Source organism: Coffea eugenioides, chromosome 5, assembly GCF_003713205.1.
Source record: "Coffea eugenioides isolate CCC68of chromosome 5, Ceug_1.0, whole genome shotgun sequence".
Classification (NCBI taxonomy): Eukaryota; Viridiplantae; Streptophyta; class Magnoliopsida; order Gentianales; family Rubiaceae; genus Coffea; species Coffea eugenioides.
Window position 1 is genome coordinate 5,570,051 of NC_040039.1, and position 144,179 is coordinate 5,714,229.

General features: G+C 35.0%; 8 protein-coding genes and 1 long non-coding RNA gene across 9 annotated transcripts in view; 6 read left to right on the forward strand and 3 right to left on the reverse strand.

The window, feature by feature from the left end:
• LOC113770788 overlaps positions 1–1,108 on the reverse strand; it is a 1,747-nt gene extending 639 nt beyond the window's left edge. Inside the window, exon 1 of the long non-coding RNA XR_003468424.1 lies at positions 725–1,108. This is a non-coding gene — a long non-coding RNA (uncharacterized LOC113770788). The remainder of the gene's footprint in view (positions 1–724) is intronic.
• A 4,381-nt stretch (positions 1,109–5,489) lies between these two features.
• On the reverse strand, positions 5,490–19,169 carry LOC113771077 (BTB/POZ domain and ankyrin repeat-containing protein NPR2-like). The gene is made up of 5 exons (XM_027315700.1): positions 18,699–19,169; positions 16,848–17,601; positions 6,554–6,751; positions 5,895–6,071; positions 5,490–5,773 (listed from the first exon to the last, which is right to left on the reverse strand). Exons 1-5 carry the CDS (start codon positions 19,167–19,169, stop codon positions 5,571–5,573), a joined length of 1,803 nt encoding a protein of 600 aa, XP_027171501.1. The 3' UTR covers positions 5,490–5,570.
• Positions 19,170–43,649: 24,480 nt separating this feature from the next.
• LOC113771078 (putative disease resistance protein At1g50180) lies at positions 43,650–54,597 on the forward strand. Its single transcript, XM_027315701.1, has 4 exons — positions 43,650–44,258; positions 44,816–45,092; positions 53,200–53,537; positions 54,274–54,597. Exons 1-4 carry the CDS (start codon positions 43,650–43,652, stop codon positions 54,595–54,597), a joined length of 1,548 nt encoding a protein of 515 aa, XP_027171502.1.
• Positions 54,598–63,357: 8,760 nt separating this feature from the next.
• LOC113771079 (DELLA protein GAI1-like) lies at positions 63,358–64,691 on the forward strand. Its single transcript, XM_027315702.1, has 3 exons — positions 63,358–63,638; positions 63,765–63,912; positions 64,098–64,691. Exons 1-3 carry the CDS (start codon positions 63,358–63,360, stop codon positions 64,689–64,691), a joined length of 1,023 nt encoding a protein of 340 aa, XP_027171503.1.
• Positions 64,692–73,664: 8,973 nt separating this feature from the next.
• On the forward strand, positions 73,665–75,105 carry LOC113771080 (F-box/FBD/LRR-repeat protein At1g13570-like). Its single transcript, XM_027315703.1, has 3 exons — positions 73,665–74,354; positions 74,458–74,499; positions 74,806–75,105. The coding sequence occupies exons 1-3, from the start codon at positions 73,665–73,667 to the stop codon at positions 75,103–75,105; spliced, it is 1,032 nt and encodes a 343-aa protein (XP_027171504.1).
• Positions 75,106–76,884: 1,779 nt separating this feature from the next.
• Positions 76,885–80,088, forward strand: LOC113771081. Its single transcript, XM_027315704.1, has 2 exons — positions 76,885–76,960; positions 77,222–80,088. Exons 1-2 carry the CDS (start codon positions 76,885–76,887, stop codon positions 80,086–80,088), a joined length of 2,943 nt encoding a protein of 980 aa, XP_027171505.1.
• Positions 80,089–89,943: 9,855 nt separating this feature from the next.
• On the forward strand, positions 89,944–95,246 carry LOC113770805 (transcription initiation factor TFIID subunit 7-like). The gene is made up of 6 exons (XM_027315390.1): positions 89,944–90,046; positions 90,651–90,770; positions 93,676–93,809; positions 93,903–94,022; positions 94,339–94,408; positions 94,809–95,246. The coding sequence occupies exons 2-6, from the start codon at positions 90,653–90,655 to the stop codon at positions 94,970–94,972; spliced, it is 606 nt and encodes a 201-aa protein (XP_027171191.1). The 5' UTR covers positions 89,944–90,046; positions 90,651–90,652; the 3' UTR covers positions 94,973–95,246.
• Positions 95,247–98,002: 2,756 nt separating this feature from the next.
• Positions 98,003–100,796, forward strand: LOC113772011 (F-box/FBD/LRR-repeat protein At1g13570-like). Its single transcript, XM_027316549.1, has 4 exons — positions 98,003–98,092; positions 99,158–100,001; positions 100,102–100,263; positions 100,343–100,796. Exons 1-4 carry the CDS (start codon positions 98,076–98,078, stop codon positions 100,637–100,639), a joined length of 1,320 nt encoding a protein of 439 aa, XP_027172350.1. The 5' UTR covers positions 98,003–98,075; the 3' UTR covers positions 100,640–100,796.
• Positions 100,797–106,112: 5,316 nt separating this feature from the next.
• Positions 106,113–108,338, reverse strand: LOC113771082. The gene has a single exon (XM_027315705.1). The coding sequence runs from the start codon at positions 108,336–108,338 to the stop codon at positions 106,113–106,115; it is 2,226 nt and encodes a 741-aa protein (XP_027171506.1).
• Positions 108,339–144,179: the final 35,841 nt, after the last annotated feature.

Here is a 144,179-nt window from a genome sequence, read left to right on the forward strand (position 1 = left end):
TGAAAGCTTTTGAGCATAAAGCAAAATGTAGTTTACACCAATCACATAGTAAACCACTGTTTGGCTAAACGGCCATTAGTGGATTCCATCACAGATCTTGTAGCGGCGCTTTACGAATTGCAAATCATTCATAACTTTCAAACAATCTATTTATTACTGCTTCAAAATACATGTGCACACAAAGTATATAGAAACTAAAAAAGAAGCCTAAACTCAGGAGAACCATTAATTTATTTACAAAAGTTGCATCTTACCCCAACTTTCAAGAAGTCAAAAACAAAATTTTGTTTATACGGAAGACAGCATCAGATATACTGAGCCAGAGAAACAGGTGCAAAGGAACTTCTTTTGTCATTAGATATCTGATGAACAAGACAAGAAATGAGCCAAACAAAACTTGAACAAGTCCACCTGAACAGAAATGGATATGAAAGATAAAATGGATATGGTTTCGTTTCTGTCTTGTTATTGGGGATAGCTCAAACAAACTGAAAAGAGGGATCTTGCCGTTGAAATTTTCTACTGTATAGCATTTTCACCTTTTGTTTTTAAAATATCCACAGCAAGTAAAGGTCATAAATTTAGTCCAGAATTACAAAAACCTACAACAAGTAGCTAAATTAGAAACAACCCATAAAACATTAATGCCAGCAAAATCACTAAAACGCTAAAAAACCCGAGAATCACATCGAAACAGAAGAAAAGGCACAACATTTGAACTTACTGTGAGAAAACCAGAAGCCCAAGATCCAAATCGCTTATCCTTGAAGCCACCAGAAAGGAGAAGCAAAGAAAAAGATTGAAATCCACCAGAGGCAACTAGCAAGCTGTAAGTTCCCCCAAAGGCCAAAAGGCAACAGCAGAGCGGAGCAGAGCAGAGCACTCGGAGCAGAGCTTTTAGTTGTTACCTTCTGGACTGAAGAACCCAGTTCGAGAAAATTAGGCACGGGTAAGTAGAGAGCACTCGGAGCAGTCTTGTGATTGGTGAGGTGATGGGTAGATGCGTGGCAGGAGTGGTGAAGGGTAGAGGGATGGCCGGAGGAGCAAAGGTCAATGGGGGAGACGGTGGTGGAAGAGGCAAAATGTTAGGGTTGAGGTGGAAGCGGCAGTGGACATAGGGGTGGCAATTCGGGTTCAAATCAGGTTGGCGGGTCGGGTTCGGGTCAACCCGTCAGAAAATCTGTTGACCCGAACCCGACCCGCCAACCCGTGACGGGTCAGGTATGCTGACCCGAACCCGAAAATTTCAGGTTGACGGGTTGGCGGGTCGACCCGAAATGACCCGAAATTTAATTTTAATTTATTAATTTATCACTGTAATTTCTAATAAAATCAATTTTTCACAAAACTAATTACATAATCAAGTAATAAAAATTTAAATAAATAATTTCAAACCAAATCTAAAATAAATAAAACACCGTAAAAGTGTTTTATCCCAAACAAAATATAAAATAAATTAAAACAGTATAAAAGTAAAAAATAATATAATATATTATTTGTCCAAATATAATAATTTCAACTTCACACAAATTAAATAAATTCATTTAGGATTAAGTAATTAATGCCTTTGTAAAAAAGAATAACTTAGTTTAGTTAGATAAAATTATTTTTATGTTTATTAAATTATTTTTAATTCGTAAACGGGTCATATCGGGTCATATCAGGTCACCACGGGTTGACCCGAAATCGACCTGTTTTCTTTTCGGGTTCATCGGGTCCAACCCGATTCTGACCCGAATTCCCGAAACCTCAACCCAAACCCATTAATTTCGTGTTAGGTTCGTGTCGTGTTTTCAGGTCGTGTCGAAAATTGCCACCCCTAAGTGGACATCAGAGCAATTGTGCTGAGGAAAAGCGGTTAATTAGATAGAGAAGGGAAGCGAGTGAACTTGACCCGATTTTTATTTTTTACCCACGTTGGATCCGCGTGTAGACCCGTTTTTGAGGGTTTAGACGTGGAATTGGAATTAGAATTCTTTTGGTCTGATAAAGAATTCAACTCATGGAATTGGAACCTCTTGGAATTAGAATTCAATGCTAATTCTATGGAAAAGGCAGCATCCAAACACAAGAATTAGAATTGGGGTTCCAATTCCAATTCTAAACCCCAATTCTATGGGGTACCAAACATAGGGTAATTGACTTAGTAAACCCTTGTTGATACAATTCATTATCCATCAGAATAACTTACCAAATTTCTACAAAAAGGCATAAAAAAAATAGATAAAATTGGCCTTTCATTGTTGGAGTCAAAAAATAATACAAGCATGCAGAAGAATTTTACTAATTCTTCACATTGGAGCATTGACAATATATACAAAACATTATCTTTAAGTAACATTTATTAATATCATTATGTATATTTATACTAAATAAAAGGATTGAATACATCTTTTACTTTGCATACAGAAGGAAATTCTCAGAAGCACTGAGGCTAGCTAGGAAGCAAACTTAACATAGGTATAATTGTCAATTTTCACTGCTCATAACACATTGGAGCAAATGAAAATGAAAAATCAATATTACCAAAATTTGAATTCCAACTGTATAATTCACGCGTATACACAACAAACAAGAATTTTGTCTATATGTTATCCAAATAAATCACAATTTTCACTAAGGAATCGATTTATACTTCGTGGAAATACTCCCATATGTAGGGTCCGTTTGTTTCGGGTGAAAATGTTTTCCAGAAAAATATTTTCCTAATTTCTCGTGTTTGGTTGCACAAAAGTTACTGAAAACATTTTCCTATTTAAATATTTTCACTCATCTTATGGAAAACAACTTCCGTTCCAAACTTACTGAAGTTGTTTTCCGAAATGCATGCATCCCGCCTGTAGTATGTTCCAAACTTACTGAAAACATCTTGTAGTATGTTCTCTTTTTTTTTTTTAGTGTAAACAGGAGAACTCGAATCCAAGACCTCTTCCTTACACTCCTTCCTCCGTACCACCCAACCCTCCCCCTAGTATATTCAAAATAAAAAAAAAACCTCATCCTGCTCATCCTATGCTAGTAATTAATTATGTATAATAGGGGCATTCTTTTCTAAAGAAACTTTCAGCAGTGAGAGTCTAAGATATATGTCACAATAAGCATTGCATGTGATTGATATTTGACACTAAATGGCCAGCAATTTGTTTATTGCTTAAGGAGATATTTTTTATTCATATATACATTTCTCCAAGATTTTTTAAAGTTAAACAATGAGATAAATTTTCTTATTTTGCATGGGAAGAAGTATGTAGTTATAATGTGTAGAAAGTAAAGATAGAGATAAAAGTGAAAATATTTCAAAAGTTAAACAAACACCAGAAAAATGAAGTAAGAAAATATTTTCAATAAGCTAACCAAACACCTGAAAATGATGAAAGGGAAATGATTTTCATGGAAAATTACTTCCACGGAAAATATTTTCCCAAGGAAAACATTTTACTTCCAACCAAACAGACCTGTAATGTAGGTGGGCATAAATACACATTTGTAGGTGGACATCATCGATTATCTAGCTTCTTAGAGATAAAAGACGATGTTTTTTCTGGTATAAGGACTGTAATTGATGGTGTTCATATGTATTTGCTAGATCAAAACTGTGTCAATGTAAATTGGGTTTCAAGAGAGACAAACAAATTGGCACATAGTCTAGCTTCTTATGCAAGATCTGCCAATTGCAGTGATTTTCTATGGAACGTCCCTCCTGATTTTGTTATACAAATCATGTTAGATGGTTTCTAGCAATCTCATTAATAAATCTTCCTTATTTATGAACAAAAGGGGCTCCAACTCTCCTCAAATGGGATAGGAAAAGGAAAATAGAACAGAAATTTTTAATGGAAGCCCTTGGAACATAACTTAACTTCACACAAAATTTACTATTTAAGGTACACACTGAAGACTAAAATGGACCAGCACCATTTGAATTGAAATAACCCTTCCATTGGTTTGGGCTTGTGCATGTTTGTTGTTCTGCAACTTCACGGACTAATTTAAAGTATACAAGTATAAAATGGAGTAAAATAAAAGTCACAAACTTATCAACCTTTTGTGATTACCTTTTTTTTTTTTAAATGCTTTGTGTCATCCTTTTTTTTTCCTCACATTTCTTTTCGTTGTCAATGAATTTCAGCTTATGCGGTTGCTTGCTACTACTCGTTCTAGGCACGAGTGTTTGAAGTGCTTAAAAATCTCTCATTCATTTTCTTCAAGAAATTAACATCTATTGTTTCTATATGTTTGTCTAATTTTTATTGTTTAAGTTTTATTCCTTTTTCTGAGTATCTATTTACTATCAATAAATCTTATGCAAATTGATTTCTTCGTGTAAATTAGTATTATGTGGATGGTTTTATTTTTTGTGTTTAAATTAGACAACAAAAAAAAAAAAATTTTTGACGCGTCTATTATTTTAGCTTTGCATATATTGATGATCCCAATTAGCTCTTGGAAATTTTGAAAAAAGAAAAAAAAAATGAAATGCAGAATGCTTTTATCTTTTTAGTTGTCAAATTTTGATGTTTTGAATTTCTAATAGTGAAGATGCAATTACCATTACATTGCATAAAAAATATTAAAAAAAAGGTACAATTACATTTCCAATTTAATAGTAATTTTTAAGTGCTTTTCCTTGGTTTCATCTAAACTTCCGATTGAAATTTGACCTTGCTTCCCATTCTTGTGGATTCTTTATTATTCTAAAGGATTTTTATTTGCTATTATTTGACGAACCGAACGACATGGTTGGTTGAACCAAACAAATCATGATTCGATCAGGTGTCTGATCACCCTATGGTTCAAACTTAAAAAACACTCCTAAAAAGCTGACCTGCCCAATAGGCAAGCAACATACTGCAAAAAAATTGTCTTCTCTATTTTCTCCTCTCCTTGCATCTGTCAATATCATGAAAGATGACAAAGATTTTCACTAAAGAAGAGTGTTAATCTCCCTCCAAATATTCAAGATCTCAATTAACACTATAACAATGGAAAACACTAACAAAGAATTCAGCTTCATTCTTGACTATGATTCATGCAAATAATGGCGCCTACATCAACTAAGTAAAATAACATAGGGCAAATCCCAACTATCACTTCCTTTAGAACTGATAATTAATGAAAGCTCTAGTTGCTATATTTCTCCTCCTCTCATGGTGGCGATGACTTCAATTAGGACCTCTTTATTTGCATCAGCAAGGCAACTAAACTTGACTCTTCCTAGATCCACTTGTATGTCGTTTGCATGCATAACTTTTGAACTCTAGAGTTCTATGGAATGCCTAATCAAAAGAAAGATTGGCTTTATGGATGCGCAAAGAGATTCAAGACAAATAGCAAAAGAATCAGATTACAAGAAGTTCATAATTTCATTATCGTGCACTTGTAAGCTAAAAACATATAGAAGAAAGGGGACATTGATAGCATACCTGGGATAGTAAAAGATTAATACAACCAGTTCATGATCCATTATCACACGTTTATAAAAGGAAAAACTTGATTTCAGTAAGCCATAGGCTGCATTTGAGCTTGAAACAGAAGGCAATGAATGTTCCCATGCTCATTAAGAACCAAATTTAGCAGAATGATCTTTTCCCAAGGCCAACACCTTGATTCACACTAGATATTGAGCCAGAAGATGATGATGATGAGAAATTCCTATCTTTATCAATGTTATTGAATACCATCATTGCCTCATCGAGTCCCATGGTCTGTCTTTTACTAGAAACATTATTTCCTTTTAGCAGCTTTCTGGCCTTCTCCAACAAGAAGTCAGTATCTAACAAATTGTTACCAAAATTTCAGATGAAAAAGAGGCTTAAAAAATCCAAAACAAAATACGTAGATAAATGTAAAGGAAAAGAAGAAACATATAACTTTAGAAGAAAAAGAGGATTCACCAGTTTCACTTGGTGAAGGTGTGGAAAAGTCTGTTGAGTGAATTCTAGATTTGTCTGTCTCAAGTGCCTTAGTGACCTCCTCCTTAATTTCCTCGATTCTTACATCCTCTGCATCATTGTCCAGAAATCTGCCAAGAACTTCACAACAACTGGGATAAAATCTGCGACCCTTCTCCACTGCCATCAAATGTGTAACACAGAAGTCAAATGTCAACCTTTGACCTTATGACAATGAATTTTAGTGAGTTCAAAATTTATTGAGTAAAATGACCATTGCACTTTACCAAGTACAATTTTTACTATATGTTTGGCTTCACCAGCCAAATCTTGTCTTAACGTGCTTCATATTTTTATTCTGAGATTGACATCTAGATAATGTACATGGACTATTTAAGTATGACGTGAATCATCAGGATATTTTTCATGTAGTCCAAAATTAGAGGAAAAAAGAGTATGTCTACAGCATTGCAAGATGAAGTACAATAATGCCATAAAACTGTAGATTTTTGAACCATGATTGGTGAATAATGATTTTCACAAAAAATAGAGATCTTCCATCTTATCTATAGTCTCTAGGAACTATGACCAATTCTTAACAAAAATAAAGACCAACAACTTATATTTCCAATGCTTTGAAGAGAACTTATGGACTTCACTACCTGCTTTTCGCAAGGCTTGTAACTGAGCTTGAAGTCGTTTTTCTTGCTCCAATGGACTTTTGTTCAAGTTGACCATTTTCAAGTTTCTGCACAAGGTGCTGGATGCTGGAAAGGTGCAAAACTCTGAGGATGAATCTGTATCTGCTATCTCCATTGCTAGCTTGACTTCACAGGGAAGTAATGCTCGTATAACGGAAACTACAAATTAACTCAAAGTCAACGTAACTAGGAACAACTCTTAGCTGAATTACAGTAATTAGAAGAAACTATTTAGCACAAAATGGGAATCCAACACATCATTTGGGAAGCTAAGCTGAACAATGCAAATATTTGAACTCTTTAAGTAGCTATTCAATTAAGTACTTTAGTGAATGACTGAGTCTTTATTATCCACTGCCATTCCAAATGTTGTATTCTGTGAAGCAGAAACATAATAGAGAGGATCTTCCAATGAACAAAGGAGTTGCTCAGCCTGTTCAATTTTACATCCAAATGAACTTGTACCCTTCAAAATTCTCAACAGTCACTTATCCCTTTACCTAATACTTTTGGACAAAATAAGTTTCATTTGTACTTTTCATTTTCAATTTTCCCTTTGTGCTTTGTCCTTAAACTTCCTCCAGCAAGTACATTGTAAACACACTGAAGAAAACTGTAGCAGCTTTATGGTATGCGTGCATGTAAGATAAAAGTGTGGTTGGAGAAGAATGGAATTACATAAAACATGTTTTTGAAAAAACAGCTCCACCCAAGCAGATAGTTTTTGAAAGCTATGTAATGAAATCCATTCTAGAAAAAAAAAAAAAAAATCCATTCTAGAAAAAGACATTTAACAAAATCTTCTTTGATAGTTTTGCCAATATTCTAAAGCTACTTCCAGAATCACCCCAAAGCTTTCTAAAGAATATTTCAGCTAAAAATAACCTAAAAGCACAAATTTATCATGATTGTATTTGAAAAAGCTCCATAAATTTGTTTGATTACATACTCTGTCAATGTACCATAGCTGAAAATTGAACAGATTCACTTCATGAATTTTTACCTCTATTTTCAAGTAGCAGCAGCCTCATAACCACATCATCAGCTAGCATCATCGATGACATGGATATACCACTAGTCATTGCATTTGTTGTATCCTTGACAGGTGCCGAACCTGTGCAATAATAAATACCTGCTCGAGAAAAATACAGATTTTGTATATAGCGGTGAGTAGGGTCGAATCCACAGGGACTGGGGATAATTCGTTTCTTCTAGAGTCCAAAGTATGGGGGGTTTTGGATTAAATGCTAACTAAATAAATTAACTGCAGAAAATAATTAATTAAAAGAAAATAACTAAGAGAAACTCTAGCCAAGGATACACTTCAGAAATGGTTCATGCAACTGATCATTGATGCAGAAATAATTCCAACATTTAGTAATAGATTAGTTATAGTTGTCATGCACGCGATAAACAACCAACCCTTCCTTAATTTCTCGATAGCTAAGGTACGACCATTAGCTATTTTTCTAACCCAAAAATAACCCTAGGTACGACCGTAGGATTTAATTTCTAGATTGCATTAAGAATTAGAAAGGCCCAATCCTAACTAACAAACACGCTACGAGGGTTTGTTTAAGTTAGATCGTATATTCCCCTGACATAAACCCAATTACGCCAGTTGCTACTGAGATAACGAACAATTACGGATTCAATCACCCCTATTTAGCAAAATAGCCTATATGAATAATTAAATATTGCGCATCTATTCAATCACTCACATGAGCTATAGCAATTAAAAGCAGGAAACATATAAATATCAATAAATTAAGGAAACAATTAAAATAAATTAGATCTCACAGTAATTGTTGAACCAAATCTTCAGTTGTCCCCTTTGACTAGAATTGAGAGGTTAGTCCTCCATTAATGGAGAACAACCATGCGAAAGAATAAAACTAAACTATGCTAAGAGCTAAGCTAAAACTATTGAATGATCCCCCTTCTTGTACGTTTTGCCTCCTTTTTAAAGCCAACAATGACTCAAGTTATCTAGTGGTCCCCACGGATTAGAAGTCAAGGAGCAAAAGAATTGGAGCCCTGCCGAATTGCTTGTTTCCTATTGCCAGTAGAGCTCTAATCTCCTAATCAGCAAGCAAATGCAGTCTGTCTCTTCCTCTCCTTGTGGGCCCTCTTCCTCTCCTTGTGGGCCAGGTCGATGGAGCCTTCTTGAAGTCTCCCACTTATGGAGCAAGTCCCTACTTTTTGGTAGTTTTCTGCTTCATTCCCGAAATTAAGTCCAGATACCAAATATGAGTAAATATTAACAATTAAGCAATATTTGGTAAGGATAAAAAGGGAGATTAATAATAAAATAACCAACAATTAACACCCTATCAATTCCCCCCACACCTGAATCATGCTTGCCCTCAAGCATGGGAACAGCAATTGAACACCAAAATTTGACAATGGCTACTGCTCCAACTACCGTATTGCCAAGATGCCCAAGAAAAATAAATATCAAGCATCACAGGTCAATATCCAAGAAAAATCAACCCGGTTAGCCTCTAAACCACCAACTTCTCCAATTTAAAGCAAACTAATCTAAGAAAAAGGAATGGTTGCTCACATTTATCAGCAAATGGTCCAACTATTAACCAAAATCTCGACATTAAGATCACAAACTGGCAAGCTGACTTATTCACATACTAACACAATCTTTATTTTATTATTTTTTTCTTTTTGTTTTGTTTTTGTTTCTTTTTCTTTTTTTTTTTTTTTTTTTTTTTTGAGTAACAAAAGACTTAGTCTATAGCCCTTAGAGCCTTTTGACGCGAACTCCAACATTTGATAGATGGAGGAGCCCGGTTACTCAACTCTAATTGCTACGGGACCATGCACTCATAGCAACTACTACCTTTTGACGCGAAAATCAACACTTTAGGTGAAGATCCCCGGTTACTCAGTAGTAACAACTAGTGAAGTACAGTCACCTCTTATTTATGATAACATACCACAATAACTAGAAAATATCACAAAAATAACAGCAGTCAGCCTCAAATTTCCAAACATGGAGAACTAAAATTAATAATTGGACCAATTCACATGAAAAATGCCAACAATCATTCCCTATGCCTAGAAAAGTTAACCAAAAATTGAAAAAGTTAAGCAATTATTGATATTCACCAGAGAGATGTTCCTGAACTCAACCACATCAACTTGATATCCTTTTATTACTAAAACTTGGCAATAGCAGAATTAGAGACAACAATCCAACATCAAACTTGGTATTCAAATAAAAAACTGACCACTAGGAAAAGAAAAGAAAAGAAAATAAATGAAAGATAGGCAAAAACTAACTAAAAATAAAGGAAAAGCCCCTAGAAACTAAAAACAAAAATACTAGCACCCAAAACTGACCCCCCCCACACCTAAATCACACATTGCCCTCAATGTGATAAACTAACAGCAAAAGGAAGAAGAAGGGCAACGGTACTTCCCTGAAATCGTCAAAACAGGGGCGGGTCGGGCGGAGTGCTGTCAAATTCTGCGCCATGTTATGCAAGTCGATATCAATGTGGGTCACTCGAGTCTCCAGTCTCTCAACTGTCATCGGAAGTTGGAGCCAGTCGTCGGCCCCTGGGGGAGGATCGTGGCTTCACCATGGTAACTAGCAGGCAACCCAAACAATAAAATGCACAAGGCAGGCTCCTAAAATCTATACGAATACCCCAATACTTATAGCAAATGCAATTGACGAGCACTTGTGGTCCCAATTCAGTCAGATATAGAAACAAAGTAGTCCAAATGTGCAACAACTGCTCCAAAGACTTGAGTAATTAAAATTGATGGGCAGATTACCCCAAGCAAGTCAATTAGATGCAACAAAATGAGCAATAGGCAATGGAAGTGTCACAGTAGCTTCCCAAATCAACAATCAACCGCAGAAAGTAGCTACCCACACTATCAGAACACAGCTCCCAACAATGCAACAAAAGAATCAATAATCACAGGAAGCCCCACTATTGTAAGAACCAGCAAATGCAATTCAATAAGCAATGATATCCGCAAATGCAGACAAATACCAAACCTTTCCCCACAAAATCTCAGTAAATGCCTCCCAGAACCTCTTAAAACAGCCACAAGAACCTCTTAAAAATCGCAACCGATGGTGCACAGAAGCAGCAACTAAATGCCCAACCCAAAATCGCAACAAACGCCCAACAAAAGCAGCAAACCCCCAAAATCAACTCCCAATAATTTCCAAATAAGAATAGCTATCAGAGGGTCTAGAAAATATCAATCTCAAGGGCTAAAAGAAGTCCCAAACTAATGAATTGGGATAGTAACTATGGCCATGAAATCAGCAATCAATGCACTAAGTATTAAAATTGCTGGATTAAATAAATGCACAACTTTGCCAACTACCATTCAGCAGAGGCCCGAATAATTTAGCAACTTAAATCAACAGTCATAGGGCATCAAGAATTCAGCAAATTAATTTAGCAGGGACCGAAAACCAAAGTTCAACATTGAACCCAAAGTCTGTGCCCAATTCAATCTAGAAATCTATTCCAGAAATAGTACTCCAAATATAAGTAATTTATCTTAGAAAGTTGGCCAATAAATTGGGAAAAACAAGTACCTCCGCCTCATACCAGAGACACCAAGCAGATGGCCATGGGTGGTGGAGCAGTGGAGCAGCGGAGGAGCTGTTGGCCGTGAGCTGGTGACGAGGTGGAGAGAGAGCAGAGGGAGGTTGCGGCGGTTGGCAGGAAGAGGCGGTGGCCGAAACTTCGTGCGCGGGAGCAGCGCGCGATGGTGGCTCTGGTCGGGGACGAAGCTGGAGGAGAACTGATGGTGGTGCGAGGTGGTGGCCGCGGCTGTGGAGCGTGGGCGGAGAGGAGCTGGACGAGCGCCGCTGCAGAAGAGGAAGAAGGAGCGCTGGCGGTGGTCAAAGGCGCTGGTGAGTGGAGGTGGCGGGTGGAGCTTGAAAGGGAGAGTGAGGGGAACGGCGGGCAGCTCCGCGGCTGCTGGTGGCGTCGCGAAGGGAGAGCAGGGGAGGCGGCGAACGCCTCTGGTGTAGCTCGAGCTCGCGCGCTGGTGGAGAGCTGGTACTGGAGCAGGCCGTGGGTGAAGCTTGGAGGCGGCGGCTAGGTGTGGCTGGGCAGAGCTGGTGGCGTGGGCTTGCGGCGGCGGACAAACGAAGGAAGAGAAGGAAAAGTGGAAAACAGGGGAATAGCGGAGAAGAAGAAGAAAAGGAAAGGAAAGAAAGAAAAGAAGAAGAAAGAAAAAGAAAAGAAAAATAACAGCTTTTGGTCTATTTTTGTTTCTCTTTTTTTTCTTTTTTTTTTTCGAATTGAAATTTCAAAAAAACGAATTGCTGAAAGAAACTAAACTGAAAGTGAAGAAGAAGAAATAATTTTTTATATTTATTATTTTTTTAAAAAAAAAATTTTTTTTTGTTTTTGTTTTTGTTTTTTTTTTTAAATTTTCAAATTTTGAATTTTTGAAGGAAACACAGAACTGAAAAAGGAAAATAAATTTTCTGTATTTTATTTTATTTTATTTTTTTTTCATGTTTTGGGTCGTCAAACACCGCGTGGGCACGCCAAGATTAGTAAACGTCCACTGACCTCAAGAGACCCAAACACCGCGTGGGCACGCCAAGATTGACAAACATCCTCTGACCTCAGGAGATACAAACACCACGTGGGCACGCCAAGATTACCTATTCTGGTCATAGTGAGGAAACATCAAGAGTGATTAGTACCCAAGTGAGAAACGACATATTTAAGAAATTGAACACAAAAATAACAAAATCAACAATTGGGTTGCCTCCCAAAAAGCGCCTTTCTTTAATGTCTTTGGCTAGACATGCTATGCTTGTTCACGGAGGATAAAATCTTGTGGCTCGGTTCAATGCTTCATCTTCAATGTGATCCTGGTAACCCTCGTAAATAGAGTAATCCTTGAGCACACGAGTTGCGGGCTTCCATGGACTAGTAAATGGTGCTAAACAAGTCAACGATAATTTGCATTCTCCATTAACTCCTCCATCACATGCATTCTTCGGTTCAAGATATTTTTCCATTGCCACTCTTAATTTATTCCTGTCATGAAATTTCAAATTTTCTGGTATAATAAAATCAATTTCAGTAACAGGAATTGAAGAATAGGAGTCAGGAAAATATTGATTAAGGAGTGGAGAAGATGTCACCGCATTTGGAGATTGTTCATTGGATTCATTCACTTGAATGGGTTGCGGTTGGGATTCCATTTCTTCCTTTTCGGCTTCTTTTTCAACTGCATCTGTAGATTTTTCATTTTGACACTCTTGCATCTCCTCATCACTAGTCAAGCAAATTGCACTCTCATTTTCTTCAAAATCAACAATGATTTCCGAGGACAATTCTTCCATTTGAGAAGCCAATCGATTCATTTTGGATATCAATAGACATAGTTGATCTGCCAGATAACTCATTGGATCCTTCATCATCTCATTCCTCATTTGTGTCTCCTGTTGGAATCGGTATGTATTAATAAATAATTCACCCAATTCCTGAAAAGACATACCTGACAAGGACGATGGTTGTTGAGACTCTTGCTGTTGAAAATCCATTGGCCCGGTCGCATAATCAAAATTGGAATTATCCCACCATCCTTGATCATACCCGTTTGAATAAGGGTCATACTGCATTTGATATTGGGGTGGAAAATCTCCAAAAGTATCAATTGGAGCACTTAGATTATCTTGAAATGCGGGGCATGTGTCAGTTGAATAACCTGAGTCAAAATAAGTTCCACAATTTGCACTATCCCATTGATCATTAGGAAACACGTGAGTCTCATAACCCCATTCAGGAACAAAGTCCAGTCTATTATCAAAATATGGAATGTTAGCAGCCATAAAAAAAAATAAATAAATTGAAAATGAAAACAAGGTGAACTAAAAAAAGAAACAAATTAATCTGACACCAGTCCCCGGCAACGGCGCCAAAAATTGACAGGTGCCGAACCTGTGCAATAATAAATACCTACTCGAGAAAAATACAGATTTTGTATATAGCGGTGAGTAGGGTCGAATCCACAGGGACTGGGGATAATTCGTTTCTTCTAGAGTCCAAAGTATGGGGGGTTTTGGATTAAATGCTAACTAAATAAATTAACTGCAGAAAATAATTAATTAAAAGAAAATAACTAAGAGAAACTCTAGCCAAGGATACACTTCAGAAATGGTTCATGCAACTGATCATTGATGCAGAAATAATTCCAACATTTAGTAATAGATTAGTTATAGTTGTCATGCACGCGATAAACAACCAACCCTTCCTTAATTTCTCGATAGCTAAGGTACGACCATTAGCTATTTTTCTAACCCAAAAATAACCCTAGGTACGACCGTAGGATTTAATTTCTAGATTGCATTAAGAATTAGAAAGGCCCAATCCTAACTAACAAACACGCTACGAGGGTTTGTTTAAGTTAGATCGTATATTCCCCTGACATAAACCCAATTACGCCAGTTGCTACTGAGATAACGAACAATTACGGATTCAATCACCCCTATTTAGCAAAATAGCCTATATGAATAATTAAATATTGCGCATCTATTCAATCACTCACATGAGCTATAGCAATTAAAAGCAGGAAACATATAAATATCAATAAATTAAGGAAACAATTAAAATAAATTAGATCTCACAGTAATTGTTGAACCAAATCTTCAGTTGTCCCCTTTGACTAGAATTGAGAGGTTAGTCCTCCATTAATGGAGAACAACCATGCGAAAGAATAAAACTAAACTATGCTAAGAGCTAAGCTAAAACTATTGAATGATCCCCCTTCTTGTACGTTTTGCCTCCTTTTTAAAGCCAACAATGACTCAAGTTATCTAGTGGTCCCCACGGATTAGAAGTCAAGGAGCAAAAGAATTGGAGCCCTGCCGAATTGCTTGTTTCCTATTGCCAGTAGAGCTCTAATCTCCTAATCAGCAAGCAAATGCAGTCTGTCTCTTCCTCTCCTTGTGGGCCCTCTTCCTCTCCTTGTGGGCCAGGTCGATGGAGCCTTCTTGAAGTCTCCCACTTATGGAGCAAGTCCCTACTTTTTGGTAGTTTTCTGCTTCATTCCCGAAATTAAGTCCAGATACCAAATATGAGTAAATATTAACAATTAAGCAATATTTGGTAAGGATAAAAAGGGAGATTAATAATAAAATAACCAACAATTAACACCCTATCAATCCTTATAATCCATTGGTTGAGCAAACCTTCGGCAAATTGTTGTGGACATTTGTCCATCAATTGAACTTGTTGATTTTCGTTTCCTAACATTAATGTCAAGGCTAGACTTGGTAGAAGATGAACAAGAAGAGATAGAAGTTGAAATGCTCAGCCAGTTACTTTCACGCTTGTCTTCATCAAATGCATTCATCACCTCCAGATTGAGTTCTAAGGAAGGCATCTTCTTCACAGTCTTCTCCTTCGCTTGACCATTCAACATGAGAATCTCTTGCTTCCCATCCAAGGATCTATCCAAAACTAAAGAACAATTGGGAAAAAAGCGCCAACCACTATCTACTGCCAAGAGAGAAACATAACAATCAGAGATGGAGATCCTGAGATTGCAATAATTCTGCTCCATGAACCAAAGAGATGATGACTTGTATTTAGAACTCTCTAATTGCAAAAACTATAGAATTTGGTACTCAATTTTAGTAATCTCGGTTCAACTTCAGATAAAGTTTGAAGACTGGCATAATTGACATAAACAGGACAGATAGTGATGCAAATCACAAGTTTGTAGTACTAGCAATATCTTGTGATAACTACAAAGTAATGTCATATATGGTATCCCATTTAAATCAGCCTCTCTCAGATTCCCACATGAGGTTGAATGTGCATTTGTTATTTCTCTTGCTAGCGTAGCTTCTCGTGGAAATAATAGCATGAATGCCACTGCCCATAAAAATTCATTCTTTAGGCTCACATTCAAATTATGGGGATGGGATTAATTCTAAAACTATGAAGATTGGAACAGTAAAAGTAAATTTGAGCAATACAGCCGCCTGATTTAACAATGTAGTATTTGTCTAGGATCAATATGGACCCTTTCATCCCAGATGAATCTATTGGTTATAAATAAGCAACAAATGGAGAAACAATAACAAACTAAGCATCAACTGGGGAAGCCTGTCAGTCAGAATCATTTTACCAGAGGATATTTGAGGATACTTGAAAGAAACGAATTATCTATTTTACTAAGAATCATTTTACCAGAATCATTTTACTAAGAACTGCATCAGGATACTTGAAACGAAATATCTGTTATAAAGATGATAAACTTTCAGCAGCTCGTCAAGATTAAAGTTATTTGCATTGGTACTAGAAGCTGAAATATCAGACTTTTCTTCGGTACTAGCTGATAATATAAAAATAAATTAATTACAGCTATCTGTCAAGAACATGTATACAGTGGTTATTTCTGGAGTATCACTGAAAAACATGCATCGTATCTTTTGTTACTGAGAAACAGATGTTTTTCATCTTCGTTAAAGTACAAAATGAAGCAGTTTTCCCAACAGACCATCAGAACAGAATAAACTTCATTGGCACTTAAATCCCAAGTATCCCAGCCAGGATCAATTTCAATGGATTAGAAGTATAAAGTTGGTCTATGTTCTGGCGACAGAAAAGTCAAGAAGCAAGGGAAAATCATATTATATCCTTTAAATTGTATCTATACAGCTTGAGGCACTACCGGGGCCAAAATGTTTCTAAAATCTAAAGCAAACGATTAATGACCAATAGGAAGGAGAAACCTAATCATCTCAAGTAGGACCCTGGAAATATGCTCTCATTCCTTTCCTCATTTCTTCAGGACAGAACACCAGAAAGTTCACCAGAAATTCCAGTAGACACTCAGGACTTAGGCTCAATATCTAGTTAACGCTTGAAGTGTGTTCCTAAATGAATGTTGCACTTTATCTAGGTTTTCCATTCCACTAGAAAAGTCAAAAAGTCAGAACCACCGAATACCTGTGGATACTACTGAAACTGAATTTTCTGACTCTTATTTCATGTTACTTTGAATGTTATGGCACTCATAATTGCTGATGTGCAAAGCCAAGAGCACATGCATTGATGCACAACAGCTTTAAGATGAAGAAAATAAACTTCCAATGCAATCAGATGGATGCAAATAATTTCACTTAACAAGTTTCTATGTTCTTAAAGATTGTCTCAGCTTGAGGTCACTTATTTTGTTAACTAAGTGACGGACTCTCTGTTAAAACATCTTTCATAGGTGGAAATTTTACCTCCATTTTCGACGAGCAGCAGCCTCATAGTTAAATCATCTGCCACCATCATTGGTGACATAGACATATTACCAGCAAGTGGATTTCTAAGCATTTCTCTCTTCAAGACATCAATGCATAATTTGTCTTTATTAGCCTCTTTTCCCTGTTCCATTGATTCATTGTAATCCTTAGGCCTAGTCAACCTCCTGCAACTAGTAATTGATGTTCGTCCATCAACTGTAGAATCTGAGACACATGCTCCCTTGTTCAGTAGGCCCACAATTACTGACGGTTCCTTGCGCCTAGCTGCTACATGAAGTACAGTATATCCTCGAGAATTCCTAAGATTGAGATTAGCATTACCCAGACTGAGCACCTCAGTGACCACCTTAGGATTGCAATAGGCAGCAGCATAATGAAGAGCAAAAGCATCATCCAAGGTGATATCAGATTCATCCAAAAGTAATCTTAACAATTCTACATCATCAGAGTCCAGTGCTTTGTGTATCCTTCTGATTCTCTTGTCAGCGATGAAATTCACTTCACAAGTGTCATGTTTCAGGTCTTGGTCATACTGTATCCTAAAGGATTTGATATCAGTCAGAACTTCATGTGGAAGCTCCTTCTCAAGAGTGAGATTATCTAGATCTGACTGTGCTACTCTCTGGATACTGTGTGAAAGGAGCTGGTTCAGCTGGCAGTGGAAGGCTACTATAGTTATTGGAATTACATCTTCCTCAAAAGCCTTATCCACAAAGTTGAGAAGCTGACGCTGCATGCAAAAGAAATGAGCACCAGAAAGAATTATAAGGACCTGATGTGAAACCTGTTTCTAAAGGCAAGATAGCACTCAGGAACACATCTGCATTATTACAAAAAGCATATACACAGGGAACAAGACAAGCTGAAAAGAATGAACTGGTCGATACATTAACGCAAGAAACAAGCTTGATTTAAAGCACAGAACAAACTTTACTGGAAAGGCTAATGCAACTTATCTAAAATCAAGTCTACAAGAGCTTGCTGCTACATAGTACAGATGAAAACATTCTTACAGTTAGTTATAGAAATTACAGCTTGAAACCATAATAAGCACTTAAAGATGAAGAATGATGAATTCCAGAAGCCATAATAATCAATTAATGCAGGCTACCTAATTGCAATGAGAAAGAAAGTGAAATGCAAGCCAAAGGGTAGTCCAAACAAGTTTAAGACAATAACGACCTCAATGTTTATGAGGCGAAATTAAATATTTTCAAATTGAACAATATGGCTTGTGCAATTGGAATTCCCTGAAACATGTTTACAGTGATTGGCATTAAATATAAATCAGAAACATAGTTCCCTAGAAAACCAGACTAGATTCAACTTACCAAAAGCTAGGAAATGAGTTGTTGGGTAAGAGCGTCCACATACTATATTTCCCAACATTCACTAGATTCGCAAATTTTCAGACATAAAATACGAAAGTTGGAAACATTTTCTAGAGTTGATCTTAAGAACAAGGTTAAACATGAGAAAGTAAAGAATATCTATCACTGATATTGAGTTTTCAAAGTGTATCCGACTTTAGAAGCACAGAACAAACTCTTCCATTTAGTTTTCCTTATCCTTGCAAAATCATTTTCTGATCCTTGATTGGTTGCATGCCGGAGGGGACTAGAAATTAAAAGCCAAAAGCACTTTCTGTTTTTCCCTTCTGAATCATCTGCTCATCTACAATTTCAAACCCTTTCTGACTTTAGAATGGTCAGCATCAATGTGAATATAGTACTGATATTGCCTAGATTAAACCATCAAAGTTTAGTACAAAAACAAGCAGAATAACACAGCATAAAGCATGTAACCAAATTGGCATCTAACGCATACCTGAACAACCGAAACAAGTTCATTCATCTGAAACGTTGCAGAAGCATACATGAGCTCCACCGCATAGTTAATTGCAGGGCCACACGCATCATGAGCGCAAGACTCATCAACGCATGTCGAAACCTCTGGTGGCGAAGGAATGAGCTTTCCAGTATAAACATAATTCAAGAAAACCATAAATGCTTCATATCCTATCTTGCCATGAGGTACCAGTTCTTCTATGACATATTTTGGATTACTTTCATTTGCAGAGCAAGCATCTTTACCCTTCTTAAACAATTCATGGAAAAATGGACTGCGTGAAGCCAAGATACAGCGATTTACACCTACAGAAGTTCCTTCCACAACAAACTCTGCATCACTGTAGTCAAACTCAGCATCAAGCAAAAGCTTTTCAAGGCTATCACTTAGTTTAGGATAACTCAACTCATGGCCTGCAGAAGATACACTGTTTCTCTTCTCTATATCCATTGGATTACTGAAAGAATAGTAAAATTAGGCAAAGAGATTCAGCAACTCTAGAGTAACAGGAACCTCATCCCTAGCTCTTGTTGCCCAAAGTCAATTTTAGGCATCTGAAGCTACATTCAGATGTCACATATCAGAACCACTACAAAGGCACCGATCCAAGAATCCACGATCACTAACTTCTCACTTTTATCCAAAGCATTGAGTTTAACTCTATTCATCTTCTCTTTTATGCACATATCCCCGTTAACCCACCATCCCAACTCAACTTCTAAAACTCTATAAGAAAAAAAAAAAAAAAAAAAAACTAGGTGAACCCAAAAGCGATATTCTAAGGCAACCACCTACAAGCAGAATTCTCAGAACTTGCTTAGTAATCTCGAAGAAGCCTCAGGCTGTGGTATAATATTGCTTTACCTTTTTAATTGATGAGAATTTAGTTATGGGATTCCGATTATATTGCAATTATCAGTTTGATCCCCAAACTCTAAATTAAAACGCTTTAGTCCCTAAACTCTAAATTTGAACACTTTACTACTTAAATTATACCTCATTCCCACAGTGGATCCCCAAAATTCTTTCACCTTCTAATTTTGAAATTTTTTTTGTTATTGTTTAATCTTGTTTTCCTTCTATGCCCGTACAACATGTAATCATGTTGCTCAAATTAATATCATTCCATTAGTTTTGATGATTCTATTCCAGATTGTAGTTAAATGGAAAATTCTAATAGTTTAGTGACTAAAGTATCCCTAAAGAAATTGGGATCTAGTTGAAAGGTGCAATATTTAAATAATTCTTGGGATGGATATATAAAAAAAAGAGCAAATTATCCGGTTGGCCATTAAACTTTTGCCATCGTTCAGTTTTGGTCACTCAACTATTAAAAGTCTGGTTTTGACCATTGAAATATATAAAGTTAAGACGCAAGGCCATTCTGTTATATTTGGCCGTTAAGTTTACCAATATGTCTGTTTGCACGATTTTCAAGATAAAAGTTAGGGTCAATTTAGGAAGTTCAACATCTTCTCTCAAAAATTGTTCCTCTTCCTCCTCCCCCTCCTCAAATCTTCGTCAGACCCTTTTCATCCACCGCAGGCATCAAGACCAAACCCAGAACCTCCCCTCAAGCAACCCAATCTCCCTGCTGCCCGTCCCCAAATTCTCCATTCGCTAAACTTCCTTCCTCCAGTCCCTCCACCAGCGGCACCTCCGCTTCAAGCCGTACATCCCTCTCCAGCCTCCATCTCTCCCTCCTGGAACACGCCTATATTTATGATTTCTCCGAAATCTGTTCTGTCGCCAACAATTTTCTCGCCAAACGCTACTCCACTTCCTCCTCCTCCTCCCAGTCCTGGTGCTCCGAGCTCAACGGAAAGGACGTCATTATTTTCCAACGGAAAATCCATCAAACAATCCACGAATCTGACTGAGATCCAAATTATTGTTTATTTGTAAAAGCCACATAAATGCTTAATCAAGCTCCTCGGAGCTTCCATTTCAAATAATCACATTTACTTAGTTTACAAATTTATCAGCGGCTCCAATCTTTCTACTTGTCTCCGAAATCCAAGAAACCCTGATTTCACCTTTCTTTCAACCTGGATGTCGCGAATGCAAATTGCCATGGATTTAGCTTACGGCTTGAATTATATCCACACCGCAGCCAGATTTAGCATAAGTTTGGTCCACCAGTACGTGAAGAGCAGTGGAATTATTATCACTGAGCCTTCCTTGAATGCCCGAATTTGCCATTTCGGAGCCGCCGAGCTATGCTCCGAGACGGAGAGATATGATGGAGGTGAGATAACGAAAGAGGAATTGCCGGAGCTGCGGAGGTCGGGGAATGGGGGTAGGTAATTTGAAGGAGTGAGAGGATACTGTTGCCGGAGTTTAAGTCCACCGGCTTGGCGACGCAGAAGTTTGACATATACGCTTTTGGAGTGTGATTTTGGAGCTTTTGTCCGAGAAGGAGCCGCTGAAGTATAAATATGAATGATAACGTGAGTGGAGATTATAGGAAGATTTCAATTATTGATTCAGCAACGAAGTCGGTGGAAACTGACGGAGAGAGTAATGAAACGGTGAAGGGAAGATTTGAGGATGAAAAGGATCTGACGAAGATTTGATGAGGAGGAGGAGGAAGAGGGACAATTTTTGAGAGAAGATTTTGAAATACCTAAATTGACCCTAACTTTTATCTTGAAAATCGTGCAAACAGACATATTGGTAAACTTAACGGCCAAATATAACAGAATGGCCTCGTGTCTTAACTTTATATATTTCAATGGTCAAAACCAGACTTTTAATAGTTGAGTGACCAAAACTGAACGATGGCAAAAGTTTAATGGCCAACCAGATAATTTGCTCTAAAAAAAAACAAGAATATTAAAGTGAGAGGAAGAAAATATTTAGAATAACAATTCTACGACCGCTACGACCCTAGGGCTGTAGGGCTCATGCCCTTCCCATCACTTCTCGTCAACATCCTCCTCCTCCCATTGCCCATCCCAATTCCCAACCCCTCTTTTTATCTTCGTCCATTACTCTTCTCTTTTTACCTCTTACTGCAACACCATCTCCTACTCCTAAAACTCAATTTAAATTTTCATTCAGTAGTCAAGAAAGTATTACAGTTCCCACTTTAACTCAAGAACTGATTATCACAGCTTATGATGTTGAAAAGGAGAAAATTCTAAATCAGCTTATAATAATGAAGAGGAGCTAAATTCTAAATCAGACTTTTACAAAGAGAGACACTATGTACTTTGCATAATATACTAGGCTTCTTCCTGCCTGGTTCAAGTGTGATCATTGCGCATAAACTCCCATTCTTCCTTCCAACTGATAGGTTGTCGATGCCTATGAAATAATAATAATTATCCTAAGTGCCAACAAAGTAGTTTCGTGTCAATTCTAGTACCGGAACAGGGATTCTAATTGTGCAATGGGTTACTTGATTCATCCTGATTCCGAAGAATTTGCTTAACCCGATATATCAAAATTTATTCACGAGAAATCTATAATTTGTACATAGGGCAAGTAGGGTCGTCTCCTCAGAGATTAGGGATATTTATTTCTTTTAAAATTCAAAGTAACAAGGGGGTTATTTTGGATAAACGGTGACAATTAAAACAGTTCAAATAGAAACAAATAGCTAGCTAAAAATTAAATGACAATTTACTAAAATCAGATTAATAACAACTAAAGATCTAGTCAAGAAATAATTTCAGCAGTGGTTCACCTAATTGATCATCGATGCAAAGGTAATTCCAATTATTTACTAATAAATAGGTTATCATTGTCAAATAAGCCAAGTCAGTCAATCCCTCTTTACTGTATCGGTGATTAAGGTACGCCCGTTAATCACTGTCCTAATTGAGAAATAATTTTAGGTACGCCTGTAAGATTTAATTTTTCAATTGCCTTACGTATTAGAAGAGCTCTATTCTAACCAAATAACGTACTACCATGGTTATTTTAGATTAGCCTGTGTATTCCCCTGACATAAATTCAATCATGTCAGTTATCACTATTTCAGAGTAATTAAACAATTATGGATTTAACGCTCCAACTGACAATAGATTACTAAATTAATTCACTATCCGGATCCAAGATAATTAATTAATTAAACAATCATAAGCACTGCAAGCAAAGAATATGTAAATACCAGTAAATAAGTGGAATAGATAAAATTAATTCAATTTCATAATTTTTAAATAAATCAAAACCTCCGCTGTCTTTTGATTAGGAAAAGGGATTTTGTCCATCCTTGATGAGAAAAACCCACGCGGAAATTCAGAAGTAATTATCGAAGACATTCCTCCAAAATTCGATGAAGTAAATGGGTTCAATGAAGAGTAAACAAAAAATTCAGTAAGTCAAAGGATGAACAATTCTTTCTACTTGTATCTGACATGCGAGGGAATAGACTCCCAAAAAGACGAAAAAGAGAAGTCAAGAGAGAAAAATAAAGTAGTCCAAATTGTCTGCTATATTTTGTCTAATTCTTACTACTTCTTCTTTGCGGCTCTCCAGTCCCGAGGAGTAAAAAGCAAGACGCCTAGTCTTTCTTCATCTCCTCTCTCTTAGAAACTACCAACAGAAGAAGAAGGAAAGTTGCCTTGTTTGGATTGCCGGTTTCCGTCGAAAAATTACGTCGTTTTTCGTGATCACATTTCTCTATTACCTTTTTCCCTCATGTACATCAAATCGCTACAGTAATTTTTCCATGAAAAATCACGAAAAATACAATCCAAACACAACCTTCAATTTTTCAAAGGTGCCCTGGCTGCTGTATTTTCCCATGAGATACGGAAGCATAGAGTTGAGTTAAATTATTCTACACTTTGTTGATCGCTGCTCAAACTCTTTCCCTCATAACCGTCAAATTAACACTTTCTTATGATATTTTGTTCCGCTCCCTATAATAAATATAAATTTTTAAAAGTGAGTAGAATCTGATAATTATTTCACATTTGATAAGGTAATAGAAAAAATTAATTATAAAATAACTAACAAAATTGAGACCTATCACCAACACTCGTGTTAGATTGATTTGCTTAACTACTGGCTCAACATGGAGAGAGTACGATTTCAAGAATAATGTCACGGGATTGGCTCCTAATTAAGATCTGGATGAACTTTGTGGTCTGATTGGGCGTCTCAATGGTTTACAAAATTCTGACGAAAATAAGCCACAGATGGATGACGAAGGAAAGTTGGAACTTTGGGGCAATTACGTGATTTTCTTTAAATCCGCTTAGCTAGTGGATAATAAACCGGTAAGTCATCAACGCGGATATAATCTTGCGGTCAGCCACGGATTTAAGGGGGGGCTGGTGGGGGCTTAAGCCCCCCCAAGCCGCCGGAAAACCCCCTATATATAGTTGTTTATTGGCAGGAGGAAGATCAAGTTATATGCTGATTTTTATTCCTCAGACATAATAGTTGCTTCCCCTCTTGGTTTGATCACTGTGAGTCTTTAACTGGTCACGGTGATTTGGTTCTTAATGCTATGCATACTATGCCATGTGATCTCTTTTATCTGCATCGAGCATGTTTTGAGTTTTGGATTGCTATAGGTTGAAAATCTTGCCAATAAACTATAAACTCCTCATCATGGATTGCTCCCTTGGCTGCTTGTTTACTGTGTATTATCTTTTTACTATCTATACTGTGTTTGTTAGCGGTGATTATGACCAGTTTTCAGATTTTTTGGAAATTTATGTAGGTTTTTAGTGTTAACCAGTTAACAAAAAATTATATGGTTCAATTGGGCATCATAAAGAGGTGTAGTCCAACCCAATTTTTGGTCGAACTTTTAATTTTAACCAAAAAATTTTAGCAGTACAATTCAACCATCCAGTTGGCTGAGTTACTCCACATTTTTTATGGAATACAAGAAACTAATAGTCGCATTCAACGGAAATGTTTACATGACAGTAGTAAATTTAGAAGGAACTGTATAATACATATTTAAAGGATTGATAGATTGTACTTTTATTCTGTAACTTATTGACCTATATTTAGAGCACCTCTACCAGTTACCAGCCTTCAAGTCTTGAAATGATTTTTAGGCCTTCATTTATTTATTTGTTGTTTAGGTGTGTCATCTCTAGTCGTGGATCCACTGCCTTAGCAACTGTTATGAGGCTTGTAAACCCTCAAAAGTCCAAACCTAAACTAGGACCCAAACTGTTGCATCTAACAAGCTTAAAAAATCTGGAAGGCTAGAAACCAAGCTTTATTCAAACTAGGGGCGTGCAAAATCGAAAAATTTCGATTTACCGACCGAATTCGAATTGAATTCGGAATTTTTGAAATCGGTAAATCGAAAATCGGAATCGAATTCGGGTTTTCCGAATTCATATATTTCGAATTTGGTTCGAATTCGGTAATGGAGTTTTTCAAATCGGAATTTCCGATTTCGAAATCAGAATTCAAATTCCGAATTCGATTTCAAATTCGTTTTTAATATATAAATATATTTTTTATACATGTAATATAAAATTTATACTATATAATATTATAAATTTTATATTATATAATAATATATAAATCTTTCCGAATTCGGTGAAATCGGAATTTACCGAATTCCAAATTGAATTCGGTACGAATTCGAATTCGGAATTGGTGAATTCGAAATCGAATTCGGTCGAATTATCAGATACCAAAATTTCGAAAAATTCCGAATTCAAACTTCTGAATTACCGATTTCGAATTCGATGCACACCCCTAATTCAAACACATGCCTGTAAAATTTTTAATACACTTCAGCCCCCCCAAAAATAAATTTCTGGCTCCGTCCCTGCTTGCGGTGGAAAAGCATCAGCGACTTATTGAGGCTGTAATGGCGTCTTTTTCCTAAGATTTAAATAATTCTTGCGATTGAATGGCAGCGGTCACATCCCTACCAAGAACCTTCTTCAATAATATAGCTAGATGGATCATGCATGAAATTAGATGCGTTCACACTAATGCTAATTGACCCAAAAAAAACAGTACTGTTTTCTATGTTGGCCTCATTGTCAAGGGGCTAGTGGGATCTTTTTTATGTTATATTCTGATTTAGAAAAGACAGCTAAGAACATTTATTCTCCAAGACATAATTGAAAAACAGATTTTGGTGACTATTGGATTTTCAGTGGGTCATTTTGATAAAATAATTTGTGCAACAAAAAGAAATGTCTTAATTTGGTGGGAAATCAATTTAAACCTTTGGTGTTGAGTGTTATGTATCAAAATTATTTGCCCTATTTTCTATTTTATTATGATTGCTTCAATTGTTAATTCTTCTACTTCTCACGAGATTTATTTGCTGGAAAAGAATTATTTCCTTTTGGGCAGCTTGGATTTTGATTTTAACAGAAGTTAAATGAAATCCATAAATTGATGCAAAGTAAGCACGTCAAACAAAATTGGAGGTTTTGTTTTTATTGAGCTTTAACACTTGTATATGTGGACGAATCTGTCTAAGTGTTGAAATTTTAACTAATCATGAAAGCAAATGTTATCATTGCGACCAAAAAAAAAAAAAGAAAGTAAAAGAAGATAGCGTTAAAGTACAATTCCACAATCCTTTAGATTTTAATAAATCAATCAAACTTGTACCATCATAGTGGGAGCCCCCTCCTTTTGGGAAGTAAAAATCCCATAATTTAGAGTACTATTCTTTTTGTCTTTTTCAGTTAATCGCTCATATGTTTAAACTCTCTCGGAATAATCAAATTCCACATTATCAAGTCACTATAATATTATGTAATGTAGCAATAATAACATAAAATCAAAAAGAAAAAAAATCTCTCAGCCTTCTCTCTACTTCCTCTCGGCAGTTCATCAAAACTTTTGCTTGGCGCCATGGAAGAGAACAATGGTCTCTCACCAAATGGTCCTTTTTTGTTTTTTGTTTTTAGTTCTGTAATAAATTATCCATCATAGAATTTCCTAATAAGAGTTTCTCTCTCCTAAATTTTATAGAGAGTTTATTCTCTTCCAATACTTTCTCTTTTGTAGGATTCCCGTGCAAAAGTTAGTTTGGTTGTTTGTTTGTCTAATTTTCCTCAAGTCTGAGTTTTATCTAGGGAAAGTCATTCAAAATGCTCCCTTTGTATTTCGTCAAATAAATTTTTTCGTCTTTTGCTTTTAAAATGGTAATTTTACGTTCCTTATAAAATTAAGTTAGTAAAATTTGGCCGCAACTTAGGTTTTCAACCACTTTTTAGCTTGAATTTATCACGTGACTCATATATAATTATTTTTTCAGAAACAAAAATATTATCCTATTTGTAATTAAACAAATGACTTGATCCATATTTATGTTTGCCCTAAAAATGTAGAATCTAACCCGACTTATATTCATTTTTTTAAAAAAAGTGGAATAGAGTCCAATCCATAGTTATTGTCACTAAAAAAGTGGGATTCGATTTTTTTTTTATACATAAGAAAATGACTATACGTGGGTCACTTCATATATTCGTATTAACAACTGTTTGAAAACTAAAATTGGAACTAAAATTTGCTAAGTTGAATTTATAAGGTATATAGTGTCAACATTTTAAAAGTAAAAGATAAAAAAATTTATTTGACGAAATGTGATGGATGTTTTAAACAATTTTCCCCTTTTATCTAATTCGAATTTTCTTATATTTATTTTGTTAGAATCTAAATTTTACAATTGAGGTTGGACCAAATAAGTGCTAAATTTGTGATACGAATTCCATTGATAACGAAATTCGCAACAACAAATCTCGGATTGATGGTGATTGTTATAGGCTTAGAATTGGCGGAATTTTCTATTCTGGACCCCTCTAATTCCCCTGATTGGAATCTTGATATAATCTCGACCCACAATCCTACGAATTAGCGAACCCCAGAAATGTTAGAAGGTGCTACAATCAAGAATGATGAATTTGATTGATAAGTTGAACGAACACTAGGTGGTTCTAGGTGTTCAAGAAAGGCTCGTAGAGCCAAGACAGAAAACTCTCACGAAGTATTTTCTATCTAAAATGTCGTCTCCTATTGAAAGAAACAAAACGATATGTTTTTATCATTTCTTTACATCAAGAAACCTAACGAAACTAGGACTAACTAAAACATAACAAACTGGACCTTATAACCCGGCCCGTATCCCTACTAATTAGTACAGGTACAAGCATAAAGTTGGTCCATTTTATTAACTGCTAATTGATCCAAATTAAAGGCTAGACCAACAACACAAATGCTGGAAATTTCAGTCCAAACAATGACTTTGAGCAGCCCCTTTAGTGAAGAAATAGTGAAGAAATGGGGAATCTCCGTGTTCATATTAGTCCCCACTATTGAAAGCAATTAGGCCTCAAATTGTTGGTACGTATGTAGGACAACAACGTTGGAAATAGATGAATTACGATGAGCCAACTTGCAAGCCATTTGGATAACCTCTTGGTGTTCACGAACAAAGACACCTTCCAAGTCATGAACCATCTCGTATAATGCTTGTGAAAGTTCCATTGTGCACTCCTAAGCTCTCGAATCAGCATTTCTTCATGGTTCGTCAAATCTGGCCCTATACAATAAATCACACAATAAGTGTCTATAAGTATAAAACCACTCAAAATCTTACCATGCGCATCCACTAGCTAAAAATCTACATAGCGATGCTCAAAAAGATTAGCAAAGTCCCAATCTGGTTGTGCAAAATTGATAAAGAACCAGAAATTTGGCAAAGAAAGAATAGAACATCAATAGATTAACAATAAGGAAGGTTAGAACAAAGCTCAAGTGTATGTCATTAAGCTTGTCAACAAGCAAACTAGCTCGAGATGAAAGATTGACCATTTGTTGATAGCAACAAGAAACAACACTCAAGACGCAAACTCCTTGAAAGCTTTTTAACTCTCCAATGGATGTAAGAATGGGACAATTTAAGATCAATGCAATTGCACCTTGCTTAACTTGCACAAAACAAGAAACATTAGACATTGCAGAGTTTAAATTGTTAGTAAAACAATAAACTCTCCTCACATCCTTAGCTTGTGCAATAAGTATTTGCTCTCCCACTTTTCTTTCCACTATGGTCGAATCATTTATAGAATTTTTCTCACTCAGCTCTTTGGAAAGCTCACTCTCCTTTTCTTTGATGATCTCCTCGAATTTTCCCTCATGTGCACTCTCAAGTTTTACCTCTTCACCCTCACTAATACGCTTAACTTGCTCTTTGTCAAGTTTTTGTTGTAGGAGGTGTTGATAAGTATCCTATAGTCGAGCAAATCCTTCCTCTATGGTAGACGTGTTTGCAGGCTTAGACTTGGAAGAAATTGATGTAATCTGCTTCTTTTCCCCTCTGAGCAGCCTTTCTTCCTTTAGCTCACCTTATGTTGACCTACTACAAGAATTTTTAAGCTCCATTACTCGGTTGAGGTTTTGAGATTTCTCAAATGAAGCTGGTCTAGATAAGGATGAGCTTTTCCTAGATGCTTGGCACTTCCACCTTTGAATCTCCTTAAAGTCATCACGAGTGCCTTTGCATTTCTCATAAACTCTTAGTGCACGATCATGATCCATTTCCTCCTTGAGGGTATGAAACTCATGATTTTGCTTTTGATCATAGTTAGATTGTGTGGAACCCTTCCTCTTGAAAGATTCATTCTCCATTCTATCAAATCATTTATGCATGGTTTCGATTGATTTGTTTAACTTCCTTTTAATATCCCCCAATATGGATTCCAACGTAAGTGTAGGATCAAAGTGCCGTGAACTCCTTTGGCGGACATTTTTAATGTGCAAAATGGTTAGCTAAACAAAGGAAAGATTTCCTCACAACACATCCTCATGTGTATGCACTCATACTCGTACATCGCTCAAGTATTTATTCACTCTAAGAAGCTCGCCAAAGCTCTCAAATGGCGTCTCGGTTGCCTTCCTTGAATAGGTAAGAACCTTTTCAAGTGTTTAATTGAGCTCCCTATGTCACAAAGAAAACATGATTTCTGGTATAAAACAAAGAGAAAACTTGACTTTTGGAACGCTAACAAGGCTGGAAATCGACAGGAATGAAGCTGGAAATATCGACTTAACAGCTAGTGAAGTGACTCAACAAACTAGTTCAAAAGGCGACTAGAAATCTAGAAATTTTGACACTAGACAAAATGGACCTTTAAAGGTGTATTTACGGCTGGAAACTACTAGAATTTAGGAGTAAAAACTACTGGAAAAAGAATTAAAGTATTGACTGAAAATCTGATAGGACTTCGACGGAAGAACTTTTGGAAACGAAGCTAACCGACATCTAGTTCGTGACTGTTTTGTGATTTGCGTGATCTGGAAATCAATTTTTGGAGTGGTTTATCTTGGAAAAATGGAATTAAACCCCCATTTCCCAATGAAATAAGGATTTCAAAGCTGGTTTGATGGATCTTTCAACAAGAATTGGTCAAAACAGCTTTCGATTAAAGAACCTTGTAATCCGAATTGGAATTGGATTGGTAGAAGCAGCTGTTTTGTTGTTTTCTGTTCAGCCAACTTGGAGACCTTCAAAAAAAAAAACACGAATAAGTTATGATTTTGATCTCTTAATGGATCAAATTCCTGGCTGTAACAGTAGGTTTATTGATCAAATTCTGTCAACAACTTCAGCCAAGACCTTCGCTGAAACAAATTTGCTTAACGGCTGGAAATTTTTTTGCAGCTTTGAATGTTCTTCCGTACAAACTAGGAATAAGAAAAATGAACAAGAATTAACTGGTTGATACATTAATGCAGAGAGAGAGACGTACTTAATGTGAAGCACATAACAAGCTTGAATGGAAACGCTATGCAACTTAGTAAAACACCAAGAGTACAAAAACTTAATGCTATGCTACGATATGAAAATATAAGTACAGTTAGCCATACGTTATGGCTTGTAATCTAGCAACAGAATGCATAATTTCAATGAGAAAGAAAGCAAAATGGAAGCCAAAGGATAGTAGGGTCTAGGTTAAGATAATACTCAACTAGTATAGAATTGCAGGTGCAATTTTCTCAAATATGCATACCAAGACTGTCAATAAGAAATGAATCAAAGATAGAATTCTGTCGCAAGCCAAGTTTATTTATAATGAATTAGAAACAGGATTCCGTCCCAAACCAAGTTTATTTATATGTACATCATGTTCTATAGATGATTTTAGCTCACCAAAAGCTAGGAAATTATTTCATGAATTAAAAGTGTTAGCACAAAAAATCACGTAGCGGAAGTAGCATTAACATCTTAGAAATAATAAACAAAAAGAAAGGCATGGGAGAAAACAAAATATTCTTCTTCATTCACTAATTTCCCTCAACTACAAACTTAGAACTCCAAGTTCTTAAATAGAAAAACATAACCACAAATCCTATTCTAATTATAAAATCAAAACATAACTCAAGTCTATTTCCTAAACCGACTATAATACCAAATCTAATATAGTTACCAAATAACAAATCAATTTCTAAAACTATTAAAATTCTAAATATGTTTGGTTTAAAATATGTCAACAAAAAGGTCTAAAAAGTTGTACTATATTTCCTAGCATTCAGCACCATATTTGTGGATATGTAGATATAGGTGTGAAATCACGGCAAGTCATAATATGGAAAGATGTTCTAGAAGTGTTCTTTATAATAATCGAAGACTTAACATATATGGTATAGGAAACAATATTTATCATTGATCTCATGTTTTGACAGTATATCTGATTTTAACAGCACTGCACAAGTTTCTAATTGTATTTCCCTGTCCTTCAAGAAATCATTTTTTTGATTCGTGCATTGGATGGATGCCAGGAGTGAACTAGAAATTGAATCCAAGAAATCATTATCTATGTGGGCCTAATGTATCATCTGCTCATTTATGATTAGAGAATCTTTTGATTTTAGATGGCTAGCAGTTATTGTGAAACCAATGAAGTACTGATCTTTTCTGCATTTACCAGAGTATAGGATAAAATTTTGTAAGATGTCTTCCAAATATGAAAAGGAGCACAAGCAGACTGACCTAGCATAAGGAAATTAACCGGATTGGCCATTAAAGCTCACCTGAACAACCAGAACTAGTTCTTCCATTTGAAATGTAGCAGAAGCATACATGAGCTCCACTGCATAGTTAATTGCAGGGCCACACGCATCATGAGCACAAGACTCATCAACACATGTTGAAACCTCTAGTGGAGAAGGCTTGAGCTTTCCAGTATAAACATAATTCAAGAAAACCAAAAATGCTTCGTATCCTATCTTGCCATGAGGCACCAGTTCTTCTATAACATAGTTTGGTTTACTTTCATTTGCAGAGCCAGTATCATTACCCTTCTTAAACAATTCATGGAAAAATGGACTTCGTGAAGCCAAAACACAGCGATTTACACCCACAGAAGTTCCTTCGACAACAATCTCCGCATCACTGTAGTCAAACTCAGCATCATGCAAAAGCTTTTCAAGACTACCACTTAGTTGAGTAAAACTGAAGAATCTGCCACTTTCCCCTACCTCATGGCCAGCAGAAGATACACTGTTTCCCTTCTCTATATCCATTGGATTACTGAGTAACAACTGAAATTAAGCAAAAAGATTCAACAACTCTAAAGTAATAGGAACCCCATCCGTAGCTCTTGGTGCCAAACTCAATTTAGGCATCTGATGAAGTTACATTCAGACGCCAGATTTCAGAACAACTACAGAGGCACCAATCCAAGAATCCACCATCACCAACTTCTCACTTTTATCCAAAGCATAATCACTTAGGTGAGTTTAACTCTCTTTATCTTCTCTTTTATGCACATAGCCCATTTAACCCACGATCCCAACTCAACTCCTAAAACACCATAAGAAAAAGCTAGGTGGACCCAAAAGCGATATTTTAAGCAACCTTCAAGCAGAATTCTCAGAAGTTACTTAGAAATCACAAAGAAACCTCAGGATGCATAAACTAGAAAGTAGAAAGTATGTTTTCATGTAGCCATCTTGGTATAATATTGCTTTACCTTTTCAATGGGTGAGAATTTAGTTATGGGGCTTCAATTATACCGCAATTCCATCTTTAGTCCCTACACTCTAAATTAAGACGTTTTAGTCCCTAAACTCTAAATTTGGACACTAGGATTCTGATCCGTACTATGCAGAGATTTATATTTCAATTCAAAATAATTCTAATATATACTTATATATTATATTATACGATAAAGTGCATGAAAAAAGCAAAAATATTCAAAAAAGTGTTTGTTTAACATGTTAAAAAAAAGTTTATTTCGTAAATACAAAATGGACTTTCTTAATTTTAATATCTTAAATAAGTTGAAATCAAAATTTGTTTACCTATTGTCAATCAATATATGATAACAATTTGAATAAAATCATTTAATTTATAATTATTTACATGTTAGAGCTATTGTAAACCTATTTATTAATATTTCATGTTATAACCATATATGAAAATTTTTAATATTAAAAATATAAATTATAACTAATTTATTTTCCACAATTTTGAAATTTTTTTTCTCCTATCTTGTAATTCTAAAATTGTTCAATGCCCATAGAATAGTTTTCTTCATAAACTTTAATAGATTTAAACAATCTGTGTTATACGTGTTTTAAAAGTTTTCAAAATTATTAAAAATTATCACCCTTTTCATCCTCTCTTACATGTTTACTAGCTATTTGCTGTCTTTTATGACTTTGAGGTCTCTTATCACAGTGTCATCTTTCCTATCATATTACCACAATCTCTTTGTTTCTTTTCCCCTCTCTCTCCGTTCAACCTTATGATAGTTCATCTTCCTTTTCAACTTTTCCAGCCACTTTTTAACTCCTTCACTTTCCCTTGCCTATAGTTAGCTTCTAGTTTCCTAACCTTGTCACCCAATTTTCTATCCTTTTCAGCTTACCATTTTCCTAAAACCTTGGATAGCCCCCCAACCTCCTCTATTTAACTTTCCCCTACTCCTCCATTTTTCTTCTATCGGCCAACCATAATAAAATAATATTACAGTTAGTTAGGATTACTAAGTTGAAGGGCAAATTATTGTTATTTACTTTTTTTTTTAACTTTTAGTAGGTTTGGTGAAATTTCCTCTTTATTTACCCTCACATTAATAGATTTCAAATCAAATTCCTATATAAGTGTAGCCAGATCTTACTTTTAAAATTTGAAAGACATGAAAGGATATATAACAATTAAAAAATTCAAAATTCTATATAAAAAAAAGAATGAGGAGTTAGCAGCATTCTGATTTAACCATCATAAAAATCCTCCCTGCAACACAAACACACATATATAGATGCCTCATTCCCACATTGGATCTCTCGAAATCCTTTCAACCCTTTTATTTTTTGTTATTGTTTAATCTGATTTTCCTTCTATGCCCTTACAATATGTAACCCTGCTGCTCAAATTACTATTATTTTGTTAATTTTGGTGATTCCATTCAAGATTCTACTTATATGGGAAGTTTTAACAGTTTAGTGACTAAAGTATCTCTAAAGGAATTGAAGTATAGTTAAAAGGTGCAAAGTAGAACTAATCCTTTTATTATGTTATATTAACACTCCATTTTATGTTATTGGAGATAGAGTCCCAGTTACAACAAATCATCCACTTTTTAAGCTCCATGAACCAATAGATGATATTTCTTCTCAACTCTCTATTCGTACAAAAGGCCTGTTCTCAAGTCTCAACCAATTCTGATTTTGTAAAAGCTAATTTTATAAAATTGATTCTTAAAAATCAAATTTTTTAGAATAACTCGTTTGTTCTCATTTACTATTAAAAAAGCTACTTTAATAAATGCATAGTTGTTCTCAAAAAAGTTAAAAAGTTGATTTTGACAAAAAGACAACCATATTGCCCTTATATGCTACACAAATGAATTTTTTTACTGACTAAATAATTTTTGATATAATTGATTACTTTTTATATGAAGATTAAATGATAGATGAGAAAAACAGGGGACACTTAAATGAATCTGGGAGTGAAATGAGAAAAGGAAGAAAATAAAAAGGCCATAAAAAGTTATCTAATCTTTGGGTAATTTAATAATTATATTGAAATTTGAAGGTAATTTTGTCTACATGAAAAATAGGTCAGAATCAAAATCCAAAGCACCTCAAATCCTATTTCTAATTTTTAGTTTTTTTGGGCCTAAAAAAATCTAAAATCCGTTGAGAACACAACAAAATATATTTTAAAAAATTAAAAGATAAAATCAGGTTTCTAGAATCAGTTAAAAATAGGCCCAATGTATTGTTAAATCAATGTGATCATGCAATCAAAGGTTTGTTTCATCGGTGGTTTATTATTAAAATAATAATAATAATAATAAGTGGTATGGGAATTGACTGGTTAATTTTCTGGGGAAGTTTTCCTTCCATAGCCCCTATTTTTTCAGAGAGTGTTTGGTGAATGGCTCATATCAAAGTTAATGCTAGTCTTTTTTTCCGGAACTAAAGAAACACACACACCACTAATTAAACTAACGCAGGAGTTATCAGAAAATCGGCCACCAAAGCAATCTAAGAGGGACCCACAAAGAGACCAGCCAATTGGTGACAGAACCTAATTTTTGGCAAAACCTAATTTGGCAAACCTAATTGGTGACGAAAGCAATCAAAGTTAATGCTAGTCAAACCTAATTTTTGGCAAAAGAATCATTCGATGGGAGTTTGCCTCACACCATTCCCAACTTTTGATACAAGTTTCAAGAGGATTAGCTTATTGCTTGGATGAAATTATCCATGTATCCAACCAAACACGTAATGAGAATAACTAAAACCCATATGCAAAGTGGAATGTATGATTCTGTGCCCATTCTCATTTTGAAATATGGACGAAATAGCTCCTAAATAATGTCTAAAATCAGTGTGCCACATTAATTACACATAGAATTGTGGGTAAATTGTAATATCCACCAATAAATTATCAGCAATTTCTAATTTGCCCTTGTATATTACAATTATAACACTTTAGTTCCTTACACTATCAATTGTTACAAATTTCTTGAAAAACAACAATTTTTTTAATAATTTTTGAGTTAAAAGTATTTAGCATCATTAGTTTGATCTTTTTTTTTTATCAAAATAATGTTTTATCAAGAAGAAGAAGAAGAAGAAGAAGAAGAGAACAACAGCAAAGGAATAGAAGAGAATGAAAACAAAAATAAGGTGTTTATGTTTGATTAAAATAAGAAAAGGAAGCTAAAGATTGAGAATAAAAGAAGAAAGAGAAAAAATGGAGATGTGGGTTTTGAGAACAAAAGAAAAGTTGGAAGACAGCTGCAAAGATGGTCATGGCAAACTTGTATTTGATCTCTCATATCTCATACTGTGTTAGCTAGTTTTTTTTTTTTTTTTTTTGCCTCCATGGCTGTAGGTTGAGGCAATGGACACTTATGTTGTTGATGATGTTGCGTTAAGTCCTTTCTCAACTAGTTATGCAGAGTATGATGGCTAAAAGGCAAAAGTAGTCCACAACTTAAGGTATTAGAGATGAATGCTCAGAGTTTCATGGTATTTCACTTTTACCTCCAAATGGTTGGATAGTCATACTTGCCATAACATTCTCTATTACTTGTTTGCAGCCTTAATTTGGTATTTGTTTTCAAGTAAGTCTTTTTTTTTTGGTCAACACATAGGTATCCGTTGCCATTTGGCCTGACTATTCCTCTGCGCTTGTGCATCCCACCTCCCAAGGATACATAAGACAGTAACAAGAGTCGAATTCTGAACACACAGTACCAGGACCTAACTAGACAACTCCAACACCAGCTGAGCCAATCTCGAGAGGTGTTTTCAAGTAAGTCGTAGGGATTTAATTTGTATGGTTCTATTATTTTTATTATTTATAAATTCACCAAGTATATCATGTTTAGAGATATTTTTTGTACCATTTTATTTTTATATATAATTAAAATATATTTATAGCATCATTATGACGTCATCCGGTCGAATCCCAACTCAACCGATTGAATCCATTGACCTTGATTCCTAAGTTTATCGTGGTCACTTCCCACTCCGAGTTTACAAACATAACTATCGCTTCATATCGGTCATCGATTAAAGCCAAATTACAACTAAACCAACTACCGTCTGCTATGGCACCGTTAGTGCCAACTTTTTAAGTCTAGATTCTCTGCGGTTGCAGGTGCAACTAAACCAAACTACTATGGCACTATGAGTGCCACCGTCGGGTGCATTTGATGGTTCAAATCAGGCTAATTTAGCTCGACTGATTTGGACCATTTGAAATTAGTCGTCAAGATCCAGACAAATTCAAATGCTGAGTGTGGCTGCTGTTGTTGCGGCACCAACTCTTGGTCGCAGCCAGGAATGACAGCGGGGGCGGGCACCCGCCCCGCGGGAGGTCATTGGGGTGGGGGGAGGGGGAATTTTTCCCCCTGTTTAGAAACGGGGCGGGGGAGGAGTATACTACCCCGCCCCGCCATCCGTTTGAAAAATATATATATGTATACATATATATACATATATATATATATATAATGATATTATCAATTATATTACTAATTATACTATTAATTATACGTGTCTATTAATAAAAATTATTAATTATTTATGTTAAATTTCTAACTACACTTAATACAATAACACTTTTTTCTAAAAAAAATACAATAATAATTTAGTGATTGTATTTGTATCAAAAGTAAAAACTTGATTATTTTAGTTATATTTGTTTTATCATATTAGATTATATTCAAATAACCTTTGTTTAACTATTTTTATGAGTTTCAATTGTGAAATTACAATGAATAATAATTTGGTGATGTGTTGATATTTTAGTACTTGATTATTTGCTCAAATTTAATTATAATGAAATTATATAATACAATTTTTTTAACCCCGCGGGGGGAAGCGGGGCGGGACGGGGGCAGGGTGGGGGAAGCCGAGGGCCGGGGACTGGACGGGGGCGGGGGTTGGGGGAGGTGTCCCCCGCCTAGGGCTGCAAACGAGCCGAGTCGAGTCGAGCTTTGAGCTAATCGAGCCGAGCCTCGACTGAATTTTACCAAGCTCGAGCTCGAGCTCGACAAGCCGGCAATTTTCAAGCTCGAGCTCGAAAAAAATAAAAAATAATTATTTTATTTTAAAAAAATAAATAAAATAATATTTTTTTCTTAATAAATAATAAAATATTAAGGATATATACGTAATTTTACTATGAAAATAAAAAATATATATATATAATATATGTAATTTTATTATTAAATAAAAATAAAATATAAAAATAAATATATATATACTCAAGCTCGCGAGCTAACGAGCTTAATATTCTGAGCTCGAACTTGACTCGAGCCGCTCGCGAGCGGCTCGATTCGTTTGCAGCCCTACCCCCGCCCCAACCCTGCTCCATTGCCATCCCTAGTCTCTGTTTTAAAACTTGGACTGGACCGGCCGGTTGAACCGGGAACCGGCCAGGTAGCCGGTCCGAGTCATATTAAAAAATCGGAAATTTAAAACCCGGTCAAAAACCGGGTTTGACCGGGAAAAAACCGGTTTTTCCGGTTCAACAGTAAATTTTTTTAAAAAAAATTCAAACTTTTTAATATTATGTTTTGACCCCCTAAATTGTTAAAACTTATTGATATATCTCAAATATTTGATACTTTATAAATATTGCCCTAAAATTTGATGTTATTTTTCAATTAAATTGATAATTTTAATTCTAAACTTGTTAATATTTATTAAATAATATAAATTGCTACTTGATTATTCTAATATCTTTGTATTTTCTTGTTAAATATATTTGAAACATCAAATATATATGAATATACCTTTATTAATATCAATATATTATTAGATATTATATATATAATATTTTAATTTTTAAATAATTTTTATTTATGACGTCATCCGGTTCGACCCTATCGACTCCCGGTCGAACCCATTGACCCCTGACCTCTGACCTCGGCCGAGTCGCTATCTGGTCCGGTTCTGAAAACATAGTCCCTAGTCGCAGCCTCTCTTACAGCCACTGGCCGCTTGTTGATGAGTGGCGGGGGGCTGCCACAGGTTGGTTGCGGGCCCAATTTGTGGTGTCATCAGAAGCCCATTATATTGAATTAGCTCGACCTTTTGGAAAGAGCCACTGCCAAGGGCTCCTTTTTAGATGTCCATCTTAGATACCAACTTGGCAACTGTTACTGGTAGTATGATTTTGATTTTTGAGAGCTTTTATCAAATGTGAAGTTGTTTCATTACTAAAAATTTATTTTGTTTTGCAAAAAAATCAAATGTGAATTTGTTTTTTTGGGGGATATATTAGATAAAATCGAGCATGATGTTTCCTTGTTAAAAGGGAAATCAAAGATGAGATATCTAGTTTTTCACTTTCATTTATCAAATCTTTCGGTTTTGTATATTTTTTTTAGTATTAAATATCTCTTATTCGACGTTGGTTCCATTAAACTATAAAATTAGTATAATGAATTTATTTATCTACTGCAACATTATCAAACAGGAGATGCATCCCCTTACCTTTTTTGGGCATTTTGTTAAATTTTAATTCATCAATTGGTAAAGCTTTAGTCTTGAGTTGAAAACTCAGCTTAGTTAAAAATTAAAACCTATCTAGATGTATATTTGGAAGCACAAGAAGTAGATAAAGGAATCCTAGCAATATGATATGGTGAGGAAGTCCTGAACAGTGATCAAAGCATACAGAGAATATGATTAATTGAGCCGTCCACTTGGATTATAGCGTGCATAATGCTTAATAAAGAAGAGAAAGTTCGAAAACAGACATATTATAAGTAGTAGAGAGATATAAAATAAAGAGGATTAGTTTCTTAAATGCAATTAAATCATTTTAAATTGAATTGGTTAAAAAACAAAATGATTTGGATTGAGCCTGAGTTAGCATGTGATAAAATCAACTAAGTGTTTACACAACATCAAAGATAATAGCTTCAGTCATTTTAGTCATTTTTGCGTTTGTTTTTTCCACGTAAAAAAGCTTCCACGAAATTGAATGACTATGAAGAGTTAACATTTTTCTCTCTTTTTTTCCCCATGAACTATTGATTAGCATCATTGGATTCTAGTATTGAATGAGGGTTCAAGTGGGCTTCTGGGAACTCCGGATAACGGATGTGGATTGGTTGGCTAGACTTTTCATTGCAAATACAATATGGTTTTTTTTATAAGTAAAAGTTTGGGTGCATTCGGCACGGTTGCTATCACAAGTCAGCGCATGTCTCTAGGATAATAGATCGTTTATAGAGATTCTTACAGATCACTCACTGACGCAACCCTTATATCAGCAGTCGATTCAAATACATGATTTTTAACCAAAAAGTGATCCGTTCTTATCAATTGAGCCAACTTGTGTTGGCAAGTTATGGTTGCATATCACATGCTAAAGCAAATACAATACCAGATGAAGTTGGGTACGAAAACTGCTGTAACTAATCTGAGTCCTTCCTCATCTCTCACACAAAGTCTAGTTAACCTATCCTTAGACATTATTAAGCTGTGGACCACCGATCTCGAACCGTCCAATGCTACACGATCTCTAATGAAGGTGACTGAGCTATTGTCTCCTATGTTGTCCAAGCAGTTTGCCTTGTGTTACTATAAGTACAGTTCAGAATCTTCTAATTAAATTACTGTAGATGTTGAATTATAAGCCGCAGAAAACAGGCGAAGATTTAGTTTCAAGTGAAGAGACAATTACCAATAAATGCAAACGGGAAATATGATTAAGCCATCAACTATGAATATATATGTGAAATTTAAGTGACAGGAAAGAGATAAATTTCAAAAGTAGAATATTTATGAGAATCAGAAATATATAATAAAAATGGTTAGTTTTATAAGGCTATGAGACCTTTTGATCCAATAAACTGACACTTAAAAAAAAATTGCATAATTCTCAGTTAGCATAGCGTAACAAACCGCGGAGCCTTTGCAACACTAGTAGAGACAATAGTTTCAGCCTCTTTTGGCTATAAGGAGCCACCAAAAACTTCTCGAAGGACTTGGATGATAATAATTCACATCGATGTCAATCATGAATTACTAGTTTTTATTAATGGAGTTGACTAGTGAAGGAGAATTCAAGTTGGTTGGTGGAACGTCCACAGCTTAATAATGGTTAAGGATTTGAAGACTAGACTTTTGCCTAGAAAATTTTACATTGTAAGATAGGTGACACCTTACAAGATTGATTCCAATAATTTTTTTTCTCATTTTAATGATTTCACAAGTGGTTATATATATATATATATATATATATGGTCAGAAGGGTGAGGATGACAGAGGGAAGTACGAAGGTTTGAAATCACTTAATTAGAAGCATGTTGGATCATGGAACAATGACTGAATGCAATAATTAGAAACTTATATATGATTCAGGGGCGGATTTAAGGTGGGGGCACTGGGGGCCTGTGCCCCCAGTGCCCCCCTTAAATCCTTATAATATATATACATATTTAACTTAGTTTTGACTATACCCCCACTTGGCCACTTTCCAAATTTTATTTTCTACTCTGTTCCAATTTGTCCACCCACAGGCCACAACCACCGACAGTTCTCTTTCTTAATACACAATTTATTGGTCCCACTTTTTTTGTCCCCACTTGGCCACTTCCCACCTTTCTTATTCCACACCCGGCGTCTCTTTCTTGGTTCATATTTTCCTTCCTCCGTTATTTCGTCCTCTGATTTTTTATTCCCAATTTTCTTCCTCCGTCATTTAGTCCGTTTTCCTTTCTCTGTCATTTAGTCCTCTGGTTTCTTATTCCCAATTTAGTCCTTTGGTTTCTTATTCCCAATTTAGTCCTCTAATTTCTGGTTTCATATTTTCCCCTCAAGACCCCAACAGAGCCACAATCGGGAGACCATCTACAACTCTGCCACCGATTTGCAATTCTTTCCACCAATTTTAGAAGACCATCTGACCATCAAAATCAGGTTCTAACTTCTAAACAATTACTTCTTATTATTATTATTTTAAATTTGTTGGCAAATATATTTCTAGAGCATGAGACTATTACTGTTTTAAATAAATTTGAAAATTGATTAGTTAATGTAACAACTAATAAATGGGTTATTTGATAAACATTTTAACTTGTGAAATGGTGCTTTTATGGATTATTGATATATAATTTATTTTTATTTTTCTTGATTAGTTTCTTATATTGGAGTTAATGTAATGATGAATAGAGGGCCATTTGACATCTATTTTAACTTTTAAATTATTCTTGTATGGATTCTTTTGAGTTTTTATCTAATTGACTTGATTAGGTTCATATGTTGTGATTATTTATTTGATATATTAAATTAGTAATGAATAAATAACTTTAAATTGTGAAATAGTTTTTGGATAGATTTTATTGTACATTTAATATTTTAATTGGATTAGTATCTTATATATTGATTTTAATTTCTTTAGCTATGGAGAGATATTTCAAGAGGAAATCAATGGAAAAAGAGTCATCTAATAAAGAAGAAGCCAAGGATAATGAAAGTGCAAAAAATGACAATAAAAGAAATTGTAAATAGTTTAGTTTGCTTTGTAAACCGTTATCAAAATATGAAAACTCGTCGTGAGCAATTGTAAATAGTTTAGTTTGCTTTTGAAATAAAATTATTATTACATTAATAATTTTGAGTTTATTTTTTTACGTTTTTCATGGATTATACGTATCATTTGTACTTGTTGGTGAATTTATTTATTTCTTTGCTGAAAAAACTAGAAAAAGAGTAAATAAAAAAAATTTAGTATTATTGTTGCCCCCACTAAGATTTCTTTCTGGCTCCGCCCCTGATATGATTTATGATTTTGAGAAATGACAAGAATGATAGATGGAATTGTTCACCATGCAAGTCTTGACAGTTTCCATTTTCAGTTGAGAAAGCAGCAAACACAAAGAGCTCAACAGTAGTGCCTTGTGAGGCAGCAGAGCTGGCAACCCTCGTTCGCCTAAGATCGAAAAAGGTCTCACTATGGTCAAGGATTAATTGAGTCAGTTGACCTTTGATTTGTAAGATTAGAGTAGAACAACGTGGTAATAGTGGAGAGGGATTTTGCCTCAAATTCTTGCAATTACTTGTATACATTTACATAAATAGAAATATATTTAGAATTAATCTTTTTTACACTTACAATGTATACGCTATTAGGTTTGGGTGGATGACAATCGTGCAAAAGTTAAAAATTTTGAATTTAAAATTCAATTTTTATACATGTATCATGGATATAATAGTGATAGTATATATATTATTAGTGTATATAAGATTTAATCGTATATTTATGTGTATATGTATGTATATGTTTATTCTGCTATGAACCCTGAAAAGTACAAAATGGCCACATCCCACTTCTTATTTGATAATGTAACGGTCCAAAATGGGGGAACCCATATGCTCGTATACCTGAGCTTAATTATTTATGTTACTTTTCTCTCTAGCTATGTACTCATTTGCTTATTGTAAGAAATCAAAGTTTTTATAAGTCATTTGGATATAGTATTGTTTGTGTAGTTCAACTCACTGAAAAAGTTAAATCATCTGATAATATAATTTGCACGAAACAAATTGGACAATGAAAAATAGGTTAGAATCATGACAAATTTAATGATGAGTAATTAGGCGGCAAAACTTAGTCCACTTGGTCCCAATTATTTCGCTCTTAAACTTAATGAAAGCATCATATGAACTGCTTTAATTTTCAAATAGGATCTCAAAATTTCATTTATCAAGGTGTTATGATGCAAGTTATCTCCGATTAAATAAAAGAGGAGTCTAGTTCTTCTGTACCATGCAATGTCTACTCAACCAATCCTTGTCCGTTAGTGAGCAGTAGAGGTTCCACCACCCCACTTGATCCTTTACTACTCAAATCCAATGATAAAAAATCAACAATTCATGTCTGTCTGATCTATTAATATTGTTTTTCTCAGTAGGTTTGCTCAAGGATCATCCAAGTCCTTTGAAGCTTTTGGCGATTCCTGTCAGCCTAAAAAACAAAGAAAAACAAAAATGGTTGAAGCTATTGTTGGCAGTGTGTTGCAAATACTTGGTCGTTTATTGATTGAAGAAGCCAAATTCTTGTCGGGAGTCACAGATCAGGTCAAAGGAATAAGCAGAGAGCTAAAGCATGTGCAATGCTTCCTAAGAGATGCTGATGCAAGAGAATATAAAGATGAAGTTGTTCGCAATTGGTTGAGGGAGGTCAGAAGCCTTGCTTATAGAATTGAAGATACTGTTGAGATGTTTGCAATTGAAATCGCAGGTAATCGGGGAAAAGTGATATTGACAACATTTGGTTCTATCTTTGCAGAGGGCAGATCTCGCCATTTTCTTGGGTTGGAGATTGGAAAACTTAAAACTGACATAAATAATCTCATTACAAGTTTTCGCGGATATGATGTAAGAGCTATGAGCGAAGCAGAAAGCTCAGGTGCAACTACAAATGACAATCTCAAGTGGGCAAGACAAACTTATGCCCATGAGGTTGAGGAATATTTTGTTGGGAAAGAAGAAGACATCAGGAAATTGGTGTCACTCATGGTTGACGACAGCAAGCACCATGCTATAATCTCCGTATGGGGCATGGGAGGTCTTGGAAAGACGACCATGAAAGAAAATGTAATATAGAAGTACAAGAGTGTGTTGAGTCAAACCAGAAAAATTCAAGAGAGAATTCTGTAGAAATAAGTTTACACAAATGGGGATCAAGACTTGATGAATTCAAGGCGTGTAATCACTTTCCTTGAAGTTTGATTGCCCCCACTATCTTGCTAATCCGGTCTCTGGGCAAAAACTCTAGGATACAATGAATTCTAATTAGACAACAAAGTAGCAAGTTCTTGGATTTGTCTAGTCAAGAATAAAAATGCTTAAGTTAGTTTTCTGGTGTCCAACCCATTGATTTATACACCCACAAAACACAGAAAACTGTTAGAAACTGTTCACATGTAACCTTTCAAAGAACATGCAGTTTCACTATGAAAAGGTGCTTCAAAAGGTGCAAACCTTTCCTATTTTGCAAACTACCTTAACAGACCATTGCTAGAAAAATATACAGGCATAGAGATGTTCAACACCGCTTTCAACATTTTGCTTGGGTTTGTATAACTCAACAGGCCCAAATTAGATGTATTATGCAGGATATCTTGATGCAACCTTGTCCTGAGAAGGAGTAGATCAAGAATATCGAAGATAGGGAGTTGGTTCGACAACTTTATCGAGTGCAAACAGAGTATAAGTGCCTAATTGTTCTTGATGACATTTGGTATGTGCATGATTGGGAGAATCTAGTTCATGCATTTCCGGTTGTTGAAGGGGGCAGCAAAATGATGCTCACAACTCGCACAAAAGAAGTTGCAGAAATTGGATATCCCTATGAACTCCAGTGCTTGAATGAAGAGGAAAGTTGGGAGCTGCTAAAAGCTACAATATCCTCAAGGAAATATGTCAAAGGTAAGACTATATTGCTTGAAAGGTGAATTAGCAATATAAAAAGGGACAAATGCAGAAAACATTCTCACATTTTGGCAAAAGAATTTTTGTTTTCCTTACGTTTGAAATGTTGATTTTACAACTCTTACAATTACAAATTGGTTTAATTTGGTCCAAACTTCTAATTCCAATTATTTTTTGGCCTGAGATAGCCCTGATAGGGTGTTAATTATTACTAATTTTATTGTTAATTTTCCCTTTGTTCTTGTCAAATATTGTTTTAATTATTAATATTTACTTATATTTGGTATTTGGATTTAATTTCAGGGAATGGAGTAGAAAGCTACAAAAAAGGGGAGACTCTATGGGAAAATGGAGACTTCTAAAAACTTCACAAACCTGGCCCACATTGCTAAGAAGAAACGTAAACAAATTTAAAGACACGAATTTGTGAGATGGTAGGGACTGTTTGAGAACTTCTCTGAAAAGCTCTAGGGAGAGAATCCAAAACAAAAAATATATATAAACTAAGTGAAATGTAAAGCAAGGATTAAAAAGCAGCAATTTATGAAATTTTGTTTTCATCTCTAAGCCTTCTTATTTATCCCCCCTCTCTGTCCCTCCTTCCCGTCTCTTCCCTTCACCACCACCTACAGCTCCCTTTAACCTTTCTATTTCTTACTGATCCGGTCCAACGATATATTAACTAGACCAGGCTAGATTATGGGTTGACCATTGAGCTGAGTTGAGTTTAATAACTATGCTCAAATGTGATTCTCCTAATTAGACATGACCAATGGAATAAAGTACCATTGCCTACTATTAAGAGTTCATGTAGCTATCAAATCATGATGCTTTTACAAATCTGTACATCATAAAAAAGCAAGAGACATTCAATTGGAAAATACCACTCTTTTATGTTCTTTGTAGAGTAGATGAATTATCTTTACATAATAGATAAATAATATGAGCAAAGATATATACTTGAAAATCATATGCATAGTGCAGCCAAAGTGGTGAAAAATAGTGTAGGTTTTTTTTTAATAAATATCAAAATTGCATTAAATCCACTCTAGTGGCATAAATTATTTTTTGATGCTATATGTGATTTAACCCCTAATGATAAACAACAAATGTTAGTGTTTTTCTTTAATATGTGGGTTGGTATTAAATTAATTAAATAATGTAGTAGATGAGGGGTAATGGTAGAATCATATTATCTTCTCTCTACTTACATCACTTGTTAATTACTAGTTGGGCCAAAATATTACAAGATAATTAGGTACAAGGGAGGTTAGTGTAATTATTGAAATCTAAAGGGAGGCTAATGAAATAGTTAGCAACCTCAAGGGGTTTCTGAACTTATCCCTAAATTATATTAGATATATAGAGATATAATAGATTTGAAACATAGATACTACAGATTAAAAAATTAATGAAATTACACTGTAAAACTCCAAAAAAAAAAAGTCAAATATATACACAAGCGATCCCAAAAACATCTAAGCATATTTCAAACCATCAAATCCATTAATTTACTTCTTCAAGCTCAATATAATGTTGAGATGTGATGAAATTGACCTAAACAATTCTAAATTTGGCAACTAAATCTAAAACAATTAAGATCTAACAAAAGAAATGAAGAATCTAAAGAAGAAGACTCTCATAGTAACCTATGATAGAAGAAAACTCTCACCAAGTAAGCTAAGAAGAGAAGAAATTATTTTAAGAAACTTTAGGAGATACTGTATGAAAGAAATAAAACCAATCGGTCTCCCTCACGAGGAGAAAAATGTTCATTTATGTGAAGAGGGAAATTAGAGAGAAAAAGGAGAATTTAGATTGAGAGAAAGTCTTGGTATTAATAAAGGAAGACAATTAGGATTAGTGTGAATTAAGAGCTGCAAATTGTCAAGAGGGCCCACTACCCCATGCAAATTCTCTTATTAGTCATATACTTTTGATATAATTTAAGTTCCCCCCCACCCCCCCCCAAATTTTTTTTTGAGAAGTAAAATGGATATATAACTACTTTTTTTTTATGGATAATGTTGAAGTACCAAATAATCGAAAAGCCTCTTAATTGGTTATCTATTTCCTTGGAAACTAGCTCGTTGCAATCTATTATTCATCATCTAAATGACTTGTATGGGGTGTTTATAAGAAATAAAAATGTACTACTTCAACACAAGTAGTTGTTTGATAGTTTGCTTGAATATTTGTACTCTTTAAATGAGAATGTACACAAATTGCGTATAATAGTAACTGTTTAAATAAAGTAGAGAAACTTGTTTTGTTAAAACGTAAAATTTTAATCATCATCCCAAATTCCCCTCGAACCTTTTTCTTTGTGTATCATTCATATAGTCACCTCCCTTATGGGCTTATTCTCTATTTCTTGACTTTTTTTAAGCATTAATTGATCATCAAAATTAACTTAAATACTATCCTTATTTGTTACTTTTATTCTTGCGTTGTTTGTATTTGTTTTTGAGCATAAGATTATCATTTCTTTGAAATGAAATTTGGCAGTTGATAAGCTGATTGATTGATGAATAACTAGAGAGTGAAACAGTTCTCAATGATGATTATTTGGTTACTTAGGTTGTGTTAGGAAATTGGTTTAATTTCTTTTAGATAAATTTCTTAATTTGTGTGGAAGTAACTAATTGGTTTTAGTTACTTGAAGTAATAGTCAAGAAATTTCCTATTTTGTTTAGAATTAAGGAGTTGTTTCTTATGCTGTACAAGTTTAGGAATTAGTATTGATTTTCTGTTGTTATTTGGGTTTTGACCAAATAATGTTTCCTATAAATAGATGGGTTGGTATTCTACAAAGGGACACACAAGAACACACAAGGGCATTATATAGCCTCATACATGGAGCGAGAGAGAATTCTTGGGAGATGAGAGATGATATACAAGAGTTCAGATTGGGTTCAAATTATATTCTTGTACAGGATTTTCCTCTCATAATAAAGAACGAGTTTCTCTCCGTGGACGTAGACTCAATAATGGAGTCGAACCACATTAAATATTGTGTGTCTTTTGTCTTGTATACCTATGACTTGTTTGTTATTAAATTATTGTATACTTGATATCTTAATAGTTGTTTTTTTGGCGTTTGGATCCTAATAAATAGTATCAGAGTTTGGTTGTGAGTTTGGGTTGCTCACATGCACTTGAATCCCAACATACTAGTATCAGAGGGAGGTTGATGGTTGGATCCTGGTCAACTATTGAGATTAAGTGGATTGGTGGTTATTACCAATTGGACAATTTAATCGGTGATGTTTTTGTTTCAATGGCATGGTAAAAAACATTGACGGTAAAGGATAGAAAGTCGAAATGATGGAGATACTTGATAGTGAATTTAGACAAGTGATTCACAGGTTAAGAAAAAGGTGGAATCCAATATTGATTTTGGACATGAATCGGCGAAAACTTTCTCATAACTCCATCAGTTGATACTTCACCTCGAATGGTTATTAGATTCGGATTATGTTCTTTAGGTGGTGTGGCATGTGTCCTAAAGAAATAAAAAGATCTAATTTTTATGCATCAGAAGACTCTGACAGTTACGAGTTTTTCGTTTTAGGTGGAGTCTTGAAAATCACACATAGCAAGACAGTCCTAAAAATGGGAAGAAATATAGTGATTTTACCACATGGTTGTCTCAATGATTAGGGTTAAAACTCATAAAATGGGGTATCGGGTTGCAAGTGATGGTAAGAAAAAATCCTGCAAAGGAAAATGGTAAATTGAGACACATTTTCGCAAGTTAGCTGGAAGTTGGATAAAGGGTAATTACACATGTTCATTTATCAATTGAATCAATTTGGTGTCAGGACTATATTGATTTGGATGTGTAGTTCGATACCATATTATTTGGTAGTTGAAGGCAAATAGTTGCTAAAAGAAATATTTGCCAAGGTGGAGATTTGTTAGGAAATTGGCTTAATTTCTTTTAGACATGTTTCTTAATTTGTGTATAAGTAACTAATTTCCCAATTGGTATTAATTATTTGAAGTAGTAGCCAAGAAATTTCCTATTTTGTTTAGCATTTAGAAGTTATTTCCTATTTTGTACAAGTCACATTTTGCAAAATGACTTTTTTCATCCCTCACTTTAAAAGTGTATTTTTACGTTCCTTACAAATTCACATTGATCAAATTTGGTTCCTATCTAGGTTTTCGACTAGTTTTTTGTTGGTATCTATCACGTGATCATTTTTTATGGGCAAAATTGTCAAATCAAAATTTACATAATCTGATCCATAGTCCCTCACATTTCATAAAATAATTTTTTTGTCTCTCAAATTTCACAAAATGAATTATTTCGTCTCTCACATTTTATAAAATGAATTTTTCATCCTTCATATTGTACAAAATAAAATTTTTCATCCCTCATTGATCATGTGTATGAATAACTTTTTTTTAAACTCATATATATATCTATTTGATTTCACTTGAATAATGCGAATAGCATGTAATATATCTCTGTTCGATTTTGCCTGAATATACTGTTTAGGTGAAATTAAATAGATATATACAGGAGTTTAAAAAATTATTAGTTTTTCACTCATGTTCATTTTTTTTACTCAAAAATTAAAAATAAAGAAGACATTTAATTCTAAATATTATCAAGTGTTTATATCGAATTAAATTTGGACAACAAAAATAAACAAAGAAAAAATATGACAAAAAGAAGTAAGTGATCGATACTTTCAAAATTTAAGACAATTACAAGGCAACAAATTCAACTATTGGTCTTAAAGGTGGCGAGTAAAAATTTCATATTTAAACTGTAATGTGTTAGCATGACTATAAAATTTGAATTAGAACCGATTAATTAGATGTCCTTATTACACAATTCAATAAATGAATTATTACAAAAAGAGAAATGTTATAAATATTGAATTGATTCGCATGGTAAAATCAAATATATATATATATATGGGTTTAAAACAAAATTGTTATATTTAAACCCATGTACATATCTATTGAATAGCATATATACAATTACAATTAGTCTATTTAGATGAAATCAAATAGAGATATATTACATGCTATTCATACTGTTCAGATGAAATCAAATAGATATATACATAGATTTAAAAAATAATATTTATACACATGGTCAATGAGAGATGAAAAAATTCATTTTGCAAAATATAAGAGATTAAAAAATTTATTTTGTAAAATGTGAGGGACGAAATAATTCATTTTGTAAAATGCAAGGGACTATAGATCGGATTACGTAAATTTTATAACATTTTGCCTCTAAAAAATAATCACCTGCAAGACACGTGATGAATTATGACAAAAAACTAGTCGAAAACCTATGTAGGGACCAAATTTGACTAATATGAATTTGTAAGGGATGTAAAAATATATTTTTAAAAGTGAGGGACGAAAAAAGTCATTTTACAAAATGTGAAGAACATTTTGAATGATTTTTCCTTTGTTTAGAATTAAGAAGTTATTTCTTATTCTGTACAAGTGTAGGAATTAATACTGGTTTCCTATTTTTGGCCAAATAATGTTTCCTATAAATAGATGGGTTAGCATACTACAAAGGGACATACAAGAGACACACAAGAGACATACAAGGGACTCATAAGAACACACAAGAACATCATGAGCCCTATACATAGGGTGAGAGAGAGTTTTTCAGAAATGAGAGATGGTATACAAGGGTTGGAATTGGGTTCAAATTGTATTTTTGTATAGGATTTTCCGCTCATAATAAAAAACGAGTTTTCCTCTGTGGACGTAGACTCAATGGTGGAGTCGAACCACGTTAAATCTTGTATGTTGTTTATCTTTCAAACTTGTGGCTTATTTGTCATCAAATTGTTGTATATTTAATATCTCAATAGTTGTTTGTTTCGTGTTTGGATCCTAACAGGTTGAAAAAAAATGAGCTGTGACATTAAAAATAAGAAGGTTACGAAATATTAAAGTTCATCATGAAAAACTATAAAAGTTACTATATGCATTGATGGGTTTTTTGATATAAGAGCAAGTTTAATTCCAATTTATACCCATTGACTGCAAGTATACATGCCAAACTAGTAGTTTAGGGCATTAATCGAGTCGATCCCAAGGAGGAGCAATGTCTACAAGTACTAGGTCCTTATTTTCTCTATTATTTAGACTTATAATGAGATTGAGTAGAAAAATTATATTTGCTACTGTCTATAATCTGATTTAATAAATGCAAGTTACAATTGGAGAAAATTCACTAAAAACTTGAATCTAGGGATGTGGATTCCACTTATGGCACAAAAGATCTAAATAAATGAATTTAACACTTGTTACTACTCTTGTTTAACAAGAGATTCATCTCCAAAATTGCCAAAATTTCATTCTCATGATAATAAGACTTAGAACAGTCTAGATTTCTCTAATCTCTTGATTAAAACTAAATCTGCTCTTGTTCATGCATGAAATATAAAATTAATCCACTTGAATGTATTTCTATTCTCATGAACCTAAAACTCAAGTTCTACTCATGTTATTCCATTATTATTACCAATTTTCATTGAGTAATAACAACTAATGACCTGCTAATGGTGATCAAACAACAACAAGTAATTAATTTGCACAAGAAGACAAGTTAATACAAGATAAAACAAGTGTAAATTACATTCAATTCATATTACTTGGTTATAAGTTTCATCTACTCCCTAGATATAGAAAATTAGCTACTCATGAATGATATAATAATCAAACTCATAACTTCATTAATGGAAAACATCATGAGTTACAAGTATAAGAAGGATAAAGAAAAGCTTAGCCAAGTTAATGGTGAAACTCTAAAAATTCTGCTATGTCTTGCACTAGATGATTACAAAATGAAGTCTCCAAGTGCTCCTTGCAATAATTGCTAGCTAGACAGAATTCTCCCAAGTAAGAATGCTAGCTCCATAGATATCTAACCTCCCTTGTTTTTCTGCATAAAAACTGCTCAAAAAGCTCCTTTCCACTAGTCAAAATTTCCATCTCTGGATTCCAAAATCTAAAATTTGTTAAGATAGTAAATAACCAATGTTTTTGACTTGACAATAAGCCATCGTTTCTACCCTTTATCTTCTGAAGCATGTGCAACCAAATTTCCTTGCTAAATATAGCTAGAAAGTAGTATGAACACAAGAGAAATGGCTGAGCAAATTACAGAATTTCGGCTACAAAACATGACTTGACAAAACGCGGCTTTAAGCCACGTTTTCATGACTCTCGTTTTCAACTCTGTGCTTTTGGCCTCGCTTCAGCTAAAATTTTCTCTATGATGGATGCCGAACTAGCTTTTGTGTAAAACATAAAAGTTGTATCGCTTTGAATTAGCTTTACAATGCTTTAAGAATCATCCAAATCGGAGCTCTGTGGACTGAAATATGATTGAAATACTATCACCTGGTCAAACCCCTGTTTCAGTCTCGTTCATAGAATGCAACTTCTGTATTTCGACTTTTTTTTTCACCAAGAAAACAGAAGAATTGGATTTCGATGTCTTCATGCCAAATATAGATCTCTCTCTTAGCTTCAAAATGGTATAAAGATCACCTAAATCCGATATGTGTAGTTCCAGATATATCCAAAATACCGAGGAGTGTCAAAACTGTCTTGAACTGCATTTCTTTAATTAAACATTTTTCACTTCATTTTTTCTTTATACACTTCAATTCATCACTAATCTTCAGATTTCTTCTCAATTCATACCATTTGATGATTGAATCAGCAATCCTGCAAGAAAATGAAGTTTTTACCCTTAAAATCAATAGAAATGCAATGTTAGCCACTTTAATTAAAAATGTATATTTTTACCAAAACCCTTATTATTTTAATTATAACCTAGATTAAACTACTGAAATTAACTGATAAAATGGACTTAAAAACATGTAAAATATACTCTTATCATGCATTTTGAAGTAAAATGATTAATTAATTGTTTTGTTAGTAAAATTGAGTATACCATTTGTTGTTAATCATGAAATATATTTACTATTTCTACATGTTAGTACTATTACTTTCGCCTCCACTAAGAATCATTTCTGGCTCCATACCTGAATTAGATCAACTTTGACAAGTCATATATCTGTATGTTTTTTTTTTTTTGGGTTAGATCTCAAGATTGAAAAAAATCTAGAGGCCGTTGGCATCGAAATGGTACGCAAGTGTGGGGGTCTACCATTAGCACTTCATGTGCTTGGAGGAATTCTCAAAGATAAGGATTCATTGAGAGAGTGGAAAATTGTGAATGCAAATATTGGTTCATGTCTGAGCACTAGGAAAGGCAATGAAGAAGGATTAGCTGGAGGACCGATAGCTAGAGTATGGTCTCTGAGTTATAATACCTTGCCATACTATTTGAAACCATGCTTCCTTTACTTGGGCACTTTTCTGGAGGACGAGTACATAGATGCCAAAGAACTCTACCTACTATGGATTGCAGAAGGCATGGTTTTATCACAACACTGAAAAAATGGAGACATTATTCAATGTTGCAGAGAGGTATTTGATTGAATTAGGGCAAAGATCTATTGTTCAAATGCAAGTCAATGGATTTTCAACCTTGTGTCGTGTTAGGAAGAAACACCTCAAGAGAGTCCACCAAAGAACCCAGTATGTAAGTCAGGAACCCAACTCTGACCCAAAAGCTTAACCTATTAGGTATTGGGCCCTTACGTATATATTAACCGCTCTTTCTCTATCTCTCGGATCAATGTGGGACACAACCCTTTACTTATGAATCTAACAAGAGTAACCTCCACATTAAACCCAAATTTATAAGCCTTTTTTTTCGAGTCCACTTTAATACTCAACGCAAGCCCACTTTATCACTTAAGATCATCTCTTCTCCCAATCATGGACCCACTCTTCTTCAACATCCAAACTGCATTCTGGACCCCTGCCAACCCTTGACTCCTTGGTCTAATCCCAACCGGACCCCTGCCAAACCCATGGCACACCTGGTCCAACACTAGCCAAACTCCTTGGCACTTTGGTCCACCACCAAGAAGAGAATTTTCACTTGGTCCAACTCCGAGAAGAATCCACTTGCCCATGAGTAGCCCAGTTTTTGCAACCTGAAGCTCTGATACCAATTTGTTAGGGAGAAACACCTCGAGAGAGTCCACCAAAGAGCCCAGTATATAAGTCAGAAACCCAACTCTGACCCAAAAGCTTAAGCTATTAGGTCTTGGGCCCTTACGTACATATTAACTGCTCTTTCTCCATCTCTCGGACCAATGCGAGACACAACCCTTTACTCATGAACCTAACATGTCGCCTTCATGATGTGATGCGAGACTTTTGTTTAAAGAAAGGAAGAGAAGAAGAATTTTCTGAGGTCATAGATCTTCGGGGTGTCGAGAAGCCCTTGTTGGATTCCTTTTCTCACACCAACAATGATGCCTACAGATTAGTCGTCCACATAAATACCAATGTTGAAGCCCCTATTAATGCTAACGCTATTGTGGAGGATTTTAAAACAACTTCGTTGTCTTCTTTTTCGCAGTAGTGATGATGCTTGGTGTTCGAGAAAGAAAATCATCTGGGCTGAATGGTTAAATGTTAATTATAAGACCTTCAAATCGCTTAGAGTGCTGAAGTTTGAAAAGTATGATTTTGAAGGGCAAGATATACCCACATGTCTAGAGAAACTCATCCATTTAAGGCTTTTGAGTTTTAGAGGCTGCAATTTCGACTTAAGTGGTCTTCCATCATCAATAGCCGAATTACTATTCCTCCAAACTCTTGATCTACAGGTAAGCTAGTTGTCGAAGATGCCAAATGGCTTTCTGTATGCATTAAACGTGATAGAAATGCCAAATGTTCTTGGAAAGATGAAAAGGTTGAGGAATTTATATCTTCCTACAAGTGCAGGCATTGAAGTGAAATAAAAGTTCGACTGTATGGCTTGAGTGAGTTGGAGAGACTTGATGGATTCCGAAGTGATAGAGATGAAATTGCTGATCTTTATGAACTACCGAATCTTCGAGTACTTGATGTAGCTGTTACTAATAATGAGGGCCTTTGCGCTATCACAAACTACATGAACATGAGAGGGAAAAATTTGCTGGAGATATCACTTACCCTGAGTGGCGTTTTATCTATTGAGTCAGAACAGGGGTCTACTCTCCTAAGAAGTCTCTTGGCCGTTGAAAACCTACATCATTTGTACCTAAGAGCAAGAATAAGCAAGTTTCCCCATATGAAGAGCAGCTCCTCCCAGGCTTGGTCAAGTTGGCATTAGAGTATACTCGAATTGAGAAGATCCAATGGAATCACTAGAAAAACTTCCTCAATTACAATATCTCGCATTTGATATTGAGTTTTACGGAGGAAAACATTTTATCTGTCATGAATTGGTCATTCCTCAACTTCGACATCTCAGAATTTCTGACTTGTTCAGTTTACGTAGCTGGAGAGTGGAGAAAGGTGCAATGCCTAATCTTTCTTGTCTACAGATTTCTAGATGCCAAATGTTGGAAATGATTCCAGAAGGATTGAAAGATGTTGCAAGCCTCGAAGAACTGACTATTTTTGGTTTGCCTCGTACTTTTGTTGATAGACTTAAAGTTATAGATGGTCGAGAATGCAAGGATTTTGATAAAATCAAACACATTGCTTCAATTACTTTTCAGCATTGTTGATGCAGTGATAGGTACATATCATGTAATCTCTTCACTTTTCGACTTTTGTGTTGAGCTTCATTACCATTTATTGACGGATAACTAGAATACTTCATACTAAGCATTAAGCCAAGTACTAGTGTAATTAAAAAGCATGTCCTTTTCTTTTTCTTTTTTCTTTAATAAGTTTCATTGAATCTAAATGTCTAATTGGGAAGTGTTAATTTTTTCCATGCATACTTTGCAGGGATAAATGATTCGTGGCTAATGCTTGGTTTTTATATATATTGGAGGGCATCAGATGGTCCCTGAGCTCTGAATGAGATATATACAAGCTTGAAATGTTTCCAAGTTGTGCTCAAGAAAAGCTTAAAAGGGTTTCCTTGTCTTTTTCTTCTTTTTTTTGGCAAATTACATTTTACCCCCTTGTGGTTTAGCGTTTTTTTACATAACCCTTCTATGGTTTCAAAAGTTATACATAACCCCCTCATAATTTGGATTAAAGTGTCAAAGTGACGGAAATAATCATTCGTAACGGAACTTCTAAAAATGTCGAAATTACCTTTATAAATACATGACACATTAACCCCGTATGATTTTTATATTTTACCATATAACGCCCTTATGGTTTAATACTTTACCATATAACCCCCTTATGGTTTTCAAAATATACACATAACCCCCTTTCGTTAATAAATAATTTTCAACTTTACATAAGAGTATTTTTGACATTTTAGGTGACTCCGTTAAGAATGATCATTCCCGTCACTTTGACACTTTAATCTAAACTATGAGAGGGTTATGTATAGTTTTTGAAATCATAGAGGGGTTATGTAAAAAAAGGCTAAACCACAAGGGGGTAAAGTGGAATTTGCCCTTTTTTTTTTGTTTGGTTATAAATATCGGCAAGTGACACAGATTGGTTTGTTTACTTTGCAAATAACTACATTTTGATTTGGAGGTTGTTTCTAGTTACTGATATTGTTGTTGATAATTATTTCCATAAAGTATTGTCGGATGACTTGTTTATATGCAAATGTGCCCAAAATCATGGTTCTGTTTGGGAGTGAAATTCGCTTGCTGATTATGCCTTCTCAGGAACTTGCTTACGTCTGAAATTTTCTTGTCCTGTTTTCTCTTTTGCACTAGTCAGAAAACTGGGCTTTTTAGCCTGAAGCTCGGATCAAATTAATCTGTACTCAACTGAAGCTTGGCTGATTAACAGCTGATACATATATGCAGTGATCTTATGAACCAATCAAACAAACTAATCTCAAGTTTCTAAAGCTACACAACAGTGATTCATCATGCTCAATTTTCTGGCCTGGGAGGCATTCTAACCAGTGCCAACTTGAACTGAAGAAGTCTTGATACAAAAAAGGCATATTATTTCTGATTTAAGTTTGGAATGTATTGATATCTGAAGTTGCATCAAGTCTGATGAAGTTTGAGTTACATACTTTAATGGACATTATTGGTCATCTCTAATGGAAAAGCCTAAATATCAAGCAAATATGATTGGTCTTCTAAATCACAAATTAGGCAACACTGACAACTACAGGAAAGAATCCAGCTTGTCCTTTTTGTATAATTTGTGCTGGTTTGCATACTGACCATAAAGGTAGAACCAAGGGTACTGAGACTAGAAATTGGTAATCATGAAAATCAATTTCAATTTCAGAAAAATTTTGGACCGGTGATTTATGATTTGTTTAAGACTCTATTAAAAAATAGTTAAGTTTTAAAAGTAAACACTAAACTACTTAATTAGGAAGCCCCTAAAATTTACTTTGTTAAGTTTTAGTTCCTCATCTATTTCAAGTCCCAAAATCAGCCCCTTGATAATAACAAGCATCAATTCTTGGTTCTTCCGTTCATGTCTAACATTAAAGTTGACGGATTTGAGGCAAAATTTTGACAAAATCAAACTATGTAAATAGATGATGGACCAATTTTTTGCACTTTTCTATCATGAAGGGGTCAATTTGAGACATTGAATAGATGAGGGGTTAAAAGTGATGATAAGAAAGTTTAGGGACTTTTTAAGTAGTTTAGAAAAATAAACAAGCTCAATTAAAATCTAGCAGTTAAATAATATGCGAAAAGGCTATTCGTGTCGCCAGCCTCCCACAGCAGTCAGTTTCTCGGTATGGGCCGTATGGTGCATAATAGCTTGCAATTCAGGAGATGAGAAGAAAATAGGGGCACAGCCACCCTTTAAGTGTTGAAATTTGTATTAGTACCCTCTAAATTCTGAAACATTTCATATCAGTCTTAGCCCTCACCAAGTCATATTTGTTACTCTTCGAAGTTTATTTTACCCATCTTCCACCTCTCCCCACACCCTTCTCGCACATCGAGCAATAAAGCAGATGATTTGAATCCTAAACCTGATAGCAGAAAATACTCTAATGGCCCTCCGTTGGCATTGAGCCGATCCTAATGGTTAATTCGATATTATCTGTAAATACTAGCAAACTGATAGAGTAATTTTATAGCAATTGAATATAATAAAGACTAAATCTGTACAAGTTTAATTATGTTTGGCTTGTATAGCCTTCGACAATAATAATTCAATGCAATGTGTCGCGCATAATCGTCTTATTGCTTGATTAGCACAAAGGAAATCATTTGAGTGAAGGTGAAATTAATCACTAGTCAAACCTAGAGTTTTTTTTTCTCTTCCTTCCTTGAGGAGACTAACTTAACTTGCTAATCATTAAGAATGATGTACAGAAAAAGAACCAAAAAATTGATAATGTCGCTATTTTTTTTGCACTTTACTTTGCCCACTAGCGATAAAGTAGGTAATATGCAAGATCATTTCTTTATAGTTCAAGTTCTCTGATTCATGTAAAACGGCCTTTCATTTTCCCAAAATATATCATGATCCAATTTTCTTGTAAGATCACTTAGGCACCGTCCTTAATCCCTTTTCTAATAGGAAGAAGCTTAGAAAATCAGCACTTTTGGTCCTGATTTGGCCTTTCCTTCCATTATTGAACTGTTCCAGCCTGAAAGGAACCTATGGTTTCTCACTTGATTTATTCCCAGAGATTGAAAACAAGACGAATTAGACAGGCAATAATGTTTGCAAGTCCAAAGAAATTGCATAACGACTTACATCCATCCCTGATTGAACTACTAAGAACTGCGGAACAGTAGCTCGTCAAGAGATATTTTGAGCACAGGTATAACTGGTCAAAAATAAATAAATAAATTAACAAACACAATGCCTTTAAAATAGTTGAATATTGTACTTCTTAAGCATTTGATTGAGCAATATAAAACATCGAACGGGTTCAAGCAGATCAATGTAAGAAACTTTTAAATTTTGAATTGATGGAATTAAAATTTTGTTCAAGGAAAAAATTTTGTTCCATATTCCTCCAATTATGAATCTAGAAACCAATCAAAGATTAGTACAAGAATTAAAAGACAAATGGAATCTGATTCTTTTGACCTAGTTATATGTAAATTACGCTAAAGCACCTTCATTATACATGAAAAAAAAAAGGATTCTTATCTAGGATGCATATGATTAATTGACATCAGTTTGCTTATACTACTTGTATCTCTCATGGAAATTGATCCTACTTTCCAGTCAAGATAAGTAAGGATTCAAGGTATCTTTGAACCTAATTAAGTGTGAGTTCACCATTTACAAAAACTAGTTGATCAAGAGTCTCACATGTCCAATTCAAACCAGCTCATTTGTATAATTCTCACTATATTTGATGTAAATACGTATAATTTTAGTGTAATCGTTAATTTAGTTGTATGAGTTAATAAATACAAATTTGTATCCAAGTTATACTATTGGCGATTACACCAAAACTGTACATATTTATACCAAATGTAATGAGGATTACACAAATTATTTTAAATTGCACACAACTCAATTTGTGCAAAAACTAGTGGGGTTAAAAACATCAATTTGGATTAGGTATTGCCTATTAGTAATTTTGAAAAACTGTACTTTGGCCTAAATAATTGATGTTTTTAACATCACTAGTTTTGGATCAAGGGTCTCACAAGTTTAGTAGTTGTGTGCAATTCAAAACGATTTGTATAATTCTTGGTCTAGTCTCCATTCTAATGTAATTTTCAGATTTCTTTTGTTCTAGGAGTCTTTGACCATGAGAGATATACACACTGAATCACACGAACCACTGGATTGCTAGAAGATTCATTTATTCCTCACCTGCAACAAATGCCAAACAGTTGTTACCAAAGACCAGTCTTCTGTCCTTAGCAACAAATGAATCAGAGCAAGTATGTGTGCTCCATCATAATATTTGCTACTGCCAACTCATACTACCTCAATAGAGTAAGCGCATTCTTTGGACTTTATCCCATAAACAATGTGAAAAAATGACAGTTGAAAAACAAATGCTCTATAGGCTCATTTCTAGAGTCCCACAACACACATAATGGAGACATATTAACAGCACTTCACGTGCAAAGCCTATCTATAGTCATCAATCGCTCCTTTATAGCCAACCAAAGTATAAAAGCAAACTTTGGAACATGTCTTTTACCCCATACCAGATTGAACCACTTCACTGTGTTCCAAGGATAGAACAATTTCTTCAATGTATTTTTGCAATTCCATAACACAAAACTTTGCTACCTTTAATTAAGGAAATTATTCAAATGCATAAAAAATGGTAATTTTTTTAAAATCATTAATTTCTCATTTTTGAAATTTAAGCATTGGCCCCTGTCAAATTATTTTAGCTTTCTCCATTAGAAATTCTTTTTTTATTAATTATTATGTGAAAATGAAGATTAGAGAGTAAAAAAAAAAAACCTATATTGCATCACTAGCAAGCATATTTGCATGGTCATTCTACAAAAACCTCCTTGAGCGCAAAATTAACCTCATTGTCCACGATAACATAGCTACGTATGTTGCATTCCAGACATGATCAGAGGAAGAATTAATCGAATTGATGACTGTAAGTTAGCAAAGGGACGTAAACAGTGATGGAGCCAGAATTTTTTCCTTAGGGGGACCAAAATTTTTTCAAAAAAAATTGTCTTAATATGCTATGTTCAAAATAATTTTCATCTATTTAAATATATGACATCTAAAAACATCAAATATTAACTTTAATTACAAAGGTATGTCTATTTCATAAATATGCAACATAGTCATAACGAAAATTAAGACAAAAAAATAAACTTCGATTAAATATCTTATTATATTACAAACCAGCCAACTTACACATTATGAGAAGGTGCTCCGATATGTCACCTATGCAAATATATATATATATATATATATATAACCTTACAATATAAATATAACTATTTTTAATTAAAAAAAAAAGTTATGTTAACATACACTGAAATTTTAACGTCTTTCTTAAAAGTATATTGAGCTTTACATTCTTTTCAGAAGTAAATTTATCTATGATTGAATTAGTGCTAAATTTTTTGACAACTTTCTTTTCTATGTACACAATTAGGCAATCATTCAAGAAATTATTTTCCATCTTGTTTTGGAACTTTGTCTTAATTATCATCATAATTGAAATGCTTATTATATAATTGCAGTTTATATAGGAAGAGTGAGAACGAATCTACTCAATTGGGCTAAATTGTCTATTTGTAAATGAGCCAATAAAGTAATTACTTTGTTTTATCCCATTGATAATTATGAATTGGGTATTTTATTATAATATATCAAATTGGGTCAATTTACTATGGATTATCGATTATATGTTTACTTTTTTGAAAGTTAAATAACTAGCACAATAAAAATAAATAAAATTTTTTTGGAGAAAAAATTAATTCAAAGGTGGCTAATTCATATATATATATAAATTCTCATAATATAAACTAAAACTGTGAAAAAAATAGGGAGAGCCAACTTTGTTTTATACCCATATTTACACAGTATGAATTAAAATTTCAAAAATTAGGGAGCCTTCCTCAGCTCCCCTTTGGCTCCGTCATTGGATGTAAGCTTGGAATTGTAATAACCTTGTACCTAGTAATTATAATTATAAAAACTAGCCAATGTAAGTACCACTATGAAGCGTTTTAAGGAATTTTCGGAGAAAAACTTCCATTTGTTTTTTTGTTGTCTTTCTCGTTTGTTAAAATCAAGCATTCCAATAATAAAGTTTTAAAATATTCATTTTACTATTTGTGTATCTTGATAATTTTATTGAATGATTCAATAATTTTACAAAATACCAACTTCATCTCAAACTCAATTGATAACTAATTGAAATGGGAACAAGAAATAACGATTAGCCTAATTTCAATATGGTATACATACCCTATATTTTAATGGGTTAGTTAATTGAGTTTAATTATCAATACAAGTAAAAGAAAAATTTTAGAACTCATCATGAATTAAATTATTCATAATGCAAAACAATAAATGCACATATTATCCCAAATTTCAGACCAACTATGTAAAACAAAATAAGTCTAAGATAATGGGATGAATAAATAAAATAAAAATAAAAAAGAATAAAAAGAATTTTATTTTGTTTTTGCATGTTTTTTAGCGCAATTTTGATCTAGTTCATATCTTGTTTCATCCTGAAATGCTCAATATCACTATTCAAAAATTAAAGGGCCATAATGATCTAAATTCGAAACATCAGGGACAAAAAGTGCAAAGTCAATTCTGTTAAACCAGAGGATGACTTAATCATTCACAACGATCGATCTTCCAAAGAACTTAACAAGACTTTTGCCTTATATTTCAACTTATGTTGCTGATGAAATGAGAATCCCAGTTCTGTCATTTCAAGTTTCAACATGTTATTTAACAATTTTTCAAGAATTGATTAACAAGATTTGTATGAAGTTATTGAAACTTTTTTGTTCCTCCAACATCTCCAGGCCTATTGTAGTTTCTGAAACTCTTGAACCATTTCAAGTTTAGGAGCACATCCCTAATTATAGATGCTAAAATAATGAGATTCCTAAGATTCAGTGTAGGCATGTAGTTCATACGGTAAAATTTGCTTTCGGGACTTGTGTGCTTGTAAACTAGGTACTTGGAAAGAATATGAACATGAATCCAACTATCCAAGTATATATTAAGATGCTTAAGTTTTCTGCAGGCATATCACTTTGTACAATATAAATATATCCTAAAATGGGAAAGAAAACAAAAGCTGATGTCTAACTCAGTTCATTTGCATAGGGATATATTTTGGCAATTTTCATTTTTGAATCTGAGGTGCACACAAATTTGTCGGAGATACCATAAAGCTGACATCAAACAATCCCCAGTTGGAGATCCTATGGAACTAAACAATTCCCCAGTCGCCCATATAATCCCATATAAGGATTTTCAGACCAGAAACTGCTATCAGTAAAGTAATTGATTTTGTCTAGACACGATATGTATCCTCTGGTTACTGCTAGATGCAGCCTGTTAAGCGATTGCTTTGTCTGGCATTACGTAATGGCTTTTTTGGGTATAACTTGTATGTCCAGCAGTGGATATCAGTACCTTGAGCCATAGTTTTCATCAGTTCTGAAATTCAAGCTGAGGAACACGGTATAATTTTTTATTGAACAAGGAGGAGAGAGATTTGAGGTTATAAATTTGTGACCATTTCAGGAATTTCTCCCTGGCCAAATTTTGTTTTTTACCACAAGACTGGGAAGATATGGATTCCTGTCTAGTAACAACCAGTTATTTGTTGCAACTCTCTTGTTATTCTGAAGAAGAGGTTGAAAGCCCATTTTCTTCTCTAACATTAGTAGAACTTCTGAAGCCACGTGGTACAAAGTTGAAACGTTTGAGGGATTCGCAAATGCTTCTTGAGGAGAGCCCTGATATCCCAAACAATTCTTGTAGCTTTCAATCTTCGCCGACTGATAAGATTATGAAATTTGAGAAAGCACGGCTGGTTCAATTAAAGTCCAAGAAGGCAGATGTCTCTCCAGTGTAAAAGGTTGCTTTAGAGGTCAATGCGGTGTATCTTCCAAAGTTGCTCAAGACTTGGAACTTGCACTGTTAGTTCAAGCTGCAGCTGAGTAAGTTGAAGATGAAAAGTTTGTTTGTTTATGCCAGAAAATTGCTGAATATGTGCGATGTCTTAGCTTCTAAAACTGGTAATTCTGTTCAAAGGGTTGTATACTACTTGGCTAAAGCTCTTAACGAGAGAATTGATCAAGAGTGGGGAATAATTTCATCAGACAAACTTAAAAGGTCAAGAATGGTTGCCAATGGTTGAGGAGCTGGATAAGATTTTTCTAGAACCTGTGATCATGTCATGTCAACAGGAAGTCCCATTCTGTCTAGAAACACAATTCATATCAACTATCAAGTCGATCCATACTGGAAGCTGTGACATCAACTAAGAAGGTTCATTTAATAGATTTTGAAATTGATAATGGTTTGCAGTGGACACTGATTATGGAAGCTTTTGCTGTCCGTCATGAATGTCCTCTTGAACTTCTCAAGATCACTGCCGTTGGAACCTATGAAAAAACCATGGAAAAGACGAGCAAACAGTTGTCATCATTTGCTCAGACCATTAACTTACCTTTCTCATTTAAGGTAGTTGCGTCAGACCTCAAGGAAGAATTCTTTGATTTAGAGGCTGATGAAGCTGTGGCAATTGCCTTAGCATACCAGCTTTGGTCACTGTTAGCATGGCCTAATCATTTAGAAGCCTTGATGGCAGTGATCCAGAATCTCAAGCCATGTTTTCTCGTGCTCAAGGAAGTGGAGGTCTGTACAAATGCACCAACTTTCCTGGAACGTTTCAAAGAAACACTCCTCTTTATCAGCGGGCTAATTTATTCCACGAATTCTTGTATGGAAAAGCACATACGGTATAGAAAACTGGTAGAAGAAGTCCACTGGTGGGAGATGATTCGTAATGTTCTCACAGCTGAAGGTACAGAGAGGACTCTGAGACATGATAAAATGGTTTCTGGAGATTCCTTCTCAAAAAGTTCGGTTTTGTGGAATCAGATCTCAGCCAAACACTAATATTGCAAGCAAATTTGACTTAAAGATCTGATCAGTTAAGGCCTGGTACTTCTGTTATGGATGGGAAATCTCTGATCTTCAGATGGAACGAAACCTCATTTCAATCTATCTCTGCATGGGAGTTCCCCTCTGATTAAGAGTTATTGGAGCCGTGTAGTATTACTAATCTTTGCTAGCTGATTATGTCTTCTTAGGATCTTACGTCTGTAATTTTGTTGACGTGTTTTCTCTTTTTCACAGTCAGAAAACTAGGCTTTTTAGCCTGAAGCTCGGATCAAACCAATTGGAACTCTACTCAAGCTTGGTTGATTAACAGCTGATACATATATGTAGTGATCTGGTAAACCAATCAGACAAACTAATCTAGAGTTTCTAAATGGATGACAAGATCAATTCAGCACCCTCAAATTCTAGCTTGGGAGGCATTCTAATTTATAATTAGACAATACCAAGTTGAACTGAAATTATTTTATAGAAAGCATATTATTTCTGATTCAAGTTTGGAAAATGCTCTATTGATATCTGAAGTTGAATAAAGTCTGATGAAGTTTGACTTGGGTGCTTAGTTAGACATGATTTGCCAACTTTAATGGCGAAACCTAAATATCAAGCAAATATGATTGTTGTTCTAATCACAAATATTGTGAGTTATGGACCCAGATGCACCAGGTTGAGTTATAACGGCAACACGTTAATAATAGAAAGCAATGTTTTGGATCCTTGAGAGGCTGCAAAAAATGGAGTCTTTGTGGATTTGGAGTTGCATTTCTGTCTGGCTATGAATTATTCAATGTCTATATCCTTAGATAAACTATTCGTTAGGAGTTTAGAAACTCATCTATTGTCAAGTTAGGCAACACTGGCATGAGGAAAATCAACTTCAATTTCAGAAAGAATTTGGGGAGGTGATTTGTAATTGTTTAAGACTCTATTCAAAAAGAGTAACGATTTAAAAATGTAATGGGTATGTTGCTTAGGAACCCTAAACTAGGCTTGTCAATTGGGCCATATGAGTCAAATTTTTATAAGTTCAAACTCAACTCATTTAATTTGTAATACTTTCAGATTTGAGTCATAAGTTTCGGATTAATAAATGTGAAACTCATACTCAACTCACAAAATATTTGGGTTTTGACCCTTGTTCGGATTTAGCTCAAACTCACTTATTACTTCACAATTTTCTCAATATAATTACTATAACTATTAAGTTGTAAAATTAATTTAATATTCACAGGATTTTACAAAATTAAAATTAAACATGAGCAAGTAATAGTTCTTAAAAAGTACATAAATCAAAACTTTTCAACAATATTTATATCTAATTCATTTAAAATACATGAAAGATAGTAATAAAACATGCGGTCATAAGTTAATGCATCTTCAAAAGTTGGAACTTCTTCGTAGCCTTGTAACTTAAATCCAAACATCTTGATGATTTGTGTTTCTAGACCAAAAAGAAATCAACCAATATTATGCCAATATAAAAATTTACTCAACCAATAAAAAAAGTTAGAGTTTCAGTTATGCATTATCAATATTGGCTCTCAAAAAAACTAGTAGAGGAGTCTTCAGATGTATTTTTGTGTTTTGTAATTTGTATATATTTAGTATTTAGTAATAATATATTTGAATATATAATTACATATAATATCAAAATATAAATATTATATATATAGATAATTAAAAAGCCGGACCTATATCTGGTTTGAGCCTAATGAGACCCAAACTCGGCTCATATTTAATTCGAAATTATTTTTAGGCCCAAACTCATACCAGCTCACTAAAAGGTCGGGTTCACCAGACTTTTTCTTGGCTGAATGAGCCGAACTCGGGTTAGTCCAGCTCTATTGACAATCCTACCCTGAACTATTTCTTTCGTCAGTTTTTAGCCCTTTATATCTATTGCAAGTTTCAAAATTGACCCTTGGGTTAAATACAAAAAATACCCCCTTTAATTTAGTGAATGTTCAACTTACTTCCTTATCATTTAGAAACCTACAATTTAGCACATCATGGTTTGTAAGTTTTTAAAATAGTGATGGAAATTGTCATATCTAACGTTGACAAGCAAAATGTCGCAGTTGTCCCCATACAAATAAATGAGTTAAATACCAAAACTTCCCACGTGGTTTAGTCAATATTCAGTTTACCTTCCCATGGTTTAAAAACCTACACAATTTTAGTCTCTCATGGTTCATAAGTTTTTGAAATTAACACTAATAGCTTTTTCGTGAAGTTTATATTGATATCCCAAATCCTTAGTTCTGCCACCGCCAAGATAACTTGAAGAAAATATTCCTGAAGACATAAGAAAATGTTTTGTATTTTTTTCTTTACTACAACAAAAAAATAGATAACTCACTGTAAGCTAACTAACAATATTCAATTATAAAATATAAAGTTTTTATCTCTTTTTTTAATTCACACACACCCAAAGTGAACAAGCAAAAATAGTGTGCTTGGTTAAAAAAGTTATTTGAATTTTTTTTTTGGTAATAACTGTGTAGCAGTTTTTCTCATGTGATTTATATTAGATAAAGAAATGGTTGGAAAACATGCTTATAATATAAATGAAAAATGTTAGCCAATATATGAGTTATCTGGACAAATTTTCTCTCTCCAAATTTATTGCTTTCTCTTCTTCAAGTTTTGACCAATGATAGACTACAGTTGAGTATTTTTATTTTGACAATAGGTGTAATGGACACATCGAGTCATATTTTTGTGTTAAAAATATGTTTTACCCAACCAAGTCTCACCAAACACATATTTTTCACAAGTCAAGATAGTTCTGATGATTTGTCTTGTAAATTAACAAATTTACTAACAATGAGGGATTATATTGTAGGTTTTGAAACGATAATATTCGCTAAACCATAGGGGATCTTTTGGCATAAGAGGTGAAATGGGCATACCAAGTCATAATTTAGTGTTAAATATTAGTTATTATCAGCACCAGATGGAAGAGAAACACATTATTCGTAAACATGGTTAGTTATCATTATTGAAATGGACTAGAGGATCAAATTTTGATACTTTTTATTACTAAGGGGTCAATTTGAGACTTTAAATAGACGAGGGGTCAAAAGTTGACGATCAAAAGTTTTGAAACACTCTAAGTAGTTTATCCAAATGTAAACAAGCTAAATTAAAATCTCGCAGTTTAACAATTAAATAATACGAGAAAAGACTAGTAATGACAAAATTAATGTACAACAGCAAGTTAAATTGGCTCAAGGGACATATTGTTTAGCCAATACAGTGTAAATGCTAACCGAGTGTGTAAACTGCATGTCATGCTCAACAAACACTGGTTAAGTATATATACTTAAGGGTACATTACACTTTACCTCCTGTAATTTAGCATTTTTTACATATCTCTCATATAGTTTCAAAAGTTATCCATAATACTCTTGTAGTTTTGATTAAAGTGTCAAAGTGACGAAATTGGTCCTTTGTAATAGAATCAACTGAAATGTCAAGATTACCTTTGTCTGGAATATAAAATGACTGAATTAACCAAAATATAAATGTAATATGCACGACATTTTAATCCTTTATAGTTTAGTGTTTTTTCACATAATTCTCTCATAATTCTCAAAATCTATCCATAAACCTGTTATGGTTGACAAATAATTTCCATCTTCATATAGAGGTAATTTTGACATTTTAGTTGATTCATTATAGATTTTGTAATCTCATACTGAGCCCAAGCAAGTCCCTTCCATTCTGCTATTTCCGACTAACTCCAATAGTATATTTTAGCTTTCACTTCCAAATGACCATATGTTAAAACCTTAACACATCCTCGGTTCCTCTATCCAACCATAAAACCTCAAATTTCTATCAACACATAATAGCTCAACTACCCAAAACATAAAACTTTTTACTCATATTCCCCAAAACACAATTTTCAAGGAAATTACAACTGATAGAGAACTTAATATGCATCTAATTTGCGAAATATCTTCCTTGATTGTAGCAAAATATTGTGTTAATTGATGGATTCCAATTATATTTTGTGTTTGGTGATGTGTATAAGAGTTTGAGACTAACTATAATTTAAAAGTGGAATTTCCACCTATGCTGATCGCTTTTCTGCTGTTATGTAATGGGATATGGACTTTAAGTCGTATTAGTTTTTGGGAATTTTAATTACTTTTAAGATTTATTTTAGCTTTATATCCTTATCAGGAAAGTATATTTTTATCTCTATGGAAACCAATCACTTTTAAGATTTATTTTAGCTTTACATCCCTGCTAGGAAAGTAGTTTATTTCAATTAGGATTCTATTGGGTAGACAATTGGATATATAGGCGCAAGAGATACACAGAAGAGAAGTCCTATTAGTTTTTGGAACTTTTATCCCTATGGAAACCAATTACTTTTAAGATTTGTTTTAGCTTTATTAGTTTACATTAATTAGGATTCTGGGAAGGCAATTGGATACATGGGCAAGAGAGACGGAGAAGAGGTCTACTTAAAAGAAAAAAAAAAGGAGATTAATTGGCTAGCATTTTCATTCGACTTTTTCCTCTTACTCAACTGCTCTTGTAGGCGATTCTCTTCTTCCCTTCATAGTCAATATTGTTATTTGTCTTTCTTTTCTTCTTAGCAACATTTCCTCCATAAAGAGTGGCTAAACACTTTTTCTAGTTGAAGGACAATCGAAACTTTGATTCTACAATAATTGTGAGAATCAATTTAATTTAATTGTTTCATCTATTCATGAGTATCTATATATTCTCTATAGTTTCTTGACATCATTATTTTGCACAGTTAAATAACTAATCACTAGAAGTCGATATGTACATAAATCACAAAAAATACAAATATTCGTTGTTCAGAAAGAAGGAAAAAAATTTGAAGAGATAAATGTTCAACATGCAAACAAAAAGTAAGAAAATTAAATATACTCATACAAGCAGACGAGTTTGGCGAGAAAAAAAATTTAGTATTTAAATGAAAGTCACAAAATTAGAAACACTACTTGCATAAAAGGTACAAAAATTTTTTGAGAAGAGAAAAGCTTAATAGCTAAATAAAGAAAATTTGAAAAGACTTAGCGTGTTAAAGGGAAAGAAATCAAATTTAATGACCAGAAATTTAATATCTAAATAAAAAAGGATAAAATTCAGGATAGTCATAGTATAAATTAACTAAAAGAAATCGATAGAGAAATATATAATATGTAAATAAAAATCATGAAAAATTAAACACTTGTGCTATAAATGGAAGGAAAGGAATTTGAGGAAATAAAAACTAAATACACAGAAAACCAAAAATGAATGAAACGATTGTAGTTGATAAATGATTGAAAACAACTTGATGACTAAAAAAAATTTAACATTTAAATAAAAAATTGATAAAATTGGAACTTTTAGTGTCAATGGAAGGAAAAGAATTTGAGGTTATTTTAAGGGCATTGTTGATCGAAATTTTTGGTGGTCATAATAAAACATTCTTCTTGGTGTAAAGTGTATATTGTTCGCATTTTGAATTGCTTCTGACTGACAAAATTTTTTCTCACCAAATTCTTTTGCTTGTATGAGTATGTTTAATTTTTTTTTTTTTGTTTGGATATTGAACTTTTATCTCTTCAAATCCTTTTCCTTCTTTCTAAACAATGAATATTTGTATTTTTTATGTACATATTGACTTTTAGTGATTATTATTTAATCATGTCAAGAAAATATAGAAAGTATGTAGATGCTCATGAATAGATGAAGCAATTCAATTAAATTGGTTCTCTCAATTATTGTAGACCCAAAGTTTCGATTATCCTCGAATTAGAAAAAGTGTTTAGCTACTCTTCATGGAGGAAATGTTGCCAAGGAGAGAAGAAAGACAAATAACAATATTGCCTATGAAGGGAACAAGAGAATGCCTATAAGAGCAGAAGAGAGAGAGGAAAAGAGTTGACTGAAAATTCTAATCAAATCTCCTTTTTTTTTTCTTTTAGAGTTAATCTTCTATACTTTTTTTTTTTTTCAAAACGATAATTGATTGTATTGCTTGACAAATGATATACAAGTGCGAGCAAGGACTCGATTGAACTTTACAAGCGGCATATTTACCACTAAGGAAACCAATGTTCCTCATCAAAAATCATGCCCAAGGCGTGAATGCTAAGCTTGTAGCTTAAAAGAGTCTTATCTTTTCTAACTAGGCAAAAGGAGCACATATGAAACAATTGGCTTAATTGAAGAATGTCATCCACAACAGTCGCTAATCTAATCTCACTTACTCTGTTTGTGCGAATATTGTTAAGGATTTGTGGGTTTTGCACTTGGAATTGCACTTCCCTGGCTTGCGTTGTGGCTGTCTTACACATTGCCAGCTTCAGTGCAATTGCTTCATCCACCAGAATTGATCCTGAACTTCTTGCTCGTAGCGCCCATCCTCGGTGTGGTCCTTGATCTCCTTGATTCAGGCTGATTCCAATGCCAAAGGCGTGGTTGGATATATCTGATGTTACCCCAATCCGTACTTCCAGTATCCCATATTCTGAAGCTGACTGCGAACTGTGTTGCTGTAGAGCTATTGTTTCGTCTGTGCTCATCCTAGATTCCTTAGTATCTAATTCCACCATTTCTAACCATTCCTGATGCGCCTTCTGAATTGTCTTCCAAGGCTGTTTTTTTTTTTCCATTAAATTCCTCCTCATTCCTAGCTTTCCATATCTGCCATAGAATATGGACAGACAACGAAATATGTTGCCCACCTTCTGGTCTATTCCTGGCTTCTGAGATTGATGTCCACCAGTTGCGGAAATTCCCTTGTTGCTCCATCATTCCTTCCCATTGGATAGGGGCTAGCTTCCATATCAGTTTTGCCTCCCTGCAGTTCAAAAGGGTATGCTCTAATGTTTCCCTATCTTCTCCACATCTATTGCAAATGGGGTCTCCAACTTTGATTCTGCCATGTATAAGATCTCTCACTGGAAGCGCATCATTGAGACATTTCCATAGGAAGATTTTCTGTTTATGCTTCACTTTCAATTTCCACACTTCCTTCCATAGCTTTTGTGTTTGATCCTCCCAACTAGTAGATCCCTCCACCTGGTTTCTGCTGTGCTTACTTTCTTCTTGCCGCACCTGTAGCTACAAAATTTTAGATTTCAGTACATACAAAATTTGGATTTCAAATTGAAATTTAGATTATGTGTCATGCATCTAATGGTAAAAGTATATATATTATTAGTATACATAAAATTAATCCTTTTTTAAGTAGACCTCTCCTCCGTCTCTCTTGCCTATACATCCAATTGTCTTCCCAATGGAATCCTAGTTAAAGTAAATTAATAAAAGTAATTGGTTTCCATAGAGATGAAAGTTCCAAAAACTAATAAGACTTCTCTTCTGTCTCTCCCTCGCCTATTTATCCAATTGTCTTCCCAATAGAATCCTAATTGAAGTAAACTACTTTCCTAGCAAAGATATAAAGCTAAAATAAATGTTAAAAGTAACTGGTTTCCATAGAGATAAAAAGTAATTGGTTTCCTAGCAAGGATAATATCTCTGTATTCTAGAATTTTTTTCATACATATGTCCGCAGGATTTTTCTCTCATGTTCTAGCACAATTTCGGCAACGTAAAGGCCAGGTAATAACTTTTCCATGAACAAGCCCCATCTATATCTATGGAATAATGATCGACAATTACTGGGATGTTTTCAATTTGCTTGATAAAATTCTTAAACTTAGTTTGGAATTTAATTTGATTCATGTATTAGTTTGGAATTTAATTTGATTCATGTATATTTGTTTCTTTTCTGCAACGCTATCAAGCTAGTGTTAGATTCATAGCCTTTTTGTTCTTTTTCTTGCTTCTTTTCTGCAAGATTTTCAAACAGAATTAGCAGCATAACTTAAGTTGATCCATACTTCATTAAATAAAAATCGGTTCTGTAATTCTGCATAGCAGGAAATCGTTATATATGGAGTTCTCCGTTGATTTTGTAATTCATGCTTTAGTAATTTTATGCTTGGTTGATTGTTGAATGGTTTGGATAGCGCTTTTTTTTTTTGGAATGGAAACAACATTTTATCCCTAATACACATTAATTAAGGAAAAAAAAGTGCTTGAATATAATTATTTTAAACAACTCTAATCTTAATTCTCGATTTCATTTTATAAGGACACATGAAAGTTAACCAATACTTTTTTGAACTGGGCTTGTGCTTATTCATGATTGAATCTGAGCAGATCTTAATTGAACTCCCATATGAAAATTTGATTTTATTGTAAGGAGACAAACGAGTTGAATCGAGTCGAGTTAAAATGTTGGAATCTCAGTTCTCATTGAGCTTCTAAAACTTGTTGAGTTTGAATTCAATATGAGTTTAGCTTACTAGAACTCATATTCGAGTTTGATCAATAATAGCTCTTTAATCAAGTTCAATTATATGCTCAATCAAGCTTAAGTTATATGAACTAATAATTTATATAGTTATAAACAAGAGATATGATTGAGATTTCACACTAATAAATATAAAAAATAAGAATATATAATTGTGTTTGAAGATCAATTGAGTTTGATTAAACTCCAAAAGCTTTCGAGCATCACATACAATAAAAAGGCTTGAGCTCAAGTTCGTCAAACTATTCGAGCTGCTTGAATTCGGTTTCAAACTCAGTCAACACAAGTTGAGTGAGTTTTGGAATGTTGTAAATTAACTGTTCCCATAATTTGTGTGTTTGAATGACCACATTGCTGCTTTGGCTGGTGGTAAATACTCACTTGGTGTTGGTGGATCTGTTTTTGGATCCGTTTTTATCTTGTCTCATTATTATGGTTTTCATTTGTTCATTTCGCATTAGAATGTGTTTGTGGATGCAACTTTTCTCTGAAGTGCTAATATTAGTACTATTCCTATTCACAATTGTGACACGAACAATTCAAGTTTATGACCTCCCTCTACTGTATTCCTTTGCTTTCATCAACATAATCATGGCTGCAGAAAGTAGTAAATGGATGCAGCAGAAATGAGTGCAGTAGATAGACTATCAAACCTTCCCATAAATGTCATCCAAAATATCATAGGATGCATGCCCATTCGAGATGCGGCAAGAACGAGTATTTTGTCGAGCAAATGGAGATATGTTTGGGCTGAATATCCAGAGCTTGTTCTTGACAAGCAATTCTACACGGAGATGGTGCGAAGCAAATCACCGATCCTCTTCCAACCCGAATATGTAAACATAGTCAATGGAATACTTTTTCAACACCTTGGACCCATTCTGAAATTTGTTCTTGACATTCCAGAATTGCAGTCATCTCGATACTCCAATATTGATCAGTGGTTGCTATTTGTGTCAAGAAAGGATGTCACAAAACTCACTCTTCATAACAGAAGTCCTAATCGTTACAAAGTACCATCTTATGCATTCAGTGGTCCAAAACTTGCTCATCTAAATGTGACTGCGTGTATTTTCAGTGCACCAAAGGGCTTAGATGGCTGCAGAAAGCTCACTCACCTTTCTCTGACATCAGTCACCTTCGAGTTCTCAGTCCTCAATTTCCCTCAGCTTTTTCAATTGAGCTTGCAAAGCTGTTCTGGAATCCATCTTTTATCTATATCTGCTCCATCACTTAAAGGTTTGATTCTTCTGGGCAACGATGGTCTGGACTTGAGCAATTATATCACCTGCAAAGACCTAGTAGGAGCGTGTATTGCATTGTCAAAAGAAGTTGAACATCATAAACTGGAAAAGGAAATTACTCTAACGAAGCTCCTTGGCTGTTGACGAATCTTTTTTCCAGGTACTTGGTTATTTCTATTTGTTTCTGGTTTACACGGATGAGGTAGTTTGACCTTGAACATGTTCGATTTTTTAATGGATTTCATCTCATGTTCTACTTCATAGCATCTGGCCGCAGGTGATATCCCCCACAAGCTTCCAGTCGATCTGCTTAACTCCTTGGTATATATTATACCGATGGAATTCACTTATAAATGGGACGAGATCACTTGCATTCTTTGCTTACTGCGGAGTGCATTGAACTTGTCTAAATTGGATATTTGATCGGTAAGGACATTAGGCTTACGGTTTTTAACCCAATGAAAAGATGGAAGTGGTACTGATTTTGTTTTCTGAATGCATATAACAGAGTAATCGGATCAAATTTGACGAGAAAACACTCCAGCACTTGAAAGAACCAGGTCTGATGAAGGAAAGTTTGAATGGACTCAAGACTGTGATCATTAGAAACTTTAAGGGTTCAACAGCTGAACTGTTTCTTGTTAAGCTTTTATTAGCCTGCTCCCCGTCACTTGAAAGAATGTGTATTCAAGAGAACCAAGGCCTTGACCCAATTGAAAGGTTGAACATATCAAAGGAGTTGATGCAGTTTTCACGAGCATCGCCCAAAGCAGAAATGTTTTTCCGACCATTTGGTTTTGATTTCTGAGGATGGTCATTTCGGCTTATGGAGTGCCTGCTGAAGTTCCACTTCGGCTTGACCTGTTGGTTTGGAAGCCACCTCATTACCACTTCGGCTAGGATCGTTAGCCGAAATAACGCTTGAATATTTGATAACTGTAGAAAGGTACGATGTGACCCCTGACACGTCTGACACCTGGGAAGGCTGTTTTGCTACGCCGCCTGAACCTGACGAATGTCCCATCACGTCCTTTCATATAGATCAATCCAGTCCAACAGATACACTGACCATATCAGATCTTTAGGGACTCGTGCTGGTAGTCCCTCTCTCCTATCCGACTTCTATAAATACTCGACACCTCTACTGAGAGAGGGGAGGATGACCAATTTTCTGGTAAAACATACTAGTCTTCTCTATACTTAAATTACCCCTTCACTACCGAACTGACTTAAGTTTCGGAATTATACCGGGGGATTCAACCCCTCTTACAACTTAAGCAGGTGATCTCGTCCAAGAGAACTGTCCTAACAAGAAGCTCTTCTCCAGCTCGGGCGACCCACTCCAGCAAGACAAAAATAACTTCTTCAATTGGCGCCGTCTGTGGGAACGCGAAGACATCAGAGTATGATGCCTACGCGTTCTAAGAGCAGGAAGGCTCTTACCATTGGTGCTGAGCAAAGCAATGCAGCTCAACAGGAAGATATTTCTGAAGGGCAGGAGTCCCCGAGGACCCAGCCCGCTAACGAAGAAGCCATCACTCGCATGGCCGAGTTTGTAACCGAGAACCCCAACATTTTCGAGGAGTTGGGGAGATATTTAAAGAGGCAAGGCAAGCAGAAGGTTGAGTTCTCTAAAAGAAAGTCAGATGGGTCTCCTGAAGGTTCATCTGAAGAGGAGTCTGATGGGAGGCGCCTAAGCCGGAGTGCGTCGAAACGAGCGTTCTCCAAGGCCACTTCCAAGGTAGCCTCCCTGACCAAGGCCTTTTCCCGAGGTCTCCTGGGGCGACGACCTAAAGAAGAACCTCGACCCCTGGGAGTACCCGAGGTGAATTATATGAGGGCCCCGCCTTTTATTGACGACATTAATGAGGAAAGGCTTCCTCCAAACTTTAAGCTTCCTGCGATACCGTCTTACGATGGCCGAGATGATCCCGAGGATCACATCCATGCCTTCATCTCAGCTTTCCGTTTATACTGCATCCCTGACCCCGTCATATGCCGAGCCTTCCCAGTATTCCTCCAGGGGACAGCTCGAAAATGGTTCTGGGGATTAGAACCTAGGAGCATTTCAACCCTGGGAGGACTGGTGGAAAGATTTCTCCACAGGTTCATTTCATCCCGACCTACGACCCGAACCTCGGCTTACCTGCTGAACATGCAGCAAAATCCGGGTGAGTCACTTCGGTCGTATGTTCAGAGGTTCCATGAAGAAAGCGTGCAGATACCTGATCCCAATGAGCAGGTCACCATCGCCGCTTTCACCCATGGGCTCGTTTCCGGGGCGTTCAACACAGGGATCCACAAGAAATATCCCCGCACTCTCCATGAACTATGGTTGAAGGTCGAGAAGTGCATACAGGCCGATGACCTCAACCGCATGAAAAAAGAAGTCCAAACTGCTCGCCCGAGGGCTGATGCCTGAAGAGGGAAGGAGCCTAGCCGAAGTGAAGCGGGGAAAGGAAGCGGCTTCCAGAGTCCCGGCCGAGATCGCCGAAGTGTGTTCGACAGGATCTCAAAAGGAAAGTCACCCATTCCTGAATCCGAACTGACTCCCTTAAACACCTCCCGATCTCGTGTGCTGTCTGTAATGGAACAGAACAACCTCGGGAAGGCCCCTCCCAAGATGTTCGGCAACAGAGACAAGAGGAACACGAATCTCTACTGTCTGTACCACCTGGACATCGGGCACGAAACTGAGGACCGCAACGATCTCAAAAAAGAGATCGAGAACCTCATCAGACAGGGCCACCTGAAGTAGTTCATCCGCCGAGGTGGGGGTCAGCCACGTAATGAACCCCGACGAGATAACCGGGGTGATCAACGCTGAGATGAAAGGCGACCCTCTAAGAGCAGTTGCAAGCCTCCAGAGGAACCTAGGGAGACAAAAAGGCCTCCCTGAGATGGATCTTCCGGACATGGATTAGGGTATGGACCCAACATAGTCGGGATCATCAATACAATTGCCGGAGGTCCGACGGGAGGAGATAGCCAGAACTCCCGGAAGAGGACCTACAGGCAAGCTAATCCAAACCAGGCAGAATCGAGCTCTCGCCTGTCCGAAGTCATTTCCTATGGCCCTACTGATCCTGTCCCAGCAGCCTCGAGTAGCCATGAAGCTTTGGTGATTGAAATCCTCACCAACAATTACATTGTGAAAAAGGTCTACATTGACCCGGGAAGTTCAGTTGACGTTATGTACTTTCGCACATTTGAGGGCCTTAAACTGGGCAGGGGGTGCATGACCCCGATGAGAACCCCTCTTGTGGGGTTCGGGGGACACATTGTGCATCCCGAAGAGATGGTGACTCTGACAGTGACCATAGGGTGTCACCCCCGCTGCAGAACTATCCCCGTTAATTTCGTAGTAGTTAGGGCTGACTCGCCGTACAACCTACTCCTAGGTCGTCCAACACTTAATGCTTTGCGGGCAGTATACTCTACCTACCATCTAAGCTTTAAGTTTCCTACTCCTGCGGGGGTAGCCGAGGTCAACAGCGACGTCTGCACTGCCCGAGAGTGTTATCTCGCCACTCTACAAGCAGCCTCCCCATCAACCTCCTGGGCAAGACCCGAGAAGAGGTCAAATATCCTCTCGATAGATAGCATTGATTCTCAGCGAGCTGAGAAGATCCCAAGGCTGGAGACTGGGGATGAGGTGGAGGAGATCCCTCTGGACCCCACGAAGCCTGACCAGACAGTTCGCGTTGGGACCCGACTGCCCGGTCCTGTCAAAAGAGTTATGGTAGATCTCCTCAGAGAGTACCGGGACGTCTTTGCTTGGGCCGCAGAAGAGGTTCAAGGAGTCCCGCATCACCTCATGATACATGAGCTGAATGTCGATCCCCAAGTCCGCCCGGTCAAACAAAAACGAAGGCACTTCGGCCCTGAGCGTAGCCGAGCTGTGGGCGAAGAGGTAGATAAGATCCTCCCTGCAAAGATCATCCGGGAGGTCCAGTATCCGACCTGGTTATCTAATCCGGTCATGGTCAAGAAGGACACCGGGGCCTGGAGAATGTGTGTCGACTTCACCGACCTCAACAAGGCTTGTCCCAAGGACTGCTATCCATTGCCCAAGGTTGACACCTTGGTAGACTCGGCAATGGGTTATGAAGTCCTCTGCTTTTTTGATGCCTTCAAAGGATACCACCAGATCGGGATGAGTCCGGAGGATCAGGAGAAGACCGCCTTCTACACCGACAGAGGCACATATTGTTACACCACCATACCTTTTGGACTGAAAAATGCCGGGACCACATATCAACGCTTGGTTAACCAAGCTTTTAAATCTCAAATCGGCCGGACTGTCGAGACCTACGTAGATGATGTCCTCTTGAAGAGCCAGACAACCTCCACATTCCTTGCCGACCTGAAAGAAGTCCTGGAAGTCCTTCGAGAGACACGAATGATGCTGAACCCCAAGAAATGTGTTCTCGGGGTCACTTCGGGGAAGTTCCTGGGCTACCTCGTCTCTAGGCGGAGTATCGAAGCAAATCCGGACAAGGTGAGGGCAATCCAAGAAATGTCTCCACCACGGTGCGTCCGCGACGTCCAGAGGCTGACGGGGCGGTTAGCCGCCCTGAACCGGTTTTTATCGCAGTCCGCCTCCAAGGCACTGTCATTTTTCAAAGTTCTCAAGAAAGCTGACAAATTTTCCTGGACGGAAGAGTGTCAACAGGCGTTTGAGCAGTTGAAGGATTACCTTAACCACCTCCCAACACTCACCTCACCTCGTCCAGGGGACAAGTTATTCTTGTACCTGTCTGCTGCAACTGAAGCCGTAAGTGCCGTACTGATAAGGGAGGAAGGTGTCCAAACACCTGTTTATTATGTCAGCCGAGTCCTCCGAGATCCGGAGACCAGGTACACTCAGGCGGAGAAACTTGTGCTGGCCTTAATCCATGCAGCTCGTAGACTTAAACCCTATTTCTTGTCCCATCATGTCTGCCTAAGGACAGACCAACCACTTCGGCAGGTCCTATCGCAGCCGGAGGCCTCGGGACGCCTCACCAAGTGGGCCATCGAGCTGGGAGAATACGACTTATCTTATGAGTCTCGCACGGCAATTAAAACCCAGGCTCTCGCGGATTTCCTTGCCGAGCTTACTTTTGAGGAAGTGAATGAGACCATCCCGGCTACAACCCAGGCTGTAACCTCGTCCAACGCCGAGCCTCAACGATGGACCTTGCATGTGGATGGTTCATCCAATAGTGAGGGTAGTGGAACCGGCCTGCTCCTCGAAGATCCCCAAGGAGAAATTTGCTCGTATGCCTTGAGGTTTGATTTCGCAGCCTCAAATAATGAAGCCGAATACGAAGCTATCATTGCCGGCTTACAACTAGCTCGAAAGCTCGGGGCCGCGCATATCTTGGTCTACAGTGACTCTCAACTCGTTGTGTGCCAGATACTAGGTGAATACGAGACCAGGGATGAGGTGATGCATCGGTACCTCTCCAAGGTTCTCCAGTTGGCGACACACTTCGAGTCTTTTGCAATCCAAAGAATACCTCGGTCACAAAACAGAAGGGCTGACGCCCTCTCCCGGCTTGCTTCTACCTCTTTCTCCGATCTGAACAAGACGGTTCTCGTAGAAGTTCTGGCTGAACCAGGATATCTAGCTGAAGTCGTGTACCCCGTCTACCCTGGGGACACTTGGATGGGGCCCATGACCCGATATCTCAGCCGGGGTGAACTCCCCGAAGACCGAGCTGAATCACGGAAGTTTCAACGAAAAGCGGCTCGGTACACCCTCCGGCAAAGCCTCTTGTACAAGAGGTCTTACCTCGACCCGTGATTACGGTGTATCACCCCGGAAGAAGGCGAGAGAATCCTCGAGGACATTCATGAGGGACTCTGTGGTGCCCCACGTCGGCTTCAGGATGCTCGTGAAGAAAGTTTTGCTTCTCAGATACTTTTGGCCCACCATGAGGGTAGATGCCCAGAGCCCCAGGCAACTATACCTACGTGGTGGTGGCAGTGGACTATTTCACTAAATGGGTCGAGGCGGAGCCCCTGAGAAGCATCACTGGAATGACTGTTTAAAAATTTTTCTGGAAAAACGTGGTCTGTCGCATCGGATTATCTCGAGTTGTGATCTCGGATAACGGAAGGCAGTTCGCTGATAACCCTTTTAAGGCGTGGTGCGAGAACTTGGGGATCAAGCAACACTTCACCTGGGTGGGGCACCCTCAGGCGAATGGACAAGCCGAAAACTTCAACCGAACTCTCCTCCACGGCCTGAAGACCCGGTTTCACCGGGTCGGATCATCGTGGATGGAAGAGCTCCCCAGCGTGCTGTGGTCCTACCGGACTACGCCGAGGTCAGCGACTCAAGAAACACCGTTTTCCCTAACTTATGGGTTCGAGGCTGTCGTTCCAGCCGAATTCATCACACCCAACCCGCGAATGGCTGCGTATGCTGCCGAAGTCAATGACAAGGAGCGGCGAGTTGACCTCGACCTCTCGCCGAAGAGAAGCGTGATATGGCCGCGGCCAAAGTTGCTATTTACAAAAATATCCTAGCTGGCTATTACAATACTCGGGTCAAACATTTAAGGTTCAATCCGGGAGACCTTGTACTCCGGAAGAACTCGGTTAGCCGAGCTGAACCTCAGGGAAAACTCAATCCCAAGTGGGAGGGACCCTACCGTGTTATTGAGTCCAGCCAAAATGGATATTGTAAACTGGCTTACCGAGATGGTTCGCGTGTGCCCCGAATTTGGCATGCTGAGAACCTTAAGTTGTATTACCCTTGAGGGATACGCGTTCTTAAATTTTACTTCTTTAAGTTATTTCTCACTCGTTCTTATTTCATTACAAGTGACAAATAAGGGGACAAAGCAGTAGTTAAAAGGAAAAAAACTGAACTCAATTGAAAAGGAGACAAAAAATATGCAAAACCCAACTTTATTGAAGCATGAAAAGCAGAAGGCCGAGGCCATAATTACAAAAGTGAAATACCTCGGCCCTCTATTACAAAACATGAGTGCTTCTAAGCACCTCCTGCCCCGGGGTCCTGTTCCCCCAGGGTCTCTTCGCCTGCCTCGGCATCTTGCAGTCCGGCATCCTGTTGTTCTTCCTCTCCTCCATCGGCCTGGCCCCCTTCGGCACTGTCACCATTCGGCTCGAACTCCTGGAGCCACTTATTGAATTCAGCTCGGACTTCGGCCAGGTCCTTTCCAGCCTGGATGCCCTCACCCACGCGGTCGCATAGTTCCTTGGCATCCTCGTTGTAGTGCGAGGTACTCTGAAGGGACTCCAGTTGCTCAGGGGAAAGGAAGGATGCCGCATCATTAATGGCCGACGTGTAGCCGAACATGAAACTCGGCCGAGTTAGCTCGCCGAGATCACGAATGAAAGACTCTGACTTCCGGAATGCTTTCACGGCGGTGGCCCCGGCTGTGTCAATTGCCACCTTGGATGACTGCTCTTCCTGAGCTCTCTTTCTCTCTCCTCATGAAGAGCAGTTATGAGCGAGTTGTTCGCGACCTCGGCCTTCTTCTTCGCCGCCTCGGCCTTGTCACGTCCCAGCTCGGCGGCCTTTAGTTTCCCCTCCAGGTCAGCGATCTTCTTCTGGAGCTCGGCAGGTGATTCGTAAGTCTCTATGAAATGACCAAAGCGTTGGTACATTTCAGCAAGGAACGCCGTGGTGGAAGCCCAAGAAACCGAGGCGCCCTGCATCAGCTCGGCCGAATTGAGTTTTCTGGTGTAAGTATTGTCCCGTGGCAGGATTGAATTCACCAGGAGCTCGTGCACGACTTGTGGATTCTTGCAGCGGTCATTAACATTGACCGACCACTCCGGACAAAATTGTGCTCCGGAGTGCCTCTTATCCTCCCCGGCCGCTATAGAAGGCACGTGGTGGAGGTTGAACAATGAGGACTCCGTAATGGGGTTATCCTGGACGACGGTCGCACCTCGACCCCGCCCCCGAGGTGGAGAGGCTAGTGTCACTCCGTGGGAAGGGACTCCCACCGGGATGGATGAAACCCTGGACCTCCCAGGCGTGCCCGAGGTGTGCGACCCTTCACCTATGATCACCACGGCAGGTTCGCGAGTGCCTGCCGCCGCAGTGGTCTTTTTAGCCGGCCTGGAAGAGGACTCACCAGCGTTCTTGCGCTTTTTTGCTGGCCTCTTTGCCACCTCGACCTCTCTTGAGGTAATCAAGTCGGAAACCTTCATTACTGCAAAGCACGAAATGAAGTTAGTTAGAATTCAAGGAAAACGAACAAGAAAGTGAGAAATGAAAAAGTACGAGGTATGTGAAACCTAGTGGAGATGAGGATGGGATAGTCCGAGCTGATCAAGGCTCGGCTGAGCTCGCCCTTCACGAGCACTCTTTCTGGGAAGTCCCAACAGTTAATTTTCAGGCCCGACCCCGTCAACTTTTGGAAGTTGCGTTCTTCCAATTTGCCCGGGGAGGTTTCTTTGACCGAAGTGGGAGGTCTCCACCAGAATCCCCTGGGGAAGTCCTCAGCCGGGACGAAGAAAAAGTTCCTCTTCCACTCCTTTATTGAGCTCGGGGCGTCATATACCAACATTGGAACCTTGTTCCCGAAGTAGAATCACCCCTTCTCGCTCCCGCTGTTTTTAAGTGAATAACAATGGCGGAAGAGATTGACATTCGGCTCTATCTCTTGATGTCGGCAGAGTAGCTGGAAGCCGACGAGGATGCGAATTGCATTTGGGGTGAGCTGAGTAATCCTCACCCCCCAATACCTCAGGCAGTCCCTAAGAAACCTCGTAGTTGGCACCCTGAGCCCGGCCTCCAGCTGTTCTATGTAGATGGCTAACCTACCCTTTGGAGGCAGGGCGGCGGACTGATGTGGGCGCGGCAGGTAGATACTGTAATCCCTCCTCCACGGATACTTGCGGATCACCTCGGCTATGGAAGCTTGGTCCACCGCACTGATGAAGGCCGGCATCTGGCCATAGTTTAGCGTGGCCACATTAGGAGGAGTGGAGGGCTCCTGTACACCTACGTCCCTAGGAACTTCATTCCCGAGGTCATCATTGTACAAGACCTCGGACTCGACCTCAATCTCTTCGGCCTGTTCTTCCGGAGACTCAGCTCGGCGAGATGCTTCCGCACCTCCTCCCCGGGCTCGGTAAGACGCTTCCTCACCTCCTTCCTCGGCGTAGGATGCAGTTCTCTCCTCGGAAGGGTCGGGCCTCTCTGCCTCGGTGAAGTTGGGCCTCACCGTCTCTTTGTGTGTGCGAGCTGTTCTAGCCATTAATACAGAAAGAAGAATTGAACTTACTTAGAAGATGCGGAGTGAAGAAGTTGCTGAAGAAGATGTGGTTTAGAAAGACTGCCGAAGTGAAAAAGCAAAGAAACGGAGCTCTGAGGTGATTTCAAATTTCGGTAAAGGATGGAACGGTGAAAAGAAACCCCTATTTATAGGCAACAGAGGGGAACCGAAGAGACGCGATCTTTGGGATTCCCTAAAGCTCTCTCTCTCCCCTCATTAATGAAGATACTGTTCACCTGACAATCAATCGTATCGATCCGACGTTAAAGCTGCCAGCCCCCGTTTCACCTTTCCCCAGTCACATCTACACGGTCGTGACGTGTCCTTGCCATGATCCGTGTTCTACACGCGCGTTAGCCTCGGGAAGTGACGACCTCGGGAGACCACGACCTCGCTCTTCTCGAAGCTTGGAGGGCTTAGTGAGGATGGTCATTTCGGCTTATGGAGTGCCTGCTGAAGTTCCACTTTGGCTTGACCTGTTGGTTTGGAAGCCACCTCATTACCACTTCGGCTAGGATCGTTAGCCGAAGTGACGCTTGAATATTTGATAACTGTAGAAAGGTACGATGTGACCCCTGACACGTCTGACACCTGGGAAGGCTGTTTTACTACGCCGCCTGAACCTGACGAATGTCCCATCACGTCCTTTCATATAGATCAATCCAGTCCAACAGATACACTGACCATATCAGATCTTTAGGGACTCGTGCTGGTAGTCCCTCTCTCCTATCCGACTTCTATAAATACTCGACACCTCTACTGAGAGAGGGGAGGATGACCAATTTTCTGGTAAAACATACTAGTCTTCTCTATACTTAAATTACCCCTTCACTACCGAACTGACTTAAGCTTCGGAGTTATACCGGGGGATTCAACCCCTCTTACAACTTAAGCAGGTGATCTCGTCCAAGAGAACTGTCCTAACAAGAAACTCTTCTCCAGCTCGGGTGACCCACTCCAGCAAGACAAAAATAACTTCTTCAATTTCCATTGATGTTAGTTGACTGGATTTATTGTTCCCTCTTATTTTGTTTTGGAAAGTTCCCTCTTATTTTCCTCTCGCGGGCATGTCCCAAAGTTTTCTCCTTTATCTTTCAATTTAATCACATTTAGTTTCACGAAAAGGACATGCATACATTATGAATAAACGATAATGTGAATCTTGCAAAGGCAATTAATATTTGATGTTACAGGCATAATTTTTGAAGGAGGAAAAGCAATATTGCAAGCCTTCAATTGCTAATAATTAAGTAATACCTAACAAAATCTCACTAGTTTTTTTTAAAAGGTGAACATACACGTAATTAAGTTCAAAGTGGAAAGGACTCAGTGTTATTAGGATTCCGCATAGTTGGATTCGATTGTTATGTTTTTTACATTATTTTGTACACAATTACATTAATTTGTTGATTTCATGGTAAAAATAGTGTGTGAAGAGGTGATTTTCGGGATCAATAGGCGGTACCAAAGCGCGGGAGTGAGCTCCTGAAGTGGATACTGCCTCACAGAAGTCACCTGCTCAAATTATCAGAGGTGGGGCTGAGTCCCCCGATTTTCCTCCGACGATCTAATTAGCTTAGATTGAGAGGGAATTTAGTGAGAGTTTTTGGGATAGTGTTTCTTACAGAGTATTTTTCTTGTCCCTTTTTTCTAAGTGAGATTTCTGCATTTATATGGGACAATTGGGAAGGAATGACGGTAGGGATCAACTTCCCAGGTCTTGGCAGACTGAGCATGTCAGTCTGTCCCATCAGGTCTGTCAGACAGGCTTTATCAGACGTCTTGTTCCCTTGCGGGTGTCAGTCTGTGACCTGACCTCAATTGTTCCATCAGACACAGTGAAACTTCATGGTGGCCACCGCGATAGCCGAGGTGATCGGGACAGATATTGGAACCTCAGGAATATCCACCTCGGGTCGGTATGAAGAGGCCGAGGTGAAATTCGAAGCCGAGGTGAAATTTTGGGGAAGGCGGAGCCTGCTTAACGAAGCTAGGCCGAAATGACCACCCTCAGTGTGCATGAAAAAAAATATTTAACATGTATTCAATATAACATTAAAATGTATTTATATAACAAAAATTTAAAAATTTGAGCATGTACAACAATAGGACAAAACTACGACAAACACAATCGCACTGAATCCTTATTTAACTCTACTAAGAAGTAGGATCAATTTCCATGAGATACAGGTGTAAGCAAATTGATGCCAATTAATCATATGCATCCTCGAGAAGAATGCTTCTTTTCATACATACTGACGATGCTTTAACGTAATTTACACAGAGCTAGGCCAAAAGATTCTGGTTCCATTTGTATTTTAATTCCTGTACTGATATCTTTGATTGGTTCTAGACTAAAAATTGGAGGAATATGGAACAATTGCCTCTCCTATGATCAGAGGAAGGAGGGAAAAGGACATCTGATAGCTGATATGTGTCAATGAAATTGATTGAAGGAAATTTTTACACAATGAAGGTTGTAATTTTTTGCGTGTGCAATTGCTGGAGTGTTAATTTTAATTCCATCAGTTCAATATTTAAAAGTTTCTTTACTGTAATTTGATAGAACCCGTTCAATGTTTTTATTTTAATCAAATGCTTAAGAAGCTGAATATTCCCAGAAACTATGCCATATTAATGGAAGGGAAAGAATTTAATGGAAACAATCACTGAATTATAACTCTTAGTATTTGACAGGTGCCGAACCTGTGCAATAATAATAATAATAATAACCTAAATACCACTAAAAAGCTGTCAATACTTAATCCTAGGTACTGGAACAGGGACCCTAGGTGTGCAATAAGTTACTTGATTCACCCTGTTCCCGAAGAGTTTGTTGAATCCAATATACCAGAATTAATTAGTTGGCAGAAATTACTAAATAGTAGACAGTGGCAAGTAGGGTCGTCTCCTCAGGGACTGGAGATATCTGTCTCTTTTAAAATCCAATTGATAAGGGGGGATTTCACCGCAATGAAACTAAAAATAATTAAACAATTTTAACTAAAAATGAATAAATAACTAGCACAAGTATAGCAGGAATTTAATCAGGAATAAATAAATTCTAGCCAAGGATACAATTACTCAGGCACAGTCCATTTATCCGATCATTGATGCAAGAGAGGTTCACTTAATTCATTAATAGACTAGTTATAGCCATCGAGGAGCTCTAATGACCAATTTTTCCTTATTTTATAGAGGACTAAGGTACGACCATTAATCACCCCTAACCAGAAAAGTATTCCTAGGTACGACCGTAGGAATTAATTTTCCAATTGCATTAATAACTAGAAAAACCTAGTCCTAATCAATAACACGCTACGAGGGTTATTTAAATTAGATTGCACGTTCCCCTAATGTGTAAACACACCAGTTGCCACTACTATTAATCAATCAAACAATTACGGATTTAATTGACTAAATTGGCACGAGATTACTAAATCACATTGAACATCGGGCCCTTGACATCCAATTAATAAAATAATCCCATGAAAATTCAAGCAGACAACGTGCGAATATTAATAAATAAAAGAACACGTGAAAACTAATTAGATCTCACAGATTCTCGGGACTGCGCCGTCGAGTTGACCCTTGACTAGATGGAAGGCTTAGCCACGCCGCATAATTAAATCACCACACGAATTAGTAAAATGCAAGAGCATTGCGTTTTCTATTAGGAAGCAAGGAATAAAAGGTGTTTTTCCCGTTGGAGAATATTGTCGAACACCTGGCGTATGTCAGAGGCCAGTCAGGAGAAGGAAAAAGAAAAACTAAAGACTAGGCTAGAAACTAAACTAACAGGTGGTGTCTTCCTTCCCTACATTATCCCTATTTAAGAAACAAAAGAAAGATAGACTAAAGCTATCTAGGTGGTCCCCACATATGTGGATAAAGCCTCCAAAGTACTTCTTCTTCCAAGTCTCTCTACGTTGCTTTCTTTGAAGAGCCCAAATGACTAAATGCCCTTTTACTAGCTTGTGGTCCCCACCAATTCAAGAGTCCAAGATCCTTAGAAGTCTCCATTTTCCCATAAAAGTCCCTCCTTTTTGGTAATTTTCTGCTTTGTTTCTGAAATTAAGTCCCAATACCAAATATAAGTAAATATTAATAATTAAAACAATATTTGGCAAGAATAAAAAGGGAAAATTAACAACAAAATTACTAACAATTAACACCCTATCAGTATTAAAGGAAGGGAAAGAATTTAATGTTATTGGAAGAGTAGATTTGTCCAAAAAATTTAATACTCAAAATAGAATTTTCTTCTCGGCATAAAATGTAATTTGTTTGCATTCTGGGGGTGCTAAGTATAAGTAAGTCCCACATTCACGGGTCAATCGGTAATTAACTCTTTGTGACATAAACATTTCTAATCCATTTAGATTAGCTATTTTTGAAGGTATTTTTGAAAAATTTTATTGTAGCAGATTTTTTAGAATATATTTTGGGATATTTTTAGAAAATATTTTGAAGTATTTAAGAGTAGTACTATTTTTAAAATATTTTTTGAAATATTTTGAAATATTAAAAAAATTAGACTATTTTTTAGAGTAAATTTTAGAGTGTTTTTTAAAAATTTTTATAATCTTTAAAAAACTAATTTTTGAAAAAGGATCCTAACAGACTCATCATATATATATATATAATAAAGTCGTATCCTCATTCTTATCCCTTCATGTTTTCTCTTTCCTACGTGGCTTAACGAGACGGCAAGTAGTTTCCTAATAGGATTCTTAATAAATAATATATATATATATATATATATATATAATAAAGTTTTATTCTCATCCTTATCCTTTTAATATATCTCTTTCCTATGTGGCTTATCGACATAGCAAGTAGGTGCAACGCGCTCTATAAATTAACCCCCTAATAACTTAAGCTATTCTATCTCTCTTTTTTCTTTTGACTTTACAATTTTAGATAATTCTTCCATAATTATCTCTTCCAATTTCTCACCTTCCCTTAACCCTAATCGTCAAGCCTAAATTTTCAGGGGATTAGTGTAAATAATTTTGAATTATGTTTTTAACTCTCTCTCATCTTCAACTCAAAAGTTCGAAATATCAATTCAAATATTAGATTATCTTTATCAGATTATCGCTATCGAAGATACTCTACATTTTTACTCATATATATGGTTATCGATCTATTACTTATCACTTTATCAAGCAGTGCAGATGTTTACACTTTTCCACAATGTTTTTGGAATTTTTTTTTTCAATGCAACGACCGGATTTGGAACTTCGTTTTTATTCCCTTCAATGCAAGGATCGCATTTGGACTTTATTTATGCTCGCTGTATGTGGTTTGTAATTTCCTACACCTTTTTCACAGTTCGATAATTGAATTTGAATTTTCTAAGTTTTCAAAAGTTACAGTTTGGTTTTTATTTCTGGCAAGGTTTTTGTAATTAATTTATTATTTCAATTTTTGGATTCACTCTTCAATTCAAATAGAACACATATTGCTTTTTTGGTTAGTGATTTACAAGTGGCCTTTTAAACTATGTGTTTTCACACGACTTTTTAATTGCCTTTGACAATTTATTAATTGTCTTCAACAACGTATTAAATTTTTTTATTTTCTGGGTTTTTGGGGTTAAAAAAATTTTGTGCAGTTTTCAATATTTTTTTTTAGACTTTGATAGAAAGCTTCTAAAGAACAAGAAGGTATCATTGATTACATAAATGGCAAGGCATCAAGTTCATTGTCACACAGCAGTTCACGTCATGCAATATACATCAGACTATTTAGATTTTTTATGTTTTTGACTTAATAGCAAAATACATCTTACGTTTTCGTTTTGGTTTCTATTAGCCATGAACAGATTTAGAAGGTTGCTATATTCCTGTGACTTGATTGATTTTGAATTCTTATCTTTTATTAATATTTCATTCGACTTCTTTTCTTTTCACATTAACGTTTAAGCCATTTATATTAAGTACCAAAATTGATGTTTTGGTAACGGGTTGGCCATTCTTTTGTTTACATAAGATCAGCCAAGATTTGATCTTCCCTATTTTCAAGTTTTTGAATGTCATCATATTGTCAATTTTTTTTTTTTTGCATTTCGAATTATTAATCACTGAATTAGATGTTTAAATTTACATTATAAGACTATTTTTGAATAACAATGTATTTAAGAAAGGTTATAATAGATTATACAATAAGTTTGTATTTTATGAAAATATTTTTATGAACTACACTAAATAATTTATTATTTTTAAACAATTCCCGTTCAACGAATGTGTACAAAACTAGTTTTTTCAAGAAAACAAAGCACAGGAGAAGATGTCCTTGTATCTTTTCGGGTTAGCAAGCTTTGACCATGCGTACCCGATTGAGTTGGATCGGATCATCAATTACCCGACCCTATTTCAAATTCTATCCTTAATCTCCAAAAACCTCCTTATTAGTTATTACATCGTTTTTGTTTGCCGGGTTTCTGTTCTGCCTTCTGGGCTTCTTGAAGCAAAATTTCTGCAACTGAAATTCCAGGTGATTTTACTTTTCCATGGAGAACTCCCTTCTGTATCCAAAGAATAATGACTTTCAATTGCGGGGATGTTTTCAATTTGTTTGATAGAATGAACCGCAGCTTGGTTTGGGATTTAATTGGTTCTCACTATTTCTGCTTCTTTTCTGCAATCAATGCTAAGCTAGTGATATATTCTTGATTTTTTTTTTAAATTTTTGCTTCTTGTCTGAAAGATTTGCAAATAGAATTAGTTGCATAATTTTTGTGGCGATCCATACATCATTTCTTGAAAATGGGTTCAAGTGTTTCAAGCTGAAAAAACTTCTTTAATCCTGTAAAGCTGCAAAAGTAGCATTACGAATTTCCCTTTTTTATACTAATTGCAAAATTAAAAAGGCAAATCAGTAATTTCATTTGCTTATCCAATCCAAAAATAAAGTTTTGGAGTTTGGAGTTGGCAGCCTCTAAATTCTTCTCATTCCCTAACTGACCGATGGATGCCTGAATTCAGACACCAGTTTGTATAGAACATCCTCTTTGTGGTAGAAATCAAGAGCGATGAGCCAAAGAAATAAGCTGTTCGAATAATTGCTTTAGATGATTTTTTTTTGGGTTTGTGTGCAGGCATGGAAGAGCAATTTATACTACGGGTTCCACCTTCGGTAGCCGAACGGTTAGACCGTCTCTTGAGTGAAAATGCATCTTCATCTTCTGATGACAAGTCATTGGATTTAACCTTTTCTGGTGAGCAACTGATTTAGCAATCTGTATTCTTAAATTTGTGTTCAATTAATAAATTGAAAATGTACGTAAGAAGCATCAAGAAAGGATTTTATTAGGAATTAGTGCAATTCAATTATTTGGTTTAATTGAACGTTTTGCTATGCTTCTTCTTTATTCAGATTAAGGCATGTCAATGTTTATTTGAAGCTTTTATAGTTTCTTTTCACTGCTGATGTTGCTTCTCTCGGTGCGGCTCAGCTGCTTGTTCTTTCGTCTTTTACTTTTTTGTAGTATTTTATACTTAAGTGCAATCTGTTGTTCCCTGATGTTTGCTAATGTTAGTGTTGGTAATGTTTAAATTACTCACACCTGCTTATATATATTTCCTTTGGTGTTTTTGATGTTTTTGAATCTCACAGGGCAGTTTGATTGGCTCGCTGAACCATGATTTGAATAGTCCTTTTAATCTAAAAGTTGGTCACTTGTTTTCCACTCTTATCTTCTAATGAGATTGCTTACCTATGTCAAACTTGGTTCAGTCGTCCTTTATACAATTTGTATAATAACTCTTTCCTATTAGATTCTGTCTTATGGTTGTAGTTTCCAACCTTGGCGCATGACATCCCACTTGGGCTTTTGGGGATTTCTTTTTTCATCAGCGTCCTTGAGTATCCTAGTAGATAAGGTTACGGAAAATCGGAGAAGGAGATGGGCAATAGATATTAGGATGTTATTGGACCTTTTTCGATTATTGCTGCCATTCCTGCTGGGCTCAAGTTGTATCTCTTTGGTAAAAATTTGCCAGTTAGGAGATTAAAGAACTTGGTCAGCAAGTTTGTCCAACCAAAATTGCATCTGTCCACATTGCCTTTTTCTTCAGAAATTAAGATTCAACGAGGTTTTAATTTTCTTCTGTCCCTATCCTCACTGATTCTCTTGAATGATGCATGATACCTTTTTCTTTTTGCTCTCTCTCTCTCTATGCACACAATACACATGTATATGGTCCATACCAAATTCTTAATTAGTAACCTGATCTGGAGTGGTGGTGTTGTTCTTCTAGGACCTTGTTCTTATATTTGAAGTGTGGTCTTAACCATTTTCTTGAAACAGTTTTGGAAAATGGGAAGTAAGAATCAGGAAAGCAAATACACATAAATGCACAACTTAAGCTGCACATAAGCAGTCTAAGTTCAATTGACATAGGATTCATGTAACTTAAACTGCACATGAGCAGTCTAAGTTCAATTGAAATAGGATTCACATCTTTCAAGTGAAGATCTCATCTCTGTTGGAGAGGTGAAAATGGAAAGCTGGTTACAAATATTTGAATCTTTAGATAAGCCCACAACCAGTTTTTATCAGATAAATATTGGGAGGATGGGATATAATGTAATCAGATCACCAATATGAGTTTCATTTGGTAAAGGAGTATGGGCTAACAAATGGGTATCAATTTAAATCATGCATGTTAATGGTGATCGGAAGGATTTTATGTGAATTTGTATGTTGCTTTCATTTCCTTGATATATGCAAATGTGGCAGTTTGAAAATTATTCCCATACTTGAGATCGAATAATCTTACAAAGAAAAAAAAATGGAAAATACAAAAGGTTGTAAGAAAAACTGCATTTTCCAATTTCCATCCTCCTTGTGGTCATGGTATAAATCCTGTCCTTCCATCTGCGCTCCTCACCCTATCTCCACAGCCCCTGCAATCTGTCTCTCTCTCTCTCTCTGCCTCCCACTTCCTCTCCCTCCCTTATTACCCTTCTGCTAGCTCTAGCTCTATGTTTTTTGCTTGTTGTGGCTCTTCACTAGTTGTGAAATTGCTGTAGTGGCCATTGCTGTCTTTCTCGATTTGATGCAATGGTTTAGTGGATCCACAATTTACTTAACATAGGTAGCAATTTGACATCTACGAATAAATTTGTTATTTTGTAGGTTGGTGGATCTATCATAGGTTGTAGTTCAAGCTTGGGACTTGGATTATTTTGTTTCTAGTTTTTGAGAAATTGTATGGCTGTTGGAGGTCTAGGGAGCTGAAAGATGTTTATTTTTTGGATGGTTTGGACATTGAAGTGTGAGTATTCACCATTGGTGTTATTGTTGGTCTCTTTTATATGATTTTCAAGGACTTATCTTTAATTGTTAATTCACAAAAAAAAAATTCATAAAAAGGAGTTGAATTGTGTAAAATCGGCCTCTTCAGATGGATGTGGTGGTTGATGGTGGCAGTCTTGTGCTACTTGTGGGGGGTAGTGGAAGGCAGACTGGTCAATGCTATTGGGAAAGGGGATAAGAAAGCCTGAAGGAATCTGAATTAAGAAATAGAGGTCATAAAGGAAACTTTTTTTGGGCAAAAATGCTTAAAACCTGTTCCTAAATGTTCGATCAAATGCTTCATTGTCTTCGATAACACCAATGCTGATTCTCTAGTATATCATTCCAATCCAATTTTGATTCCCAAGTGGAAACAAATGGGCCCCATGGTTAATTCAGAGCTGATTGATATCATGATATGAATCATTGTCTTTTAACTTCACCAAGGATAATACATGTTTGAAATGCATTCAAGTGAATCCGCAACTTTGTCTAATCATGAATAATGACGGTGAAATATTATTTATGTGTCAGTCCAAGTAACGACACAAACTCAAGATTCTGAATGTAAGAGATGAAACTGTGTCTGAATGAACACTTTCTCTGTCAACTGTTACAGCATGAAAAATTAGACATGGACCATTTTAGACTCGATGGATAAATGTTAACGAATTTCTGGATATTGCATGAATTAATATGGTTTACATATTATTGTTTGCTATGCTGCCAACATTTAAAAGCCCTTCTCAATCCTTAATTGATTGGCATAAATTTTATTTTCTTCATCACCAATCTTCTTTAGGACTTGATTGATATTTTGTAGAGGATGGCAGAAGTGGCACATTTTCAGTAGGAAATGATCACTTCCCTGCATTTCTCTTGGATTTACCTGGCACTGTGGAGTCATACAAAACTTATGATGATAGCGTGCTGATTAAAACTGCAGATATTGGTCAAGTATGCTGTCTTCTTGTCAATTATTGTTTTGTAACATTCATGACATCTGGAGAGTTCTTAGTTCAATTTTGTAAAATTTGTGATGACTTGCAGATGATTATGGTGAAGGAGGAAGGTGACAATGTTCCAGATGAGGTGGAGTACAGACACGGCCTCACCCCTCCGATGAGGGATGCTCGAAGGCGAAGGTTTCGCAGAGAACCAGATCTAAATGTATGTGGCCTTGTGAACTGTCTCTTCTTCCAGTATACTCTCTCTCTCTCTCTCTCACACACACACACACACACACAGAAAAAAAAAAAAGAAAGAAAAAAAAGCTCACAACTCAGACAGAGACATACACAAAGATACATTATGGCTGCAATGGGTGTGAGAAAGTGGTTCATTGTCATGAAGCGTCAATCACATATTTTGTAACTGTAGGCATGTCTGCATGGATAGCTATATAAGTTCAACAATGAGTGCTAATATTATATTGGTTTTTACTATTTATTTAAGTGAGTTATGGTGCACTTGTGTCATTTTGCAGCCGGAGCTGGTTCGGCGTGCTGAGAAAGATTTGCAGAATATTATGGCTGGTGGAACCGCTGAGAATATTGATATCCTTCCAGTTACTCTGGCTTTCAGAATGTGAAGTAGTCAGCTTTTATGGACTTAATTGAGACTAGTGATTTGTTAAATTTTCTTTAGTTCATACTGTGACAGATGATTGTGTTGTACTTGCATAAGAGAATCCTAACTTGCCAAGGTAACTTTTCATTATTCTAGCTTTTTGTGTAATCTGATACTTTCATTTTGTTTGTTTCATTGTTAGATGTTACAGGGAGGTCGTGCGCATACAATTGAAGCAGGAATTCAGAATGCCACATTCTTTTAATAGTTACCATTGTGACTTGAGAGGATTGTGGAAGTTTATGTATGCTGCGAAACTGTGCATTCCTCAGATTTTTTTTTTCAAAAGTGTATAATTTTATCGTTGTTATTCCTTGACTAACTTACATGTTGAAGCCGTTGAGCACGAGGAAGATGGCGAGGAAAATGCTCGTAATGCAAGTAAGAAGGTGGAACCTAAGCCTCCAGAGAAGCCTGATGTACCTGAGGCTGAGACGGCTGGTGGAGAGCCAGACAGAAGCGATTCTGACGAGTCTGATGATTCAATGTGATGGAGGTCCTTCATTTAAGCTTAAGTAGGTGGTTAGACATACTATTTGCATATTTAACTTGTAGGGTCGTGGGTCATCATCAAATGTTTATGTCTAGGGGTTTCTAGTTAAAGGAGTTAAAAGTAGTTTATGGTGTGGTGTGCCCTGTTTGGATCTTGTAGTGTTGATAGTCTACTTGAGATTCAACATTTTTGTTGTATTTTCAAACATTGGATAAGTTGTATATACCAATAGGATGTTAGGTATCTAATGAGAGTGGAATCTTTGTAGCTAAGGTATTCTGGCAGAGTTAAATTTGTCAGATGGGACATGGTCTGTCAACCCCTTTTTTCTTTGGGTGGGGCGACCTACACTTAAAGGAAGTTGAGGCATTTACCTGTCTTCCCCACTGGGATGTTGTGGTGTTTATAGCTTTCTCGAAGTTCATTGTTTTGTTGTTCTAGTGCAGTGACTAGACTGATGGTTCTCGATCATTTGATAGGAAAGTAAAAGAATTGGAAGGAGATGGTTCTCGATCATTTGATAGGAAAGTAAAAGGATTGGAAGGAGTGCACTTTCCTTCCCGGACAAGTTTTCCTCCCAAACGTGGCCTGATTTGGATGGAAAGGCTAGAGATGTAATCGAGTCGAGTTGAACTTATATAGTACACTAAAGCTCGATTTGAGTTAAAAAATTTGGATTTGAACTCGAACTTGACTTTGTCGAGATCTTGAAAGTGAAGCTTCAACTTGACTTCGATTTTAGTTTGCATTACTCGAGTTTTAACTCGAACTCAGGCTTATCGAGCCCAATCAAGCCTAATGGAGGGTAAGAAATATAAATTTGTATTTTATATAATTTTAAATTGGGATAATTGCAGAAGCCTCCCATGAGGTCTATGACATTTACATTGATCTCCCCTGTGATTTGAAAAATTACACTGACCTCCCCTGAGGTTACTAATCATTTGCAAATTTAGTTCAAACGATTAAAATGTTATTTTAGGGAGTGAAATTAAAATTTTGTACCAGTTTTGCCCTTTGTGCTACATATTCAATGAATGACAAAATACTATAAATCAATTAATAATTAATAAATTTTAAGGAGTATAATTTATGAACAAACACGCATTACTCATTTAAAGTACTAGTTCTTTACGAGTATTTTACTTTCAAATATTTAATTTATGATAAATATATCAATATTTGTAAGTAAAATTCAAAAATTGTTATAGTAATATTCTTGCAAAAAGGAAATCGATAGGTTATTTATTTAATATAAATTAAATATTTTTTAAAAATAAATTGCCCATAAAGTATTAATTCTTTATGGCTTTCATCCATTACATGAGTAAAGTATTGGCTCTTTATGGATATTTTATTTTGAATCATTTAATTTATGTTAAATACATAAATGTTTGTAACTAAAATTGAAAAAATGTTATATTAATATTTTTACGGAAGAGAGATTGGTAGTTTTTGTATTTAACAAAAATTAAATATTTGAAAGTAAATACAAATTTGTATTTGAGTGTAAATATTTGTATTAAATTAAATGTTTGAAAGTAAAATACCCATAAAGAGCCGGTACTTTAAATAGGTAATGCATATTTGTCTATAAACTATACTCCTTAAAATTTATTAATTGTTAATTGATTTGTAGTATTTTATCATTCATTGGACATGTAGTAAAAAGGACAAATTTGGTAAAAAATTCTAATTTCACTTCTTAAAACAATATTTTTTTCGTTTGGACTGAATTTGCAAAGGATTAGTAACCTCAGGGGAGGTTATTGTAATTTTTCAAAATCACAGAGGAGGTCAGTGCAAATGTCAGAAACCTCAAGGGAGGTTTCTGCAATTATTCCTTTTAAATAAAAGACAAAATTGATATTTCATACTAATAAATAAAAATAATTAAAAAATCTATTTATGTGAAGTTCGATTGAATCTGTTTAAATTAGATGAGTTTTTTAGTTTTATATATTAAACTCAAGCTCGATTCATCAAGTAGCTCGAGTTGCTTAAATTCGAGCTCAAATTTGGTCAATGCGAGCTTGATCTCGAATTTTGATCAAGCAAGTTCGCACACTATTCAATTAAACTCGACTTGTTTGCAGTTATAGGAAAGACAAAAGATGTAGCTGTTTTTAAATGACATCTTTCCCCTTAATTACACACGGTCTACGCGTACACGATATATTAGTCAAACATTTATTTCCCTTTCCAAGCCCCCAAATGAAAAGAAATCGTCCTTTTTTCTTCTTTCCTAAACTTCCAAACAACTTTGAAGGAAACTTGTCTCTCAATTTTTTCTTTTCTTTTCTTTTCTATCTTAATGTGATGGAGTAGAGAAGCTATCTAAAGATGGAAGCAAGACTTAGGCAGCAGGAACAAAGAACGCGTGAATGTCAGAAGTAGAAAGGCGCGATCACTGGGCAAAACAATTACAAAAGGCGTGAGTAAGCAGAAACCAGGAAGCAAGAACATAAAGGCGTGGATACCAAGAGCTGAAGGCGTGGACATTGGTTCAAGAGGTTGTCAAAAGCGTGGCCGACGAATCACGCCTTTCCTGGGGTTTCAGTTGTTCTAACAGAACTTCAAGCGCGGCAACTTGTAGATGCAACTTGCAGATGCAATAAGACACGTGTTTTGCTTTTATTGGCCTAGTTATAATCTGTTAGGATTTGTTAGCTTTATAAGGAGGCCTCTCTGCTCAAGTAGCAGCAGGTTTTTGAAAATCATTCGTCCAGATTCATCTGAATTTGCTGAGGAGCATTTCCTCAATTTTCCCTCCCAAATCTTCCTTCAAATTCTTCCACCTTCTTAGCTAAATCCATTATCTCTGTTCTTGTAATACGTTACCAGAATTCAATTAATGAAAGCTGAAGTTCATTCGCTCACTATTTCATTGATTCATTGTTGACTGATTCCATCTCATTAAGCTTGATTTATTCTGCTTCATGCCAATTCTGGTTCCTCTGGTTTCTGGTCCATAACACTTAAACTCCCAAACTGGCCATAAATCTCCAAAAACCTCTTTAGTGTAATATTTTTTGCAGAGTTTCTCTTCTGGTTTCTGGGCATCTCGTCCATGAAGAAGCCCCGTCTGTATCTATAGAACAATGATTCTCAATTGCCGGTATGTTTTCAATTTGCTTGATAGAATGAACTGGAACTTAGTTTGTAACTTAATTTGTTGTCACTATTTTTGCTTCGTTTCTGAAATTAATACAAAGAAAATGCTAGATTCTTTATTTATTTATTTATATTTGCAAGATTTGCAAATAGAATTAGAAGCACAAGTACTTCTGTAGCGATGCATACATCATTTCTTGAAAATAATTGAAGGGTTTCAAGGTGAAAAAAGATCTTTTAATTCTGTAAAGCTTCAAAAACTAGTGTTCAGAATTTCCCCTTCTTTATAAGTTTTTTTTTTCTTTTTTTTTGTGTGGGGGGTGGGGGGGGGGGTGGGATACTTTATGGTTTTCAGATTCTCCAGTGGCTTAGATAGTGAAGTTATTAATTTTCTCTTTTTCTTGGAGATGGATGGTGAGGTTTTTTATATATATGTTCGTAAAAACACCAAATATGTTTTCCAAATACTTTTTTTATTTCACATATACGTCTATTTCAAAAAAGTTCTAGAAAAATTATTCTAAAATAAGCTCTGATCTTAATTTCAAATGTTCATATTACAAGAATACGTGAAAACTAATAACCAAATTTTTTGGTGAACTCAACTTGAGTTTATTCGTAATTGAATTTGAGTAGGCCTTAATCGAATCTCAATATTAAACTTGATTTTGCTGCATTACCACTAAAATGGTTGGCTTGTTGCTGGTAATCTAGGTCCAAACACGTATAAGTTTTCCAGTATTCCCCTGTTGCTAGGTTATATGTAATCACGACATACATAGGAATGATGGCATAGCCTAGTTTTGGAAAGTTGTAAACTGTCTTTTCTCCAAACTTTAACTTGTGATGTTGGAATGACCGCACAGCAGCTTTGGTTAGCAGTAAGTATTCACTTGGTGGATCTGTTTTCATCTTGTCATTTTAATATGATGGTTTTCATTTGTCCATTGCACATTGGAATGAGTGTGCGGATGTAGCTTTCTGCTGAACTGTTAATTTTAGCAAGGAGACAAGTAGTGTTCAGTTATATGGTCTCCTTCTGTTGTGTTCATTTGATTTTTATCAACAGAATCATGACTGCTGATAATCATGCAAGGGTTGCTGAGGAAAGGGGTGCAGTAGATAGACTCTCAAACCTTCCCATAAATGCCATACAGAATATAATAGGACACATGCCCATTCGAGATGCAGCAAGAACGAGTATTTTGTCGAGCAAATGGAGATATATTTGGGCTGAATATCCAGAGGTTGTTCTTGACGAGCAATTCTACGCAGAGATAATGCGAAACAATACACAGTACTTTTTCATGATCGAATATGTAAACAAAGTCAATGGAATACTTTTTCAACACCTTGGACCCATTTTGAAATTCGTTCTTGACATTCCAGAATTGTATTCAACTCAATACTCCAGGATTGATCAGTGGTTGCTATTCGTGTCGAGAAAAGATGTGACAAAACTCATTCTTCATAACAGAAGTCCTAATCCTTACAAAGTACCTTGTTATGCTTTCAGTTGTCCAAAACTTGCCCATATAAGCGTGACTAAATGTATTTTTAGCGCACCAAACTCAGAAGGCTTCTTCGGAAAGCTCAGTCACCTTGTTCTGGAAACAGTCACCTTTCAGTTCTCAGTCCTTAATCTCCCTCAACTTGTTCAATTAGAATTACAAAACTGTTTTGGCATCCAACTTTTATGTGTATCTGCTCCATCACTACGATTGTTGTATCTTCTGGACAATGATGATCTTGACTTGAGCTATTATATCACCTGCAAAGACCTGGAAGAGGTGTGCATTGGATTATCAGATGGAGTTGAACATGATAAATTGGATAAGAACATTACTTTGACAAAGCTTCTTGGCTGTTGGCCTGAACTCAAGTGTCTTTATTTGAACGGATCATTTCTCAAGGTATTTGTTTGTTTCTGTTTCTTTCTGGTTAACATAGATGAGGTTGTTTGCACTTGAACATGTTCGAGTAATGGATTTCAATTCGTGGTCTACTTCATAGCATCTGGCAGCAGGTGACATTCCTCAGAGGCTTCCGATTGATCAAGTTAACTCCTTGATATATCTGACCCCATTTCGTATTACCTATCACTGTGCCGAGATTGCTTGCATTCTTTGCTTATTGCAGAGTGCTTTGAACTTGTCTGAATTGGAGATTTGGGCGGTAAGAATTGTTACTAATCATGATTTTTTTCCCCATTGAAATGTTGCTAATAATACTGATTTTGTTTTCTTTCTAATAGGATGAGCAGATCATATACGACGAGAAAACTGTCAGTTACTTGAAAGAACCAGATCTGATGAAACAAAGTTTTAAAGGACTCCAGACTGTGATCATGAAAATGTTTGAAGGTTCGACATCTGAACTGCTTCTTGTAAAGCTTCTGTTATTCTGCTCCCCATCACTTGAAAGAATGTGTATTGAAGAGAACCAAGACCTTGACCCTCTTGAAAGGTTGAACACATCAAAGGAGTTGTTGCGGTTCTCACGAGCATCGCCTAAAGTTGAAGTGATTTTCAACCAGGGAATTGAAACTTAGAAACTCTGTTTTCAATTTGTCAATGCTGGTTGACTGTATGAAGCACACCTTCCTCTTTATGGTGATTATCTCTGTGTTATCTTCTTGTTTTTGCATTGGGGAAATTGGGATTTTAGTTTCCTCTTGATTTGTCAATGTATTGTCTTCTTGTTTTTCATGGAATAGCTTCTTTCTTGTCAACCTATCTAATTCAATTTAACAGCATGCGTTAAAACTGCTGCTCAAAAGTATCATCTGTGTTCGCCTGCAATGGCAAGGATGCTATTGATCAAAGTCACATAAAGATTGGAATCTCTGAATTTTGTTGTTTTGTAAGCTTAAAGAAACACCCTCTTTTTTGCAGTCTTATACATGGCCAAAGTAATAAAAAAAGGATATAAAATGCAACCCAAACATCACAGAAATAGGACCTGTAAAGGTAATATTGCCTGCAGAAACAATACCCTATACTGTTTTGGGAACAGCTGAGCTAGGTGAAAATTTAGGGCCTAAACAGTATATGGATTCAGTTCTACTTCTACATATTAAGATTCAAGAAAGTTTTGAATCCCGGTTCAAAAACTCATGTATTACATTGATAAAATTGAAATTTGATATAAAAAATTTTAGGTCAATCTATGTTGCAACAATTGATACAGTAATGCCTTGTCCACGTTTTGCACAGCTATTTATCAAGCCCAAAAGATGATACAGAGCCAGAATTTTTTCAATTGATGCGTTTGATCATTGTCAATTATACTTCTTCTTTTCAATTGCTCTCACTTATTCTTCTTTGTCCAAGTCTCCTTCTAGAATTCTATTTATATACATGGGAAATTTGCCAAATTGATCCCTAACACTTTCACAAAAAACTTTTTTAGTCCCTAACATTTAAAATCAGCCAGAATAGTCTCTAACAAATAAATTATGAGCCAGTTTGGTCCTAATACTCGTATTTGCTCATTTCTCCGACTAAAAATAGCACACCTCTCTCACGTGGATATAATTTTAAGGGCAAAATCGGAAAACATTCGTTAATCCATGGTTTTAGATTCTGAAAGAAAGAGAATATTCTCTTCAAAGCTCAAGTTCTCAATGGCTGCTTTTCCATAACTCTACCCACTCCTCCTAGAGTCAATCTTGAGTCATTTTCCTTGCACCTACTCCATCAGATGCATTCCACCATCACCACTAACCCAAAGCCTGATGATCTCAAGAGAACCAGAAAACTTGAAGTTTGAAGAAGGTGAAATTTTGCATTTTGCAATCCTTCACGAAATCCCAAATTGTTGAATCCTTCAGAAGCTGCGATTGTCCATCCTAGCATTCTCCATACCTTTCTTTCCATTGTTGATGACATCCCATCCTACCGCAAGATTTTTATCAAAAGTCTATGGTTTTGTTACTTTCAAGAATGTTGAGTCTTTCTTGCTTGCCCTAAAAAACCCCAGCAATAAAATTGATGGGTTTGTCAGCAATAAAATTGGTGAAGAATGTGCCAACCAACTGAAATGAGTTCCGAGACTTTGTTGAATTATTTTGAGAGGTATGGTGAAATTGAAGAAGGGCTTGGGGGTTTGATATGGGGACAGGGAAATCAAGGAAAATGCAAAAGCTGCTTTGACTGAGAAGGTGAAATTTGTTGATGGTTTCCGGCTAGTTTGCAAAATGGCGTCGAGGGAAAGGGAGACAAGTAATAGGAATCCAAAGGGGGTTTTGCCTGTAAAATCATGGATTAACGAATGTTTTCCGATTTTGCTCTTGAAATTATACCCATGTGAGAGAGGTGTGCTGTTTTTAGTCGAAGAAATGAGCAAATACGAGCATTAGGACCAAACTGGCTCATAATTTATATGTTAGGAACTATTCTGGCTAATTTTAAATGTTAAGGACTAAAAAAATTTTTTGTGAAAATGTTAGGGATCAATTTGGCAAATTTCCCTATATACATTGACTTGGATTACAAAAAATAGTACTATTAAAAAACAAATACCAAGTAACTACTTTCAACCTTTTAAGCATTGGTTTGATTTTTCCTCAACTTTACTGAATCTATCTCAAGGCTCTCCCTCCAACTCCAGCAATTTTGTTTTGTTTTGTTTCTTTACAATTTCTATATTATGTAATAAAATTTAGTTTTTAATAATCATTCTAATTCTAGTTTTGTGCTTTGGAATGAGAATTTGTTATATATTCCTAGATTAAGTCTGCATCTGGAATCTTAATGTATATAATACATTTAGCTATTAGTTTATATATTTGATAGTTAATAAAATGTGTTTATTCTTATGTGAATAGTGACTTTTTTTGTTTACTTTCTTCCACAATTGCTGCGGATCTATTTTCAACTTAATAAAATTTTTCAGCTTTGAATTCTGCATAAAAATGATAATTCAGATCACCACCAAACCCTCTAAAGCCCATTTCTAGTTAAAGAATTGTACCTTATAATCCCGCTAGAAGGTCTCTTAAATTGCTCAAACGAAACCTGCAAAGTTGCCCCCGAAGACCTGCCTGCTCTGTTAGGTCACTAGCCAGCAGACTTTCTGGCTAGTTTCCAGTGGCTCCAAAAATTGCCAAGTCCCATCAATCCTTCCTTGTCAAAGATATGTGTTTCTCATCATCCTAGAGAACATGATTCCATTCAAATGCCTCTCAAACTGCCGAAACCAACCATCCAAACATTTCCCTAAAGGGCTGCCTGCAAAACTCTCAGGCTGGTGACCAGCCAACTTCTTGCTAGTTTCCAGTGGTTCAGGTCGCATATCTGTGCCTCATATACCCATATCCTAGTTGAGGTATTATGTCTATAATCCCCAAAACATTTAATCTCACATATTGCCTCATAAACTGCTAAAACCAACCGCTAAATATGCCCCCAAGTGCTGCCTAATGGCTGTCAGGCTATTTTGCACCCAAATTTCTTTGGTGGTACAAGACCATCCTCAAGCGCACTATTCAATTCTTCTATTTGATGACAGCTACAAGCCACCCATTCATAAATAGAACTTGCCAATGTGAGACATGCACAACTCACACAAAATTTACCTATGGCAACTTACTGTAATCCTTACCAGAAAAGCTACCACTTTTCTTGTTTCAAGTTACACCTGTTGCGAAATTGCTTCAATTTTCTTTGCTGAGTTAATGAAAGTTAAAAATATAGGTATGTATGTATGTATTATTTGAGTGCCCTATGATCATGGTTTTTTCTTTCAATGAGTTATTTGAGTGCCCTGTGATCATTTTTTTTAACCGGTAAAAAAAATGGTTGGGCGGGTTCGTTTGTGGCCACCGCCATGAAGCAGGGTACGTATGTCTTGGGATCACAAGTCGCTTATAAGAGTTTCTACAGATTTCTCACTAACACAATTTTCACATTTGTAATGAGATTCAAATATACAATCTTTTTGTGAAGAAGTAATCCGTTCTCTCAGATGTTATCAATTGAACCAACCGATCATAGTTTGCTATATTATAATGGTGATTGGACATCTCATATAGCTAGGTCGAAATCTCATATATTACTATTTCAATGATATAAAAGTTGCATAAGTTAAATCTTTAACTGTATGTTTATAATGTTAAAAATCCGTTTTTGTCAATATCTTGATACCTTCAAAATAAAGAAAGAAACACAATCCACAAATCTGACAGGTCAAAATTATGTTCAAAATTTCTTTCTTTTTTCCCTATAATTGTGGATTTATTATATTTTTATGTTTTTAAAAAAGGCAATCATGAGTTTTTGCTTTACTATGAACGACACTACACAATAACATAGAGTATCTTACATCCTCTCAACATATTATAAGGATTATATTCAGAAAAAGAAAAGAGAACAAAATACATTCAGGACAGGAATAGAATCAAATATTAGTTTTGGTAGGTTAGAATATGTAAAAAGACTTTATTATTCTACAATTAGTAAAACCTACATCAATTTGGTCGTGCTTGGTATACAATAAGAGTAAGGATTATAGGCATGTAATAATTTATCTAAGGAATAGATATACAGGTTTGGATATTTGTAGTATATCATGTCTGCGAATAAAAAGAATTAATTGTACGCATTTTTATTTGTGTTCATACGTCCAGCTTTATAAGTGAACGTGAACATTTCATATGCGGATATACGAGTGAAAAATGTCTATTACTCTTTTTTTTTTTGACCAATTATATGCAATGATTTGGTTAGGTGGTGCAATATATGAAAATGATTACAACGAAATATATAATTCTTTCGGTGTAGAATTGATTGGAAATAAACGAAATATACACTTATTTTGTGTATAATTGATTGGAAATATGTTTCCGTTCTTCATAGGAATTAGAGGAGGATTACTAACAAAAACTAGGATACTATTATCTCATACTATACTTGTATAGCCATTTATAAAAGCATACTTTGAGATTTATAAACAAGAAGAAGATCTATATTCAGACATATATACATAAAACGTAGAGTAATTTCACCCGCAGTGAATCTTTTGTTTCACTCTTTATGACACTTTTTATTATATTGTTATTTCTCCTTCATAAATATCAAATTTAAATTCTTTTTTGTTTCCTTAAGATCTAATAACTATTAACTAAGTAATGCACAAAATTTAACAAACTTAGACAATCAGCTTTTTTTAATGATTATTGTATTTATTTTTTACTCAATTAATAGTTATTGGATTTTAAGGAAATAAAAAGGAACTAAAATATAATATTTATGAAGGAGAAATAATAATATAATAAAAAATGGAATACAGATTGGCACGGAAGATCCGTTGCGAATTTCCCCTAGGGGATAGGGAGGATAGCTTTGCAACATGAGCCATAGAAGATAAAGAAACCTATATAGCTCTTTATATTGTATATATGTATCTAAATTTCTTTGAACTTTATTATTGAATTAATCAGAGGATAGAAGGGAGCATAGTCTCTAATTTGTGTTCCAGGTCCACACTTAGAATGTTGTCAGACGTGAGCAAACTATTTAGATTAGACTATTGGTAATTAAATATCATTAAGTTATTAAATGTACTATTAAATTCTTTTGTTAACTAATAAGAGACTAAACAAGCTTATTAATTGACATGGTGATAAAGAGTTTTTAAAGCTTTTAACCTTCTACAATAAATTCTCTTTCTTTTATTTTCCAAATTACTTGTCTATTGTTTTTTTTCCTAAGATTCTCACAGGAAAGTACAAGTAATGTTTTGTTAAAACACCTACAAAATTCTTCTTTATAATTTATTGAATAAGAAGATTGATATCAATACAACGCTTTTAATCAATTAAATCTTCTTTTAATTCTTTTAATTGATCTCAAGAGAGTGATTATCTGAGCATCACAAAAAAGTGCAGTGCATGTACTCTCAAGTCTCACTAGTTGACTGAAGTGAAGCTCCAACATTTTACACCATCATCCAGTGAGCTCAACAATAAAATGCCTTCCTATCTGGTAATGTATCTACAGCAGTATAGATAACCTTTTATCTGGTCACAATTCAAGCTTGGATACTCTCCTGTGTAGAACAGATGTCCCCAAAAATGTCATCAGTTGATGATCTCTTCTGTATTGCTTCAATCGTTCAGGGCTTATCTTTCGGAATCCAAACTTATTCTTCCACATTGATTCTGCTTCATGTGCAGCCGGGAGCACCAGGTCTGTCACATTGACAGATGCCAGGAGGTTTTCAATGCAACAGAACAATGACTGGAAATATCCTTTGCCTTGACAACTACTAGTCGTAGCAACCAGTGGAATTTCAGCCACATCCTGTCCAAATATTCGGAAAATTCCAGCAGACACCACTATTGAGTTTACCGTCAAGACGGCGCAAAACATTCCTCCATAATCTTGATCTCTATTGGATTTTCCATAGATCAACGAAGGTATAAGATCAGTGTTGCTTTTGCTTGGATCGCCAATGGGGTCAAAACGCTCATGGAAAACAGAAACAGCATCAGACAACCATTTCCTACTTTCTTCGGAAGCCATTTTCCCCTGGAGAAGTCTCCATGAGACATTCAGATCAGCATCATCTTCATGCTTCCTTTTTATTGTGCTTAGCAGAGAATCTGGAAGCTTTTGTTCCCCGCTGCTTACAAGCTGCTGAAGGGCAGAGTAAATGCTGCTGCATACTCTGCTGCAGAACCAGTTCCCACTTGGCAATTCTTGTAAGTCATCCATCCCATGGTCTTTCAAACACCCGACATGATACTCCTTTTCACACTGATCACAAATAATAACTGTACGAGGTCCAAAATCAGATTCATTGTAGTCATGAACCCTGCAAATGACACATCCACCAACATCAGTTTCTGAAGCTCCAATTATGCGAACACATCGTTTTCTTACTTCTTCCACAGGATCAATTCCAGCAACCCTTCCAGCAGCTACAGCATTTGCATTGTGCTCCACAAAGTTCTCATTTTTAAGCATATTCACACAGCATCTACAATACCAAGTGCCCTCAGGAACGCTTGGAAGATCAACACACCCGTGGTGAAAAGCTCTGGGGCACAAATCACAACACAAGAGCTCCCCCACACCTTCACAAACTGAACAGATATCATCACTTTGATTTACATACGAATGCAAATTTCTTTTTATTGCTAAAGCCCACTCGTGAAGGGATACTCCATCTGATGTATATATCTCGTGGTAAGGCTTGCGTCGAGCAGCATAACCAGCATGAGCCTCAAACGTTGAGGGGCTAACTACTTTACTACAACAGTAGCAGAAGATCCCAGAACCAGATTTATAGCCCGAAAGCACTTTCTTGCCCTTCGAATAATAGCCTAATGGAGTTCCATCAGCAAGCAAATTCGACTCAAAAACCACTTTGTGCAATCTAAGATCTTTCTTGGTCAGCTTTCCTTCAACCTTTTTCCTAGGACATTTACCGGACGACTTCTTGCTGGAGGCAGGTAATGAGGGCCTAGAACCAACGTGATCAGTTGACTGAGTAGTCTGATCTTCAAACTCCCTCAAAGAATCACACAAATTATTAGCTTTTGCTTGTGAAAAAGCAATAGCTTTCTGGACTCGAACTGCTAATGAGTCATCAGAAGAAGCAACCTCCTTGCAAGCATTCAAGATATCGCGAAGGGATTTCCCGTTCTGCAAATAAATATTATCAGCAGCACAATTCTTTCCACTTCTTGCGTGCAACTCAAACCGATCAGGCGACAAAACTCGACTCCCTTTACATGCATCACAGAAACAAATTATCCCACACCCTCGAATTTCTCCTCGGAGCCCTGCTTCCCCTGCCTTATTTTCACCCTTTGATCCACAAACATAATGCACAGGTAAGCCCTCTAGCAAACCCGTCTCAAGAAGATCCTTCAAACTTGCCGAATTTCGATCAAAAGAAACCCCATTATGGCAATTAACATTAACATCATCATAATCCAAGAAATCCACCTTCACACTTTTCGCTCTCCTCTTATCCTTCGGTTTCCGTGATATTATCGTTACCTCATCATCCTCATCAATACTAACATCTATCACATCACTCTTTGTATCCTCTTTTTCTTCAGAATCCTCGAATTTAATCCAGCCATGAAAGTTCTTACCGCCACCTTTCTGAGACCTGGTAACTCTCCTGTTCCCGTTCTCCCCTCCTATGTCATCATCAACAGGGAAAAGCTTTTTTTCCCTCATCAGGAAAGCATATTCCCTCTTCATTCCAGGCCGAACCTTGACAGGAAAATTCATGATTGTATCGAATCACTCAAAAATTCTTAAAAAAAAAAAAGAAAAGAACCTGCAGATTTCAAACTATAATGGCTGTATGTAATTATATTTGTAGATAGTAATAAAACCGAATCCTTTCCTAGATTGGAATCCAACTACAAAACTGAAATCGAATCCTTGGCTAGCTTGGAATCGGGGAAATTTGGGGACGGAGATAGATTCAGAATCAAGATTTTTAATTTTTAAATTCTTTAAAAAAAATAGAAAAAAAAATCTTAGGTTTTCGAAGGTCGGTGCGCGGCGGTCAGCATTCAGGAAGGACTTTGGAAGAGGTCGGTGTAGGGTTTAAGGTGGAGGTGGGTCCCACGTATTTTAGTTTATAAACCCAGTTAATTCCGATTCAAATTTGAAAGCCAGTTCTAATTTTTGGTTTGGAATTTTGGAAAAAAAAATTTTTTTGGGGATGTGATCGTTTGTAATAAATTGATAAAGGAAGGCCATATTGCAAAAAATATTATTTGAAGCTTTTTTTTTATTTATTTTGTAAAAAATTATATTTTTTTATTTTATATATATCACATTAAAAAAATATTATTATATTATTATAAAAAATATTTTAAATAATTTTCTATCCAAATAGACTCAAAAAGTCAAAAGTATTGATTATTTAAAATTAAAATTAGAATCAGATAAAATAATCAAACGATAGGGGTCACTGGTTCACTTTCATATTCTCGTCTCGTTCCAGTGCATTCATATAATTCTCCGTTGCATGCTAATTAGTCTTAATTTTTGGAAAAAAAAAATACAGTTTTTGTCCTCAATGTTTCACCCTTTTGTAGTTTTAGTCCTTCAATTTTTCAAAAAAAGCAAATCTGGTATCAATGTTTAGTATATGTGCAATTTTAGTCCCTAAAGTTTTGGTGAGAGCAAATTTGGTCTCTAATGCATCCACTTTAAAGCAGTACATTTTAAGAATTTTTCCTAATTAGACAAACTTTAGTGACATCTAGTCATGTATCCATTAAATTAAATTTCAAAATAAAGAAACGAAATAGTAATTCTCTTTATACAACAAAATTAAAAGCTAATAGGTCATGTCCTAATTAATAAACTACTAAGAAGAAAGAAAAATTTTAAACTAAAAAATTAAAACTAATCCGAGCACTTAGTTCATCGATTCAAAACTCATTTTCACTCTCTATCCACATTGCCTCCAAATAGAAAGTCGCAGTTCTTAATTTTTTTTTTTTTGTATAGATTAACATGAAATTCATCAATAGATTGACCATCTTCTTAAATCACACTTAACTAGAAAAGTTGGTAAAAAGCCTAATTTATCCTACTTAAATACTCCAAAATCACTAAAAATGCACTAAAACACACGCGCAAATATTCAAAAATATGATAATTATCAATATAATAACTGTATTCAAAAACCGAAGTGCTAAAACTATAAAAGTGTTTTTAGATGACATTGAATCAATTAAATTAAATCAGTAGCATACATTTTATTATTCAAAAATAGGTTTTTTTCTTTGTGGTAGAAGAATTTTCTCAATGTTCAGATCTTTAGAGTTATTGCATATGTACAAATTCGTAGACTTAAAATTACTTTAAAGTAAACTGGAAATTTGATTACTGTTATATGCATATTTAGACCATGTTGAATTGATGATGTTTTCTTTCTATTAACGCTATTTTGTTTTCTTTGCTTTTAAAAGTTATGTAATTAAACTTTAGGTTTTCATGTACTTGCCAGTGAGTGATGAATTGTGATATGTTATTGTCGTAATAGGCAGTAAGAAAATTTCATGTTAAATTAAATTTTTTAACAAAAGTGTTCATAAAAAGTATAAAATGATCTCAATCGTATAAAATGTTTGGCACGGCCAATTTCCCAGACCAAATAGAAATGCACTCAATGAATTATTTATTTATTTATTTTAATTCCATCACATAGGCCGAAGTGATCCTGGGTGGCTATGATACTATTGTGCTATAGCATAAAAAATTCTTTATGGTTGAGCCTCCAAGATTGAGAGGAGACTCTTGGGTTCTAGTCTCTTTCCTTCTCCTTCTTATTTCTTAAATCCCATCTCTCTCTTATTAGAAAAATATAAAAAAGATTTTTATCTATTCATTTTTTGATATAATGTTGGATAGATATTCAAAGAAGTTAAGTGCTAAACATTTGGTAGAGCATTCAAGCATAAATTTCGCAACAAATAACAAACTTTTCTTGTTGATTTGGATTAGAGGTGGCAAAATGGGCGGGATGGGCGGGATTTGCTTGGGTTTGTGATGGAACCGAGTCATATGGGTTTGGGCCCAACCTTACCCATATGTGTTTTGGGACTAACTTGGGCCGGATCACTTTGGGATGGGTTTAGATTGATCCCGCCCAATACCCAAATCTATTTTCTACATTTTTTTTCCTTTAATTCATTTTTATTTTTTATATAATTTTAATATTTTTGATTTATTAAATTTTTTTAGTTTTATTAAATAAACATGCAAGTGCTTTATACTCAAGATTCCCATCAAAAATTGGATTAACAAATAAAAGAAAAAATAGATATACAGTCATATTCCAACATATATCAAGATGGCCAATGTACTTAAGGTGTTGAATATTTATTCTCATCATTGTCCAAAGATGACAGGTCTAAATTGACTGAAATGTTGAAAATTCTTGTGGATAATGACTAGGAAAACTACTAGATTATATTCTCTAGTATGACTATAAAAATTGTTAAAGATAATTTTTGAATCTAAGACTCCGTTTGGATTGGCTATTTTTTCAAAAAATAAGTTTTTCAAATATAATGTTACAGTAATATACAATAACTCAAAAAACATCCCATCCATATTAGTATATCAAATATTTCAAAAAAATTTTATAGTAAAAATTTTTCATATACATGCTATAATAAAATATTTCAAAAATACCCCCCAAAAATAGCTAAACCAAACAGAGCCCTTGTTATTTGAGCCCAATGGATACCCAAGTATTTCCCAAGTATTCCCATCAATTAATGGGTATAATTGGGATTTGTCCCATTTTAAACCCAATATCAAAATCCAATACCCATCCCGCCCAAAGTCCCCATGGGCATGGGTAACCCATTGGGACTTGGGACAAATTGCCACCTCTAATTTGGATGTTGCTATTTGATGATAATGCCAATGTCACCGAAGATTATTACCACTTTAACGAAAGAAGTAAATATACACCGAGCAAATGCTGGGAGTGAATTGAGTACTTAGGCTATTGTGCTCAAATACTTAGGCTATTTGGGGTTGCGGTGACTTCTAAAGAAATACTTCTTATACAAGTACTTTTAAATTTTAACAAAAGTGCTTTTAAATTATCAAAAGTTGGGCTCTTTAAGTTATGAAAAATTAATTACCAAATATCCTAGAAGTATTTTTAAGGTCTGTTTGGTTCATGAAAACTGGATGAGATGGAATGACTCATCCTTGGATTATTAATTTTGGGTTGAGTCATTCTCGGATTAATAATTCAAATTATCTAGTGTTTGGTTGGTTTTGGATTTGAATAGGATATGTTCAGAAATTATCCTATCCTGTGTTTGGTTGGAGATTGGATGATATACGATTACTATTTTAATGACCAAAATACCCCTTAAATTGCAGATTCTTTTTAATATTTTATTAAAATATTAATAAAATAAATTAATGAAAAATTTATATATATATATGTAACTTTTATTAATATAGATTAGTTTAAAACTTTAGAATTATATAGTTATCAAGGGTTTTGATATATAAAAATTTTCATTCATTCAAACTCAGCCTATGCGGACTCATAAAAATAGATTTTGACTGAAATTTCGAACCTAAATTTGAAATCCAATTAAATGATAGCCCAAGTTTTCGCTAACTTAAGATTAAATTGATTAAAATCTAACCCATTTAAGAGCTTTAAATGGCCGAGATCAAACCAATATAGAAGATTTTTCTTTGGGCCAAAGTTGAACTTACTGAAGTCTTCATTTACAAAGTCCAATTGATAGGGCAATATAGTCCAAGTGCAATATAGTCCTTTTATTATGATGTTATGGGCAAATTAGTCAAAAATTTTAAATTAATTAATAGGGGTAAATTAGTTAAAAAATTTAAAATAATGAATAGGGGCAAATTAGCCAAAATTTTGAATATAATTAGGCAGGGCTAATTAGTTTGTTTATTATCATATTATTATATGAGAGTATGGTTATGTAATGAATGTGTATCATTCACAAGAGCAAATTAGTCTAAATATTGTTATATTGGCAATGGGGGCATATTAGTAAAAAACATTAAAATTAATTAGTAGTGGCAAATTAGTCCATTTGTGTTGTATTATCGTGTGGGAGTAGGGTTATAATTATGAAAGTATAAATTTATATTATTTGTAGAGTTAATCTTATATACACTGTCATATTTGGATGCACAACATACATGCAAAATTTGAGTTTCAAATTTAAATTTAGATTACATGTCATGCATCCAATAATAAAAGTGTATACACTGCCAGTGTATAGCAAATTAATCCTTATTTGTAAGGATAAATTAGTTTAAAATTAGAGGTGGAGCTAAATTAGAAGAGGCAAATGCAATCAGACAGGGACTGATAATGGCTAGTGAAGCTGGGTGGCGAAAAATAGAGATGCAGTCTGACTGCAAAGCTACCATTGAAAAAATCCACCAAACAGGCAGGGAGGAAACACCAATTGGCACCATAATGGACGATATAAGACAATTGAGTGACATGTTCCAGCACTGTACTTTTTCTTTTGTTTATAGAGAAGGAAACAGATGTGCTCATACAATGGCACAATATGCAACTAAATTTGTTTCCAATGTAATATGGAAACAAAGTTTCCCTATGTGGCTCAAAGAGAGTACACAGGAGGATAATAGGACCAATGTCCACTTTTGTAACTAAGATCTTGTATTATCAAGTTCAATATATATACAAAGAGAATACCGTTTGGAAAAAAAAAATCTGTTAGTCTAAAATTTTATTATGACTAATATTACCTCATCCATAAGATTATTTTATCTTATAAATAGGGGATTAATTCGGTTAGTTAGAATGTATCATCCCATATATAAAATGGCAACCAAGCATGGATCACACAGTATCATTAATTCAATCCTGTGTTATCTTATGAACTAAAAGAAATTGTTAAATGTACCATAACCTCAAATGAGACCTTCCTCTCTTCTCCCACATCTAAACGCCATGAAAAATATCCACCTCTTCCCATCCTCTCTCTTCTTCCATCATTTTGTTTACTCTTTTTTTACTTTTCTTTCTCCTCTCTCGTCTCCTCTTCCTACTTCGGCGACGTAATCCAAATCAGCTTCCTTTTATGGGACTACTTCTCATCTCTTCCATCATCAATCGATGCAGTGCTGATGGTGATTTCTTGATGGTTGTGGTGGAGATGATGGTACTAGTGCTGACAGTGTTTTGTTGGTTGTGATGGGGGTCACAGTGATACTTTGCTGCGTGGTGTTGTTAATGATGATGGTGGCAGTAGGGTTATGGTAGTAGTGGTGGTTATAGGCATACTTGAATGAACGATACGCTATTGAGTTTATTAACTCATCAAATGAATGGGAAATATTTCACTTTGCACCCCCCAAATATGTTTAAATTCTCACTTTAGTTCCTAAATTTTAAAATAGGACACCATAGTCCAAAAAATATAATATTTGTCCCATTTTAAGTAGAGACATCGATGGAACTAGGCCAAAATTTATACTTAAAAATGAGACAAGATTTATATCTTAGGGACAAATATTTTATTTTAGGGACTAAAATAAGAAATATTTTATATTTTAGGGATTAAAGTGGGACAAATATCATACTTTAAGGACTAAAGTGCCACATTTTGAATGTTGTTGACCAAAATAGAATTTCAAATATAATTGGAGGGTGCAAAGTGAAATTTACCCGAAATGATAGAGTTACACCAAGACTCTCAAAAACAGAATAACTGAACTATTAAAACATAAATACGATGAAAAATAATGATCTTGATGTTCCCATCAATTTAAATTTTAACATTGATTTTGTGCTTAACATGTAAATAAATGAATCTACTTCTGGGGTTTGCTTAAAAAAATAAAAACGTACTCCAAGTCAACGTGAATTTGACTTCATACAATTTGTTTGATCTTGGCTTGAATATTAAAAACAGCGGGGCAAACACAATTTATATTTAGACCGAAAAATAATGAGTACAAGCTTGAGTTTCTTGACATCTTCATTAATAACTTTGATTAAGTCCAGAAACATACCAAGGTCTGAATAATTTTTCTACCAAAAAATAAAAAATAAAAACCCCACTAAGTTCAAACACATACCAATAAACTCAATACTAGGCCCGTTTTTTTTTTCTTTTTCTCTTTTTCCCACTTTCTTCGGTTCAAAGATTAAAATTTCAAAAGGACACCAAACACTCTTATAAGAAAGTGTAGGCCTTCTAACAAGTTGGTTTAGAATATGAGAAAAGCGCTTCTCTATAACAATTTTGTGTTGATGCATCATCCATTGTGGACTGGCATCGGCAAATTTGGTGTTCGACAAACGTCGTAGTTCCATCTTCTTTTCTTGTGTAAAGAAATGTTTATACGTTGAATATTGTCCAAAATTTGAGCTTTAATTTGTTTTCTTAATTGAATTTATTGTTTTATAGCTGCATTGATTGAATAACATTAAATTAGGTATTATGATGTATTATCAATGATTGGTACAAGAACAGTAAAAACTTTAAGAGAGTAATTAATTTCAGATAATTGAATAATTTTGTTTGTTTTTCTGGCTGATTAGGTTTGGCAAGTTCATCATTTGGCACAGCGGGATAGAATGGAGGAGAATAGTAGCCAATCACAAACCAAAAGGAAAATGAACGGAAACAAAACAGAAAACCTTAGCTAAAATACGATGAAGTCCGGTGCTAGATATCTTCTAGATGTCTAGGGTTCATGAAGCTCGGCATTGGTCTTCACGCCGGACATGGCGCCGGACATCCTCGGGTTCCTCTATATTTTTTGTTCGTGTTGTGCCCCTTGCTCTTTAATAGGTCGAAATTGAGCATGAAGTGATTCCTTGAACTTCTTAGCACGAGCTCGCGTCACTGGACCAACTGGCACATTAACTTGATCATCACTCGAGCCATGACAAGCTTGGATATCCTCATCACCAAGTCTTGACAAAGTTCGTTGCATTAGTTAGAAATTGATTTTTTCCTATTGGCTAAAAAAATATGTATATAATTTAAGGAAAGGAAAGAAGGAAATTTGAACCTTAACAGTGTTTAGAAAATGAAACATAAGATTTTTCTTATTTGGTCGATCGAAATGAAAAATTTTTGACACTAGGGTATGAAGTCACTGCATTAAGATTGATAGGGTAAATATGTATATATATGAATTTCTTGGTGTGAAATGGTTAATTCTTATAGTTGCACATTTATTTGCCTACCTATAGTCAATCTGTGAGCATCTATAGATAAGGATTGAACTGTAATGTCATTAAAAATAAATATTTTTTTAGATGCTTTACCATCTATAGACACACAATTGCACTTGGAAAACTTTAACTGTTGAGATTTAATTAAATGCAACCTTGTAAGCAAATAGAGAGATCAATCATTACCTACCTTTAGCAGATAAATATGTGCTTAACTATGCATTTAAGATTTAGGAAATTTAATCATAGGTAATCAATTAATGGCAATTCATGTAGACCAAACCAGAACCTTTTCAGCAGCTTGCTTTTATTTTCAAACTGCCTAAAAATGATATTAAACAATAAAAATGAATTCTTCTCTAAAAATGTTGATATGATATCTCTAATATGCAATTCAGATGAACTATATGAGATCCACAATGGCAACTAAATCCCTATACCCTGAGGTGACCTGTTATTGTTTGTCTACAACAAGCAAAGATAAAGTGTTACACAATTATAATCAACATAATTAAACAATACAACAAAAAAATGAAGAGGTTATTTCAAAATTCTCAAAAAAAAAAAATAGCAAGTTTAATTTTACATTACCTCCAAAGGCACTTTATCAATGAATTCGTTATATTTTCATAACAAAAAAAGGAATAAAAAGAAAATAAATACTAAATAATGTAACATTAAATGCTTTAATTTTTAAAGAAAGATTTTGCTACTCACCGAATGGTTGTTGCTTCTTTTGCTTCAGGACTATCGTAGTAACGTGCAATTTCCTCAAGTCTATAAAGGAGAAATATGTTCAAATGATTAAACCAAAATCAAAACATAATCAAGTCACAGGGTATATAACAAAATTGTGCATGGATGAAATTGTTGGTATCTAATACCTGTTCAGCTCCTCGATAGGTGGATTTTCAACACTTTTTTTACGCTTCCGAATTAGTGCTTGAGCAGTAGGGTTGCCAAATTTGATGTGGCCAGGAAGTTTTTTCTTTGCCATGACTTTTTTTTACTAGGAAATTGTGAGAGAAATATGTACAGCCTTACTGAGGTATCTATGTAGATCTGGAGGCTAAAACCCTCTTGTTGGAGAATACTTTCTTTTCTTTTCCTTTTCGGTTGTTGGGGAGAGACAGAGAAAGAGAGAAGAAAATTAGTCAATATAATAGTAAAAATCCTATCTTTGACACATCAACATTTTTAGTGGTCAAGGACATATGACATCCGGCATTTTTATGTTTAAGGTTTTTTATATATCCTTAAAAATATTGGAAGAATACTCAATTAGAATTTAAGTAGTCTAGACAAGAACAACTATTAATAATTCAACTACTTTGTAGTACGAAGTTTCAAGAGCAGTGAACATTGAGCGAAAGAGCACCTTGGATGGCTTCATGTAGTATTTAGTTTTATTTTGCTACCTTTTATGACTTAAAAATTTATAGGACGAGGAAAATTAAATTTATAACACAAATAATAGTAGAGTTTGAATCTGATCAATTTGAGTGCTATTTGACATTTGTTAAAAACAAATATTTTCATTATTTTTTTTTTAGGATTTTCGATCAGATTAATCTTGATAGCACAACACTCAGCCATGGTTTCAACAGGAAATCAAGAATCATTGACAAACTAGCATAAACATCCTTATCTTATCCCATGAACAGTTTTAACCATCATGCAAATATTGTAAAAGAACGTCAATTTAACATGTGTGTGTGTCTACACACACAAATATACATAAATATATGTGTGTGTTACACATGTATACATGTGTGTATATATATACATATACATACATACATACATATATGCATGCATATATGTATGTATGTATGTATCTAGGTATGTATACACATATATACATATATGTGTGTGTGCGCGTCCAAATTCACGCAGACACATGCATAAATATATACATACATACACACACATGTATATATATGTATGTATGTATATGTATATTATGTTATCGAGCATTGTCACTCATTCATGAAAAGATAAAGTCATATAAAAACTCTTAAAAGGTATCCCAGAAATTAGTTGAACTAAAAAAAAGTAGAAAAACGAATCTAAATACTTAATACTCATTTGACAAATAACAAATATGAAATCAAGGGCATGGATCCATGTTTGACAGCCCACCGTATTATATGTATGAGGTGATCATCTCCAGACAGTGTAGTATAAGAAAAGCTAAATCAATACCTAAGGAGAGATAATCCACTATTGTATTAGTAGAATATAAAGTGATTTCATAGCAATCAGTCCTACACAATCTCGCTAGAATGTGAACAAATACATACCATTAGGATATCAATCTCAAACCATGTATAGCTCATTAGTGAAATACATTTGAGTTATTAACCAAAATGATGTCTCGCACGCTTAGTGAAACACATTAGAGTTATTAATTGAGAAGTTCACAAATTTCATGAATGAAGTGATCGATAAAAGTTACAAGAATTATCCTATTACGTAGAGGTCAACTTATGAATTGCATACAGAAAACTTTAAATTAAGTAAGTTCAAGGCTGACAGAATTCAATATCATGTAAAATCAGCCTTAACTTTAAATTTAGCTTGTGACTTTAGAATGTTGACATGTCTATAATATTATTGATTCTTTATGTTAGTGCTTCGATGATTATACTAGTCACTTTTTTCTTGATCAATTTCATTGTTGCTCAATAGAAGACATCATTCTATCAAGGAAGCAAGAAAAGATCCAATAGCCCAACAAACTTATAGGTTCCTTGTATAAATCCAAAGGTGCTTGGAAAGAAGAAATTTGTCCATTGATGGAAATCGCTGGAAAGTGGCGGATGATGAATAGACAATCAATAGCATGGCTTTGCTGCGATAGAAGTGAATTGGCACTTCACTAAACAAAATGTTGAAGATAAAGTAAAGCGGTTCCCACTTGTGAAGTCTAAAGATTAGCTGGCCGATATACTCATGAAAGTTGTGCCCATTAAAAGCTTCTGCAACTCCCTTATAAAGTTGCACCAACTTAAGGGAAAGTGTTCGATGGTTGTTGATCATGAATATCTTCTTAATTTTGATGTATATCAATTAGACATTTATTTAAAATAGTTGCTATCTAAAAGATTGTATAGATTCGGGGGTTCGGTCCCTTAGAGGTGGAGCTGGACTCGTTGGTATTAGTCCGTATTTTGAAACGATTAGTACGTTGTCCATGGGGCATTCACACAGAGGTGCAGTAGTTGTTGGAGTTTGGTTCTTTCTTCCCTCGGATTCTTCAATGTTACCGTCAGGCGAATCAGGTAGCGGATGTATTGGCTAACACGGGTTGTCAGCTGGCTCGGGACGACATCTACATGGTTGTTTCGGATTTGCCCCGCTTAGCGCGCGGAGCGCTATTTCTGGATAGGCTTGGAATGCCTTCCCTCCGTCGTGTTGTGAGGGAATGGTAGTTTGTGAGCATTGGCGTCTGTAACCTTGTTCTTCCTTAATAATATTTGCTTTTGTTTAAAAAAAAAAAAAAAAAATGATTGTATAGATTCATTATATCTTACCCTATTGTAAGTATAGGTATATATATAAGACTTGTACTATTGTCACGTTAGAATAGTGAAATATAGAGAAAATTTCCCCCCAAAACTCCTTCTTAACATTTTATCCATATGCAGAAATGGGAGCAAATTTCTACTTCAACAAAAATACATTGTAGTTGGGCAAGGATAGGGTTGGGTAATTATGTCTATGCATGGTTTGAACATCAACCAAGTATTAGATGACAAGTATGCAGACTCAAGTGGACGCAAAAATTTTTTGCTCATTGGTTGTTCTCTCGAATCTAGTACTTTACAAAAGAGATGAGCGTAATTTTGTAGATCGATAATAAATTGTTACACTAAATAAACTCCCCTTTTTACAGTTCTGCAGAATGGCTGTTGGAAACTCGAGCCATCTGAATAACTTTATAAGGCCTAAATAATGGTTTATTTAATGGAGCATTACAACCAAAATAATATTATTCAATTATCATGGGGAGGACTTCGTTATGTTAAAAGAAAATCTTTTCATCAATAATGTTCTTGTAGCTTTCGAGGTAATGAAAGTGAGTGACATTAAACTGTATCTGGTTTCATTCAATTTTCAATCTATAGCTACAGAATTTAACACCATTGTTGTATTGCTCATTACCTAAAATTAACGCAATAAAATCAAGATAATGACTTTCTTTGTACTTTCAATCACTCAAGAATCGATGCTTGCACGTTCAACTAGAACAAACTTGATGGAGTTTTTCATCAAATATTCATTTGCTTCGATGTTTTCATGTCATTGTTAATTCGTAGCTGCAAAAAGCACATGCTACTAGATTAATAAACAGGAAAAATAATTTTGCTTCTCATAGGACAATAGGTTGAGTACAAAAATTTAAGTTATGATCCTGTTTTTCTATTTTTAATAACATTAACTATACCACAATATTCAACTAAGGGGCCAAAATAACTCTATAATTACAGAATTTTAGTTGGGTTGGTCCTTTCATGCTATTGAAAACGCTTCTCTGGTAGTAGTTATCGAATAAAAAACTTTTGTTATTATAATGTAGTTTAAAGCTGAAACTTTTTTGCAAAGGTCTAAAGCTGAAACTTTCACATATTTCATAAGTTTTTTTATCCTAAAAGTAGAGCTAAGTACCACACAGTATTAGCTATATGCAAAAATTAAACAAAAAAAAAAAAACATAAACGATTGAAGAAAAGAAATTGATTGTATAATTTGACTAACAGAAGATATGCACATCTCCTAAAAGTAGAGCTGAGTACTACACATTTTTAGCTATGCAGAAATTGAACAAAAAAAAACTTAAATGATTGAAGAAAAGAAATGGATTGAATTATTTGACTAATAGAAACTATGCACATTTACAGACTAGTATGGTATATAATCTATGTGAAGATTTGGAGGCCGTTTGATAGAGTTTATTGCCATTATGATCTTCCTCGTAAAAAATATTTTCAAACTAATGCAATTTCAATATTTATTCCCTTCTTAATATATTTGCTGTCATGTGGATTTTAAATATGGAAAACTAATCAGACTTAAACTTTGGCTCTAATAATGATCATAGTTTAGTGTGAACTATAAAAGTTCCACTTTAAAGGAAAAGAGAAATGAAAAAAGGGTCTCACATTTTTTTGACCCATCATAGATAATCTAAGTCATAATTAGCATTAGAATTAACACCAAGGCTAGTTAATAGTTGATATCTAGAACAGTTATCATTATGCATTCTAACAATAAAAAATCATGAATTAACAGAATAGATCTCTAAAGATTTTCAGTTTATTTGTATGGCAATTCATCATAAAAATGGCAACAAAATTTTTTAGTTGCTATGACGATTAAAGAAATTTCCAAATATATTAAGAATTTCCTCAAGATAGACAATGAACAATATATAGAGAAGAAGTAGCAAAATTTGAGCTATTAAAAACAATGAAGGATTCATCTAACGTGAATTTTAATTAAGCTTTGAGTACTTATTGACATTTTAATCGGATTTACCTCTCAAGATGAAAGAAGAGAAGAGCTAAAGTTTAAGGGTGATTAGTTTTCCATATTTAAAGTCCACATGGCAACAAACATATTAACAAGGGAAACATATTTTTTAAGAGGAAGATTATTGTGGCAATAAACTCCTGTTTGATAAGGATAATGTGTTTGCTTTTTAATATAACATAGAGAAAGAAAATGGCAAATAATAAATTTTTTTATTTCACGGAAGATACTCAATAATTATGATTTTGAAAGAAAGATAAATATGGAAATTCTTAATTGGTTGGCATGTATGATTGATATTCTCTTAGTCAATCTTCTATAAGTGAAAAACAAAGCAAAATTTGATTAGGCAAAGCGAAATGTGATCATGGAGAAAATTGAGAATTAGTTAAAGCAAGTCTTAAGTATAGATATTCAAAAACAAAAACAAAAAAAAGTCTTAATTCAGATAGTAAATTTAAATTTTTTTATTAGTTTAAAAGATTAGAGATGCAAAAGCAAATGAAAACATCAAGGATTTGTTTGGATTGTCAAATCTTTTCAAAAGACTTTTTGATTGCATCATCCACACATTTTTTAATCATTTTTCTCTTTTTGCAATTATTTATTTATTCTATATATATGTATGTATGTATATATGTAGATGTGTGTGTGTATATTGATAGGGTGTTAATTGTTAGTAATTTTCTGGTTGATTTTCCTCATTATTTGTGCTAAATATTTTGTTAATTGTCGGATTCTACTTACAATTGGCATTTGGACATAATTGCAGGTGTGGAGTACAAAATTTTGATAAATAAGGGGTGAGATGTGAAAATCTGCAGAGAGTTACAAGCCCAATTCCAATTGGAAGACAAAGTTTCCTATTCTGATGGAGGTGTGGTGTGTTGGCAGGAGGAAACCGAGAAGCAGTAGAATTCCTTCCTTTTATTTCTCTTGGCAACCGTATAGTAGAGGATTTTTAGGGAGGAAAAATAGCAGCTAATTTTGACTCCTTTTTGGATTTGGACAATTTCGTCTTTTAGTGGTCTTGCTTCCAACGAATGTGGGGATTCAAATAGAAAACAATTAGTCATTGTTGAGGAGTCTTTTTGCTTTTTCTTTTCCCTATTCCATCGGGTTGCTCTCTCAATTGGAGAGGATGGATGCAACAATTAATTCTAGAACTTAGCGTGGATTTTTCGCAACGGAGATGAACTAAATTTCCTTTTCTAGTCAAGGAATAACGAAAGATTTGGTTCGATATAAATTATGAGATCTAACTGATTTTAGTTTTTTCTTTATTTTTTGATATTCGTATATTTCCTGCTTTATTTTCCTATGGTTGTTGTATTATTCAACTATCTCGGGCCCGGATGTTAGATTAATTCAATAACTTAGAGCTAATTAGAATAATTAAATTCGTAATTGTTTGATTATTCTAAGTTAGTGATATGGGCTAATTCGTAGACAACCCTCGTAGCGTGCTGTCTGATTAGAACAAGGTTTCTCTAAATCTTAAGGCAATTGTGGAATTTAATTCTATGGTCGTACCTAGAATTATTTTGCAATTAGGACAATAGCTAACGGTTGTACCTTGGCTATCGATAATTAAGGAGAAATTGATTGTCATCGCATGTTTGATAGTTATAACTTGTTTATCAGTATATATGTGGAATTATTCTTGCATCGATGATCAATTAGAAGAACCATTTCTGAAGTTGATTCTTGACTAGAGCTGTCCAATACTGTTTGAGTTTCTATAGTTTGATATTTAATTTTTATTTAATTGTAATATTTGATTAGTATAGCTCATTGTTAATTTTCCTAAAATCCTCTGTTGTTAATTTGAACTTTAAAAGAGACAAATATCCCCAGTCCCTGTGGATTCGACCCTGCTTATCACTGTCTACAGAAATTATATTTTGTTTTAGCAGATATTTATTATTGCATAGGTTCGGCACCTGTCAATTTTGCAAAAGGATATATATGTATATATGTATATATGTAGATGTGTGTGTATATATATATCACATCATAAAAAGTGTGATAACATTATTGCAAAAGGATTTTCCAAAGAATTTCCTATACAAAACAAACTCAAAAAATATTCATTATTTAAAATTAGATAAAATAATAGAATAATAGAGTTCACTTTTGCATTTTCTTTCCCACATATTTATGTGATTCTAAATTGTAAGTTAATTAGTTATAAATTTTACATTTTTTTTGGTCAATCGTTAACTCCTACTCTAAAGTCTAACCTATACTAGGGAAGGGCCAATGGAGTCAAAGGGGGCTAAAGGGAGAGAATCCCATCTCTAGACTAAATAGGTACACTACTGCATGCCCTTTGGATTTTATTGCAAATATAGAGGTCTGAACCGCAAACCTACAATCAAATGGACAAGATTTATACCATAGCTAGGGAAAAGTGGGAAACTAAAAATAGGAAATATTTTACAGCTCATGGATTAAAGTGGAACAAATATCATACTTTTAGGGACTAAAATGTCCCATTAGAAAGGTTGGGGAACAAAGTGAAATTTTCGGACATAGTTGAAGGGTGCAAAGTGAAATTTAATTGAAATGATAAAGTCCCACCATGACTCTCAAAAACAGAATGACTGAATTATCAAACATAAATATGATGAAGAACAATGACCTCGATGTTCAAATCAAATTTGATTTAATCATTGATTTTGTGATTCATATGTAAATAAATAAATCTATCCAAGTCAATGTAATTTTGACTTCATACAATTTGTTTGATGTCGGCATGAATGTAACAAACAGCAGGGCAAACAAAAGTTAATATTCAGATAGAAAAATAAAAAGTACAAGCTTGAGTTTCTTGACATCTTCATTAATAACTTTGATTAAGTCCAAAAACATACCAATCTCTGAATAATTTTTCTATCAAAAAATAAAAAATAAAAACCCCACCACGTTCAAACACATACTACTAACCTTGCATTCTAGGCCTGTTCCTTTTTTCTTTTTCTCTTTTTTCCTTTTTCTTAGGTTCAAAGATTAAAATTTCAAAAGACACCAAACACGCTTATAAGAAAACCACTTCTCAATAATACTTTTGTTGATCCATTATCCATTGTGGACTTGCAAATCTGCTTTCCGAGAAACATTGTAGCTCCGTCTTCTTTTCTTGTATTGAGAAATCTTTATATGATGAATATTGTCCAAAAATTGAGCTTTAATTTGTTTTATTCTATTGAATTTATTTTAATTTGTTTTATAATGAATATCGAATTAATTTCTTAATTGAATTTATTCTATTGTTGCTGCATTGATTGAATAACACTAAATTAGGTATTCTGATGTATTATCAATGATCGATACAAGCACAATAGAAAACTTAAAGAAGAATTAATTTCATACAAGTGAATAATTTTGTTGGTTTTTTTAGTTGATTAGGTTTGGTAAGTTCATCATTTGGCATAGCAGGATAAAATGGGGGAGAATAGTTATTTAAATGATTTAATGCCAGTATTCTTATCAGTATTAATATTTCTTCATTGTCCTATTTGATAAATGAGTTAAGTAAATGAAGCCTTGCCTACTTGAGCTTTTGAATGTAAATGCCAGGCCATGGCATCGTTATCTTTTTTTTTTTTTTCCCTCAACCACTCGCTATTGGGCTAATTCAAGAACTATAAACTGCAATATTCCTTGCTTACTTCATTTCGAGTTTACATTTATCCTCTTTCTTTTTTTTTTTTCTCTTTATCTGAATATATGTACTTTTCTTGTTATCATCTTTTTTTTTTGTTTCATAGTGGCCGAGCTAGGTTGTCTTGACTCTTGAGGGTGGACAATTACCCATCCTCAACTTTTTTAAATTTGTAGGACACCGTTGAATGTTTTACAAATTTTTACGCTTATTTCACAACCACACCCCCCCCCCCCAAACAAAAAGTTTTAGAATATAACCATTTTCTTTTCACCTAGCCAATAAATATTTTTAAAAGTCCTCGTATCTCATAATATTTGTCTTCCTAAAGACCAATTTCTTTCAAACGTCTCCCTTGTGGAACAATTTTTTCAATGCTATTAATGTACAAAATTATAAGAAAAAAAATATCTGAAAATGAGTACATAATCTTAAACGAAATTTTTCTTCGTATAATAATGACCTTGCACAATTTTGCCAGGCTAGAGGTCCTAGTTTCACCACTATATCATTAAATACATACATACATACATACATAACGTACATATATACACACGCACATACACACACATATATACATATGTATTCATGTATCTATGTATATAAGTGTGTGTATGTGTGGCTGGCTTGGATTCAAGTTTCCTGCTCCTCTCCTGTTTTTCGGTTCTTTTGTGGGAAGCATGGATGGGAGATCCAGAACGAAGAAAAGCAGGAACTTGAAGAGGTAAGATACTCTAATGCGAACGAGCTACAAACTATTCTCAGTGCACAATCAAGTATCCTGAAAGCTATGCTACTTTTATTGGAGATTGCTGATTTTCTATAGTAATGGTTTTGCTTGGGAACTATGTTTTTTCACCCTATTCCTTTTTGATCTCTCTCTTGTATTTTGCTTTCTAGGATTGCCAAAGTGATTGCTTTCATTTCTGCTAGGTTTATTCATTTCTTGATGTTCTTGTTTCATTGATAGATTCGGAATCAAGAAGGCATATTCAGTTCCTTCTGTATTTGAAAGGCAAAGGTAAAATTATAACAGGAACACACACATCTATCAGTGTTTTCTTGAGAGTAAATGTCTTTCATGGAGCTCAAAGAGGATCAAACTTGCTTTAACTCTTCACTGCTGTATTTGTGCTAATGCCACTACAGCTTGAAGGGGTAATATCTTTCATCAGTTTAGATGAAAGATATAGCTGAAAGATATAGAAATAGCTAATTTACTTTTTTCTGAAGGATGCTAATGCATCTACTGCAAAAGTTGAAGCAACAAGGATCGCATCAGGATTGATGCAAATGAATTATGAATTGTCGTAAGCTTTTTCATATAATGCGTTATGTGTGGCTTTGTTCCATATCGGTTTTTGTAAGGGAGTCTTTTCCCTTAGTTGGCTATAAATAGAGTGGGTTTGTGATGGGGTTAAATACATCAAACCAAGAGAGTTTTAGTGGATTGTTTGGGCTTTTGAATCATTAAATCTTTTGTATTAGTAAAATATTTTGAACTCTATTGTATTTTAAATATTAGGTATTTTGGGCCTACGAATACTTTTTTAAGGCATTTTTGTACTCTTTTTTTCATAGTGAAATTTTGTTCCTCCTCCATCCATGGACGTAGGTCAATTTGACCAAACCACTTCCTGTATTCCTGTCTTATTTATTTTTGTTTTGTTCTTTGTCTTTTGGGATTGCCAAAAATCCTTTCGTCAATTTTTTGGGGTCAAACCTAACAAACTAGTATCAAAACTTCTTTGGAGGCTTTGAATTTTGTGGCAACAATGATAATAACAAAGACTGTTATTAAGAAATTCAAGAGGAATGTCAATTTCGGGATGTGGCAGCTCAAGATGGAGACCATTTTGGTTCAAGACAAAGTTGATTTAGCGATACAAAAAATTGAGAAAAAGTCAGAGAGTGTGACATATGTAAATTTTGCTGAGATTGATAAGAAGGATCGGTCCAGTATTATCTTAAATCTCTTTGACGAGATTTTGTGGGAGGTAGCTATTGAGATTTCGGCAAAGGTTATGTGGGACAAGTTTAAAACTTTATATATGAAGAAAACAGTTGAGAATTGACTTTATTTAAAACAAAGTCTGTATATGTTTCGCATGAATGAAAAAAATTTATACTCACATTTTGACAAATTTGATTTCATTATTATGAATTTGAAGAATATAGATTTGAAAATTGATGATGAGGATCAAGCCCTGTTACTTTTGTGTTCCTTTCTCTAGTCTTTTAAATATTTTCGCGATACTATGATTTATGAAAAAGAAATAATTTTGTATCGAAAAATTAAATCTACATTAAAATCTAAGGAGCAGATAGATAGGGATATTATCGAAAAAATTAATGGAGATCAAACGGAAGGTCTTATTGCTAAGGGCAGAATCGAAAAAAGAGAATTTGACAGTAATAGATCTAAATTTAGATTTAAAACCTAGACATAAAAATTTAGCATGCAGTTATTGTCACAAAATGGGGCACATTAAGGCAAATTGCTTTAAATTGAAAAGATAAAGCAAAAGGGAAATCTTGTGAAAAAAATACTGAGACTGTTGAAACTCGTGTTGCAACTGATGAGAATGAATGAAATATTTTGTTTGTGATTGATGACAGGACAAGATCTAAACATGAATGGATTTTAAATTTGGGGTGCTCTTATCACACGTGTCCCAATATGGATTTCTTTTTTACTTATGAATCTTGTAATGGTGAAATTATTTTAATGAGCAATAATATCGTTTGTGGTTTATTGGTAAGGATATAGTTTGAATTAAAATGCATGATGGTATTGTGAAAACCCTCACTAATGTTAGATATGTTCTTGATTTGAAAAAGAATCTTATCTCTTTGGACATCCTGGAGGCTTTTGCGTGCAAATACATAGTTAAAAATAGCAGTATGAAGGTTTCTAAAGATGCTCTTGTTGCTATGAAAACTTGTTGGTCTGGTAGTTTATATGTTTTGCAGGGATCTACTATCACAGATTCGGTAGCAATTTCATCATAATCATTATCTAATTATGACATCACCAAATTGTGGTATATGCGTTTGAGACATATGAGCGAGAAAGGTTTGAGCATACTAAGCAAAAGGGGACTTCTTTACGGTCAAAGTACTAGGTCACTGGAATTTTGTGAATACTGTGTTTTGGAAAGTAGAAAAGAGTAAGCTTCATTTCACCAGCAATTCATAAGACAAAAGGTACTCTAGATTATATTCATTCAGATTTATGGGATCCATCTTGTATTTCGTCTAAGGGTGGTGGCAGGTATATGTTGACTTTCATTGATGATTATTCAAGAAAAGTTTGGATTTATTTTCTTAAACATAAGAATGATGTTTACCTCACTTTCAAGTAATGAAAAGTTTTGATTGAGATACAGACAGGTAGACAGATCAAGCGGTTTAGAATAGATAATAGCATGAAATTTTATGAAGGAGAACTTGATGAATTTTGCAAGAATAAAGGAATTATTCGGCATCGCACTATCAGGATGACATCTCAACAAAATGGCATGGGCGAACGTATGAATAGAATACTTTAGAGAGAGCAAAATGTATAATCTCTAATGCCGGATTGACAAAGGACTTTTGGGTAGAGGTGATCTCTATGACTTGTTATATTGTCAACCGTACTTCTTCTGCAACTCTTGATTTCAAAACTCCTGAGAAAATCTGGTCAGGTATTTTTCCTAATTATTTTGATTTTAAAATTTTTGAGTGTCCAACATACATACATGTAAATGATTAAAAATTGGAGTTTCGAATTAAAAGTATATTTTTTTTGGGTATGCTTGATAAGAGTATATTTTACGTATTTTTAGTGTGCTTTATTAATTAGTTTTGGTGTGTTTTATTTAGTTTTATAAATAATTAACTAAGATTCTAGTGAAAATATGCATTTTGTGGTTAAAGTATGAAAATTGCATTTCTATTGATTTTTATGGTAAAAACTTCATATTTTGTAGGTTTAATGATTCAATCATCAAATGAAGTGCATTGAGAAAATATTTGGATGATTGAAGATGGATTAAAATGGTGAAAATAAAATATGAAGTGTAAAAGGAAAAATGCAATTTGAATCAAGAAAAAGTCAGCTTTGACAATTCAGACACATTTTCGTATTTTGACTATATCTGGAGCTACACAGATCGGATCAAGGTGATCTTGGTACCATTTTGAAGCTAAGAGATATATCTACATTTGGTGTGAAGATATCAAAGTCCAATTCTGCTGTTTTCCTAGTCAAAATGTCAAAATACAGAAGTCAAAGTCTGCTGCTGAGAGCTGAAAACGCGGAATTGACCAGTCAGTGGTATTTTGATCATATCTCGGTCTAGACAGCTCCAAATTGGATGATTCTTGAGGCATTGGACAGCTATTTCAATGGACTACAACTGCTATGTTTTGTACAAGAGCTAATTCAGCCGTTATCATAGAGAAAATAGCAGTTGAAGTAGCCAGATTCTGGTCAGAAATAGCTGCTGGTACAACCTGTTTTCTCCTTCAACAATTTACAGCTATGGATGAACGTATGACAACCAATTAGCAGCTGTAAAAGGGATGTTTCAAGCCTCATTTCCTGATTGCATTCATCTATATATAGCCATGGACTTACAGGATTCAAAATAACTTGGGAGAAGGCTAGAGAAACTCACCAGAAATGTAGTTTTCACTAGAGTTTCCTTGGTTCATTAGTATAGTATAGGTAGAGTAGTTTATCCATCTTGTATTTGTAGTTAGATTTGGATAAAGATTGGAGGAGCAAAGATGAAGAGGTTGATCTCATGTGACAAGGGTGATATCTCTTCTACTACTTTCTCTCTTGTATTGGATTTCATGTTTAATTATAATACAAGTTGGCTTTGTGTTTTTATTATGTTTAGTTAAAGTTTATGCCTAGAGTTATGGTTGAACTTGCTATATTTTGTTTGTGAGGTTTACTTGGTTATTTGGTGATATTATTTTGAGCACGTTATTTATCACTTTTGGTTATCTAATCATGATTAACTGGCCATTAATTATGATAATCTTAAGGTGTTAAGTTTGCAATGAAAATTGGAATTTAACACTAGTTCAAAGAAGTGATAAGCCTAGGGAGTACACTCACGAGAGTAGAGGTGCACCTATGTGGCTTAAGTGACTTGTTTCATGTAATTTCATAGAAGAAATGAACTTGTAGTTAATTTCATAACCACGAGAGTAGGTATGGCTTAATTACAAGTATAGTTGATTCACTACGAAAGTAGGTTTCACATACATTAGGAATTACGCCATAACTAGTCAAGATAATAGCATTCACTTAACCGGTAACTTCATTTGCAAGAGTAGTAAGGAATTCCATATCTCTCGGAGCTTTTTAGTGTTAATTTTCATTATTTTTATATTTGTGGTAGTCTAAATAATAAAGGAGTTCGAAAATCACCGGTAATTGCAATCTTCCCTGTGGGATCGACCCTTAATACCCTATACTCGCTCACGATTCGTATACTTGCGATAAATCGCGTGTGGGGTATTTAGGAATTTAAAATGTAAAACTTGATTGGGATGAGCTTAATATTATATGTATTCCCCGCGCACGTCAAGTTTTTGGCGCCGTTGCCGGTGAAGATTTGGCAATATCGGTGTGAAGAGCAACTTTATTAGTTTAGACATAATATTAGTTATAGTGTGAATGTTATTTTCTGTCATTTTAGTATTTTTTGTGTGTATGCATTTTATTACCTATTCTTCTTACTAATTTTGCTCTTAAGTTGTTTAAAAGCAATTTTAGGTGATGAGGAGGATAGATCAATTTGGAGGACAATGCTTGAGAAATGAAAGATTAGCAATGGATGGTTGCCTAGTGCAAAGCTCCTTCAACAGAGGTAACCAAGAAATTACTGAAGGTATGTCTTTTGAAGATGGTTTAAGGTGCTTAAAGGCAAAATTTGATGTAATTAAGTTACAAGTTCAAATGGACACCATGATGCATGAAATTGAGCAGAGAAGGAATGTTAATGCTTTTAATTCTTATCATGTGATTTGTGACTTGTGTGGAGGTTATCATGCTACTAATACATGTATGCAAGCACAAAATGTGGATTATTATGATGAATTAGAGCATTACAATCCTTGTTTTGATCGATATAGTGCTAATGCTTATGGTTGGGATAATCATGGTACTTATAGTGATTCTTCATATTTTTATAATTACCAACCTGAATGTGTCCAATATGAATCAAAACCATCTTGGGAGTTAGCTATAGAAAAATTAGCTAATGTGACTTCCGACCGTTTTGATAGGATTGAAAAAAGAATAGATGAATTAACTTCTCACTTTGGCAGAATAAATGAGCAATTGAGTGTATTGTGTGAAGTTATTTCTTCTAATAATTTGCAAAATGATCCTAGCATGAATGGTGGAAATGTTGTATGTGAAAAGGGATTGCATTTGGATGAAAATGATGAATCTCAATTATATTTCAATGAGCAAATGTCCATTTCACAAGATAATATCTTTGGAACTAACTTTGAGTCTCAAGAGGTGAGTTTTAATGACTCATTTTTCACCCCTCTTGAGGAGTGCATTGAAAGTATAGGTTCTAAGGGTATTGCTGCCCAAGATACTCTCATGGCATTCCCGTTGGTAAGTTCTCAAGTGGTGCATATTCAAGGTAATATTTATGAAACACTTGGAATATGTAAGTCACTTTCATTTCTCACATCATTAGAATATGTGACTTTTGCTATAAAGTCACCTTTTAATGATCCACCACGGCCTAAAATGGTGGATTATTCGTTAACTAAGCCTCCTTGAAAAATGAGGTGAAATAGTCAAGCTATTGACTTTAAAGAAGCGCTTATTGGGAGGCAACCCAATGTTTGTTTAAGTTTATGTTATTTTGGGGTGATTTTATGTTTAAAGTATATGTTTGAGTTATTTTGTTATTTTTCATTTGTAGGTATTGGAAATGGAAGCAAAAGTGACCAAATGAGGTGAAAAAGGCGAAATTTGATCAAGGAACTCAACCCCTCAATTTGAGTAATTGTTGTTTTTGATTTGTTAGAAGGGGTTAAAATGCATATTTTGATCATTTTACATGTGCATGCATTGAGAATTTTAGCAAACAAATGATCTATGATGCATTTTGAGTGATTGGGGTACAAATGATAATTTTTCAAAAATTGGCTTTCTGCAAAAATTTCGCAGAAGAAAACGCACTTGGGCTGAAAACGCGCCTTAGAATCGCGTTTTCCATAATCGCGTTTTCAATTCTGCGCCTATACTGAAGAAAACGCGCCTTCAAAACGCGACAGGAAGTCGCGTTTTATACCAAGTCGCGTTTTCCAGCCTGTTCAGAAACCAAAAACGCGCCTTCAAATACGCGACTCCAAGTCGCGTTTTATAACACAATCGCGTTTTCGATCCTGCAAGATATGTGAAGAAACGCGACTTCACAAAACGCGGCTTGGTGGCGCGTTTTGATGAGTCGCGTTTTCGGAAAAAAAAAAAATGCAGATTCCTTGATTCTCTTTTTTCTTCTTTTCCTCATATATATTTTCTTGTACCTTGAGTTGCTTATTGTGTATTTTTTTTTAGGTACATCACGAAAACAAAGGATTGAAGTTACGGATCATCATTTTGTTTATTAAACCTTTGTTTTCACTTTTGTTTCTCATTTTTCATTTTTAGGTTTATATCACTAATGGTTACCAAATGGAACTCATGAAGCGATGAAGACAAGCGAACAACATACCTTGAAGCTTCATATTCAATCACAACAATAGGGGAGTATTACTTTCTTTATCTTGATTTTCCTTTTTACACATTGAGGACAATGTGCATGTTAAGTGTGGGGGGAGAATTGAGATTATATACATTGTATGTGATTGAATTATTAGTTGCAAATATTGGACTTGTGTTAAAATTCAAAATTTTTCTAAAATCTTGTCCAAAATTGCAAACTTGCCCCAAAAAGTTTCATATTTTTTCGATTTTATCCAAGGGGTAACAAGTTTCATACCATTAGTAGTTCAAATTCCTTCTACATTTGAGATAAATATATGTGATTTGGAAACTTCTTTTCTCATTTAACTTGGAAATGACTATTATGTGATTATAATTTTTGCATTTGTAGGAAAGTATATCTTTTAAAGTGGAGAAAATTATGCCTATATTTTTTTTGCATATTTGATGAAATTTCTTCTCTTTATTGGATTTTATAAGTTAAGTGATAAATATGGTCAATAATTGCAATACTCTTCTCATGATTATGCTTTCGAGGGAATGTTATTATCTTTACTTTAAAAAAAAAATAAATAAATGAAAAAAAAAAGAAGAAAAAAAAAAGATTTATTCTACTCCAATGATTCTTGTACTTAGTAACCGGGTGTCTTCATCTAAAAATGTCGACTTTCGCGTAAAACGGTACTTGAATTAAGAGTATGCAAAGCAACTTGAGTATGTGAAGTGTTGAGTAACCGGTGATCTTCATCTAAAAATGTCGACACTCGCGTAAAAAGATACTTTCACAACTTAAGTAATATTTAGCTATATTATATAAATAAATCCCTCCTTAAGTTAAATAAGAAGATGATCATGGGTTTAGAAAGCATATTATTGGCTATGAGTTACTTGCGTATGAAATTGGTTAAAGATGAGAAATTGACTTGAATTTGTTATAATGGTGGTATAATTGGCTCTCCTTTACTTGATATTATGAGTACTTGAATTTAATTGAATAATTGCATAATGGTTATTTACTTTGTTTTGAGGAAATGAAGTTGAAATGCTACATATGTTTATTTTCAAATTTTGGATCATTGTTGGTTTGTATTTCTTATTGCTTGAGGACAAGCAATGGTTCAAGTGTGGGGGTATTTGATAAGAGTATATTTTACGTATTTTTAGTGTGCTTTATTAATTAGTTTTGGTGTGTTTTATTTAGTTTTATAAATAATTAACTAAGATTCTAGTGAAAATATGCATTTTGTGGTTAAAGTATGAAAATTGCATTTCTATTGATTTTTATGGTAAAAACTTCATATTTTGTAGGTTTAATGATTCAATCATCAAATGAAGTGCATTGAGAAAATATTTGGATGATTGAAGATGGATTAAAATGGTGAAAATAAAATATGAAGTGTAAAAGGAAAAATGCAATTTGAATCAAGAAAAAGTCAGCTTTGACAATTCAGACACATTTTCGTATTTTGACTATATCTGGAGCTACACAGATCGGATCAAGGTGATCTTGGTACCATTTTGAAGCTAAGAGATATATCTACATTTGGTGTGAAGATATCAAAGTCCAATTCTGCTGTTTTCCTAGTCAAAATGTCAAAATACAGAAGTCAAAGTCTGCTGCTGAGAGCTGAAAACGCGGAATTGACCAGTCAGTGGTATTTTGATCATATCTCGGTCTAGACAGCTCCAAATTGGATGATTCTTGAGGCATTGGACAGCTATTTCAATGGACTACAACTGCTATGTTTTGTACAAGAGCTAATTCAGCCGTTATCATAGAGAAAATAGCAGTTGAAGTAGCCAGATTCTGGTCAGAAATAGCTGCTGGTACAACCTGTTTTCTCCTTCAACAATTTACAGCTATGGATGAACGTATGACAACCAATTAGCAGCTGTAAAAGGGATGTTTCAAGCCTCATTTCCTGATTGCATTCATCTATATATAGCCATGGACTTACAGGATTCAAAATAACTTGGGAGAAGGCTAGAGAAACTCACCAGAAATGTAGTTTTCACTAGAGTTTCCTTGGTTCATTAGTATAGTATAGGTAGAGTAGTTTATCCATCTTGTATTTGTAGTTAGATTTGGATAAAGATTGGAGGAGCAAAGATGAAGAGGTTGATCTCATGTGACAAGGGTGATATCTCTTCTACTACTTTCTCTCTTGTATTGGATTTCATGTTTAATTATAATACAAGTTGGCTTTGTGTTTTTATTATGTTTAGTTAAAGTTTATGCCTAGAGTTATGGTTGAACTTGCTATATTTTGTTTGTGAGGTTTACTTGGTTATTTGGTGATATTATTTTGAGCACGTTATTTATCACTTTTGGTTATCTAATCATGATTAACTGGCCATTAATTATGATAATCTTAAGGTGTTAAGTTTGCAATGAAAATTGGAATTTAACACTAGTTCAAAGAAGTGATAAGCCTAGGGAGTACACTCACGAGAGTAGAGGTGCACCTATGTGGCTTAAGTGACTTGTTTCATGTAATTTCATAGAAGAAATGAACTTGTAGTTAATTTCATAACCACGAGAGTAGGTATGGCTTAATTACAAGTATAGTTGATTCACTACGAAAGTAGGTTTCACATACATTAGGAATTACGCCATAACTAGTCAAGATAATAGCATTCACTTAACCGGTAACTTCATTTGCAAGAGTAGTAAGGAATTCCATATCTCTCGGAGCTTTTTAGTGTTAATTTTCATTATTTTTATATTTGTGGTAGTCTAAATAATAAAGGAGTTCGAAAATCACCGGTAATTGCAATCTTCCCTGTGGGATCGACCCTTAATACCCTATACTCGCTCACGATTCGTATACTTGCGATAAATCGCGTGTGGGGTATTTAGGAATTTAAAATGTAAAACTTGATTGGGATGAGCTTAATATTATATGTATTCCCCGCGCACGTCAAGTTTTTGGCGCCGTTGCCGGTGAAGATTTGGCAATATCGGTGTGAAGAGCAACTTTATTAGTTTAGACATAATATTAGTTATAGTGTGAATGTTATTTTCTGTCATTTTAGTATTTTTTGTGTGTATGCATTTTATTACCTATTCTTCTTACTAATTTTGCTCTTAAGTTGTTTAAAAGCAATTTTAGGTGATGAGGAGGATAGATCAATTTGGAGGACAATGCTTGAGAAATGAAAGATTAGCAATGGATGGTTGCCTAGTGCAAAGCTCCTTCAACAGAGGTAACCAAGAAATTACTGAAGGTATGTCTTTTGAAGATGGTTTAAGGTGCTTAAAGGCAAAATTTGATGTAATTAAGTTACAAGTTCAAATGGACACCATGATGCATGAAATTGAGCAGAGAAGGAATGTTAATGCTTTTAATTCTTATCATGTGATTTGTGACTTGTGTGGAGGTTATCATGCTACTAATACATGTATGCAAGCACAAAATGTGGATTATTATGATGAATTAGAGCATTACAATCCTTGTTTTGATCGATATAGTGCTAATGCTTATGGTTGGGATAATCATGGTACTTATAGTGATTCTTCATATTTTTATAATTACCAACCTGAATGTGTCCAATATGAATCAAAACCATCTTGGGAGTTAGCTATAGAAAAATTAGCTAATGTGACTTCCGACCGTTTTGATAGGATTGAAAAAAGAATAGATGAATTAACTTCTCACTTTGGCAGAATAAATGAGCAATTGAGTGTATTGTGTGAAGTTATTTCTTCTAATAATTTGCAAAATGATCCTAGCATGAATGGTGGAAATGTTGTATGTGAAAAGGGATTGCATTTGGATGAAAATGATGAATCTCAATTATATTTCAATGAGCAAATGTCCATTTCACAAGATAATATCTTTGGAACTAACTTTGAGTCTCAAGAGGTGAGTTTTAATGACTCATTTTTCACCCCTCTTGAGGAGTGCATTGAAAGTATAGGTTCTAAGGGTATTGCTGCCCAAGATACTCTCATGGCATTCCCGTTGGTAAGTTCTCAAGTGGTGCATATTCAAGGTAATATTTATGAAACACTTGGAATATGTAAGTCACTTTCATTTCTCACATCATTAGAATATGTGACTTTTGCTATAAAGTCACCTTTTAATGATCCACCACGGCCTAAAATGGTGGATTATTCGTTAACTAAGCCTCCTTGAAAAATGAGGTGAAATAGTCAAGCTATTGACTTTAAAGAAGCGCTTATTGGGAGGCAACCCAATGTTTGTTTAAGTTTATGTTATTTTGGGGTGATTTTATGTTTAAAGTATATGTTTGAGTTATTTTGTTATTTTTCATTTGTAGGTATTGGAAATGGAAGCAAAAGTGACCAAATGAGGTGAAAAAGGCGAAATTTGATCAAGGAACTCAACCCCTCAATTTGAGTAATTGTTGTTTTTGATTTGTTAGAAGGGGTTAAAATGCATATTTTGATCATTTTACATGTGCATGCATTGAGAATTTTAGCAAACAAATGATCTATGATGCATTTTGAGTGATTGGGGTACAAATGATAATTTTTCAAAATTGGCTTTCTGCAAAAATTTCGCAGAAGAAAACGCACTTGGGCTGAAAACGCGCCTTAGAATCGCGTTTTCCATAATCGCGTTTTCAATTCTGCGCCTATACTGAAGAAAACGCGCCTTCAAAACGCGACAGGAAGTCGCGTTTTATACCAAGTCGCGTTTTCCAGCCTGTTCAGAAACCAAAAACGCGCCTTCAAATACGCGACTCCAAGTCGCGTTTTATAACACAATCGCGTTTTCGATCCTGCAAGATATGTGAAGAAACGCGACTTCACAAAACGCGGCTTGGTGGCGCGTTTTGATGAGTCGCGTTTTCGGAAAAAAAAAAAATGCAGATTCCTTGATTCTCTTTTTTCTTCTTTTCCTCATATATATTTTCTTGTACCTTGAGTTGCTTATTGTGTATTTTTTTTTAGGTACATCACGAAAACAAAGGATTGAAGTTACGGATCATCATTTTGTTTATTAAACCTTTGTTTTCACTTTTGTTTCTCATTTTTCATTTTTAGGTTTATATCACTAATGGTTACCAAATGGAACTCATGAAGCGATGAAGACAAGCGAACAACATACCTTGAAGCTTCATATTCAATCACAACAATAGGGGAGTATTACTTTCTTTATCTTGATTTTCCTTTTTACACATTGAGGACAATGTGCATGTTAAGTGTGGGGGGAGAATTGAGATTATATACATTGTATGTGATTGAATTATTAGTTGCAAATATTGGACTTGTGTTAAAATTCAAAATTTTTCTAAAATCTTGTCCAAAATTGCAAACTTGCCCCAAAAAGTTTCATATTTTTTCGATTTTATCCAAGGGGTAACAAGTTTCATACCATTAGTAGTTCAAATTCCTTCTACATTTGAGATAAATATATGTGATTTGGAAACTTCTTTTCTCATTTAACTTGGAAATGACTATTATGTGATTATAATTTTTGCATTTGTAGGAAAGTATATCTTTTAAAGTGGAGAAAATTATGCCTATATTTTTTTTGCATATTTGATGAAATTTCTTCTCTTTATTGGATTTTATAAGTTAAGTGATAAATATGGTCAATAATTGCAATACTCTTCTCATGATTATGCTTTCGAGGGAATGTTATTATCTTTACTTTAAAAAAAAAATAAATAAATGAAAAAAAAAAGAAGAAAAAAAAAAGATTTATTCTACTCCAATGATTCTTGTACTTAGTAACCGGGTGTCTTCATCTAAAAATGTCGACTTTCGCGTAAAACGGTACTTGAATTAAGAGTATGCAAAGCAACTTGAGTATGTGAAGTGTTGAGTAACCGGTGATCTTCATCTAAAAATGTCGACACTCGCGTAAAAAGATACTTTCACAACTTAAGTAATATTTAGCTATATTATATAAATAAATCCCTCCTTAAGTTAAATAAGAAGATGATCATGGGTTTAGAAAGCATATTATTGGCTATGAGTTACTTGCGTATGAAATTGGTTAAAGATGAGAAATTGACTTGAATTTGTTATAATGGTGGTATAATTGGCTCTCCTTTACTTGATATTATGAGTACTTGAATTTAATTGAATAATTGCATAATGGTTATTTACTTTGTTTTGAGGAAATGAAGTTGAAATGCTACATATGTTTATTTTCAAATTTTGGATTATTGTTGGTTTGTATTTCTTATTGCTTGAGGACAAGCAATGGTTCAAGTGTGGGGGTATTTGATAAGAGTATATTTTACGTATTTTTAGTGTGCTTTATTAATTAGTTTTGGTGTGTTTTATTTAGTTTTATAAATAATTAACTAAGATTCTAGTGAAAATATGCATTTTGTGGTTAAAGTATGAAAATTGCATTTCTATTGATTTTTATGGTAAAAACTTCATATTTTGTAGGTTTAATGATTCAATCATCAAATGAAGTGCATTGAGAAAATATTTGGATGATTGAAGATGGATTAAAATGGTGAAAATAAAATATGAAGTGTAAAAGGAAAAATGCAATTTGAATCAAGAAAAAGTCAGCTTTGACAATTCAGACACATTTTCGTATTTTGACTATATCTGGAGCTACACAGATCGGATCAAGGTGATCTTGGTACCATTTTGAAGCTAAGAGATATATCTACATTTGGTGTGAAGATATCAAAGTCCAATTCTGCTGTTTTCCTAGTCAAAATGTCAAAATACAGAAGTCAAAGTCTGCTGCTGAGAGCTGAAAACGCGGAATTGACCAGTCAGTGGTATTTTGATCATATCTCGGTCTAGACAGCTCCAAATTGGATGATTCTTGAGGCATTGGACAGCTATTTCAATGGACTACAACTGCTATGTTTTGTACAAGAGCTAATTCAGCCGTCATCATAGAGAAAATAGCAGTTGAAGTAGCCAGATTCTGGTCAGAAATAGCTGCTGGTACAACCTGTTTTCTCCTTCAACAATTTACAGCTATGGATGAACGTATGACAACCAATTAGCAGCTGTAAAAGGGATGTTTCAAGCCTCATTTCCTGATTGCATTCATCTATATATAGCCATGGACTTACAGGATTCAAAATAACTTGGGAGAAGGCTAGAGAAACTCACCAGAAATGTAGTTTTCACTAGAGTTTCCTTGGTTCATTAGTATAGTATAGGTAGAGTAGTTTATCCATCTTGTATTTGTAGTTAGATTTGGATAAAGATTGGAGGAGCAAAGATGAAGAGGTTGATCTCATGTGACAAGGGTGATATCTCTTCTACTACTTTCTCTCTTGTATTGGATTTCATGTTTAATTATAATACAAGTTGGCTTTGTGTTTTTATTATGTTTAGTTAAAGTTTATGCCTAGAGTTATGGTTGAACTTGCTATATTTTGTTTGTGAGGTTTACTTGGTTATTTGGTGATATTATTTTGAGCACGTTATTTATCACTTTTGGTTATCTAATCATGATTAACTGGCCATTAATTATGATAATCTTAAGGTGTTAAGTTTGCAATGAAAATTGGAATTTAACACTAGTTCAAAGAAGTGATAAGCCTAGGGAGTACACTCACGAGAGTAGAGGTGCACCTATGTGGCTTAAGTGACTTGTTTCATGTAATTTCATAGAAGAAATGAACTTGTAGTTAATTTCATAACCACGAGAGTAGGTATGGCTTAATTACAAGTATAGTTGATTCACTACGAAAGTAGGTTTCACATACATTAGGAATTACGCCATAACTAGTCAAGATAATAGCATTCACTTAACCGGTAACTTCATTTGCAAGAGTAGTAAGGAATTCCATATCTCTCGGAGCTTTTTAGTGTTAATTTTCATTATTTTTATATTTGTGGTAGTCTAAATAATAAAGGAGTTCGAAAATCACCGGTAATTGCAATCTTCCCTGTGGGATCGACCCTTAATACCCTATACTCGCTCACGATTCGTATACTTGCGATAAATCGCGTGTGGGGTATTTAGGAATTTAAAATGTAAAACTTGATTGGGATGAGCTTAATATTATATGTATTCCCCGCGCACGTCAATGCTTTTGGTGTGAAAGGGTACAGATTATGGTGTCTTTATCCCAAATTTTTAAAATTTATGATCAGTAAAGATGTTACTTTTAATGAATTTTTTATGTTACCTTCCAAAAAGGAGTCTTTTGGTTCTTGTCATATAGATAATAGTATGCAAAAGCAGGTGGAGTTTGAAATTGGTAGTTTTGATTCTTCTATTCAACAAATGTAGTAGATGTATTTGAATCTACTGAAGAGAATAGTTCTGAAAAAGAGCAATATTTCATAGCCAAAGATAGACCAAGGAGGAATATTCGATCACCACAAAGATATGCACATTTGGTTGAATGTAATTTGTCTGTTGCAGAAAAAACTGATGGAGTTGGTGAACTCACTATCTATTCAGAGGTAGTTTTTTGTGATGATTCTGATAAGCGGTTGATTGCAATGAATGAAGAAATTGAGTCTATTCATCAAAATGAAACTTGAATTCTTGTGAGGTCACCTTTAGATAAGAAATTTGTTGGATGTAAATGGGTCTCCAAGAACAAAAAAGATATTCCAGGGGTTGAAGATGCAAGATACAAAGTCCGGTTGGTTGCAAAGGTTTATGATCAGGTATAAGGTGTTGATTTAAATGATGTGTTTTCACCTGTTATTAAGCATGGTTCTATTCATGTTTTGGATACTTTATTTGCCATGTATAATTTGGAGTTGGAGCAGTTAGATGTTAAGACAACTTTCTTATATGATGAATTTGAAGAGAAAATTTATATGTAACAACTTTAGGGATTTGAAGTTGAAGGAAAGGAAGGCTATATTTGTTTGTTGAAAAAATCCTTATATGGATTGAAGCAGTCTCCAAGACAGTGGTATAAGGGATTCGATACTTTCATGTTGGGTCATGGTTATTGGAAGACTATATGCATGGTAGTTGTGTTTATTTCCGAAAGTTAGATGATAGTTCTTGAATTTATTTGTTGCTTTATGTTGATGACATGCTCATTGCTGTCAAGAATTTGTCAGAAATTCACACTTTGCAGTTAAGTAGTGAATATGAAATGAAACATTTGGGAACAACTAAAAAAATTCTTGGCATGAAAATCAAGAGAGATTGAGAAGTTGAAATTTTATTCTTGCTTCAAGAAAATTACCTTGAAACGGTCTTGGAGAAATTTGGCATGAAAGATGCTAAAACTAAAACTAGTCCTCTTGTTAGTCATTTTCAACTATCTGCTGCTTAGTTACCATAGTCAGTTGAAGAGAAAGAATATATGACATAGGTTTCCTATTCCAGTATAGTCGGCAGTATTATGTATACAATTATTTGTGCTCGTTCAGATATCACACAAGTAGTCAGTGTTGTTAGCAGTTAAATGTCTTGTCCTAAAAAAGTACATTGGTAGGTTGTGAAATGGATTCTTAGATACTTACGAGAGACTTCATACAGTTGTTTAGAGTTTGGGAGAAACAATGACACTTTGGTTCGTTTTGTAAATTCTGACTATGCCGGAGATCTTGATAGGAGAAGATCACTTTCAGATTATGTATTATGCATTGGTGATTAAGAAATTAATTAAAAATCTACTTTACAACCTCTTGTAACTCTATCTACAATAGAGGCAAGGTATATGGTTGTGATCGAGACAATCAAAGAAATCTTGTGGTTGAAGGATTTGTTTGGCGAGGGCAATCTACATTAAGGTGTTACTGCTATTTACTGTGATAGTCAAACTGCCATTTACTTAACTAAAGACTAGATGTATCATGAGAGGATGAATCACATTGATGTGAAGTTTTACTTCATTCGTGATACTATTGTTGAGGGAAAAGTTCTTGTTCAGAAAATTAATACCAAGGAGAATCCTGCTGACATGTTCATGAAACCTCTTCTAGTTTACAAGTTCAAGCAGTGTTTGGACTTGATTAGTGTTCGTTATTGATGATTTAGACCTATTGGGACTTATATGGAGAAGATGGAATAGATTTGCTATTGCCGATGTTGGGGACACGCCAAGGTGGAGGTTTCTTATGTGTGGCTTTGTCCCATATCACTTTTTGTAAGGGAGTCTTTTCCCTTAATTGGTGATAAATAAAGTGGGCCTGTGATGGGATTAAGTGTACCAAATCGAGAGAGTTTTAATGGGCTACTTGAACTTTTGGGTCATTAAACCTTTTGTTTAGTAAAATATTTTTGGGTTCTCTTGTATTTTAAGTATTAGATGTTTTGGATCTAGGAACATTTCTTAAGGCAATTTTGTATTTTCTTCTTCATCGTGAAATTTTGCTCCTTCTCTACTCGTGGATGTAGGTCAATTTGACTGAATCACATAAATTTCTTTGTTCCTGTCTTATTTATTTTTGCTTTGATATTTGTCTTTTGGAATTGTCAAAAATCCTTTTGTCAATTCTGGTTACTAAATTAATCTTATTGTGCTTTAAAATAAACTTAGCATATTGCATGCTTTTTTATGTGGTTTAGAAAAGTTTTCAACTATAAAGCAAAGAGAATGGTGTCAATTCATTTGGTTCTTGGAATCAACTGAGTAATTGGAAACATTTCCTTAGTGTTTTCTAGGGAATAAATAAGGACTTGTCCTAAAAATTAAACAAAGCATTCTCTCTATTAAATAACTTGGACTTGTAGATCAAAATCAATTGGCAATGAATGGAGTGGCCCAACACGTTATATGTATGGCTGAAAATTTTTGGAATATCAATGTGGAATATTCAACTAACACCCCTTCGCAAACATGACTTGGCAAATGGGATTAAACTAGTAGAGAAAGAACCAAGTCACGGGTAAAATAAATGAGGTAACAAATAAACGCAAGGTCTAACTCTGATACCGTGTTAAATTACTTAGAATTCCATAATCAATTGACAATGAATGAAATGGCTCAACACCTTCTTATATGTATCTTAGAATTCCATAATCAATTGACAATGAATGAAATGGCTCAACACCTTCTTATATGTATGACTGGAAATCCTTGGAATATCAATGTGGATATTCAACTAACACTCTCCTTGCATCTAATTGTGCATAGTCTGGCTCTATTTCAACGATTCTACTAATTGCTCCTATCTCTTGAAGAGATAGTATATGCCTAGTAATAAATTAGACCCACACTGCGAGTAGGTTCATTCCATGTATAAACTTCAAAACTCAAGAAATCCGTTCGACAGGCAAAAAAAAAAAAAAAAAAAAAAGATATTTTTTCCCTAAAAAAATTATTATTTTAGCACTCATAACTTGGCATCTAATCATAAATTTCATTGTCAAGTCATTTTCTAATCATAAAAGACATGATCATTGACTTGCAAGTATCGGAGTCTGATTCATAACAGGATTAGTATTAGATACTGGAAAAGTTTAAGAAACGCTTTTTCTTGTGCAATTTTCCCAAGATAGAGGAAAATCTATTAGCACCATACATTCAAGGAAGCCTGATTACTTTGACTTA

What these genes read in the sequence shown, in the direction of transcription:
- LOC113771077 (XM_027315700.1), bottom strand. Translation starts at nt 19,169, where the DNA reads ATGGATATAGAGAAGAGAAACAGTGTATCTTCTGCAGGCCATGAGTTG. An exon ending in AACTTGTTTCGGTTGTTCAG is followed by an intron (nt 17,602 to 18,698) that starts GTATGCGTTAGA and finishes TTTTGCATGCAG; the next exon opens with CGTCAGCTTCTCAACTTTGT. An exon ending in ACCTTCACCAAGTGAAACTG is followed by an intron (nt 5,774 to 5,894) that starts GTGAATCCTCTT and finishes ACAATTTGTTAG; the next exon opens with ATACTGACTTCTTGTTGGAG.
- LOC113771078 (XM_027315701.1), top strand. Translation starts at nt 43,650, where the DNA reads ATGGTTGAAGCTATTGTTGGCAGTGTGTTGCAAATACTTGGTCGTTTA. An exon ending in AGACGACCATGAAAGAAAAT is followed by an intron (nt 44,259 to 44,815) that starts GTAATATAGAAG and finishes GAGAAGGAGTAG; the next exon opens with ATCAAGAATATCGAAGATAG. An exon ending in TATGGATTGCAGAAGGCATG is followed by an intron (nt 53,538 to 54,273) that starts GTTTTATCACAA and finishes TTAAGCTATTAG; the next exon opens with GTCTTGGGCCCTTACGTACA.
- LOC113771079 (XM_027315702.1), top strand. Translation starts at nt 63,358, where the DNA reads ATGGATTCCTGTCTAGTAACAACCAGTTATTTGTTGCAACTCTCTTGT. An exon ending in AAGGCAGATGTCTCTCCAGT is followed by an intron (nt 63,639 to 63,764) that starts GTAAAAGGTTGC and finishes TGTTTATGCCAG; the next exon opens with AAAATTGCTGAATATGTGCG. An exon ending in AACTTAAAAGGTCAAGAATG is followed by an intron (nt 63,913 to 64,097) that starts GTTGCCAATGGT and finishes AATGGTTTGCAG; the next exon opens with TGGACACTGATTATGGAAGC.
- LOC113771080 (XM_027315703.1), top strand. Translation starts at nt 73,665, where the DNA reads ATGGATGCAGCAGAAATGAGTGCAGTAGATAGACTATCAAACCTTCCC. An exon ending in ATATCACCTGCAAAGACCTA is followed by an intron (nt 74,355 to 74,457) that starts GTAGGAGCGTGT and finishes TCTTTTTTCCAG; the next exon opens with GTACTTGGTTATTTCTATTT. An exon ending in TTCTGGTTTACACGGATGAG is followed by an intron (nt 74,500 to 74,805) that starts GTAGTTTGACCT and finishes TGCATATAACAG; the next exon opens with AGTAATCGGATCAAATTTGA.
- LOC113771081 (XM_027315704.1), top strand. Translation starts at nt 76,885, where the DNA reads ATGGAACAGAACAACCTCGGGAAGGCCCCTCCCAAGATGTTCGGCAAC. An exon ending in GAGGAACACGAATCTCTACT is followed by an intron (nt 76,961 to 77,221) that starts GTCTGTACCACC and finishes GACATGGATTAG; the next exon opens with GGTATGGACCCAACATAGTC.
- LOC113770805 (XM_027315390.1), top strand. Translation starts at nt 90,653, where the DNA reads ATGGAAGAGCAATTTATACTACGGGTTCCACCTTCGGTAGCCGAACGG. An exon ending in ATTGGATTTAACCTTTTCTG is followed by an intron (nt 90,771 to 93,675) that starts GTGAGCAACTGA and finishes GATATTTTGTAG; the next exon opens with AGGATGGCAGAAGTGGCACA. An exon ending in AAACTGCAGATATTGGTCAA is followed by an intron (nt 93,810 to 93,902) that starts GTATGCTGTCTT and finishes GATGACTTGCAG; the next exon opens with ATGATTATGGTGAAGGAGGA.
- LOC113772011 (XM_027316549.1), top strand. An exon ending in TGAACGGATCATTTCTCAAG is followed by an intron (nt 100,002 to 100,101) that starts GTATTTGTTTGT and finishes TCTACTTCATAG; the next exon opens with CATCTGGCAGCAGGTGACAT. An exon ending in CTGAATTGGAGATTTGGGCG is followed by an intron (nt 100,264 to 100,342) that starts GTAAGAATTGTT and finishes TCTTTCTAATAG; the next exon opens with GATGAGCAGATCATATACGA.
- LOC113771082 (XM_027315705.1), bottom strand. Translation starts at nt 108,338, where the DNA reads ATGAATTTTCCTGTCAAGGTTCGGCCTGGAATGAAGAGGGAATATGCT.